Here is a 144,179-nt window from a genome sequence, read left to right on the forward strand (position 1 = left end):
AAAAAGCATGCTGCTGCTTCTTGGCTGAAGCAAGCTTGACACGCTGAAGATGTGGGGAGTGGCCTTCCAGATTCACAGATGCAGTGTGTGGCTAAATACATAAGTGGTTAGGTGTATGAATCTATTTCCTTCCTAGGACTGGGTTTGTTGTTAGAGGAGCATTTCTATAAGTAGTATTTAGTCATTGGGATTGAGCTATTAGTAAGCACCCGTAACTACTTAGTCCTCCCTACATAGCCCTCCCTAATAATTTTACTTCTGTTAGGCCCAACAATATATTCTGTATTGATTACAACTGTACTTCTATTACTGTAATGACTTTTGCACAGAGGAAATGAGGTAATTCTTGGTGACAGTACTAGAAAATGTCACTATACTGTAGATACAGATAGGTCTGCAAGAGTGTTTTTTGAAGCTGGAGGGACCAAAGTTTTCCTGAGGAAAGTCCCTGGATGTGAAAGTATGACCTGATATCTTATGGTTAAAATACCTCCCCTTCCACCTCTTTTTATTTTCATATGACTTCCAATAAACTTCTTAGTATGTAGAAAGAAAATAAATAATAGAACCAGATCTTTCACTTGTACTTCACAACTTTTACACACAACTCCCTGTCCCAGCTATGTGTGTGAACAGACAATGGGCTGAGAGAATGATTAAGAACTTTTAAATTCCCATGTGTATCATTCTGAGATGGGGAACATGGAGGCCCTAAACCACATCTAAAACAAGGAGAAGGCCAGATAACAAAGAACCTTTGTAGCATCTGTACACATGCTTTAGACAAATGCTTGGTTACTTCATTGATTAGAAGAATATGACATCACCCTCTGTGCTGAAGCAGGACTGAAAGCCACCACTGGCTTTCTGTCTTAAAAAAGACCTGAAGCAGAAAATAGTTTTTCCCCTTTTTCCTCCTCTGTGATTCCTCTCCTCTGGAGAAACAAAGGTAAAAGGCATAGTCTTCCTCTTTGTAAGCTGGAAGAAGTCAGTCAAATATATCTAGCTATTTTCTGTCCTTAATGCTTCTGCTCCCTGAAATATGCCCTAAATCTACTGCTTATAGAAAAACTTGCAATCCACAATTTTTTTCTCCCTTTAAAATTCACATATTTCCTGCCTCAATGACAATACTGAAATCAGTCTTTCGGAAAAGATCTTTCATGTTGTCTCCAGGGAGTGGAATATGATTTAAAGAGCACGTATAACAATATAACTGTGGTGCTAATGGTGGGGCGTGCCTGTTTTTCACTCTCCTGCCTACCTTAAGCAGTACAATTACGTGACCTGGCCAAGTCACACCCCTATGTGAACAATGCTGTTGCTCCTGTGCTGCATTATTTTTACATGACATTTATGCCGAACTGTCCTGCTTGCTTGCACGGACCGACTAAACCAAAGCCTACTGCTGAAGGATGAGTGACAGGCTTCTAGCATTGCACGTGTGTCAGGCTGCATTGCTGTGAGCTGTGACCCAGTTGTTAACTGAGTGGGAGACCTACATGAAAGAGGAAATGGTGAAGATGAATCAAGGGGTGGTACTTTTTCTGCTGAATCAGAACTGGATTGATGCCCTATATGCTTCAGCAAAATCTGAAGTCATGCTATCTAAATCCCTAAGAATTTGTGATTGAAGAATAATAATGATATTTTTTCATTCATATGCAGCCACATATTAATGATAAATGAAACTGTCCTATACTTATCTTGATATATTTCCTATCAGTTGATTGTGGTAAAGTTCAAGCTTTTATTTTTCATTTGATAAAATAAAAGGCATGACTACAGCTATGTAAATATTGTGACTTATAGATGTGCTCAATCCAAAGCCCTCCCAAAAAATATCCTTCTAGGGCTTTACAGCTTTTTAAAAAATCTTAGCAGTAACTTTTATTTCACTATAAATTGCTTTTTAGTAGTCTGAGTCTGCAAGTCACAGCTACCAGGTGTAGTCTTCATTTTCCTAAATGCTAGATGCACAAACCGTGTGAAAAATACTGACATATGGATATATGCATAAAGGAACATGGCAGAAACCTATTGCTATTATCATTACCTGATTTGCTACAATGGACTTGCTCTATGCTCTTGCCCAGGTACAGCTCTGAGTGACTAACCTGTTTTCTTTTGGCCTGCCTCTTCCAGGGGAAATGATAGTGCACATTACGTTGTATCGTTGAGCTATCTAGCATTTTGTGACTTTATTGATTTATAGTTTAAAAATACTTTGAGAACCTCAATAAGAAGTCAGGCTTTAAGTAGGACAACAATTAGAAGCAGAAAATATTAAAAGAAACATTTATTGCAATTAGAGTCTGTGGCTCTGCATTATCAGTACAGATGGAATAAAGCTGGTATTGCAGGTAACTCCAAGAATTTCTTTTTTTATTCAATACAACCATTAGTGAAATAATTACATAAAATGGGTACTGAGGGCTTTGCAAAATAACATGTCTATTCTGCATTTCAAATTCCTGGTGTGGGAATTCCTAATTATGGATTTGTGTATGTGAGATCAGCAGGGGAGGCTCTGAGTTTCTGTAGTGATCCTGTATTAGCCATGTACTGAGAGTGTTAAGTGACAGCAAACAGTTACATCGATAGGTTTGAAGAGTGATAGGATGCTTGTAGCTAAACAAAGCTGGACATTCAGACAGCTGTATGTCACTTCCAAATGGTAGCTATAAACCACAGTAGCTTCAAATGCAGCAAAGATGTATTTGCCAGTGAAAGATGAAATATTCCTCAAGACAAGAACTGTACAATATTAAATATTATTTTATATATTGCATACAAGGGGACTATGGTGATTCTATGGTGATTAACAGGAGAGAGTTTTCATGCTAGCTCTAATGCCCAAAAAAGAGTTTGAGAGCTACATGATGCTGAGCTTAAGTTTGTGTCTGTAGAATACAAGGGTGAAAGCTAGGAGAACAAAGAAACAGCTCTGAGGAAAAACAGGTGATCAAGCCCACCTGTCTTTCTGAGTCTGGTTCTGAAATATTTTACATGCATCTGTCCATTTGATAATCTCTGCTATAAATGGGATTCATGCCTTAGGGATGATGAAGGCAGAATAGATTTTAATCCCCCTGGAAAATGAAGGCTATTAGAAGCTAATTATAACACCTCATTTTTGTAGCAATACAAATGGGACTTTATAACCTTAATGACCACAGGTGTGAGTTCTTGTTCAATTTGTAACTCAGCAATTATTCCCAAATCCCACAGGATTCATATTCCAGTTGATCAAGTGTTATAAACTTTTTGTCTTCCTCTAGACTGTGTCAGCAGTTAGCCTGAAGATGGAGAGGAGATTTTGATGAAAAAGTCAGGCTTTTGTCATGCCCACATTTAGGGAATTTGTTAAGGTAAGAGCAGGCTACCTTTATTTTATGATCTGCTATTCTGTGAAGGCAGACCTACTTCCTGCTCCATGTATTGTATGATTGTGACCAAGGGCTTTTAAAGTAAAGATCTGTTGATTCTATGGCATCCTGTTTCATTTTTCCCACAGCATAATGGCCTTTGGGCCTCCTGGGGAAAAAAACCCAAAACCAAACCACCGCATTTCCGTAACATTGGTGCTGGGCAACAAGGTAACCTGCAAAAAAATGAAGAAGCTGCCTTTACTTTAAATTTCTTGCATCTTCTGTGTAATTATATTAGCTGTTTCATAACAAATATTGCTCCAGATATTCATACTACAGTGTCATCTTGAAATTAACCTGCTGTGCCTTTCGATCACTGCATTCACAAAGCACTGGCAGGTTTTGAACTGAAAGCTCAGCATCCTGGTCAGATTATGTTCTGCTGCCACTCTGTATGTTGTCTATGAGCAGTCTGTATAACTGTGTGTACCTTTCATGTAGTCTTTCCAACTGTAAAAATCAGTAGAATACTGTGGTTTTAGTAAAACTGATTCTCAGATAGTCATTTATTTCCATTCCCCCATCCTGTTTCTGTAACCTAGTGCCATGTCCACAGCACAGACAATAAACTGCTCACAGTAGTGTACTATGACCCTTGCAGGGAAAAAAAAGAGCTATAAACTCTGGCAAATCTGCTTCAGGTTGTATCAGAACCAGGGAGGTAAGATCCTGGCCAAAGTGGACAAGCTGAAACCAGGCAGACATTTCTTCCTGATTTCTCAGGGAGTAAAAGAGGGAGTGACTATGGATTGTTACTTCTTGGCTTAAGTCTCTGTTAGCAGTGAGAAAGGCAAATATGGAATGAGTTGCAGCCAGAAAAACATGCAAAGCTTGCCTTAGGCTAGGACAGACGCTAGGCATGAGAGCTCTTTTCAGAGCAGAGGAGAATTGTTGCTTTCTAGAAACTTGTCACCTTTAGCACTACTGGTGAGGAGTCTGTCATGTAAAGGCTATGACAGGGGTCCTGTCATAGGAGAGCTATCAAGAAAGCAACCCCGCAATTCAAGGACCTCCTGAGTCATTAGTTGTAGACATATCTTAGTGTTTTATAGCCCTTATAGCTTGTCTTCCATGAGTTTATCCAGATGCTTTTTGAGAGCTCGTATACTTTTAATAATCAGAGTATCCTCTGCCATAATTTAATTTTGCACATAAATGTGGTGCCTGGTTTACTTCAAATTCATTGTTCCCAAGGGTAAAAAAGTAATGAATAGCCATTCCCCATTCACTTCTGTATGCCAGTCATGAGCTTCTACACCTTTGTGCCTGTTCCCCACCATTACCTTTTGTCCAAGTTGAAGATTCAAAATCTATTTATTCTTTGTCCAAAAAGAATTCTATAACTTTGAGCTTTTTTGCAGCCCTTCTGCGTACATCTCATCTTGAGATTCCTTTTTTGTACTGAGGGGTGCCAGGTGTTCACTCAATACTACTGGCTGGCTCCATAGTCCCTCTAGTGTATCAGAGCTTTGGAGATGGAGAAAAAGTTTTTCCAAATGTTGCTTTGATACAAGGAGAGGTATTCGTTGATTTTGTTTTTTCTTTTTTGAGCCACACTTCTACATGTTCATCTCAGCCCTGACACACCTTAGATTAGAAGGTATTTTCAAATGTTTACTATCCACATAGGACCACACAGCCCACACAAGGGCTGAAGGGACTGCAGGTAGGTGGATACGATACACAGCCAACTAGCATGGGAGAAAGCACATTAGACTCTTTACTACACTTGGGCAGCTTGCTGAATGGGAGGAAGGGAAGGAAATGATTCAGAGTATCAAAAAAACCCAGACTGCTAATCATGCATGCAAGTTACTCTTTCTTGCACGATTTTAATTTGAGGATGTGCCCAAAAGTAGAAAGTGCTCCTGTTCAAACAGGTCCTGGTAACTCAAGTAAACATGTCCTGCTGCTGTTTTCCAAGAGACACAAATGAGAAAACTGTATTTGTACTATCTGTATTATCCATGGACCTGGACATGAGTATTTCTCATCTTCATCAAAATTATCAAGTCTTAAAGCTGATGCAGACCTTGCAGGTTCTCCCAAAGATTTGATTATTGTGCCTCACTGTCTCTTCTCTAGCATATGGGAAGGGAGGTCCTTTCTCATAGTGTGACACAAGTTTAGTCTCTGTGCCTGTTCTTAGAAAAGCAATTCTCCTGTGCCTGCCTTGCAGTGATTAGACAGCCCTGCAGACACCCTTTTTCGCAGAGGGGAATGAGGTCTGGAAGGCATAACTCACTAACCCCAAGATGTGAGTATATGAACTCCTCAGCTGAAACCATGAAGGCCACCATCTGGCTGCGTGTCAGAATTTAAATTGAGATACTTCTTACCCAAATTACCAGGAACAAATAAAGGCTAATGCTAAGGGACAGCCCAGCAGGTAGGCAACATACTTTCAAAGGAATATATTCCTGTTGTTGAAGATAACCCTATTCTCCCCTTGCAGACCTGCTCTGAAAGCAGCATTAAAACCAGGAGTTAAGACAGTGGATGATTGATACAGAATTGTCTGAAGGCGCAAGACACCTTTGCACACACACAAAAAATCGTGTAACCTGCAGCCAATCTTGGGAGAAATCCAAATATAAATTACTCCTCCTCATTTGCTTCCTCGGGTAGAGAAGATAACAGTAGCTGGGAAAACAACAGAAAATATGCTGGATACTAAATGCAAACCCTTCATTCATTCCTCTGGGCCTCAGTAATACTTTCTTCCTCTCTTCTTTAGATCCTTGTCATGTTGATAGCTCAGTATCTTGCCCTGACTACAGGGAACTGAGAGGCAGAAGAGAACTGATGCATTGTACACAGAGGGTGGAACACTGGTGGTTCAGTTTCCATTTTTCCAACGTAAATTGCTTTCCTCTCTTCATCATTCTTCCAAATCAGGAAACAGCATGGTCATTAACATTGTAACAGGCAAGGACGTTGCATAGCCATAACTGTCTTCTCATGGTCTTAATTATTCCAAGATAATTACATGGAGACATAGGATAATTATTTTAAAAATGCTGTTATAGATATTTATATATATTCAGCAATTTCTTTCAAACAACAACATCTCCTTTGGTTGTAATTGATGACTGAGGAATGTAGTGCTGTGACAGATGCACAGGCTGCAGAGGGAGATGTGTGAGCCCCTAGGCCTGTGTACAGCCAGGTAGGGTTACAGCAGTTCCCTCAGCCCAGATCCTCCAACAGCGGAGCGTCTGAAATGCTGAAGTCCACACCTGCAACCTGGCTCAGGGCCAGCTAGCTCCAACGCATCAGACTCACCTCCTTGATGGACCTTTGGCACCAAGGCTTATGTTGTCACTGACGCATTGAGCCCCACTGGCTTTGCGCCTCTCGCCCAAGGCTGTGTGGGATCTACTTTCTGAACAGTGTGGTACCCGCTCCTGGAGCATGGCTAACACACTGGCAGGCCCGGGTAGCTCACAAATTGCAGCTGTGGGAAGGAGGGGAGGACAATGACCAGCTTTCATATAATAAACTCGGAGGTGGGTACTAGAGAACATGACTGAGCGGCCTTCAGGGGCTCCTGTGAGCCCTAATACCTATTTCCCACTGCTAGGAGGTGGCAGACCCCTCTGGGTCTCCTCTCAAAGCCCCAACCTCATAGGACACCCGAAATTCCCGGGAGCAGAGGGAATGCCACCCTGCACTGGGACCCCAGCGTCCCACGGACAAATTCCTCGTCAGGCGGCGTCCCACTGCGACTTCACCCAGCCTCACCCCACGCGAGGAAACCAGTCGCTTTTGCGGCACCAGAAGCTCCGCGGCGGTGCTGGGCGGAGGGAAGCGGCGCCTCGCAGGAGCCCTCGGCGTAGTCCCGCTCCCCCGTCCCCGGCCCGCCCCCGCCGGGCAGCCCGGCCCCTGCGGCCGCCCGCGGCCATGTGCGCGGGGGCGGAGCGGCGCCGCCGGCCAAAGGCAGCCGCAGTCCGCGCCAGCGCGGCGGCCGCGGGGATGCTGCGCTACAGCTCGGGGCTCACGGTCACCGCCACCGCTCCCCGGAGGCCGTCCGGCGACGGCGGCCGCGCCCGGCGGAAGGTGCGCGGGGCAGCGCGGGGGGACGGCGGGGAGGTCCCGCGGGCTGTGTCGCGGGGCCAAGGGGCGCTTTGATATTCCCTCCTTCGCTTACGGTTTATCCGCGGAGCGCTTTTTTGTCTGTCTGCTTATTTTCGGTGTTTTCAGGTGAATGCTTACAGTGTGTGAGAACGTCTTTTTACCCGTTCGTAGTAGGTGGTGGGAAGTGAAGAGCTTTCGGAGTGTCCTGCAAAGGTTTTGTCAGTGCTAGTCCTTGGCTGTTCATCTGGAAACTTGCGAGGAAGCTGTGCTTGTATTGGGAGACTTTCACCCCCACTGCCCTCCCTTGATGTGCGCTTTGGTATTTACAACTGAGGATTTGCCTGTCCAAGCCTGATGTGTCATGAGGAAGCTCACTGTAATGACTTAGATGGCAGTAATAATTTGTTTTTATAATCACTTTCTCAAATACAGAAATATGATTTAGTGGTGTATTTAAAAATTACAAATAAGATAAATAATAAGGATGTATCACTCCCTTGGGAAGTGCTTTTAAAAAGTTGTTAAAACTCTAGCAGGTATGACAGGAATGTGTCTCTACAGCCACCCTGCTTTAAATAGCCTTTTTTTGCTGCTGTAACCACACTGCTGTCATTGGGAGTGCACATTCCAGGTGTGAAGAAGTAAAATAAGGGACAAGCCTATCCTTACAAAGAACCACAATCGTGTGATCATGACGTTTCTTGAATTACTTAGTGATTGTTTTAGTGCTCTAAAAATGAGAGTTCATAGAGTGATTGGACTTGATGCTCTCTAGAGGTCTCTTCCCACCCTCGCTGTTCTGTGATTCTGTGAAACAATGAAAAATGTCATGTTGCTGTGTTTTACGTAAGAGTCAGGTCCTTACATAGGAGAAGTCCATGGCCTTCCTAAAAGTGAAATTACTCATGTATATGAAAAAATTTAGATGACTTGGAAATCAGTCTTGTTTCCTCTAAGTTTCCTGGTTTAGTATTTCTTAAAGATGTAAAAGCTAAGAGAACTTGTGTTGAAGTGATACTTTTGTTATTTTCATCCATATGATCTATTTGCCAGGGATGATGTGAAAGGAACTGTATTTGATACATTCTCTTAAGGAAATCAGTCAAACCCTAATTTGCAAATAAAACCTACTTGGGAAGCTGATGGTTTTTTTTTCTTTAGTGAAATGTGACTCCTTTTCTAGAAGTTGTCAAAAGGGAGGAGGAAGACAGTTAGAATAACTGCTAAATAAATGAAGGATGTGTGTGACATTCTGGTGTGCCTGTGGTTACAGGACAAGTGCCCTTTAATTGTGTGAGGAATCTCATAGCGGAGATTTCATAAATGGAGCAGGCTAATCAACAGATAAATGACCAAAGAAAGTACTTTCTTCTTTGCTTTTTAGGACTGACTGAAATTAAACACCCATTCCTTTTCTGCTTTCAACTGCAGAAGTCTAAAGCTAACATTAGGTCATTGGCAAAGGGAGTGATTTTTGGCCATTGAGCTGGTAAGTTAGCACATCAACGAACATATTTATCCCAGACCATTTTATTATCAACAAGATCAACAATATTAAATTCTGATGATTCAAGCTAACTTGAAGCTAGATCAATATCAAACCACATCTTCCCTGTAGGGGTACTGCAAAAATCTTGGAACAGCACTGGTTGTTAGTAAAGCAACTTGTATTTTTCTATTGCTGTACTAGTAACTTTGGCTATTCTCTAAAACCTTTGCTCTCTATTTTAATACTAATTATCCCAGTACATAGTTGACTATGATCAATGTCTTTCTGGGTGCTTTGGTTTTTAGAAGGAGGGAAGAAGAGGCTGAAGAACATTACTCACACTGAATCTGTCATCTGTATTTAAGTTGCACCTGAATGATTTGAGTGGTATGGTAAACATGAATGTGGATTGTGGATCAGGGCCATGAATTCTTACCATTTTTAGCTAACCTAGACTGTCTTTTTTTCTTAACTGTCATATTGCAGTAGCTCTCATCTATGCTGTCCCACTAGCCTTTTAGAAATTTGGTAGGAGAGCATGTCTTCACCTGTTCATTTCCATTGCACTCAGCAAACTTTTGCTATCTGGTGTTGTGCCAAGCTAAATCTGTCAGTCTTTGTTTTTCTGTCTGCATATTTGTTTCACAAATGATGTCAGATGAGCTTTGGAAATACTGCTCATGGATTGTTGGTGTCAAAAAGCCAGGAGAGAACACAAAATGTTGTCGCAATTAAAATTACTTTTATTATTTGCATGCCAAAGCTACAGATGCTGCAAGTCATACTAAAATCTGATAGCCTAGGAAGCCTCATACCTGGTTCTTCTTCTACCCAGTATTTGTTTTTAAAAGTTATGCTCACAAAGTTACCAAGTTGATGACATAAAGGTAGGGTGGAAGCCACATCTGTTCCTACATTTCCTCACTTGTTCTTACTGTCAGTCAGCAGTTGCAGGAAATTGAATCACAGCCTTTTCCCTACTAGGGGAGTTATCTTTCTTTCTTCTCCCCACTTGCTCTCTGCAAAACCCAATTGTTTTCTGGAAATCACTCCTTCATCCTCAGCTGCACATTATTCTGCCACTGTTTGGCACTGAGTCAAGGCTCTTCCTGTTACGATTTCATTTCCATTTTAAGGCATCACTGCAGCAGTGTTTTGCTGTTGGAGAAGGGCTTGATGTGATTTCCATGTGAGCGTGCTCATTCATTTAGGGAAGTAACAAATGGTGTGTTATTCTTCAGGAAACACTGCATAACAAGAACAATATAAGTACAGTATTCATAATTGCTTCTGGAGGTTAGAGGAAAAAGTGGTGCCTGCTTTTTTTCCCCTTTCCAATCTCTGTACTGTTCTTGAGTTTTAACAGATTGGACAGGTCTGTCCGTAGGTAGAGTGGATAATCTGTGGCCTAGGAGAGGCAGGAGTGACAGGTTACGTTTTACTTTTACTGCTATTTCCCTAGGGATGCCGAGGAAGTCTTAGTGTTATAAACAATAGCAAGAGCACAGACTGTATAAGTTTGATCTAGCAAGGAACTGGGTGGTACTTTGCAACTGCTGTACAAGCCTCACTGGGCATGACTTCAAGGCTGAAATCCTCAGATGATTGCCAATGCCTCTCTCTGGTTGGTATTTGCATGCAACAGGCTGCAAAGTAAAGCATTAAAAGTTCATTTTGTGTCAGAAATACTGCAAAAAAACCAAAGTGATACCGATTTGAGGTGTTTTCAAAGTAAAGAGCTAGTGTGGAAATGAGGCAGTGGAGGAAAAAAGGGTGATTCAGGAAAGCAATAGAGAAGGCAATGTGAAAAGAAAAGGGCAATAAAAAGTTTATAAAATAACAACCCTTTGGTTGTACAGTGGGTTCAGTCTCAGCAAATTACTATTATTAATTTGTATTTCCAGCCTGCTTGTTATGATTTGACTGCTGTCTGTAATGGGCTTCTGTGATTTCCGTCATAATAACCCTGTAACACGTCAGTTGCTGTAACGTGACAGGCAGTCATGATTCACTAAGTGGCATACAGGTATAGAGGTAATTACTTATTTACAGTCATTGCACTGTGAATCTGTAAGTATGTTAGCTATAATTAGTCCTATACTGACTAACATACAAGTAATTTTCTAGCTTCAGAAAAATCATACACAACTCCATTTTGCATCCCTTTGAGTTGCCAGTCATTATCTGTTTCTAATTTTTTTTAGGGTTTTTTCATGTTTTCTCCCACCAATTCTTTAATACCTTTTAGTCCAGGTTTCCTTCCTTTCTTTCATTGTGAAAAAAAAAAAGAAAGCTAGCCTTGTCTGTCACTTCCTGCACATCACAAATTCAGTTCTATTTCCTATTTTTGAGCCTGGTCTTTCTTTGTTTGCCTACATGGAGAAATGCCAGACTCTTTCCCTTCTTGTTATAAACAGGCATATTTAAGAGGAAAGCTAAGCTAGAGGGAAAAAAGAGTAGGGGGAAATGGAAATTAAATAGGTGAGAAAAGTTGATATTAATTACCTTATAAATCAATGAGCTTTGAAGATGAGGAGTTTATTATTAATATATATAGCAATACAAACTTGTAAGCAGGAAGCACCTTCAGCATCTGCAGTATGTGGGTAGAGTCTGGTGTTCTCAGAGCAACAGACACAGCAGTAATTCAACCATTCATCATTTAAAAATGCATTTCAGTATTTCAGAATTGTTCAGTAAATATGAAATAATAACTGTCTTTTATACTAAGTTTGGGGGATTTTATGTCATTTTCTCTTCCAATCTTTCTTTAAAAAAAACAACTGACTTCTTGTCTTAGATTTACTAGTGTACGACCGAACGATGAAATAATGGTGAGGAGCCCACTGCACAAAAAATAGCCTCCATAGATGTATCTAAAGAGTAGGTTATAGTTCACCTTGATTTTATTATAGACTATTTTCTCTTTTTTCTTTTTTTTTTCTTTGTAATACAGATACAGCTTGCATATATTACAGAAACTTCATCTGTATCTCAAGACACTATTCCTTATTGATAGAAAGCTTTACAGGCCTAAAAGACCGCATTTAGAGAGGGGAATGAAAGGCAATACAAAGTAGCATTTTTTTGTCACAGTTGACAGCATACCCTTGGTGTAAACACCATTGATTTGTTATCTCAAAACAGTGAAGTGGCTGCACATAGTTCTTCCAGTTGCTTTTACTTGGGAGGGAGAAAAGGTTAAAGTTTGTTTGAAAAGCTGAAGAAAGTCCCGTTGTTTTGAAACGAAACAGGAATCCTGGTCCTGATGCTGACTAGTAGTGCTCTGAGGAGGTTGTGTTACAGAGTGAAATCAAGTTAAATTAACTGGTATGAGAGTTGGAGGAAGTGAGTTATAAAATGATAAAATTTGGGATCTATGGAAAGGACTTTGCTGCTGTTCTCTGAATGCCTATGAGCAGAGAATATGATTGCTACTTTCAAGGCAAAAGGAAGTGCTATAATGACCAACACATGGGCTGTGAGCTTGGGCAAGTGCAAAGGAAAGGTGCATTTCAGAAGGTACACATCTAGTGGAAGGTATTCCTGCCCATGGCAGGGAGATTGGCACTAGATGATCTTTAAGTTCTCTTCCAACCCAAACCATTCTATGGTTCAACATGACTGGAGGTAAGTAGTTAGGAAAAACTAGAGAGATCAAGATCAGATGAGATGCTGGGCTATAGAAAAACGGTAGTGATGGCCTCAGTATCTCAGAAACAGATATTTTAGACATTTTGAGGAAGAGTTTGAAGAGCTTGTTGCCAACAGATAGCTGGAATTTCACCTTGAAGTTTGGACTGTCAGATTTCTTTATGCTCTCTTTAGGACTTACAATTGTAATAAATAGGACTAAGACTGAAAGTTTTAACCAAGTTTCTTGTGCTGAAATGTATTGTTTTAAAAATATCATTACACTAAAGATCTCAGCCAAAAGCAAGGCAAACTGCAATCGAGAATAGAAGAGTATTGACCCTATTAGCCTGTTTCTTAAGCAAGATAATGGCTTTTCTGAAATGAGATCACAAAATCATAGGATGGTAGGGTTGGAAGGGACCTTTAGAGATCATCTAGTCCAATCCCCCTGCCAAAGCAGGTCCACCTAGAGAGGAAACAATAACTCTTACATTTTTCTATGAAGCATTTTGCAGCTTACTTTTTACTACAAACATGTATATATCAGATTTCAATAGTATTCCTACTCACATTCAGTGGAAGTGCAGTATTGAGAATCCTTGGACCAAATATTTGGATATATACTCAACAGAAAAGAGGCATTCACTGCACAATACACTTTGTGTTTCTAAATAATCCCTTTTGAAGATTTAAAGTATGCCAAATCTGCAAACAAAACTGAGAAACTAGAGAATGAAGTTCATTGTTCTGTTATCTCAGCTCTCAATGTCATTTGTGAGTACATAAGAACATGTTGTTGATTGAAATGGATTTTTTTGCTATTTCAGATATGTAATTATGGGGATGCCCTTGAATTATTTCTTGCCAGCTAAAGATACCTCCAACCTTTAATGTTTTGTCAGCTAAGTGGCAGAAGGTGGAAAATAGTAAATTAAAACTTGAGTGTTTTAGTAAAATTAATTCTGTAAAGAAAGTTATTAAAATATTTTTATCACACCTTAATCTTAAAGCAAAACTTTTTGCTTTTCTTTCAGATGAATGTCTGTAGGTTACGCTTGACAGTGCCACCTGATGAAGTCTCACAGCCTGAGCAGCAAGTAAAGGAACCTGAAAGAAAGAAAAATGTAAGTTTTAAAAATAGAAGTTAAATTCTGTATCAACAAGGAGTAAATATTGCCACCGGGAGATGCTAATATTAACTGTTTTGGGATCCCAAAGCCCAGTCATCTTGGAAGACTGGAGAACATGTGGAAGCATCAAGTCAACTTTGAGCTTTGAGCCTGAGCCTTCGAGCTGGGGATAACAAAACTGCATGTAAAATAGGACAGTAATAGAGGAACAGCACAGACATTGTAGATGATTTGTGACTGAGGTACCTTTAAGAGTTGATTATTTAGTATTTATGTATTAAAGAGTAGGAAACTGATATCAGGAGCAGGGTCTTGTGTTAAACAGGATCTTGATACTCACCTGAAGGGGATTTTGGATTTCATGTAGGCTTAAGAGCATGCAAGATTTGAGCCTTGATGTGTATTATGTATTGGACTTAGACTTTTGCTGGGTTGGCTAATTTTAGTAACAGGTGATGTACTAGTAAGAAACACAAAATAAAGAATTGAAGATTGTTCTGAAGTGAAACTGATTGAAGGTTATGTGTGTAGAATGCTTCAGAAGGACATTTTTTAATGTAGAAGCAAATAGTGTGCACACACAAAAACATCTTACAGTGTCTCTGGTGCAGAACTTGTTCTTTAAGAGCTGTTTCAATGCAATGGATAATGTTCAATTTGTCTTAAGGATGGAGACTAAAAAGGGAAGCTGGACAGTCTTCAAATCTTTACCACACACTTTGATAAACCAAAAGCTAACTTTTTGTTTGATAAGTTTACCAGACCCAATGTCTGAATAGCACTGTGATGATAAGAAGCAAAACAATAGAGTTTATCTGTAATAATTTCTTTGTGGTAGTCAGAAGCAGAACTAACTGTAAAATGACTCAGGACAAACACTTTAAAGCAATAAAAATAAATGCAAAGTAAAATGGTTAAAGGAAAGATTCATTTTTAGATATTTCAGATATTTCTTGTGCTGGAATCTTGTATACATTCAGCTTTTCTTACACTCTCCTGGCAGAGTAATAGGTCCTTGAGGTTATATAAATATTACCTACAGAATGGGTTAAAGAGGCCTTAATGCAAACCAAATTTGGGGCCACCATTAAATATTAAGTCATTTTCTGCAGAGGTGTTTTGTATTAGTACTTAGAGTAGCTTCCCCCACCCCTTAGTCTGTCAGTCTCTTGTCAGTTTGTATGGCTGCAGAAACCCTCAGACTGGTATAAGCATATGGGCCTATGGGCCCATTGCTCTGAGAGCAATGTTAAGTTTGTTTTTGAGGAGGGTATTGACTCATGGCTTACTCACTTTACTGTGCTGAGTAGTGTAATAATAAGAAAGAAGTGTGAATGATTTGGGCTTGGACAATTTGTAGTGACTTTATGTGACCAACGTTTTTTTCTCTGTGAGACCTTGTATTTGATGAGAGCTATATTTGCTCCATAATACAAGTAAAAACAAGTGGGTTTTATATCAGAGTATGTTAAGGAGAGGATATGAAAGGTAATAAATGCATTATTGTGCTCATCTCACATTCCAGTATACTGCAGAGTGATCTTTAAGAGATTAATTCCTTCTTAGTTGAGAACAAAGAGCTGGTAATTTAGTTATTGTCTGTTCTGAGTAGTTTTCTATAAAGGTCAGTACTTTTTACACAATTTCAAGACTTCTGAAAGCATACAGCCTTCAGAGCTAGATGGAATCTCATCAGTCAATTGCATAGCAATTAAAAATTAGAATAATTGTGCCATCTACTTATGTTTTACAGTCTGTGTGTAATTAAAAACATAGCTATGCAGATTGTGTAGTTGTAGTATATAGAAGCAGCTAAAAAAACCCCACCAATCGTGAACTGGTTTTTTCCCCTCATGTCTGTAAAGCAAGACAGTAATATATTACCTGTAGATTTTTATAGTCTATGTAAAGTGTTGCTTTACATATTTGATTTATACAGTAACTTACATTGTGCACAAGACTCTTGACTAGTCATATTGTGATACTTTTACTGCAAGAGTTAATAAAAAAAAGCATCTTCTAAAAGCATTGATCAGGTACCTCTGCTGATCCACCCATGTTCAACTGACTCAAAGTTAATGAAGTTACTTAAACTGCCTTGAGAATAATAAGTTTTACAAATGTTATATAATCCTTACACACCCTGTGCCCCTTCCTTGGAAACAGGAGTAATAGAGAGAAATTAAGGGACTGCTCAGTTTTCTGCCTTGAACTTTATGATTTTTGGTCAAGAAATATAACTTGAGCAAGAATCAAATTGAACAGCAGGTCTCTTGTTGGAATCTAGAATTCTGTGCTGTGTTTAAATGCTGGGTGTTAAGAAAATGAGAACGTGGAAAATGTTTTAGGTATTTAAAATACATTAGTGTTATTTACAGAAATGAACTGCAGGATTAATCCGTGGGTTTGTACCGTTTTTGCTGGAGCGCTCAGGCAGATCAGGCAGTCTGAGGCTGGCTGTCAGGCACTCTCATTTGTGCAGGACAAATGCTGGAGAAAGACAGTGTCTTCTCTGCCTGCTGTAGAGGGAAGGGAGCAGAGACCTTGCTATGTCAGACAGAATGCCAGAAAACTATAAATATACCATAGTGTGACATTTGGTTGTAATCTTCTCCTCCAAATCTTTCATTAGAAGGAGGTGATTTTGAGCTGTCCTAATGTGACATAGTGATGGCTTACTACTTGTTGCTTTGCTGTATCTTTCTGGGGCTCAGTATCATTAAGAGATATTTCAGTTGCAAAATCAGGTAGTGAATTGTACCGAAGCTCTTGCTAGTGATGATCCTCCCAGTAACCTGTTTTGGAGCTTGATGTCAGATCAGAACTAATTCTTTATTGTTATGTGAAATATAGAAGTGGTGCTCAGGGACCTGGTTTAGTGGTGGACTTTGTAGTTTTAGGTTAATGATTGGACCCAATGATCTCAAGGGCCTTTGGCAACTTAAATGATTCTCTGTTAGTAGCTGTTAGCTTAGGCTTTTTAGTCCAAATTTAGCAGAAAATGTATATGTTATTTCATTAAATCTGTATCAGTGCATTAAATGTCTAGATTGACTTTTCTACTGCTATATATCCATGAAATAAAAATGAACTGGTGTAAGAGATTAAAAGAAAGTGATGGATCTGGGTAGTTTTGTGGCAACATTTTTTTTTTTGCAGGTATTACTGTCCTAGGATGGCCTTTCCCCATCTTTTGTGAAAGGCTGGCAGATGGTACACAGAAGTTGATCTCAAAAATTTATGGGGAGTGAGTTTGTGTTCCAGTGTGTCAGGTTGGATTTTTATATACTCATGTTTAGGTTATGATACCTTGAAAGAAGCATATGAGAACTGAAGTCACAAGTAGAGGCTGATTGGTTGGTTTGTTTGCTTTTTACAGGCAGCTGCTAAATCTCTCTTGAGTTGTTAGCACTTCAGGTAGAGAGAATCTGAAAGTATCCTGATTTTGTTCCATTACTTCTGTTAATGATAGCCAATGGATGTCAGTAGTGGGAGGCTGTTTATTTCACCATGAAGTACAAAGGAATATTGTTCTCATCAGATTGTATGCAAAATCTGCATGTCCTGAAGCCTGCCTTGTCTTGCATAATAAAAGGCTACCAGACAATTGTATTGTCCCTGTTTGGGACTGGGTTTATTTTTATCCATAGGTCCATTTCTTCACTGCCATGGCTAAATTTGGAAGTTTCCTTGGAACCTGCAGCTAGTCATTTGAGGGCATAATATGGAGATATATATAGACAGATATTTATTTTTCATATGGACAAGAGAATGAAAATAACACTCAAGAAATTTTTGCTATTTTCCTATATTTGAGTCTTTTAAGAGAGTTTGAGGCACGTGTTTAGTCTTAAATGCTAATTGGTACTTTGGCTGTATATATCCTCAAACACTTTCATCTTCTTATGTTTTTAAAGCATTATAACCAGGAGGTTAAACTTTTTTCTGAAGGAAAAAAAAGTTTGCTATGCCTTTGTATCCCTGCTTAGGAAGTAAAAAGTAGGTTGTAAAGAAGCCAGAAGGTGAATTTGCTCCTGTATGTGATGGAGAAAATCAAGCAGAAACTAACGTTAGGCCTGGATCAGAGAACAGGAGCGCGATGAACACAGGGCTGTTGTATATATTGAATCTAGGACAGTGCATATTTTCTCTGCCGATCTACTGCTGCCAGCCCACTCCTATCAGCATAGCACAAGTTGTGTCATAACAAATGTGGCTCACCTGCTGCAGGTTGCTGATGTTACTGTTTCTCCACGCCTCTATCACTGATTTATTGATTTTTGATACGTACTAATGAAGTGACACCTTCATTAATAACAGCACTACATGAAAACTATAGAAAGAATTCCACTAACTTCTATGGTTACTGCTTGTCCTGGTTTCATCTGAGAGTTGTTTTTTTTTTTCCTAGTAGCTGGAACAGGGCTATGTTTTGATTTTGTGCTGAGAAACAGTGTTGATAGCACAGGAATGTTTTGATTATTGCTGAGCAGTCCTTGCACAGCATCAAAGCCTTTTCTGCTTCTCACCCTGCCCTGCCAGTGAGTGGGCTGGCAGTGCATGAGCAGCTGTGGTGGACCATAGCCGGGAAAACTGACTTGGACTAGCCAAAGGGCTGTTCTACACCACAGCACGTCATGCCCCCTATATAAAAAACTGGAGGGAATTGGCAGGGAGGGTAGATGCTGCTGGGGCATCTGTCAGTGAGTGGTGAGCAGGGGCATTGTGCAAGGCTTTTTTCTTGGGTTTTGTTTCTCTGTTTTTATTATATTCCTTTTCATTACTATTATTATAATGTTTTATTTAATTTTAGTTAGTAAACTGTTCTTATCCCAACCCACAAGTTTACCATGTTCCTTATTCTCTTGCCAGCATTGCTGGGGGTGGGGTGGAAAGAGCGAGCAGCTGTGTGGTGGTTAGTTACTGACTGTGGTTAAACCACAACACTGCTGTATTTGTTGTATATTGGTGTTTTGTGTACAGATTTCATTGATATGACTTTGTATAATGCCTGTCACTTCTGTTTTTTTTTTTTTTAAATAAGCACCTGAATACCACTGGAATGTGTTTAAACCCTGGTTCTTATTTGATATTACGAATTTAAGAACACACCTGTGTATGTCTTGGTATATTTTCCCAATTTTAATGCTATTTATATATGAAACGTCCATAAATGTAACATGAGTTTCATGGGCTGTAGAGGAATACGAAAGAAACATTAAAACATAGCTAGCTTTTATCAGAATACAGGACCCTTCCTTGTTGAAGTCAATTATAAGTTTGTCATTTTACTGAACAGAAAATATGTAACCTAAGTAACATGGCAAATGTTTTTGTATCCTGCATAACTAGTGAACAAGCAAAAGATAGGTCAGAAACTTCTATAACGTGGCAGTTGAGGAAAAGATAAAGCCTTGCTTATCTGATATAGGTCTGGTTAAAAGAGTTTTTAGATGGTGTAGGTAAACTGAAGATCGTGATTTAGAAAAATGTTAAGGCCATGTGAGTAGTAAATCCAGAATTGTGCTAATCGTTACATTAGATGTATCTCAAAATACAATACCTCTTCTGTGCTGCTGCTTCCAGTTTTGGGGAGAGGAGAAAGTATAAAGTATGGTGGTTCCTGGCTTTCATTTCAAAACCAGATGGGGATAGATTAGGAAGCAAGTCACCTCTCAGCATTATTTACATACTGCAAATAAAACTATGGCCAATACAAAAAGCAGTGAACAATTCAGTTAGGGTTTGTTTTTATGGTGTCTTTGCTTGTCTGTTTTGTGCTACCTGTGCTACTTCCTTGGACAGAGACATAAACAGGATGGATGGCAATTAGCAAGGTTTTCGCAACCTTGGGGTGTAGGCTTCTGCTTTAAATATTTATTAATTATGTAAACATGGTCTGCATTTCTTTAGTAGCTGTGTGAATGCTGCAAGTGCAATATGACTGCTGCTACAACATAGCAGCTTCCAGGAACGTGCTTCGTCTGTAGTATTTGTGTACATCAGCATGTGTTCTTGCTGTTTCCTGGGACTGTCAGGTAGCAGACTATAGGTACAAAGAAATATTGACAAATTGCTTAAGCTACGTCTGCCTTTCCAGATCAGCAGCTCACATTAGAATGGATTTTGAGCACAATTTGGAGCAACAACTGCACTTATTCCAGTGCAGAAAGTGCATAGACAAGTGGGGAGTGAGAACTTCCTGTGGGGAGTAACCCCGTATTCTGGACCTGGCTGATATTTTGACCTTGAACAGCAATGGTTACGTGATTTAACAAAACCTTCCATCTCTGGGTGAAGTAGCTTTAAGAGATGAGACAAACTCTTGATGCATACCTAGTGATGCAGGTTTGTGGAGCAGTTTAACAAAGCCATTCAGCAAGACTTCCTTTAGAGGCAAAGGTGTGTTTAAAAAATAGTCAACAAGCAAAGCAACCAACCCATTCACCTCTCAGCACTGCATTGACCAATGTTTTCTGCTTGTAATACATCCTCTAAGAGGAGACTGTAACAGGTAAACCTTTTTTTTGTTGGGGCATATGCTGAACCCTGAAACAAGTGGTCATTGAGTGGAAATTAAGAGTTACCAACCAGAGAAAAGGGAAGTAGAAGGTAAACATAGCTGGAACAGAACAGCAAGGAAAAGACTTTAGTCAGTTTTTTGTATAGCTGTTGGTTCACACAGCTTTAAATCAAGCAAGAGCTGTACTGAAATTTTAAACAGGTGCTTTCCTGAGGGTTTTAATATGAAGGAAGGAATAAAGAGAAGTAAAGGCAATACCCTGTATTTTGAGTAGCACATAGTGGAACACTCAACAGACAATGGAGTTTTGTTTAATTTTCTGAAAGAAGTGACAAAGGCATCTTGGGAGTCTTTTGCAAATATAGAGAAGAGGCAAGTTCAGCGTTATTACAAGGGACGTGTAACCCCTCTGGCATTGTGCATACTTAATCATCCATCTACTGCCCATTATGATGTGAATTTTCGTCTGTTTGTCTGTGAAATATGTAAGTGCCATGCAAACCCATCTACAAACCCATCAGTCTGAATTTGTGTGTCTTAGAGTGGAAAAAAAGTCCTTCAAAGCATTCCTTAGGAATGTGTGTGTAATACCCTAAAATTAAGTAACTTGGTCATACAGAACTCTGCAAACAACACTTTAAACAATTCTGCTGATGTTTCGGAGGCACAAAAGTTGTTGTTGGTATTCAGATATTAATCTCATAAAAAGTGAATGATTGTGGGTAAAGGATATGGATTTATGGATTCCATGTCTGGTGCCTTAGTAACCTCTAAACAATCAAAGTGATTATTCATTCAGTTATCAGGAAGATGGAAAATTGTATGTCATCCCTTTATCCAGATGCAAGGGAGGAGCTGCAGTGAAACTATGAAAAAAAACTGTACAACCCTGGAAGTAAACAAATGCAAAAAAGTTTTGAGTCATGTCCCCATCTAGTTTCTGTATTTTCTCTACTCAAAAAATCAGGGGTGAGGTTTTTGTTTGTCCCTCTCCAAACAGCAAAACAAAAAAGTCCAGTAATACATAATTATGAAACTTCTGATTATGAAGATATGAAGCTTTGCATGTGCAAAATGATAGCATGTGTAGGTATGTCTGGTTACCCAATATTTTTCCATTAAGTGATTTTAAGACCTTATTTTGAAGTAATTGCTTTAGCTTTGTTATTTTTTGCTTGAAACATGCTTTATCAGGTATCTGCTCTGTGATTGTTCCTCTCCTCCTATTGCACATACAGCTCCCCCACTGCCTCATCTTCAGCAAAAAAGTTGAAGTGTTAATGATATGCTAAAGGAAAATGTGTAGGATTTACAATGGTGAGAGTGTCATATGGGAGGGCACACAATATAAAGCTTTTCTCATTTATCTTAATGCAAGTAGGTTTTCTTGTTAATTTTTCCCGTTACCTAAAGAAGTATTTAATCTGACAACGCCACCATAGTTGTGTTAGTTTGGCTGCTGAGAACTGGAAGTGCTACTGCTTCAGACCACAGATGCTATCATCAGCGTATGTCATGGTAAGGACTGGAGGCTGTCTAGGATGCAGCTGCAGATGGATACAAGATGTTGAGCTTAATCTCTCTCAGCCTCTGTTTTGTATCAAGGAGAGTATTTAGACACTGCTTAGACTCTTAATTTAGTAAAGAATGTCCAAGTTAAACAGTTTTCATAGAGTGTCATTACTGAAAAATAAAAGAAGCCAAAACATATCCTAAGGTTAATGTAGTAAATACTCTCAAATGTACACATATGCTGGTATATCTTGCACGAGAAAGAAAGTTCAGTAAAATTACCTGTATCTGATTTATCCCCAGCACCGGCCTTTAAAAAGCTGTGTGCGATACAGCTGTGTTTCCAAGGTTGTGCCTAACTTTCTGTTCAGAAATAGTCACTAGTTTTAGGTTCCTAGTTTTCAAATATTCAAAGTTAGCTAAGAATTATTCCCCCCTTCTTTTTAAAAAGTCATAATGTGGACATTTTCATATAAGCTAGTTGTTTAAATTCTTTGTAATGAAAATAAATTAGTACTTCTGGAGACTGACTTAGTTCAGACGATTGCTTCAGAAGGATGTTTCTCTGGGCTGGTTAGAAGAGAGGCTAGATGAGTAGTCATGTCAGGTGGTTCCATCTGACCTTGCAGATACTTATTCACGTGCTGAAGGAAATGATTCTTGCTATTTGCATGAATTCTTACTAAGTGTGTTGATGTGATGAATAAGAGGAGTCTGTTGCAAAGAGTGTCTTAAAAGCACTCATACAATTATTGCAAGTATGTTTTACAATTTCTGCAGATCATTAAAATAACAAATGCAGGCACTTTGAAACAGCCTTTCTATTTACCTATCAAGATCTGCTTTCAACATTTGAACCACCTACAATAGTTAATAAGACTGGAACACTCACAGGAATGCTATTTTCATAGCTTTGCTTTGGCTCTCACGATGTCAGTTCAACACCTTCTGTAAGAGAAGTCCACCCCTGAAATGAATGTTTGATTGCTTCGAAGGTCCTTAGTTGACTTTACATGCAAACTGAAATTGTACTTTGTTTATCTCCTGCAATAAAAAGATATTTTCTGACCTTCATTTAAGGAACTTTGCCTAAAATGTTTTAATTTAAGTTTCTCTGAGAACTTTTGGTAATTTTGTATTACATTTGTGAACTTTTATATTTCCTGCATCAGGGAGTTAGGGGAGTGAGGAGCAATTCTGTGGTTGCAAGAGTCTGAAGGGAACAGTGAGAGCTGCCAATGCTCTGGAAGATTTCAGAAAGTAGCGTATGTTGGTGGATTAAAATAAGCCAGGATAACTTTTTCTCTCGCGTGCTTTTACTTCTTACACAAATCCAGTCTGCTGTCTCTAGCTGTACCTATATCACAATTAGAAATCTCTATCAATTATAAGCTGCTCATTCATCTTCCCAAAAGCACAAAGGTTGACATTTTGGCCCCAAAACATTCAGGACTAGGTAGTTAGTACTAGGAACTTAGGTACTGTTGCGCTTCCACTATAGTTGGCTGTGTCTCTTGACCTTGTTACTGTATTTTTGTTAGTGTTGGTTTGGTGTTTTTTTTCAATTCCAGTACTGATTTTAAAATAACTTTTCTCTTTTTTCCTCTAACTTTGAAGGAGCTCTATCATGTACCAAATGGCACGTCTCCAGGGAAGCTCTCCCATGGGATGGTGTATGGCGTTGTACATCGAACTGACAACAACCATAAGAAAGAAATGGTGGTTTATGGCTGGTCAGCTGATCAGCTGAAAGAAGAGATGAATTACATTAAAGAAGTGAGTTATGCTTTCAGCTTCAAAATTTGCCAATGTGGAGCTGTGAGTGGACATGGGACAACTGATGCCTAGCCCAACACCTGAATTTAAATCTGAACCTACTCTGAAGCTAAAGCCTTGCCTTGTTAACATTGAAGTTAGAGAAAAAGCCTGCTCCATACCTAGTAACTGTACGGTCTAGGCTACAGTACTCTGTGCCAAGTGATGCTTTTTAATGCTTTCTGACTTGGGCTACAGCTGGGCAAGCAAACTGCTGAACAGATCTGATGGTTCTTGTCTTGAAGCCTTCATGAAAGGATAAACCCTCTTCCTCTGCTTTCCCTGTCCCCAAACCTCACAGTTTTGAAAAGGCTTCTAAATTAGGTGACATAGTAAAATCACTTGGGTATATTTTGGGACAGCCTTAAAATAGTCAGCCTAATAAGGATGACTTTGTACTACTTTCTCTGTGCATGCTTGTCTGTCATAATTGAAAAAACCATTTCTGATGCTGTTGGTTTCTGAGCTTGAAACTCAGCATCTTTTTGCCTGTGAGTCCTTGGCTCTCAGGCTTTGGCAATAGCCCCCTAATTAGCCTGGGGCAAATAATTTGACCTTCTCTTTCCATCCACCTTCAGAACCACCCAGGAAGCTCTTTGTCAATGGTTATCATATTACACTGATTCAAGTGCAAACTGAGCCGATATAAAAGGGAGGAACACTGAGTCAAGCCAGCAGTGTATAGAGACTGTAATTATGTATGCTCTTAACATCTGCCTGATCTATAGCTATCAGCACTTATTTCTTTTTCCTTTATTACTCACAGTTTGTTAGCTCCTAGCATTCACCACTCTAGTTCCTGCGCTCGGTTAGTGTATGTCACTCCTGTAGTGCAGGTGAGGCATGTGAGCTGCCTCGGCTCCTGGTTTCCTGCCTAGGTACTTGTCTGCCCTGCTAGGGTGGTGTCAGGGAGTGTGTGACCTGTCAGGCAGTGGGTTCAGCTCCCCAGGCTGCCCTGTTTATAGCACCTGGCACAGATTGCTTGGACTAGGACCATCTCCCTGCCCTTCTCTGTTTGCAATTGGCTTGTGGCATGGAGGGATATGTCAGACTAGGTGACCTCTTGCGTGTGTATTCAGGGTACCGATTCTTTCAGGAAAAAGTGGGAAGGACATGGGAGGAGGCATACTGGCCCTTGCTCTCCTGTCTTCTGGAAGCTGTGATAATTTGTGACCTTTAGTTTGACAGATAAGTTTTGTCTTTGGAAGTGGTGTCTTAAATAAATGCCCTCAACATTTGCCACATGTATGCTGACTTATTGTGTATGCATGTGCATATGTATATATAGGGAGAGTGAGGGGTGTTTTCCTGAAGTGAAGTGTAGGTGTCAGCTTCCTTCTAAAGGGTGCACATGGTTTGGTGTAGGCCTCTGCCTGTTCTGTGCATATTTTTGGTAGCCAATGCCCCTTTTTCTGGGAGGGAGTGGGTATACTGCAGGGCTGCTAGAAAGATCCCATCTTGTGTTAGGCCCTACTAATATTTTTCTCCTTACTCCTTGAAGGCCATGCAGAGACAAGGTAAAGTCACTGCGCTAGGCTATCAACAATCAGTCTGTGTTTGATAGATGTAAAAGGGTAAAAAAGAAAAAGAGTGTGGATTATGTAGCTGGAAGGTAGACTGTAGGCAAACATATCACTAGTATTTACAAGGTGTGCTCTTGACTGGGCCTGATTGCAATGGCATGTCAACCCATTAACATGCTTTGAATAGAAGGCAAGGTTTTATAATTTACATCCATGATTCTTAACTAAAATCAAATTGAGTACTCTGTTCTTCAGATTTGAAATTGCATTTGTAAATTTATGCTAATACATTGTTTAGCTAGATACAAGCCCAAAGGATTTGTTTTCAAAGGATATTCAGGGAAAAACATCCACTCCAAAAAGTATGAAGGTGTATTAAATCTATCTGTGGATACCTTTTTTTCAGAAATAAAACAATATATGCTTAAATTAAATGTTATTCTTTTAGTTATCAGGCTAGAATGAGTTATGGATAATAATTAACCTTCATAATTTAAGTTATTAATTTACAAGTGCTTAAGTGTGTAGAGAGAAGTTTAGAATTATTCAGAGACATTCATGTCATCCCTATGTAGACAAGTCTTGAGACTTAGACTTTCTCTTGTTCTTAAGAGTAAATTACTCTGGATGAAAAGGTAGATTAATAATGGAAATTACTGAAAGTAACAATGAAGGACAGGAAAAAAATCATGTGCTGGTATGAACAGCATCATCAATGAGTTTGATCATGGCTTTTTTTTTCTGACAACAGGTAAGAGCAACTCTGGAAAAAGTAAGAAAGAAAATGTATGGTGAATATGATGAAATGAAACGAAAAATACAGCAGCTTACAAATGAACTGAAAGTAAGTACATGTTCATTTGTAGTAAAAGCATAGGAGAAAACCCTCCCAATGTTATGTAGAAATGGGGTTTTTTTCTTCAGCAGAAAGGAATTAATTTCTCAAACCACTTCAGTTCATTGTTTTATGTGACTTTATTTTTCCCTCTAGGAAGAAATGCTTTTGCATTTGGAATTATGAATTGCCCGCTTCTTAGAAATAAAAGAAAGATCTTGATCATGTTGTCTGTGTGTACTGATAATTAGTAGAGATGTTTGTACCAGTAAGTTGCCAGGTTAATTGAATAAGTTATATAATTAGAAGTAACTTGCAACTTGGTGTCATTTCAACAGACTTTGTTTTATTAACCTTATTGTTTAAATACTATAGTAAAATATCGATATTCTTTAATGTTCAAGTGCTTGACAGTTCTAAAAGTGAGTTGCCTTTTTGGTTCATAATTGAGCCTTTCAACAGTCATTCAATGACCTCTCTTTCATCGGACATGCTGCTTTAGCAGTAAAAGCTGCTGCAGTCTGTAGAAGTACATTTCATATTAAACTGCTGAGTTCTTCTGTCCAAAAATTCTCCCTGAAAATTTGCTGTGGACGTTACATTCAACATTGATTTTCACAGCCCTGGTTCAGATGAAGTTTTGGCAGTTGAACACATTCTGACTTCAAAGGACTGTGACCCTGACCTGTGTCCTTCTGCCATCCTCATTTGGAGACTGTCAGCTCCCTGCATGCTGTGTTTTATATAAAGTTCAGAAGTTGCTGTTAAATTGTTTTATTCTGTGGCAACCAGTCTTAAAAAAACAACAACAAAAAAAATCACCCTGACTTGAGAGGAGGGAGAGAAAACTGAATTTTCGGTGAACTGTGTTAGTTAGTCTTAAGGATGCCAACTAGGTGAGTCTCTCACCCAGTGTGCATGTAAACAAATGCTGATTCAGGTGCAGTTTTGTCATCTTTGCTGCTGATCCTTACTGAGTAGCAGTGGTGGTATCCTGCACTTCCAGATCTTCTGTCAGACCGGTAGAAATTCTGCAGGAGTCTGAACATTTCTCCTAATTGAGTGTTTCTGATCAGGTCTGACATAATGTCTAGTTCTGCAGCAAATTGGCAGTTGATGAAGCACTCTCTGACACAAGCGGCACATGATGAGACACTCTCCTCTCTTTTTTAATACTTTAGACTGCCTGAAAGAAAGAAGTGTTGTTCTACCTAATAATACTTTTTCTGGTTGGTTGGTTGGTTTTGGTTTTACATGACTGCATCTTTCATGCTATTTGGGGATCCTCTTGAAAATCCTTTATATACTCTTTGCTTCAGCTTTGGAAAAAAAAAGAAAAGCTATTTTCCCATCAATTTCCAGGACTACTTTTTGTTTATCAAGTTTGTTTAAAATTTGTGCTTCCAATGTTCTATCCTAGGCACTATGCTTCTTCACATAGGTTCTTATCTTATACCTTTCTTAATCCATTCAAAATATTTCTGCTTTTGTTTGTTTTTACATGAGCACATATATATAGGGTTAACAGACTAACTACTTGGCTTCTGTTCCCTGTGCTGACCTAGTGTGTGTATGACTTGGTTACTAAACACTCATTGTTCTCTATATCAATCCCCAGTGTTTTTATGTTTTCACGAAGAGGCAAATTTAGTCCATGTAAGAATGCGAGTTGGACTGGCCTCCATTACTAACACTTTTTTTTTCCTGTTTGTTACTGGATTATCCTAATTATTTACACTGTTTGGGTTTTGATCTCCTCTTAAATGATGACATTTTATGCCCTTTCCCTGCTCCCCTCCAGTTTTCAAGCGTGTGTGTGTGTACATAACAGAAGATGACAAATTTTCATCCAACAAAGCTCTCTGACTTCTACCTGCATCATATGGTTTCATCCTTAAGTCTTCTTGATGTTGCTTCATTACGTACCTGATTAGTCAATTCCTTCTTAATTAAGGCTCTGCTACAATTCACCCAGACCTTTCTAGATTTTCTAATTTCTTGCATTCTTCTATTTTCCCTGCTGTGACTTTTTACAATCTGCCCGTTCTGTGTGTATAAAGTTTCTGAATAGACATCTGCCAAATCTCCTCTTGTTTTTTCAAAAAGATCAGCTTTTACAGTGATTATAGACTAGCAATAAATGTAGGTATTTGTGCCTTATTTCTGGTAGCATATTGGGATTATGAATTTTGTTTGTTTTTGAGATGCAAGAACATGGTTGGAGGCCTGTATTTTTAAAGCATCCTAGTACTGTAAAAATTAACTGTGGGATCTTTCTCTTCTGTATCTCCCTTAGAAAGAATAGGTAAACATGATCATTATTCTATATAAAACATCTTCTTTTTTTTCTGCTCAGGTGACAAATGCTCATCAGGAATCCTTAGAGAATCATGTGCGAGTGCAGGCTGCAGCCTTAGATAGCTTTAGTGAAATGAACAGCTCCTTGACATCAGCATCAATAGACTTGCAGGTACATTTTAATAGTGGTTTCACAGCTGACAAGTGCCTTTTCTGACATGGATTTAAAAGCATACATAAAACATGGATCACAAATATAGATTCTAACACTAAACAAGCCCATGAAGTACTGTCTTGGATATCTAAGGCAGGTAATTTAGGAAACTAAGAAAAAAACCCCACAACCAACACCTGTGGCTTTTAAAAACCCATTAAGAATAATGTACAATAAAGAGATGCTGATCTGCAGTGAACTGATGCCGCCAGTCACGTCTCTATCTAAGGTGAAAATGGGATTTGTTCTGTATTCGCTATATCTGCTAACTTATTCCTAACTTCACTTGTTAACAGTGGCATGTTTGGATGCTAAACACTTGTGAGGCTTTACATACCTGGGAAATGTAAGGGGAGGGAGAAGGTGGGAATGAATTTTCTGTTTTAAAGATTTCCAAATTCCCACATATCTGAGCTGAACAGCTTAATGTCCCTGCTTTTTTGTATTCACCTTTTTTCTCAGTCTGGTGCATTTAATATGTGTAGCATGGCCCTTGGAGAGAAGAAAAGAAGATTGCTGGAAGAGCATTTATACTGAGATGTATCCATGTTTCTTTCTTTTTCTTATAGTGTTCCAGGACTTGATTTTATTGAGCACGGAAATACCTTCTAGCAAACTAAATGCAAGAAAAGCCATAATTTTAAATGTTAAAGCTTGCAAAACTGTTCACACTGCATGGATACGTCAGGAAACACTTAAATGTTCTGTCTGTTCCATAATCTCTTGACTGCATTAGTTCACCAAATTATTTGTGATTTTTAATATGTGGTTTGCCTCTTTCTTCTAGAAAACTCTAGTGGATGTTACATTGGAGAACACCGATATAAGGGAACAAATTAGGAATTTAAAACATACACATGAGCAGTCCATGGAAAAGCTGAGAGAGAAGCAAAAGCAACTGGAAACAGCACAAATTGAAAATCAGTTACTGAAATTAAAGGTGTGGTATATAAAGTCCCCTAAAAATACTGCATGGTAAAAGCATTAGGAATATGTTAAATGAATTCCTTGGCCTTTTTTTTGGTAAAGAGTTCTTCCTTCTTCATGTATTTATCATTCTCTAGAGCTGACGTATTCCTGTGAATCAATACTGTTTTAATAACAAAGAATCCCAGCTGACAGCAGTCAGTCTTTCCATAACATGGGATTACCATTCAGGGATGTTGGCAGGTGAAAATTCCAACTGTTAAGTGGTTATTAGTGTCCAGTGATACAAATAAAGAAATATTGTAACCCTGCACAGTGGTATAAGAAGTTCTTGATGTTGAATTTGTTTTAGTGTTGTACAATTTTTAGTAGGTAATCTGTTAAGTCATATGAGTGTATGGTTAGCGGATATGTGCTGTAACAGCAAGTGTTTTGGAAAGAAAATGATCCTATTTCAGAGAAATGCAAGGGAACAAACTGCAAACTGGAAGGTTTGATATGCCAGAAAGCTTGACAGTTCTCTCCCCTCATCCACGGAATGTATTCCCTTAGTCTAATTTGGAAAAAAACCCCAAAACAACCAAACAAAAAACCTCTTGTGGAAGCCTTTGTCTCTCTTTAAATTGGTCAAAATAGACTAATTTTGTTATAATACTGTATCAGAATTTGTCACTGTGAAATTAAGTTGAATGCTGGTTTATTCATGTTTACTTATCAGAGTTGATGTTTCTTTTTTGTTCTCTAGTGACTTGTACTCATGCTTAATGATGAATGGTTAAAAGAGAAAACATTAACATACGTGTATTTCAACTTATAATTCATTTTCTAGTTTCTTCTCATATAGAAGTATTTGTGTTTTGTACCTGCTATTGTCAGCCAGAAATAAAATGAAGGGAAAAACAATTAAAGGGAAGCAAAGCTGATGCGATTAAGATTTCAAGCCAGAAACTTGGACTTTACTATAATCTTAAGGACATGCATCAACAAGTCAGGGAAAGGTATGAGTGCTTCGAAGGGCAAAGAACTGCAGGTTAAGTCTCGGTTCAACTGAATGCTTAAGGATTCATTTATCTTCAAGCATGTCAAGATCTGCAGAGTATCTGCTCTGCCTTAATGAGGAAGAAGTTTAAATCTTGCCCTCAAAGTTGCAGTTTCATTACAAAGTTAGTTGATAAAATACATCATCACTGTGTTTTGAAAGTGAAACATAAAGTGGCATATCAAAGATGCCAAGACATCTGAGATTTAGTTTCAGGGGTGAATATGAGTGGTGTGCAATCTGGGAGGTTAGCAGTTGAAAAGCAGTAACTATCGTATGCCATGATTATTTTCTGGCCTGAACACACCCATATAGGTTTGGTTTATTCATACAATCATAACAATAACTGAGGTTGTAGATCTTGCTTAAGAGTATGTGTATGTTTTAAAGTAGATGTTGCTTAACAGTAATGAAGAGTGATAGAGGTCAAATTCCATTTCAGTGTATCTTAAGGATTCTGGGTTTGATTGTTGGCTTTTTCTGAATGATACAATTCTTTCAGGCTTCCTGAAATATGAAAGGTTTTGTATTGTACTGAAACTTAGTTTAACTCCACTCCCTCTCTCTCACAAAGTGGAGGTTACTACCCTGGCCCCAGTGTTGGTCTAGGTGAGATGTCAAAGGAGGCAACTGCAGTACAAACGCAGTCCTGTAGAGCACAGCCCTTTTTCAAAGGATCAACTACACTGCTGTCCTACAGGACAGTAAACCAGCTTGTTTCCTTCATGCAAGATAAACACAAATTTTAATAAATCTTTTGGTCCTTGAAACGAAAAAAACCCAAAACCCCAACTAACCAACCCCCAAAACCTCAGTCATCAGAAACAGGGGTTTTTGTAGCTATGTGAACTGTAGTGATCAGCAGGGAACACTTGGTTTTTCTCCCAGGGGGCAATACATTAATCCTCTTCATGACATTTTTGTAGCACTCTCAACATTTCCCTATAACCTTGTCTGATTTACAGCATCTCTAATAAAAGAACTAAGTCCTGGACTAGCTATTTTACTTTGCTTTTATTGCAGTTTACAGAGTGGATGGGTTTAAACTGTGACTGTCCTAACCCCTGTTTAATTACTGAGGGTGTGGTTCAGTCAGTGTTTTAAGCCAGCAGAAGGGGGAAATCCTGTCTCTGAATTACCATTCCTGCCCTCTTCCCTGTAGTGGTAGTAAAGTTTCTGTTCCTGTAGTTAAAAATTAACCCTTTCACACCCCATGGTGAATGAATTTTAGGTCTCATTATTCCCTGATCTGTTTTGCTCCAGGATCACCCCAGATTTTGTGCCTACAGTATGTTAAAAAGCATGAGAGGGAAGGGAGGATACAGTTGTGTTTTCTAGCTAACAACACACTTAGGTCCAGCTTAAACTAATTATTGCAGAGTGTCCATGGTCATCTGGAAACAGGAGTTGAGCCTAGACTGTCTCTAATGTGTGTTTCTGTAAAATGAGGAGGAGACTATAGCTTTTCAATGGGGAAACAAACCTAAGTGACTTAGAGGCTGTTATAGAAGGGCTCAGTGAAGAAGCACAGTCTATTCTTGGATAATCAATGACTAGTTGAATTCACACAAAACTTGATAAACTGGTAATGTCTACAAATCTGAATGACTTGTATACTAGCAGAGTGTTGTAAATGGTCATGATGCACATGAAAATCTCTTCAGTAGTGTCAAATTTATAACAAGGTAGAGCTGAAGTTCAAAGTATTTTTCTCACATCCCATGAACTCTGTTTCTCCTGCTGCCAGCAGTGCTGTACTGACTGATGGGTTAACTTTCCCCTCGTAGGTGGAATCATCACAGGAAGCCAATGCTGAAGTCATGAGAGAGATGACAAGAAAACTGTATAATCAGTATGAGGAAAAAATGCGAGAAGAGGAGCAGAAACATAAAGCTGAGAAAGAAATCCTCCTGGTATGTATAGCCAGTCTGTAAGAGTGGTGCTTGGCTTGGATGTCGTTTCTTGGTCATTCAGTACTCCAGAGTTCCCATGTGTTGCTTCTCCTGTCTCTGGGACTAGTTATGCCACAGTTAGTTACAAAGCTTTCTAAGCTTTTGGATTTGTAGGGCTAAGAATAGAATGTGTTCAAACACACTCAAGCAGTAATGATAATGTGGATTCCCACATTTGAAGTGGAGTAAGTTGGGGTTTTTAACTTCTGATTCTCTAAAAAAATTAAAATAGGAAAATGTCCAATTTTAGTGATAGTTTAGGAAGGGGAGTGGGAACAGCTTCACTTTATGCTACTGGAGCAAGAATTCATCCTGTCCCCTGGTATCCCTCACTTTCCTGTGACCAGCTAGTTATCGCATTTTCTAGCTGGTATAGCTAACGACTGAGATGGAAGGTGGATTCCCCAGTCACTTTCTATTGTTTTATACATGAGGACAGTGCAAAGCTGAATGTGGTAAACTTTTGTGTTTAAAATGCTGTCTTCTGTAATAGCATGTTTTTCTTATACATCTTTTCATGGCATCCTCAGAGAGAAAACAAATGTTTAAGAAATGGGTAAAAGTTTCTCTTATTTTCATAATGATATTTTATAAATACCTATGCACTTCAAAGTGCCTCAAATCTGTTGTCCTATACAATCTACGTTTAGGTCTGAACTCTTCCAGACTTATGAGCAGATCTAGTGAGAAGCTTTAATAACTCCCGAACAGCTATTAGTACTTGGCAGTACAGTCGTGTCTTCCTGACTCACTCCCCAAATCAATTAATGTGTTGGATGTTAATGTGATTGTCAATGTTCTTATTTGAAGGAAGAAACAAATCGGCTTCTTAAGGCTATTGAAGAAGCAAATAAGAAGATGCAGATCACAGAAACAAGCATTCAGGAAAAAGACCAGAGAATTGGTGAGCTGGACCGGCTGATTGAACGCATGGAAGAGGTATGACAGTTAGTTGATGGCCACCTTGAAAGGAAGTTTAGAAGTGCATGGAGGAAATTTGATTTTAATTGTTTTTCTTTTTTGTCTGTTGTTTGGTACCCTGCTTAGTGACATACCATTGCAATTTGCATCTTAGTTACTGTATCTATGTGAGTAAATGGACCTGGGCTACCACAGAGACTTTGTGATTAGGTGGTTCTTCTATCTTTCTAGTGGTCTTTATGGTCAGGGCTCCCTAAACTTTCAAAATTTGTTTAGCAAATTAACCATTATTTTTAAGCAAGAGGTTAAAAAGGCCATTCAGTCTTCATTCAGTGTGCAAAGTCTCCTAAGCTTAATGAAATCATAATCATAAATGATCCAAAGTCTCTTAGAAATGCTGTTGGTAGGTTCATTAAAATGTGTTTTAGTTATGAATAGACCTTACTATTTAGCTATTTATAGACCTGATTCGAATTGTATCTCTAGATGTCTTCTCATGTGGATGAAATGCTTAACTGAAGGCTTCACAATGAAATGTTTGGAGGTTTTTTTTTTTTATGGGTATGTAACCTTCCATGTAGATCTCTAGCTCATTTAGATTATGGCTCAGAACATTTTTAGAAGAAAAAAACATCTTTATTGCCTATTAATCCAAAACTTAGTTCTTCCTTTCCTGCTAGCATTAACAAACTTTTAATTATTCCTCTCCCTGGCTAAATATTCCCTACGAAACTGTAATAGAGAGCACATTTTTGACAATTTACTTTTAAAGCTCTGAAATGCTTTAAGATAGTTAGGTCTTGTGACACTGACAGCACTACTATAAAATTAACTGTAGCAGTTTTTGCATTGCTTCTATTTATTTCCAGCTTTTCCTTCTTCTCTTGTCTGGACTTCACTCCAGGACAAAACTCTTGAGTAGTAGTTTGATGTTTTCAATGTGTTGTTAAGCATAAAAGTACCACAATACCTCTCCTTGCATAGTACACTACATCTGAATCTAATTTGTTAAACCTTTTCGGATATCTGATAAAAGCTTTATATCTTCCATCTCTAACAGTTATGGTGATACTGACCCTTTGTCTTCTGGTATCATTCGCCTGAGAAGGAATGACACTATTTCTTAGAATGAATAGTGTCACTCAGCTTAAGAGCAGTCCTTCCAAAAGGCTCCAATCCATTTCTCATTTCATTCAGTAGAAGGTATCTCATTATCTTTGAAGGTCTTTGCCTTGCTATCTAAAATACAGAAGCAGCAGAGAGAATACAGTCTCCTATTCTTACAACCGAAGTGTTTTTTCCCCAGCTTCAGTGTAGCAAATATTTGTTACTGAGAAACAGATTTTTGTAAGTCAGTCTTGTTGGTTTGGCTGTTTAGTCTAATGTGCATTTGTACCAAGCCCCTTCTATCTAATGCTTACAAATCTATTAATAGAATTAGCGATTAAAGTGAGAAATCATTCAGCTTAATATGTCCATTTAGTAGCTCCATTAACTTCATCTGGGCTCCAGCCCACACTTGTATTATGTGAATAAAGGATTGCAACGTAATTCTGTCCTGGTTTAGGCCCGTCTAGTAACAAAGAACCATGATCAGACAAAGTACCAAGGGCCTTTGGAAGACTTTGGGGACAGGGAGAGCTCAGTTGCCCCTTATGTTCCCAGGCAAAGCAGACAAGACCGCTCAACTTGGGGAAGAAAATAGAAAATAATTTAGTCCACCACCAACCAGAAAGATAAAGCCCAAAACATAACAAAATCAACACAGAGTGGTACAATGATGTAGAGCACAACGACCACCTTCCCCTCCATCCACTCTTCCCAGGCTCAGAGCCCTGATCCCATTGTTTTCACCTCTTGGGCCACTGAATGGCTCAGGGGGGCAAGGAATGGGGGTTTCAGTCGGTCTTTTTCTGATGGCTCCTGCAACTTGTCTCTCCAGGGCAAGTGGACTCCTTGCCAGTCCTCCCTGCCCCACCGCAGGGTCTCTCACACGCCTGGCAGCCCTGCACAGGCTGCTCACACATGTGTTCATCCCAAGGGCTACGGCTCCTCTCCGCTTCCTGTGTGCGTCTCTGCGGCCCGCGGGCTCTCCAGCACAACCTGAGCCATGGCCGCCTCCTCACGCAGTCTCTCCCCTGTCCAGGTGCACTCACCCAGAGCTGCTGGTGGCTCTCAGCACTGCCATTGCCCTCCATGGGTTGCAGGGGCACCACGGGCTGCAGAGGGATCTCCAGTCTGGCACTTCTCCTTCCTTCCTCCTTCTATGACTGCAGATGGTTGCCTCCATCTTTTACTACTCTTCCAGCTCAGGTTTCCTTTTTAAAGTAATGATGGCAGAGGCACCAGATTGGCCTGGCCAAGCTGGCGGTAGATCCACCTAAGAGCTGGGGAAGTTCTGAGAACTGTTTACTAGGACCACCACTCCAACTCCCTTCCCCTGTTACTGAGCAAAAAGCGGCTTCACACAAAGCCATGACAGTCTTAAGTATGGATGAGTTTCTTCATGTTGGTTATTTATTTAACTATTTGATACTTTCAGAGTAAAACTGAAAGCCTCTTTGTTATCCACTGTAATGGGAATCTAACTCCTCTGTTAATTTAGATTGACTCAGTCCCTAAGTTTCCATAGATCTTCATGAGCACTGTGCTGGTGGACACCTGAAGAATAAAGAGGAATATTTTGGGAGAGAATACAGAGCAATACCTTATTATCTCAGCCTTGGATTTTTTGGAGAGGCAACATGGAAAATTTAACATTTATGTAGTTCAAGAATGTGATGATTAATTTTTTTTTATTCAGCAAATTCAGTTTCAAGAACAGCCATATGTCTTCAAACAGGAAATTGAAAACTCTGATCTTCCATTGCTAGCTGGGAATATGATTTTATTATTATGTATTCTGTGTTCCTTGGCTGTAGGAAATGCATGAGTTTTGTTTAATCATCCTTTGAGTTGCAATGAAATATACTTTTGTGAAGCATTTATGTTTTGACATATGGAGAACTGATGGATAACATCTCTTGTTTAGGAACGTCACCAGCTGCAAAAACAACTCGAACTAAATGAAATACAAATATCTGGAGCAAAGTCTGAAAACTCTGACAGTGAAAGGTGAGATACATCTTGTCTGTGGAACTTGTAGCATTGCTAGGAAACTTTAGAGAATTTTTTTTAAAGACACTTGACTTTTACTTTTTCTGACTTTCAAAACTGCAGTCTAGTAGGGACTGTCCATCTCAATGTAAGTTTATTTACACGTAAAAAATCAAGAGGATTAGTGACAACAAAAAACCTACTTTTTTTCTCATCTTTCTTGAAGTTGTTTGCAAACATGCAGAATACATTTTAGATGGAACAAGTTTGGATGTATTTCTGGATTGCATTTTTCTTAAATCTGTGTTACCAATTTTAGCACAGTATGATCCTCACTGTGAATTCTTTCATTATCTCCTCTAGACTGTTCAACATAGTCTTGAAAGAAAAGATGTTTTGTATCCAATATTAAGCTGTAGTACCTCCCCTTTGAAATTATGAACTCTTGAAGAGAGCAGGAGTCTTGCACACAACTGCCAGAGGTGTCTTTTCTGTATAAAAGAGATGAAGTGGGGAATATATTTCAGGCTTGGAGGGGCAGGTTTACATATGCAATGCACGTTAATGTAGGCACAGGAACAAAATGAAGGTGTGGAAGAGATCTGTCACATAGCATCACAGAGCAGAAATAAACTGTGAAATTATTAAGGGAAGTGAAGGTGAGGTTATTGGTAATGAGACTTTTGTGAATGGTTGTTCTTGATAGCATGAGGCTTAGGTGAAAGATTTAGTCGTGTGTGCACCTCTATGGGCTGTTTCTGCCCATGGGTGGCACATGCATCCATTGATTACTACTTTGAGAGAGTACCATGGCCAGGCAAAAGAAAGCTTGTTGCAAAGCCAGAGGCAAAGTTTCAAGAGAAATGTACCTAGTGCTGAAAGAACATAACTGCCATTGGAGTGAAATTTGCATCTGCCACTCAAAGGTTTATATGACACTACTTGAGTAGGTAAAGATGAATTTTCAGCAGAGACTCTGTAACTGTACTTGATTACTACTTATAGTTCTGTGGCACACAGAAATTTGGTTTTAAGGTTTTGGCATCCTGCTGTTCTATAGGATGCATAAACATAAAAGGAACCTGTGCTCAGAGCATCTTACTGCCTGGTTGTGTTAATCTGTGACCAGCTTATCTAGTTTTAGGGTAATAACAGCTTTTCACAGTGGCCTGCTGAAATAATAATTTAAAGTGGAAGGATGTTGCATACAACATATAATATGGAGATGAAGGAGAATTGCTTGCTTTCTTTACCTCTGTTTAGAATCACAGAATGATAGGGGTTGGAAGAGACCTTTAGAGGTCATCTAGTCCAACCTCCCTGCTAAAGTAGGTCCACCTAGATCAGGCCACACAGGAACTTGTCCAGGTGGGTTTTGAAAGCCTCCAGAGAAGGAGACTCCACATCCTCCCTGGGCAGCCTGTGCCAGGGCTCCTTCACCCTCACAATACAATAGTTTTTTTGTTATGTTTAAATGGAAATTTCTGTGTTCCAGCATTGTTCCTTTACCCCTTGTCCTGTCACTGGATACAACAGAAAATAAGTGATGCTCCAACTTCCTCCTTGCTTTAGTTAATCTTGCCCAGTCCACTTAGCATGAAAAGTTATGCTGCAGTAAAAGGGTAAAGGCAATGTTCAGACAGAAATCTGTGCAATACAAGCAAGCACACAGTTGGAATCTGTGTAATGCAAGTAATGAATCAATGTTCAGATGCTGAAGTCTATGCTTAAATTCTCTTCACCTGTCTTTACCCAACCAGATACTTGAACTCCACCTGAGGAGGGACCTCTGTTCCATTGCTCTCTTGCTGTCAGTGCTAAAGTTCTGAATCTTTCAATGAGAGGCCACATATGTGTTATAATTGTAATAAAAATGTAAATTGCTGTTTTGTGAGTCCTTAATACACAGGACTGAAAAACCTGCAGCAATACTTCACTTTCTTGAGTCCTTGTCAAAGTGCTGCAGTTACAGTTCTGTAGAGTACTTTACTGTTAATAGAGACTCTTTCTGGGGAAAACAGCATACAATTCAATCATTCACTGGAATCATGTCATACAGTTTGCCATCTGCTGCTTTGCCTTAGAGTAGTTGTTCTGTTTGCAGCTTCAACAGTTTCTTCTGCTGTGCACAGACTAAGATGAAAAAAGCCTTTTAGGTTTAGATTCTTCTCCTCCACTTCCAGTCCCGAATCTAGGAGCACACAAGTTTATTTTGTAGTCAAGGAATTGCTTTCTTTGAAGAATTTCAAGAATTGTACTTTCAAGAAGTGGAGGGTCCCATGGGCAAAGTGCCAAAACCTTATTAAAAAGCTTCCCTCCTGCTTCTTTTCATAGTCTAAAACAACTTTTCTGGCGTGATGTTAAACCAACTTGTCAGAAATTCTGTGGATGTTCAGTTTCTGTGTTAAACAGATTTGAAGAAAGACAGAATCTGTCTATGCATAGAATACAGAGTCATATATACAAACTTAAAACATCCGCAACAGTTCCTACTGACTGTTGATGAATTAATCTTACTTCATTTAGTATTTTGCTGCTGTTGGCAACTATGCTAAATCCTTGACTCAAGGCTTCTGTGTAGTAGGAAAGCTTTTAAAAGGATGCCAGCAGATGTGCTTGCTGGCCTTTTTTTAGCATATATTCCCCAAAAGTTTGCAGGTATTAATAAGTCACGATAAATCTGTCTTTCTGATGATAAAGATCTAGCTGTCTAAGTGCCTTTCACTTCAAGGAAAACCAGACATCTTAAGGAGATGAGTTTGAGTCACATTGTTTAATTGTCAGCACTTCAGGCTCTGGGTAAGCACACCAGTATGCAACACAAAGGTGAGTTAACCTGGGTGGAGGCAGCTACTCTGGCTAAAAGACTACCATTAAAATGTACTTTGGACAAATTGACACCTGTCAGTGGAATTTGACTTGCCTACCTCTTGGCCTAGTCGTCCTGATTTATGGTGAGATTGTGTGGGCTGTTCTTGTTTGCTTATACTGTGTAGCTTGCCACTGATAGGCTTAATTCTTCCTTGTTTTGCTAGGTCACAGCATTTGGAGGAGGTAGCAGCCAGCCTAAGAGAGCGAATCAAACATCTAGATGATATGGTCCACTGCCAACAGAAGAAAGTCAAGCACATGGTTGAGGAGGTGAGACTTGGTAAAACAATTCAGAGTCTTTTGAGAACACTGATTCTTTTAGTACATAATCCTAAGAGAGCTCTGTTCTGTGTGCAATTTCCTTTTGCCACCTTAGCTACGAGCACAATAAAAGATGAGTTACGCATCTGGAGGCGGAAAGACTAGGTGAAAGCAGTTTAATCCACTGGCTGTGGGTTATATACTGTGATCTATAGACTGACACTAATTCTGGAACTCTTTATGGTAGTCCAGGAAACACAACACGCTGCTTGCAACCTAATTTGAAGCATTCAGAGGGTAACTGTAGAAACAGCGTAGTTTAAAAGTCTCCTTCCTCTACAGAAGTGGAAGGCAAAAACTGTTTTATTTTTTTTAGATGAGGTTCTTCACAGAGATAGGCAGGCAAACACAGTTTGTCACCACTCATCCGTTTCACCTGAGTTTTGGGACATCATCTTTACTCATATAATTTCCTATGAAGTATTAATTGGCTTTCTGCCGGAAAGCTGCTTTAAGTTATAGGCTACCTAATATGCCAAGAAATGGATTAGCAGTCAGAAGGCTTTGATTGCAAACATTTGTTTCTTCAAGTGGATGAGAGAATAACATGGGAAATAGGTAAATTAATTTAAATTGGAGCTTTACAAAGCGGATTGACAGTATTATTACACTGAGTCTTGCTATTGCACCAAGGATATACTTTCATGAAGTATTTGTATTTGGACATCACACATTGACAAAATCAAGTGTTTGGAAACCGTTCTAACCTAAGGCATTCTTTCTGCATTCATAATGTGCTGTTATAGGATTTCTGATAATGACATGGAGTTTTTGCATTTCTGGCAAAGTGTTTATATATATCTCTATATATATTTTAAACCCCCCTATATTTTTATATATTTATTTACATATATCTGTTTTGTTTTATAAGATTCTGATATAGTCCAGCTATATGATCAGATATGTGATGCTAAGTGTCTTTTACACATAGGGATGCAGAAGTATCTCTTTGCATATCATCAATGTGGAAGACTGGTATAAAGTCTTGAGGTCTTGTTTCTAGTTCAGCTTGTCCTTTTCACTGTTTTCAAGCATCAAAGCAGGTGGTCTAAAACTGAGCTACCAATCTTTATGCTATGGTATTCTATTAAGTGAAAACTCCAATCTGATAACCCAGTCCATCTAGTTAATAGACTGTGGGAACAATTATTTAATCAGTTTTGTGTCTCTGTAAACCAACCATCATAATATAAGATTTTTTTTTATTTCTTACCAAAAGGTCTATAGGACTTGTCATTTGCTGATAGATGTGGCAACCCAGATGATTCTAGTAACATAAGAAAGGTGGCCTAAACTTTCTCCTTTATTACTAAATATATTTTTGAACTGCTTGATGTAACTTGACCTCTAGTGGAATGCACTGGTATAACAAATACTATCAGTTTCATTAGGTGTTTTGGAAAAAATCATATGTAAACCTCGGGCCAGAGATTATTTCATGATTGTTAGGTTTAGTGGGTGAGTTTAGGTTGCTGATTCCTTGTGAAAACCCTTGAAAACCCTTGTAGATTTTTGGTTATCCTATTTAATGAATGTTAGGTGACCATCTCACTACTTAGCTGACAAATATGTCTACTTTTGATTGATGTCTGACTACTTGCTGCTTCAAAATCTATTATATCTCTGTACAAATCCTTGACTGCTGTGTAGCCATAGAGGATATATTTTTGCTCACTCCTTTAGTCCTTGGGTGGCTTCATGTTTCTATTGCTTCAGTTTCCTTGAACTTCATGAACACTTGTAGCTACATTTGTATTTTTACTAGCAAGCTGACTAAAGACTCCTGTAACAGAGGAGTCTTTGGTCAGGTCAGGTGGTACCAAATACATTAAGCACTTAATGTTTTCTTGGGTTTTTTTGTCCTATCCATGGTTTGTGTCTGTACTGTCTTTGAGGAAATAGCTATGATATAGTTGGCATGCACTATTTTAAATGATTCTTTTAATTAAGGACCTAAAACAAATAGCTTTTATAGTACAAAGAAGAGCAGCAGTTCACTATGAGGAAGACAAAAAGCATTGCAGATGTGTATGCCCTGAGCTATCTGTGCATATGGTGCCTTTCACTTTTTTTGTGCTCTTTTTGTCTAAACATTAGAAAAGTATTTTTAGGCTCACTTTAAGCAAATTTTACTAATGATGCCATAGAAGCTGAGAAATAGGCAGCAAAAATACTTCTTGAAAGGTAGCCTGTTGAAAAGGCATGCTATCTGAAGAGTCTGTTCTGGAGTTAAGTTAAAAACTGATGAGCAGCAGCACCAAACACATCTTGCAGACTAAATAAGGAAGATTTTGTAATTATGCTAGAATTTAAGTCCCAGAAAATGTGTTCATCGGGTATATTAGAAAGAATGTCCTCTCTACATTAAATTTAACCAAGTGCATAATGTAATGGGTACAATTTCTAGAAAAGTGTCATGAAAACCTGCCATGTCACTCACTGCCATGCTTTCATGGCAATTGTAAAATAACATTCCATCTTAGGGTTTATTGAGGATATTATAGTGATCAATAACTTGCGTTTAAATAATATAAATTATAAGTGAAATATAAATATAAATTGAGAAAGAAAGAATGCTCAAAGCCACTAGAAAGCCTGCTTTCTGAAATGCTTAGCTTCTCTGTGAATGAGAATAACCTGAGAACAGGCTAACTTGGGAAACTCAGAGGAGAAGTGGAAAGAAAGTCCAGTAAAAAATTATCAGCAGTGCTTTTGTTAGAAGCTGGACCAAAGCTACCGTATGAATTAGGTGAGAATAATGGCTAAGACTATGCTAGCTTGACTACAGGATGGGCTTTTTTCATATTAATCTTGGTATATTTGGACACAGATCTGAAGTATAAATGAGATAAACCCCAGTGGGTTTATGCTGTTACCATCTCCAGTTTAGAAAAAGGAAATGGGATGCTGGATAAACAAGTCATTCTGCTTCAGACTCATATGGAGTTAAAACTGAACAAGTATTGTGATTGATCTGCTGGCTGAAAAATCACAGAACAGATTGCTCTTCAGGCCTCTTTAAGGAAAGAGCCAAATGGCAGATGCAGCGCATTCTGTAAAAGAACAGCAAGCAGTCAGGAGAAGGTGAAAGAGAAGCTTTGTAGTGGAGTTTTGTGATGCAGTAGGCAGCTCTAACACCTCCAGTGCTGTTTTGATGACATTTAAAAATGTGTTAGGAGGCTGTGGTCAGTCCTAATCTAGGCATGCATCAAAGGAGATGCTATCAGAGAAACACCAAATGTAGGAGGCTATGGAGGAGAAGAGTATTAAAGCCTTCCTTTTCACGGGACCCACCTTGTTGGTCCTGAGTGTGGTAGATAAGTGACCTCTGGAACTGAGCCTAAACAGAGGAGGGCAATCACAGTTCAGTGTACTTATACTCATTAGCAAAGAAATCATTTGCTTTCTTCTCCAATATTTTTTTTTCTCTGAAAATAAATCCTTCCATCTCAAGCATTATTAAAATCTTTTTCAACTTGACCTAGTCAGACCAGTCATCAATTAAATGGGAGCATGAAAAATAATATGTAAGTTTGCTGGAGTCAGTGACCTTCAACATCTCAGAGTGTTATATCCCATGCATGTCCATTTCTCAGCCTCGGAGGGATTCTCTGCTGCGAGAGCCAAGATCACAGCCCATTAGAACACTAGCTGAGCAGAAAGTTATCCTACATAGTCTTAAAGCCTCATTACTGAAGATGATTTAAGGCAGACAGATTTATCCCTGTGTTGAACTTTTTTTGTTAAATAAATCTATTTGTTCTCAGCTCAGTACAGTACAATTTAAATGAAGTGCTGGTAGTTGAATGTGCAGGACCTTTGTTTAGCAGGTGTGTAGAAACCCAGTCCTTTTTTATACTGTCTGCACATGGCAGGCTTTCAAAAAAAGAGTAAAAAGAGAGATGGCCAGAGTGTATCATCCAGAGCTCAGTGAAGAAATCAGTGAACATTAATAACGTTGGGGCTTTTTGAGCCCTTGCCTTTGTAGCCATCTTTAAGTATGACTAGGCAGAGAGATGCTTTCAAAGACAATTCAGGAAAAAGGTCAATCAGAGGAAGAGTTTGCAGGGAGACTCATGGCATAAAAGGTGGAAGCAGGCAAACCTCAGACTCTTCGACTGAGGGGTTTACAATACAGAGATGGGATCTGGCAGGTATAGGCAGGCACTATGGGATGGCATGAGAGGCTGCTAACCACATTGTTTGAGGGTTGAAATTGCTGTTGTTCTGTGAGAGGGGTGAAAGTTTAAGTTGTCTTTTCAATATGGCCAATCAGTTTATCCTGTCTGTGTCAGTGTAAGAGACTGGAGAGTTTACTGTAAGATAAAGCTAAAAGTCTTCAAATGAAATATAAAACATTGATTTAAAATCATCAATGAAAGTGTTTCCTGGCTTATTCTCAATTTCAAACCTGAAGAGATTGAAGGGAGCTTTAATTTTGAGATTTGTGCAATTGACACTGAAATGGATTGCAGTTTCAAGGTGGAATAAGCTTACTTTATATGTAGAATTGTTTCATTCAAGCAGGACAGAAAAGGGAAATATGTACTTACATTTTGTAAACAAGGCAAGTGAGTTGATAGCAGATAAAGAGAACTGTTCTGAAAGGCACTCAGAAAAGGATATTTGATTCCATGCCAAGAAATTATCTACAGAACTCAGATTTCACATGAAATTCCCCTAACTACTGAATTGAACTGTCTCTAGGTCATGGCCCATGAGCTGTTCTCCAGCTTTAGTCTCAGATTCGTTGGATAATAAATGGTGACCAAACACCAGGGAGAAGCTGTATCCTGTTCTGTTGTGGAAGATACTTGCACGAAAGGACAAAGTGCTAATGAGCAAATGATACCCCAAATACAGAAGATACTTTGTATTGCACAAACGGAGAATAAAGAAGAATTTTTCCCAACAGAGACTTAATAACCAGCTGAAAACGTCTATATCAGGATACTCCAACTCCAGATATGTAGCAAAATATTCCAGTTTTAATACGGAAGTATGGAGTTTCAATGTTTGTTCAAGTGAAAGAGGCTGCACAGAGGATAAGAAGATGGAATTATCAGCCACAGACAGATGCCAATTTTTTATGAACTAGGTACTATGCAATGGAGATTTTACAGTAAGAACGAAACAACAACAAAACACACAACAGATGTAGAAAGAGAAGCCCACCTTGGAATCTTGGAGGGAGAAGATAAATGGCAGAACATAAATAACTCACTACCACCCCAATTCAAGTGTTTGGCATGCCTCAGTGGACTTGAGCAATGCAGCACACTGCTTATCTATTGGCAGAAGTATTTGGTGAGAGTGTTTATACATGCATAGCATCAGCCCTTTCAACTGGGAATTGCCTGACCAAATTATTAATTAGAGAACTTGCACGTTACTAAGGTAGCTCTTAAAAAGGCGGGTTGAACTGTTAGACAGTGTGCCAATGTTTACAGCCTGTGAGGACATCTAGGCCCTATGGCCCTGCTTTAGTAATAGATGTGTAGCAAAGACTGGTGTAATGTGTACATATGGCTCTTTAGTTTTGGAAGGTCTCGAAATTGGTGCATTAACTTACATCAAATGGTTGTTACCTTTTCTTTAAAGGTGAGTTTTAAAATACAAAACATATTAAGGGGTGGCTCAAATGATTTTAGGACGATTAAAAGGCAGAGGTGCTCATTCCTACATACCATATTATGTTCCCTGAAAAAAATTCAACACTTGTGTAGCCTCTGATAAATACCACTTAAGGTCCAGTGAAATATTGGACTAAAATAGCACTTAAGGTCCAGTAGACTGAGCAGTTACCTCTGAGAGTTTGGGCTGATGTTGCAATGTCTTGTCTGTCTTGCTTTGTATTGTATGGTATGTGTTTGTCCTGTGTTTAGTCATATTTATGACTGGTTTGTTCATGTCTCTGTATCAGTGTTACAGATGCCCAGTCCATTAGTGGTAGATAAGGAAAATACATGGTACTTGAATAATATATAATATTTGAATATATTAACACTGTCATGTTATGATAAATATTTTAAACTAATGGATTATAATATTAAGTAGCAAACTGACTGAGTTTACCAAACAGATGGTTCTGTTCCAATCCAGTAGATAACAGAACTGTCTGAGTACACAGGACGAAATAAAGCCTACTATTTCAGACTTTCTTTATAAAGGCTTTACAATTGGATACAACTTTAACTTTCTCTTAAGGTGCTTTTTCCTTCTACTTTAATTGCTTTGTAATTTTGTTGACTTACTGTTCTAATGTCACTACTCACATCACTAGCACTTCTAGAGTCTTCTAGGTCTCATGATTGATTCTTCTCTTGACCATGCTTCTGTCTGTTAGATCAATTGAGTGCTGTTGACTTGTACATCTAACTCCATCTTACTGCAACAAAGTTTAGTTGCTTGGTAGAGCAAGAGAAATTCAGAGATGCATCTTCCTAGAAAGTGTTTACACAATCCATTCAAGTATCTTGACAATTTTGTTTGAAATTTGAGATCTATTGGACTAGTGCAGTAGCGAGAAACATCTTCAGTGATGGGATGGACAAGAAGAATTGAATTTTCTGGGAATTACTGTAAGATAAGATGACAATCTGGGGACTGAGGGAGTTTGAGAGAAATGACTTCAAGGTCTCAGAAGGAGGCAAAAGCATAAAGGTGGTAACAGCAATAAGACTGAATCAAAGAGGAGAGAGTTTGAGAAGTGCTGTGGCCATATTAAACCTAAGTCAGTGGATAACTAATTCAGGATGACTCCTATTGCATGTGGGGCCTTATATGCTGATTCAGATGATTAGAAACTGAAATGGGTATGTAAAATGCAAACTGCACACCCAACACCATCTGCAGGGAACTTCACAGATCATGCCATGACAGGGAGAGATCAGTTGCCCTTCCTCTGCTTGACAGCCAATGCCAGGGATGGAACTTGGGTGGCCAAAGCTTGCATGCACCCCGCTGCATTGGCCTGTGGCCAGGCACAGATCTCCTGAGCAGTGTCTGTGTACTGACTGGCTGAGACGAAGAGTTCATCTCATTTTACAGCACTGAGAGGAATGCTCCCCAGCCCCATGGATGACCTAAAAGCATGTGATGCCTCTCAGTTGCTGGCAGGCCAGATAAATGATAAACTGTAGCTTGGGCCTTTCAGCTCTTCCTTTCTCAGTTCTGGAGCAGCTAGATGTCTCCCAACAGGAGGAGGGAAAGCAGAAGCTATGAAGATGATGGGGTGGGGGAAGTAAGACAGAATGAAGTGACAGGAAAAAGAGTAGCCTAGGATTGCTATATTTGTATTTTTACTGTTGGATGTCCTGAATAGTACTTGATGGAGAAATCTGAGAGGGTAATTTTGCAAAAGCCTGATTTGGGAGCAAGTTGCTGAGTTGGCAGTGAGCTCAAATGCTAAAGGCTAGAGTCTTTGGCTTGCACTGATTTGTTTCTGACTCTAGACTATTTTGGGTACCATTTGGGCCCTCAGTTCAGTATTATGTTTGACCTATCTTGCTTCTCCTCTCCTTCTCTTTACCTTCTATTAAACCAAAAATGAAAATCTATTGCTCTGTCATCTGCTTGTTTTCTTGCTTTATGCAACTCTCTTAAACAAAGACGCTCTCAAGACTTGGGTTTGTGCAATACAGGTTTATGGCGCTGTAAGTGTTACCACCCTGTTTTAGTTTGCTGTACTAAGATTTTTTTATGGAAGCAACAAGGCATGAATTTTATTTTTTAAATGCTTTTACTCAATATCAGCATTATGATCCAGTATTCTTGTTACAATTTTCTCTCAAAGGAAATACTGGCTTTCACTTTATGCAATGTGACATATAAATGTATTCAATTAAGGTTGCATTTTATTTAATATAGTAATATATTAATATAATCTCCTAAAAGTATTCCTACTTTTTCCTGGTTTCCAGTGACATAGCCTCTCATAGGTTAGTCAAATCAGGTTTGCTCACTCCTGGTGCTAATGGTATAAGTTGATGTGTACTCAAGTCCTTATTCAGTAAATAAACATTTTTATAGTAAACTACTCTGGTGGGATGTGTCATCTATGTTGGACCAATGGGTAGGTTTAGAGGTGTGTCATATCTCTGGAAGTTGTTTCAGCCCTTGGACTGCATTAGCTGCCGAGACAACCAGTTAGCCATGTGTCTGAGGGTGTAGCATGCCTGTATGAAGTAATGTGGGTGCTTTGCTACATTCCAGTCCTGCTTTCCTTATGCAGCAGCCTCAAAGGGTAGCTCTGCTGCATCAGGGGAGCAGGGACTGCAGGAGTCTTTCTGGCACTGAAACAGCCTCACATTTTAGCGACTGCTGAATTTATTTCTTCTGGAATGTCTTTGGTCCGTGTGGCTGTGTCTTTGAATTAATAAAGTTCTAAAGATCCACCAAACCCCAGTTCATAGCCTTATCGTATCTGTAATCTGCATGACTGAATCATTCCATTCTGTTTCTCTGCTAGACTAAGACTTTGTGTGTGTGATGATACAGTACCACATTGTCTCTTCTCTATACTGAAGAGAAGGCATATTTTAAAATTCTGGCATAATTCTTCAGAAGGGCAAAGTACATTGACTTAATGGGTTCTGACTGATACGATACAAACATGTTAAAATGAGACAGGGAGTACTGTTGTGTGTGATTCAGTCTGCCAGACCTTAGAAGGTTCTCAAAAAATGGGATAAAAGCAGGAACATTCCTGCCAAATTACAAAATGTCTTTTTGGAGTCCAGGTTTCTATTTGTGGAGGAAGCTGTTTGTCAAAAAATTCCTCTTTCTGTTCTTAGATTTTTAAGGTGTCTATGCTTGTTTTTGCCTTCAGACTAGTCTAGTTAAAATAACTCAAACATCTGCAGGGAGATTGTGTCTCTAGCCAAGTGAAGAACAAACAAAAATAAGTTCAACTTACATTAAATTTGTTTGCACGTAAAGCTGTTAAATATAAGGTTACTGTCACAGTTTATTTCACATATTAGAGCTTTTCTATTGTAGAGTGAATATAAACTTCAGGTCCATAGCTATGAAACACGTGAGTTTGGTCTTGCTTTTGGATAATGTGTAATTCAGTAACTTACTTGGAAATAGAAATATTTTGCATTGATGTAAAAACTAGAATAGATATCTGATGTTGCATATTATCTTCAATAACAAGTTTGGACAACTGTCAGGGCAAAACTCTCCCCTGATCACATAGCTGTGCTTGGCTTCTGTCGGCTTTGTTTCATACTGATGAATTTAGTCATATTATTAAACAATGTTGTAATTAAATATGAAGATCAAAACGTGTTCTATGACTTTATGAAAATGCTACAAGCTTTATGTTTCTGTGATTTGAAAACTGAAATGAGAGTAGCATTAGATGACATGGATAGTTTTTACGTGCACTTGAAAAGAAAAAAGGAAATACTTGATTTTGAGAAAGATTGATGATGACAGCAATTGTATATTCTGCTCAGCAGGAAACACTTACTGTAAGGAGTTTGTTTTAGCTTTTCCAGGTAATAGCTGATCATTGTGTCAAATGAGATCTGATAACTGAAGATGAAGAAGACCAAATTAAAACTGAGATGATTTTCTAACCTTTATATTTTATTGGTTTTATTGATGTGTTCATTTGCTACTTTTTTTTTCATAGTTTTGTATGTTTTGATTGAAATATGTAATAATATTTATCAATACATTTTTGGGAGACTAATAGTACTGGTGTGGTTTTGGTTGTTGTAGCTTCGAGTATTTTATCATTCTTTTTTTTTTAGCAGGGTGCAAATATTTCTACTAATCATGGTTTTCAGACATACTGAAAAGTTTTACATTCATGGTTTTGAAGGAGTCTGTTAATGCTCTTTGATAAAATTGATTTTAAGACACAGAGTTAAAAAGTGACTGATAAGAGAAAAATGCAAAAATGGAAAATTTGAGAAAAGTACTTAGAAATGGTCTTTCTTGTATATCAATGTGTCATAATGACTGTCAGGAGAAATAACGTATTCTGAGCTTTCCTTAATTTCAGTTTGGCTGTTCTGCAAAATTCACTGTAGTAAAAGCCCACTAAGTGTTTTACTAACAAATCATTTTTACTTTTTTTCCTTAAAATTCTGTCAGCAAAGCCCCCAGCCAATCAATAACCTGACAAAATAAAGCTACCTCACTTGATGCATACATAGATATTTTTGTGATAATCCAGATCTATCCCTATAGTTTGGGTTTTTTTTCACTGTTGGTGTATTGCCCACAAATGTGTCAGATTGTGTGGGATTCACACTTTTCTAAAGCTGTAATGGCAGTTTGAATATCTTCCTTTCGTCACCTAACATAACTTTAGGGGGTGCACTTTTTTACATATACAGTAACAGAGACTTCACTAAAAGCAGTGCATGGCAGACCCTGGCATTCCGTTTGTGATGTGGACTATCCATTTACTAGCTTGGTTTACTTCTGATTCTGCTTTTGGGCTTAAGATCAGAAACTTTAATGAATTGTGGAAAGAATTAGGAAATTATGAGCACAGAACACAGTGGGAAATCTGACCAGCTACCTGCATGCAAACATGATGCAGAATCCCTTTTCTCCCTCAAATTGATCTTTCAGTGCAGTTCTGACAATACTTATTAGAAATATTTTTAACATTGCTTTTTGCATCTGAACTAGACTGTAATTACAGATGTAGGAAGCACCTTGTCTTCTATGCTTGTAAAGTGGTGCGTGTCTACAGCTGTCCATGAGTAATAACCTGAGCTGCCTCTTGGGAAAGCAGTAACAATTGAAGTTATTTAGCTATTGTTTTGGTTTGCTCTTTTTATTAGCTGCTATTTTAGTAGGTGTAGTCAGCAGGGCTTGTGAGAGAATGATAGTGACTTTTTATTTGGTCCGAGGAGAAAATTCAGTTTGTTTCCACAAGAAGCTATTGTCTCTTAAGTGTAGTCAACTGAAAGGAACTGATCTCCTGCACCAGTCAACAGGTCTCTTAGGCTATTGCTCATAACAGTGTAAACCTCACCCAGCGAGTCTTGCATTATACAAAGGGTTCAGAATAATGGAGAAGGAAAACTGTAGCTTTAGGACCTTTAGAAAGCCATTTCCATGCAATCAGAACACCTTCAGGCCAGCAGCAAGGTCTTGGTATGAAATCTGGGTCACAGTCAGTTTCTCTGGTCGTACCTACTTATGCTGGTAGCAAGGAAAGATGTAATGCAGACATTTTCGTTGTATGACTCTATGACCAGCAGAAATCCCAGAATACAAGGAAGACTGGCTTCTGCTTCATATAGAACAATGCTTCTGGTGCAGCTCATGTTATTTTAATTTTCATGAATGTTTCTAAATAACTTCTTTCCATTTCCTAGGTGTAAAATTAAAATGCAGTCCTGTTCAAGGAGGCTGGCATGCCAGGAAATAACTGAACAAATAAGACCTTCAAGAAATTAGCAAATGTGAAACATATTCTTGGCTATAGTTAGAAATGATGAGAGCAAAGGCCTTAGAATCAAATACAGGGTTTTCTCTAGTTTGCTTTATTAGATGTTTGAGTTTCTTATCTCTTTAAAAAAAATAGTTCTTAAAAGGCATATTAGTATACATGTAGAGTCTTTACATAAGTAACCGTAATTGTATGGGGTGATAGCTAATCCATGGATTAAAGCACTTGGGGAATATGTGTAGGTGTTCAATTGTTGCTGAACGATAAAACTAAACGTGTTTTCTTCCTGTGGTATCTAGGTCTTTTTCTTCCTCTTCCCATCCCTGTTAGACTAAGTGTCTTTGGTTTCTTTTTATTCACAGATTGAAATGCTAAGGAAGAAAGTAAAAGAAAAGGAATTATTTATAATACAGCTTTTAGAAAAAATCTCCTTCTTAGAATGTGAGGTAAGGCATTACCTTCTAAGTTCATATTATTGTGTTTATTGTATGAAACCAAGTTTGAACCGATGTCACCTTATCTTATCTGGATATGTATTCACTGTATGTATTTGCCATTCTTCAGTATGGAAATCAAATTTATCATACCAGTCACATGAGGCATGTATGTAATATGAAGTCTCAATATTCATGCTAAGTTTATTAACATACAATTTTATAACAGTATTATAATTACTTAAAGTAGAAACAAAAGGTTTTGAATAAAACTGTTGGTTTAATTTCTGGGTTTTTTTCCCAGAAGTAAGGTTTCCTTTACTTTCTCAATAAATACTTTGGCTTATCCTCACAAGAAATAATGTAAATGTGCAATTTTATTTTCCTGTTTAATCAAGAGAATTTAAATATCATAAACCCATGATGAAAATCTCTCTTTTCTAGAATAAAGAATTACAAGATAAATTGGACTACTTAATGGAAAATCAACCAAAGAGCAATATAGAAACAAGAGATACTGGTGTAGAATGTGATCTCCCGTACAGGTATTTACTGCTTCTGCTTGTTCAAAGGAAACTTCTTCATAAGGTCCGTTGTTGGTGCTGTATTAGTGAACTGTTCCACTAATAAATTGTTGGAGCAGCTTGTGGAGTTTTGCAAAATTTTCCTAGATTTAAGAGAGTACATCTGCTAGGTGTAGTGTACTGTAATGACTTAGAGTAGGATTATTTTCAAACATATTGCAAACCTTTGGGCGGTACTTAGAGCACTATGATTTAAGCAGAGAGTAAAGCTAGAAGTCAAGAGATATGACTTTGTAAAATATGGGAAATATTGCTGAAATGTGTCTGCTTGGCAGCACGGGAGAAGAGATTGGACAGCTCTACTCCGGTTAACGTTGGCTTTGTGAGTGCTCTTTCCATTGTGTTCTGGGAAATGTGTCTGGGATGACTTTAAAGGGCAGGTAACACCGACATTAACAGTTAGGGCTGCAGCAATTTCTGGAGATAGCTTAGCCTTAGGTGAAAAACTACCAAGTAAACTGCGTGATGACTTTGCCACTTGCACATTGGAACGGTTATCTTTGATCTCTGGTGGCCAGTGGCTCTGTAGCCTGGCTTTGTAAAGGTCCAGTATCAGTATCCTGCCTCTCCTTCTCCTCCTCCCCTTTCTCTGCTCTGAACACTGCAGCAGAGTAGCACTGAGCTCTGGGAGTAAGGCTATGGAAGCACACTATAATCTCTCCTCAGCAAGTCACCACAGAGAAATGCAAAACAGAAACCAAAATGGTAAGACAGGAGGACCATTGCACATGAATTTGTAACTGTCCTGCAAATGGAATCATTTAGTTTGAGAAATGTAAATTAGTGTATGAAATCAGCAAGCTGCAATACAAACTAAAATGTCCTTCCCAATTTATAAGTACATTCATTTCAGTGTCCAGTAGACAGTATATTCTAATAGTATGAGCTTTGAAACCCACAAAACAACGTTTTGAACTTATGGTGCCACAGTAAGCTGTCTTTGTTGTCTTCTCTATGTAACCATAGTCCCTACTCTCTGGTATTTTTCCTATTTTTACCTCTGTGCAGAAATTTACCTCTATTGCAGTTTATATTTTATGGAATTACTTGTCACAATTAATTGTGTTCTTAAAGGTAATATTACTGTTTTTATTGTTGCAGGCTTCTTAGTCTTTGTAGCTATGTTGCTGGACATTCCAGTATGACCTCCAGCAGATGCCTGCATGTAAACTTGACAGTATCTGCCATGGGTTTTATAAAATATTCTTTGTGGCATTACAGAAAAGAAACACGGACCATATAAAATACACGGAATCATTTTACTTTAGCCTGTCAGTATCATTAACAAGGCACAAGTTCATTGCTGTGGCATTTCCAGCCCAGCTGTCTGATATTAATTTTGTAAGCTTGTTCTTGTCTCCTTAACAGTGCAAGTACTGAGAACAGAAGATCTCCTGAAAGTACGAGGCCGGTGAGGACATACACTCCTTTCAAGAGAGTGTTGGAATTTAGCACAAAGAACAGTACATCTTGAGCATTGAAGTCAACATGCTTTCTGAATACGAGCAAATATCTTGCACCTTTACAGCTTGATTAGATACATCTTTATCAAGTCATAGAGAACAGCAGTGTGGAGTCTTGCTAAATTTATCCTGAAAGCAGCTTTTTAGTAACTTTGTATCTGAAGTTACTAGTGACATTAACTGTGAGGGGCATATGGAAGAAGGGGGATGTGTCAAACAGCAGTCAATACTGCTTCTTTAGAAGCTATCTAGTGCAATGTGTCATTTCAAATGCCTGTCAAGAAGGAGTTGTATAGCTGTACAGTTTTTTCTTCATTTGTGTTGTAATTCTGTATATGTAACAAATCTCTAATATATTTTATTTTCAATACTACTAGAAGCAGTATCTGAAACTATGCTGGCAGAAAGCATTAGTCTGAAAGCTCCCTCTATGTCCATGTCCGAAGTGTGAGGGCGAGGGCTGGTCGTAGAGACCTGGTGTAAGTTAAGGGCTCCATTCAGCTGGAAGTCCACTCATAACCAGCACTTTCTTGGTGGGAGAGATGCAACTGGGCCGTTTCAAACAATTCCCTCAACACAAGCACATGAATGTTGTATTTGTTGTTCAAAACAGTAAGTGATAAAGCAGACTGTGGTGGATTTTGATTTTTTGGACTGGGGCACTGGTTTGGTCATCCTCACTCATGAGATAGAGTCATAGTATTGGTGATACATTCAGTAGTATTTGTGTAGGAAAGGCCCTGACACTTTCTTTTTTAATTTAGTTTTCCATTAGAGGAAGGAATTTTCATTAAACAAGTTTGCCTACAGCAACCTGTAGCTCAGTCCCTGCAATTCCTACAGCAACAGCAATTCTGAATCAGGATTTTGATTGTAGAGTTGTGGGGTTTTTTTCCCTCCTTTTCCCCAAAGCACTTAAAATCTTATCCTTGACTTCAAAATACCAGCAAGAATGACTGTGTCTAGTACTGAACTTATTTAAGTATATATATAAAGTTTGAGTATTTTACATCTTGTTTTGGTTTCCCAGTCTTATGAACTAAAACAAATTTTGAATATTTTCTTGTGGTTCTATTAATATGAATGAAGGGAGGTTTGGTTTCTTTTTGTGCAGTAATTGCTATAGAAAACAAACAACTTATTTTGTATGACTGACATTCAATGCAAAAACAATATTAATCTCAGGAGGTACTCAACCTGCCACAGGGATTCACAAAGTGATTGTTTTTATCTGCAGTCTCATGCAAGTTCTGCAATTCAGTGCTGTTTGTTCAAATTAAATATACTCAGAGTTGTATATAAAATAATCATACTGACCTCGTAATCCAAGTGTTTTTCCTTCTTTTTTTTTTTCTTGAGTTTCTTACTTTCTGGAGAACTTTGTTTATTCTGTAGCTATTTATTCTGAAGCCTGTATTGGGGGCTGGCTTAAAGGATGTTGTGGTACAGATATCTTGCCAGAACATTAATTGCTTAATATAATCAAAGCATATGCAAAATAAAATGGAAAGCTCAAAGTTGTCCAGCTTTTGTGCTCAGATCATCCTTTCTTTGCACATAAGCTATTTTTTACCTCATGACATGTTCAGCTCCTGAGAAGTTAAAATGGCCATTCTTTCTAAACAGTCAAACACAGTATTATTGATTGTATTGTGCCAAAAATTCAAGAAATAATTGCAATCTAAGCCATTAACAAAAAAGTCAAATTACCTGCTGTCTGAAGGGAGCCTATAAGCTTCACTGGTGTAGAAGCTGCAAACATTAACAGCTGCTCAATGTTTCCTTTCAAAAGAATAGTTAAAAAATACATTGTTAGTTTTAATAGCTCTAAAAGGAAACTTTTGTTTACTTTGCATGTAATAAGCAGAAAAGATCTCTTAGATATAAAAAAGACAACTCTCTCCCCCTCCAGCTGTCACATTAGTAAACAGGCATAATAGTACACATTTGAGAAGGGCTGCAAAACCTCTACAGTGGGAAAAGTCTTGAGGAGAAGTTCCCTGAGAATGAAGTCTGCTCCCTATAAAAACAGTCCTCAGACAGAACACCTACATTATGCACAGCAAACTACCTGAATAGCAAAGACATGGAAACAGCTGAGACATGGAGAAGCTGTAGTCTTAACAGCACATAAGGGTGTTTTTGATAGAAGTTTTGATGCTTTGAGTGAATTTGTGAGAGTTTGCTGGACAAAGTTGACAAATAATGGTTCATTTGATTGATAACTAAATGAGTTATCGTTATGAACAACTAAGATCATGAACTGAAACTCTAAAAGAGAATATATTTAAATTGGAAGTGTATGTTGATGAACTGAAAAGATGATGGGTAATGACCCAGCTCAGATTCCCGGGCTAATAAACCTCGTACTTGTGTAATCACATCTCCCTCTGGTGGCCGGGAGCAGCAAAGCTTTGGACAGTATCTTGACACTAAAAACTAATCACAACTGGCAATGTGGAGTATCAAAATGTCTTTTTGACACAGACTTCAAGAGGAAGTTCATGCTACTTTTAGTGTACTCCTGAGGATCTCCTCTGAAAGTGCTGCAAGCTGTTTAAATTGAGCCTTTCAAAATTATGATCACCTGCTCAAGACTGCAGCAAGGCATTGAATTATTTCTGTGTAAATTCCATCTCGACTACTTGATGAAATGTTTTTGAAACCAAATAAGGATTAAGTCTATTTAGAGCATTTTGACATGCAGTGAGCTGGATGACCATCATTTGATTGGACTACTGGTCTGAATTTTGTTAACTGTGAAGAACAGGAAAGGAACAGTATTTATACAATTGTGTTACATGAAAATGTAGAACTTTCCAGTCAAATCATCATCAATATAAATTAGTATAGATAATAACAATGCTGACTGAAAAGACTGTAACACTTCAGTATAAATTTTGGCAATTTGGGTTAATCAGTATATAACATTACAAACTAGTGTAAACATCAGTAAAACCCATATACATAGGTCCCAGAAAGTGCATTAAATGTAAGTCAATTGTATGACTACAGTTGTACCATGATAAGTATTCTTTTGTGATTTAGTCCAGATACTTTGGAAAGTATTTTTGGATACAGTTTTCATATATGCTGTACAAATAATGCCGTTACATTCTATGCTTTTGATACATTCTGTATGTAGGACACGAAAAGGATTAATTGCCATAAATATTGTATTTAAACTTTCTCTTCTGTTTAGAAATAAACTTGTGTTAAAACCTTGCAAATTCTTACTCTACATGATCTTGTTTGTTCCAAATGTGTTAACGCAGAAGCGGTTTCTGTGGAGCCTTGATGTTCTTGTCGATGTTTCCTTTGGCAGATGGGCTCTTGAGAACAGGAAGACACTCCCTTGCTAAAGACTAAAGACTTCTCAAAGCCAAGTAACAAAAGTAGAGGAATTCTTTTATGAAATAAAGAACTATTGATTTGCACAAGGTAAACAAAAATGGGGCAGCACAGCTCTTGCAAAAAAACCCAGCAACTTCAGATCCCACAGATAACATCTGAACACATCTGGGATGATGCTCTCGAGACTTTGGCAGGATGACATTGGGATTGGACCATGGCCCATCTGTTTTTACAGTTTATATCCAGTCACTGATAACAGAAATTTAGAATGTCACAATGAAACAATCTACGTAACCAAATAAGAAGAGGTCATGCAAACATGACAGTCACAATGTTACTGGTTTGCGGTGCTCAGCTGAAGAATGTGAAGTTTTTTACCTGAGTAATGCTTCTCTGTGTACATCTATTGGGTGCAGATTGCCAAAAGGACCTCATAAAATCTTGTTCAGATCAGTAATGCTCAGTGCTCAACCTTCAACATGGGATTCTGGGAGCTGGATGCCAATACTTTTGGAGAGGCTTTAAATCCTTATTTTGACTTCTGAAGACTTTTAGATCTCAACAGATGACCAAATAGGTAAGAAGTAAGTTCTCTCCATGTTGTTAGGTCTGTAATTCTGTACAGGAAATCCCTGCTCCACAGAATGGAGATGCACGTGCTGAGAGTTTCATTCCATTTACATTTTATTTCATTCTCATTCAGCACCTGGGGTTGTTTGCATGTGTAAAAGAAGAGATGTGCTTAAGAGACCTGATGAGTTAAGGCCCTTCTGGCCCTGTCTCAAACACTAGAACGTGGAAGAAACACAGGAAAACAAGGCCATAGGAGCCATCTGCAACTCAAGGTACGTGAAAATTTTCAAAAGAAAAAGTGACCCAGTAAATTGGAGAGAAATTACACAGAAGTGAACATGTACAGGGCTACAATATTCTGTATGTAAAGGTGTGTGTGGTGTGTAGTCATACTATAATAGTCTGACAGTTACTTCCCATGTGTAAAACTGTATGTCAATAGGTACCAGCACAGATAGGATTAATTTTAAAGTGTTTAAGTCTTTTTTAGAGAAATAAGGTTAAGAAAAGAGTTATTGTCTTTAAATTTAAGAAAAATGAATTATTACAGAGGTGCATAATGATGATTAAAAAGTTAGGATTTTAAAAAATTAAATTACAATTATTCCTTTTAATTGCAAGTATTCATACTATATTTAATATTATTTTTGGGGTTGTTTAATTTGTATGTATGTCTTGATGCCTCTCCTGCCCCCTCAATATTTCCACCTAGGAGCAGTGGAACTGTGAAAGTATTCTTTTCTCCCTCAAAATCTATATTCTAAAGTATCTTTTGCTCCTTTTCCTGGTGAAAAGAAGTAACATACTTATATTTTAAAAGTTGAAGGAAGGAGAAAAGGATGATGGAAACAATATCTTTAACAGAAAAGAAGCAAGAGTGTTAGTTTTTAATACTAATTTTGGACAGACTTGGGTATTTCTGACATAAAATTCTTCCACCTGAAAAAAGTCAGGCAATTGTAGTTCATGGCCATCTTCCCCAGAATGTCATTTGACTAGAATATGTCACTTTAATTGTAACTGGTATTGATAAAACAGAAATTCAGACACAGGTGTCTGCTGCAATGTTCCTTTTAACTGGTATACTCTATCAAAACTGATTCTATCATCATTTCTTTTTAATACCTTTCCTTTTAGCTATACTGTCCATGCAAATGAATACTGGGCCACACTTGCTTTGTATTTTTTTCCTGCACTTTATTCTTTCTTGTTAGTATTCCTGATTGTCTTCATCGTAATTCAAATAATTTAATATTCTTGTAGAAATAACGCTAAATTGCATAGTAATTCCAGCCATGCTACTGCACAATAAATTATATTTAGATGTCTAGTGGCAGAAAACAGACTGACTGAAAACTGTATGTAATAACAGCTCTTGAGATAATGTCCTAAGTAAGAAATATAGGAAAGCCCATTATTAAGAAATAATAAACCCCTCAGTTATGTACTTAGCTCACATGAATGATGATCAAAATATTCCATAAAGTGACACAAAACAAAAGCCTCTAATAAAAGAGGTCAAGAATACTCATATGGAAATTAAAAAAATATGATTCTGCAATACAAATAATGATCATCTGTCAGTTTCCCAAGAGGAGAGCACAGTCCTAAGACTAAACCTGGAGTAGTGTTGAACATTGATTACTTGTGCTCAGAGTATTGGTAGTGAGGATGTTCCTGCCCACCTGTATTTTGTCCCAGGACAAGCAAGTATTTTTCTCAGTCCCCCAAGTTGATCCATCCATACCTCTGCTCCTTGACTGAGAAAGTTTAAATCTATTTTTCCTTCTTCACAATCGTATCTAAATTGATACTCTGTAGATTGCACATTATTTAGATGCTGCCCATATTCCCATAAACTAGACTACATTTGTTCTGGTACCTTCCAAATTTCATCTGTTTGTTCATAATTCTGGAACTGTGTTACGTGTAGAGAAACCATGGTACTCCAAAACTTAACACTGCTGAACTGCAAAGATGGACAATATTCCTTCCCAATGACCTTGGACGAATACAGACTTTGTAAATGGTATTCCAAGTGAGGATACAGAAGATTGGTCATGATTCCCAGCAGTCATGTTATTAGAATTTTATTCTATTTGGCTTTTGCTGTTTTTCTGTGTTTATGCAGTTAAACACAGAAAAGCACATAAGCTGAAACCTGCTGTAAGTGTCAGCATTACTTTTCTGTACATTTAATAATAGCAGTTGAACTGAGATGAACCATCATACAAGTGCCAGGCAATGGTTTGATTAGATTGATCCTTCTAGACCCTCACTTCCACGTGACCAGGAGCTGTGCCCTGTTTCCACTGCCCAGCCTTCTCCTTTCTCCGGTCTGCAGAGGAGAAAGTGGCTAAAAGGCAAGGTAAAGTGTTTCTTCTTGCAAGATGCAGAAATGCGTAACTGAAGCCTGCACACAAAGGCAGCAATTCAGACAACTTCTGTCCTTTCATAGTGGGTGATCTGGTGAGAAAAATTCAGAGTGATTTCCTCTTCCCTGAACTCTCAGGGAAAACTCCCCCGTGTGATTTTCCACAGGAGCCCATCCAGCTTGTGTATGCATAACAGCCAGTGAAGCAGTCTCTTCAACTAGTTGCTTAACTTGGCTTTTCTCACCCTAATCAAGGTATTTTTTTCCATGGGTAGCTGCCTACTTGATTAATCTCATTTCCCCTGGCCCTCAGCCTTTCCATTCACCATCCAGCTGAGCAAACAAAGGGCGGGCAGCCATTTAAAAATGCTTCCTTCTCCAGTCCCCCTGGGGTAGGCCCTCTGTTCATAACACAACTGTTTAACAACCTCTGAGAAATGTGCCTCTCTACTATTACTTGCAGCGAGAAACCTCCACTGGGATCAACTTGAAAAGGCTGCCATCTGCCACCTGGGCACTACCATTCAGCTAATGGCTTTGTTACTGATAGCTGGAGTGAATTTTCTACAGCTCACACCGCTAGTATCGGTCAGGCAACTTTGGAGTAAGCAGGCCTGGCACAGCAAACGCCGACGCGGGCGGAAAACAAACGCCTGGCGTGATTTGTGGCGGGCGTGAGCCCATCAAAGCGAGCCCTGGCGCTTGGAGCGTGCAGTAATCCCCGCTTCGCTTCGCTTTCCCTCCCTTCGCGGGCGAGGGTTTCTCACGCCCGCCGCTGCCCCCGCAGGGGAACGGCGGCCGTATCGGGCTTCGCGTTCCAACCAAGGCGGGCCCTGCCCGCCTGCCGTCGCTTCCGGCAAGATGGCGGCCTCCGGAGAGCCGCGGAAGGAGCCCAGGGCGCGCGCGGTGGCCCCGGTGCCCGGCGGCGCGGGGCGCTATGGCGGCGGCGGGCGGTGGCCGCGACCGCGACCTGCGGGGCCGGAGCCTCCCTGAGCTGCGGGAGATGCTGAGGCGGCAGGAGCGGCTGTTGGCCGACCGGTGAGGGGAGGCGGAGCGCGGGCGCCGGGGAGCGGGCCAGGCCTCCCGCAGGCTTCGCCCGCCTCCTTCGCTCGGCGGGCCGGGACAAACTTCCTCTCGCTTAGCGCCTTGCAGGGTGACGGAGCCGCATGTACCTCGCAGGGCTCTCCGGCCTCTGCCGCAGCAGCAGCAGCGTTCGGAACACATGGGGCAGCCGCGCCTCCCCCTGCCCGGGCCCTCTGTAGCGTCCCTGCGGCCGGTTAGGCTGCCGTCCCGCGCGGGCTGCCAGTCACAGCCGGCGGAGATTGCTCCCATCCACGTGCCTGTGTGGGCTCACAGGCTCTGGGCATTCCCTGCGCTGTAGTTGTGTGGTTGTTTCTGGGAATATGGTCAGGAAAACCTGTGCTCTCCACTTTGATGAAAATGCTAAACGGTATTTGCCCACTGCCCTTTCCAGAGCAGGACTCACATCTTTGACATGAAAAAACATGTAATAGAGGCTTTATCACAGTGTACCTCTGAGGCTGCAAGTGCTTTACATCTCATCACTGTTCAGAAATCTAGTATAAGAAACAGTTTTAGAATGAGAAACTTACCACGTTAACTATTCCAATAAAGCACTTCGGTGTCTCAGGTTGAAATAGTATTGTTTATACCCTGTTAAATACTTCTTTTTTCTTTGCCTTAGGAAATTTATTGCCAGGCTTCCAGATAAGGGTAAGAAGATCTCCGATTTTGCTGAGAAGCTGACACTTGCCATTTTAGAAGAGGAAGAATTTGCAAGGACGACTGAGTTATTATCTGCTGTCAGATTACAGTTTCAGGTGAAACAGGAGTATAATACAAGCCAACAGCAAGTTATCCAAAACGAGGACACATTGAACCGTGAAGATTCCTCATTCTTTAACAAAAGCTTTAATATTAAAGAAGTTTCTGAGATTTCTTCCCAAAGGCAGCAAGCAGAATGTCTTAAGCAAGATGCCACAAGCACAGCTTTGGAAAATCAAAGGAATGAGACTGTTAGCCAAGACCAGAGTCTTTATTGTAAAGGTGTCTCCAATTCAGCCACAAACAGTTATCTGAGAAACGATCAGCAGGTATCTCAGAGCAATACTGAAGGTGTTACAGAACGTACAGGCGCTTTGGACAATGTGTTGGTTGATGCCTTCCAAAAAGTTACAATCGTAGATGGAGATAATGGTGAGAAAGTGCTGGAAAGACAGCAGGATGTGGCTAAACATAAGGGCAGTATCTTTTCAAGCCTCTACCCCAAGACACCACATTATATTGAAGTTCTAGAGTCTAGAGCCAAGAACCCAGTCATTAAAAAAAGCAAATTTAAACCAAATGCGTAAGTATTACAGAATAGAAAAACCTTTTGTGAAGTAATTGACTTGTATGAAATTGGAAACAGTACAGAACAAGTATCGTGGATTTATTTTCTTGTGATAATTAAAGAGATCTGCAGTCACGTGACGTGCAAGGTTAGGATGTTGGCTCTTCAGGACTAAGTGCCACAGAATCTCAGCATTGAGTGGTGATGTCATTCTGCCCATTTGAAACAATTCTCATGAGTCTTCATAGGGTTTCATAGCTTAAGCTGAAAACAATAAACAATTGTCAAAACTTTCTTGTGGATTGGTTCTGGAACTTGTGAACTTTAATAGCAGGTAGCCTTTTGCTCTTCCTGCACCACTGGAGAAATTACAGTTCTCATCGTCTGTACTGGTAGCAGCAGCAGTTTATATTTGGTGTGACTCCCAAAGCATTTCTGTTTCATGCTTGATAATTATTTGGCATACCTTTTTGTTCACTATTGTGAGTAACTTGTGATATTGTGCCTCTGCAGAGAAATCTTTCTCGGTTTTTTTTGAACACAACTTTTTTGTTTATGGTGTCATAACACTTCAGATTTCTGTAACACTTCAGATTTCTTTTCAGCTCTTACATGCTGAAAATAATAAGTTTGGGAACTGAAGTTCAACCTTGGGCTCCAAATTTAGGTCACAACTTTTATGTTTTTTATTTCCAGGTTATCAGGAGAGCAAAGTGGCTCATCTCATGGTTCCTCATCCAGTCATTCACCTGGGGGATTTGGCTCTCAAATTACCACTGAAGAAAGACGACTGATAGATAAGAAACATTTGAATGACATCACAGCAGCTCGGCTCCCACCACTTCACCATTCTCCTGCTAAGCTATTGTCCATGGAGGAATCCATAGCAATTCAGATACAGCAAAAAGAAGCTTATGAGGTACGAGTTTACAACATGGTCAGAAAAGTAATTATATAATAGGGAACACTCGTAAAGAAGAAAGCATAAAGGGATATTTTCGTACTGATGAAATTGAGATAAGCAGACTTTGAGGAAAGGTGCTTCTTGTATTTGATTCCTTTAATGATACAGTTAAATAATATATTAATCCCTTCTGAAACTGTTATTCCTGCATTAAACAAAATATGATACAGTAACCTCATTGCACCCACTTCACCTCTGACTAGAAATTTAAATGTCTACCTTGCCTGTTAGTCTTTGAAGAGTTTTTGGCGCTTGCATAAATGAAAGCCTGGCAAAATCTGAGTTCTGAGGTTCTTCAAATTCTTTTGCAATGGATTTTGATTTTGACCTTTCAGGTAGGGCCAAGCTAATATTTAAATTAGACACTATTGAAAATGTATTTGTTACCATTTATTGTTTCAAAAAGACTTGCTAATTTAGTCATCTCGACACTATAAGGGAGGTAACGTATTTGCCAAATGGAGACAGATTTTTTTTCTGAATGACAAGTATTACTCTTGCTATATTACTGTGCACAGCTGCTCTCTTATGTGCATGGATTTTGTTCTGTTCAAGCAGGAGTCAGTGTATCACAGGTGCCGGCTGCCACATGGGGATTTCCAACTCTTATGCAAAGGTCTTCAAATGTTAATAGCACGTTATGTACAGTGTGAAAAGAAACCTGACACTTCTCTGCTAGTTAATGAAACTTTTCATTACGCCCACTCTGGAATTACTAAAACTACTATGTCAAGTTTATACTTAGACATGTTTTGGTTTTCCTTCCTGACCAGGGTAAAAATCACAACTGAACTCTTTTCCTAACTGGTGTCTTTTTTTCTTTTTTATATAGGCAATGCAAGCCAAACTTGCAGCGCAGAAGCTTGCAGAGAGCTTGAACATAAAAATGCTCAAGTTTGAACCAGAGGGGAAGGCCTCCATGCAATACAGAGAAGTGAGAGATGAAGATTATTTTTCAGCAGAGGACTGAATTCAAGAAGAGGTGTCTGAGGATGAGTCACATAACTGATCTTTATGCAGTACTCCTTAAAACTCAAACCTGGATATTGAGAATGCTTGACAGTATTTTCTTAACATTCTAACATTACAGTTATGAAAAGGGTTCAATATAAACTCAATAAATACAAGTGTTAAAATAATACTTTCTTCCCTTATGTTGTAAATACGTAAGAATTCTAAGTTATTTTGTAACTCAGATTTGGTTTGGGCTTTCAGGGACTCTGTTGTTTCATTTTTGGTTGTTACTGCAAAGCATATCAAGAGATCAAGTTAGTCTGAAGACTTTAATATTTTTATTAAAGGTCTTGGTTGTTTTCCCATATTTTTGTACTCTACTTTCTTACTTTGGAATACGATTCTTTCATAGTCCAATATTGTATATGAAGAGATCCACCTTCTGGTTTTCTTGGAAAAAAATGTTATGTGTATTTTGGAGGTTTTGCTGTTCTTTGAAGAGAAAAAAAATTTCTTCCTTACAATAACACTTTCTGCCTTTTAATAGGAATTTTGAAAGAAAAGGAACATGCCTGAGAAGTGTTTCGCAATGATACTCCACTGTTGACTAGGATATTGCAAGCCTAGTGTGAGTTTGGGTCTAAAAAAAACCCTCAAATCCTTTGTATAGCCTGCCACGCTGTTTTCCAAGATGCTGCAGTGGCTGTGTGTTCAGGGCAGCTGTGTGTGCAAGGCTCTCCCTGGATGTGGACATAGTTTTGCAGGAATGATGTCTTGAAACCAAGTGTTCCAAGTGCGATTCTTTCAAAAAGCTGCACGATATCATCTAGGAATGGGGAACTGAAGTCGCTGCCACTTCTTCAGCACTTTACTAGCAGGCAGGAACTCTCTCCCAAATGTTCCACAAGCTTTCCCAGGCAGTCCCTGGGGCACAGGCCATACCCTGGCAATGCAGTTTGACACATGGAACTGCTGCTAAGTCAATATCTGGTATTTTTTTACTAGGTTATCTGTTGCTGCTCTGTGATGCCTACTTCCTATACTCTTTCACAGGTTTCTTGTTCTCATTGTTCATTGGCTTCTCATCAGCTGTCTGCTCTTCTCTTTTCTCGTAAGACTTATCTCCTGTCACTAAAGCAAATTCATATTCTTCATCCTTGCACCACCCCTTCTCTTTCATGTGACATGAATCTGCAGATGTCTGCATTTAACTTCTGCCACTGCCATGCATGCTCCTGCTGTTGCTTTGCTGGCTTTCCGTAACTTCCATCTAAATATCAGCTCTGCACTGGGACACGTATGTACCTCAGTCACTTGAATATCTCACAGAGACTTGACTCTTTGCATTTGTGCCACAGCTATCCTACTGAGGCTTTCTTATTTCCTGTTTTGGTTTCAGACCCTGCAGGTGTTTGCCACTTTGAGGCCTATATCCGCTGTTTTGCCACCTTTTCCTGGTTTACTCCCCACCTCTTTTCTGTGCTCCAGCTTGTCACCATCACTTGTCTTTGTCAGCACTTTTTTTTGGCATATTTTCAGTCAGTCACATTCATCCCTTAGTATCCAGGTTAACCCATCTGATCCTCAGCTGTGTATATTTCTGCCTCTGGTGTGTGTCTCTGACTGTATGGGCCAGTGAAGGTCTCTTCATTTGTGGCTGCTGTTCATTTCGTGGATCACCTGCTGCTACCTGGTTGTCCATCTGAGCCTTGTCATAGGTCCTCCCATTATTTGTCTGTTGTGCTGCTTAAGGACAAGAGGCCTCAGAAGTGCATTGGCTTTCCCTTTGCTGTTGCATGAAGCACAGGTTATCACTTCCAGGCCTATTTGCATCTCTTCCGCCTTGTTAATGTCATCATCCTTGTCCCTGTACTGTCACACCTTTTTAAGTTACTGTGTGTGTGGTTATTCCATGCTGGCTTTTCTGCACTGAACAAATTGATATAAAGTTTGTTTTCCAGATGACTGAAATCTAGCTCGACATGGGCTTCTGCTGACCACTCTTTTATGCTAACTAAAGTTGTGCTCTTTCCTTACTTTTGCTCTCTAAACTTTGTGAAGCAGAGGCAGTTTTCTTGATTTGTATTTTCATAGCTTTCAACATGTTGGGACTTTGCCAAAGCAGATCCCCTGAATGGGCAAACACCCTTAAACAAAACGAAAAGTCACAGTAGTAAAAGGTGAAGTGAGTTATGTATTTGTTACACAATTAGCAGCTGTTCTGTGCATGCCTGGGAAGAGTCCTTGTGGAATAGTGCTGCATACAAAACCAAGCCTAAGATATGGATTTCAAGTTATTGCTAAAGGGTCTGTATTACTGCAAGATGTAGAAGCTTTCCTGGGAAGCTGTTGGTCCCAGGTTCTGAGCACAGGTGTGTACTTTGAATTATGATTTTGTCTATGATAAGAAAGCAAAAAGTCAGGTATAAGGAGAGTCTTGTGTTAAGGGGGATGTAGAATCCAGGAGTTTTCTGGATCAAGTGTGGTATTGGTGGTGCGCATTTCACTGTTCTCTGGTTCCAGAACATTTGAAAACGTACACTGAGAATTCAGGAGCTTGTTCTGTTTCTGGGGGAGTGGACTTTTTTATTGGAATGTTAATAGAACATACAGAATCGGGAACATATTTCTCAAGTTCCTCGTGTGAATAATGTTTTGGTTTGACCAAGCAAAGTTTTCAGTCAGATTTTGGGAAAAAATAGAACCTTTGGCTTCAGTGCTCCAAAAGGAAAATAGTGGAGATTGAGTGGGGAAACAATTGCTATAGAGGGAGAGAAAACATTTAGGAATGCAAACGGATGAGAAAAGATTTGTAAGACCTAAAGCTGGGCAATCGTGCAGATGTGAAAGATGGCACAGAGACAGAGCTTAAATGGTGTGCTGCAAGTCTGAGAGTGATAGCATGTGGGGCAGGTATCTGCACAGCAGCTGCAGGTCTGTGGTCCCTTGATTTTTGCATCGGTAAGAATAACTGATCACCAAACTACACAAAAGAAGAACACTGTAATAGTTTCTGTTCACAGCTGTAACCCTTCCTGAAGGAGAGAACAGCCAATCTGGTTTGCCAGATGCAGTGACAGCATGATGTAGAGGATTTAGCAGCCTAAAAATGTATGTTAAATATTTGGGAAATAACATTTGAAAGAAGAAAAACCTAAATGCCACTGTACTTCATTTTTGGGGAGGGCTATAAGAATAGAAAAAATACTTAAACTTTTCCAGGTGTTTAGAGTTAGACCTAGCTGACAGGTCAGCAGTTCTCCTAGTCATTTGCCATCTGATGGCTTGTGGACTGCTACTAAGGGCTGTGTGATGTCAGTGACAGTAAGCTGCAAGTTCCTGTGTGGATTAAATGGGGCCTGCAGAGTGAAACAATTTGAAAACCATGGCTCTGTGCTGAGGGACTTAGGAAGCTGCCACAGGAATGAGTATTGGGGGTTGGAAAAAGAATATCCAAACATTACAGATTGGTGAATCAAACTTGAGCAGAAAGCCATAGCAAAATGTAGTCATGCTTGAAGCATGAGTTTGGGGGTTCCTGCCTGGAACTCACAGCCTCCATATGCAGACAGACTACGAGCTGGCAGCCTTTAGCAGTCTGGTGGGGGAGGCAGGACCCAAGCACTGGGGTACCACTGCAGATCTGCCTGGCTGGCTGCTTTGTGCGGCTCTGCTGCAGAGCCAGTCCCTGAGTCCAGGAGGCTGACTGTAATCTTGGTTGTGTACCAAGCTGTATTTTGCATCTGACTCATCATCTGCCTTTAGCAAGTTAGTATCTAACAGGAGTAGCTTTGGGCCAGCAGTTCTTGGCCTTTTATATCAAATGAATGGCATAAGGTGACAAAGAATAGGAGTCCGGCGTTGGAAGAAGCTATCCCTACCCTGTGAACTCTGCTGTAGGAAAAGGTGGCTTTTCTCTGCTTTGTCAGCTTTCCTTCTTTTTCAGAGCAGCTTAGGAAGGAAGTGTAGTTGCTCTAAAAGTGTTTTGTAAGGACAAACTTTTCAGGGACTTGGCATGGTGTGGTCTTGTTCCAGGGAGGTGCTTAACTGAACTGTATTTTTCCTAAGTTTATGATTCATGTTTTGTTGCAAGTCCACTGCTCTTAGGGTGGTATGTGTGGAGATCACCACTGGTTTCCTAATGTTGTTTTTATGTTGTGAACTCCCACGTTCAGGGAGGGAAAGTAGAAGAGACAGCTGCGTGAAAACATTTATTTTGCTGTGGTTCTTTTTCAGTAAGCTAATGATTGTGTTTTATTCTCATACTTCTGCAGTGCCGTGTCACTGCTGACATTGTGTCAGGCAAATGTCGTCTGACTGCAGTCCAAGCATTTTACACTTGCATTGACTTTCTGTGAGATATGAGTGCTTAACTCCATTTGACTCCTTTATAAATACTGTAATTATTATTCCATATGTATGAAAAGCTTTAGAGGCATTCAGCAATCTCTTGTTTAAAGCAACTGTTTTGATCATTTATTTATTAAGATTTTATTAAATTGGCCCTTGGTTTGTTGAAGCATTAAAGCACCTACTGAAGTCAAAGCTTGATTCCTCTAGGAATGCTTATGTGCAAGTGCTCTGTTGAACTGGGTGGGATATTGCTTCTATATTTTATTTAATCTCTCAGTGCAAGGGAATTTGTGAATGAAAGTTGTGAACCAATTGCTGACTGTGAGGAGACAACACAAAATGAGCACAGCAAAATGTGTGTGGGAAGCAAATTGATTTTCAACTTCCTAGAATCATTAAACTAAGTATTTCACTTGTAATCATCCAAATATGAGTGAGAGTGTCCTCCAGCAATAAGTGTAAGAGTGATTTCTCGACAAGCAAAAGGGTAATAATTTGTACAAAGTGAGGCTCTCAGTGCAGTTGTTTCAGGTTTGATACAGGGGACCATAATTTCATCATGCATGAGTTGGCACATAACCACTGAAGTCATGAGAGAGATAAGTGGGGCCATAATGCTTCATGAACATATTAGTATTTCCTCCCTCTATCCACACAGCTGGTATTAATATAGTTGCTTATTAGATCAAGGTAATGATGTAACGTGGCAAGTAGTTGCAGTCCAAGGTTTTGCTGAGTCTCGGAAGCTGAGCACTTGATGGGACCTATTCTTAATACATTTCCGAACAGAAATTTCAGTTGCAAAATTTCCATCCATGTTTTTCCTCTGTTAGTTTGGTTTTTTGTGGTGGTTTTTTTTGCTTTGTTTTTTCCTGAAAAATGTTCTCTCAGTTGTTACTTGATGCTAGTAGTGTGTATATTTATTTTACTCAGAGATTGGTCAGACGGTGGTGGGAGTTCTGTAGCTCTGGTTATAACAAGGTCTGTCTCTTAATTGAGGCTATGGTGTGCACTGCCCTCCCAATGCAGGTAGGTTGTATGCAACCTGTGCTGCAGTGAGCACAAATTCTGTGACAAAACTTGAGATCCTGCAAGAAGCTATGGGATTGTTTACTGTGCATACAGAATCACAAAGGTTACCATTTGTAGAAATCTCAGAGAGGGAGAATGGCTCTTGGCAAGGCTGAGTACTTAGCTATTAAGGCTCTATCTGGTAAGTGGATACACTTTCCCAAACTGAAAGTGTGGGGACTGAAGGAAATTGTGTAATCAATGAGATTTACATTTCCAAGTCATTTAGACCTATAACTATTGAAGTCAGAAGATATCTGTCTCTTAGTCATCGATTAGAACTACAGTGGCTAACATTGCTCACAAGAGAGGAACCTTGGTTAGCACCCAGTACTAATGTGAGAACATGAAGGGGCATCATCATTATTTTCTCCAGCCATTTAATATCTCCACTTCCATTTACATTGAATTAGCATTTATTTTTTTACAAATCTTTAAAAATAAATCTTCCAGGATTTGACTACAAACCAAATGAACTAGTTTGGGGTAACATATATATACATATATATAAAAAAATTAGCAGTGTTAACCAACTATCTGCATTTAAGTGTAGGAAATCTATCTGTGTGATAAACTCTTTCTGTTTATGTCACTGTTATGAGTGGCCTGTATTGTTTCCTGTTTACAAGTCTCAATGTAATTGTGGTTTCCAGGGTTTCAGATCTATCAATTTCATTTGTAATTATGTGTGAAATGACTTTGTCATTGGTTTTCCCCCTGAAAAGGAAAAAAAAAACCCAACACAGATTCACAGAATCTTCATTATATGCAATATTTTCGTTACCAACCCACAAGTTATTTCACATTGATTAGAAGTTCTTATTCCCTGGTTTCACATATGTTTCTCTGAGCTGCTTTAAATTGGCATTGTACTGATTATAGTAGTACTTAAATGATAGCTGATAATAAATATTATCCTTGTACCGACATTGACCATCGTCATGTGTCATGTCTGCAGACCAGTTTTTTGCCTGCACGGCAGATTTTTGTGGCAGTGAGCCAGGAATTTTAATGAAAGAAAACATCAAAGATGCAGAAGAAATGAGAATATTAGTCAAGGAAGATACACAGTGATGCTCTCTGATAACCCCTGGTAATTGACATTAGAACTATGTGGGAGCAACTTAAATAAACATCTGGGCACTGAGTTTAGACATTTCCAGTGACAAAACCCAGACAGATCTTCTGGACTTGCAATAATAAATATTTCAGCGCAGTCCACATGAATCAACTTAGAATTCTGTTTTCAATTATTCTAGTTTTATAAATATATCATAGTTAATTATTCAGCGATAGAATTTCTTTTGAAGATTAAGGAATTTGATGTTTGCTTCATTCACATAAAGTTCCATTTTTTATTTATATCAAATTTACTTCTGTTTGTACAAAAACAATGGTGCAAGCTTGCCAAGAGCCATGCAAGTAGAATGCAACTGAACTTTTCCTGGGGTGGAAGGGCCTTTTCTGAAAATCCTAGCAGTACGCTATAATTCATTCCAGCTCTGGTAACCACTGAAATTGTACTGAAAACTACACCTAATAATTTTTAGAAGTTACTCTCAATATTTTAAAAGATTATTTTCTTGTCTTTTTTACCTTTGGTAACTTGCTATCGATTACAAACAGTGAAGAGATATTTATGTGTGCCAAAGTATTTAAAAGAGGTAGTAGTGAAGCTACAAGACTGAATGAAACACTGATTACAGGCAGATCTGATCCTGATATTACAACTGTGATGAAGGAATGGCTAGTAAAAGCATGCTCAGTTTTTGTGCAAGCTTTATATTCCTTAGAAACACCTCTAGTATATGCTGCAATTACAAAATCATAAATTTCAGGAGTGAATCATATCTCTGAGGCTGAAGAGTTATTTGCACATTACATTGAAATGAATGCATTCATGCATTAAAAAAAATGTTATTTTGAGACAATCTGTATCTCTGTTGCTAGAAGCCCTGGACAAGCTGAGGGATTCTTCTGAACAGTGTTCAGGATTTAGTAACATGGGCACTTTCAGTTTAATTTATGCTTCCCTGAAGCCCAGGCAGTCAACATCAGCATATGTTCCTACAGGTTCCTACTTTGGCTATCATTTGTAGGAGCACTAGTGCTGGGCCATTGTTAGAGTTATGCTGTACCAACAGGTTAAGAAAGTTTTTTGGAAACTTCTGTGTTAGCCTGACCTATAGGTCATCATCCCTTGCAGAGGCAGAAGAGGCAGAATTGTGTTTGTTTACAATTCAGAAATTCTCTTCTGTGCTAGGTATCAAAATTACTGTGTCCTGAGTCATGGTTGCATCCATATGTCAGTTCAGGTTGGAAAGGTCCTCAGGAGTGCTCTTGGCCAACCTGCTGCACAAAGCAGTCAGCTATTGGGCCAGATGAGGTTGTCCAGGGCTTTAATCCAATCTGGTGTTAAAAATCTCCAAGAACCTCTCACTGCAAACTGTTGTCCTCCAGTGGGTGTTGTGGAGAAGTTTAGCTTTAAACTTGGTCTGAATATTTAATGTTTCAGGTTATGTCTGGCTCTGTCTTTTACCTCCTTGTAGGTACTGGAGGGCTGCTGTTCAATCCCCTTGAAGCCCCCCTTTCTCCAAGCTGAACAAGTACACTGCTGGTTTGTACTGCTTGCCCGTTACCAGTACCCTCAAGGCCTTTTTGCTCCCCAGCTTCATTTCAGGGCAGATCATAGGCAAACATATTAGGAAGCTGTAGGTGACAAGTGTATTGTATTATTCAGTTACGTTGCAGCTTTCCCAGATCAATAAAATATGGGGTTTTGCTTTGAGGTTTTTTTTGGGGAAAAAAAAAGTAACCTAGGCTGGTTATCCTGATCTGAGCCTATCTAAAACTTTAGCGTTAACTAAAAAAAAGAAATCTGTGCTGTGCAACCCTTTCCATGTACTGTAAAAATGATGGATAGGGAAGCATAGTGAAAGCTATAAATCAGCTTTGAATCTGATAATCTAATAAGAGCATCTCTTCAGCAGTTTCACCTCTTGCTCGTTGATCTATAGCTTTGCAATTCATTTCCTTTAGTTTTAACCTTGTATTTATTAGAATACCTAATTCCTTATTGCCAAAACTATGCACCGGAAATTTGTAGTTTCAGAAAGTGTAATCTAGTCCTTGTTATAGGAACACAGAGGAGAAGGACAAATTGTTTAGAGGTTTATTACTCAGAAACATTTGAGAGAAGATGGAATACAGCCGAATGGACAAAGCTAAAAGGAAAACGTAGATTATGGCTATTATGTAAAAGCTCTTGTAACAGAGGTGTTATTTGCAAAATGAACTCCTGTGGAAAAATGTCAGCTTTCCATCTGCAGGTGCTTAAATCTCCACTGGACAAAGTACGGCCTGCAGAGGTCAGCTTTGTGCTGACCAGGTAAACGGGTGAAGGGGATGTGCTGCAGTTGTTCCTTGTGCTGCCCTGTGCCGTAACCGTGTCATACTCCTCTCTTACAGGGCAGACATTGTTTTCAGTTCTATTTGTGACTAAAACCCAAGGGTCTGGTTTGACTACCTTAATTTACATGGCAATTAATGGAAATTGCTCATTGGATCTTGAATCTGAAATACTTTGACAGTTCTGGTTTCCTCCTCCAGTTTTGTTTTCTCATCTTGTTGGAAGGATGGAGTGGTCTGGGTAAGTGCTTTACATATCAGCTCTGCCCTATTCCAACATTGATTACTTTTTCCCAAGAACTAAAAAACACTGACAGAAAACTAATAAAATTAACTTAAAAAAATTTGTAGCAGATGTAAATACTCTCTGTGCCTTCTTTTTGTGCTTTCTGTAAAGGCAAAAGAGCTTGAGCTACATGTCTTGGTTGCTCCTTTGACTCAAACTGCCATGTAGTAGAAAGGAAGTGAACTTCATAGGTTTGTACGTAGTGGCTGTTTGGATACTTGACATATTTAATGTAAAATTTTAAGTCATTTCTCTATTTGTGTATTTTTACTTCCTAAGTGATTAGAAAGTTTTGTGGAGATCCAAAGATAATAAGCCTTTAAGAACATACATTACAAGATGACTTCTGTACTCATGTCACAAGTGCCTACATTATATGCAGAGAAAGTTTAAAAAAAGAAAAAAGCAAGATGTAGAAAAAAATGTTAATCAAGTAAATATTTCATTAGATGGTAAAGCTACAATTTGCTACTTTATAAATAGCACTTTGTTTTAAAAAATGGAAACATATCCCACAAAAAATAACCAACCCAGCAAACAGCATATATTATTAGCAGGACATCAGAATCCTACTCCAAAACAGAGTACAGGTCAGGTATATTAGCCAGATGTTCAGAGGAGCTCCGTACTCTTTCATATAGGTATTTGCTCTGGGTTATTGTATTTGGTTTTTAGTATGAAGGAAATCAACAAAGCACCATTTCAGATTTCACCCACTATATCTGTCCTATGAGGTATCACAATCTTCTCTGTAAAAGGAGCTCTGCCTCTTGTTTTCTGCTAGAGATGATGCTTTTACCGTTTGAATGAGGATCTGTGGAGACTGTCACCCAAACTGCACATTATCTAGCTTTTAAAAACAGAGAGATGAGTTATAAAGTTTCTTGGGCCTGAAGGAAACAGAAGTTTGTGTTTCAGTCTGTGTCACATCTGTCTAACCTGTGTATGTGATCCATAGTTTTTTGCCACAGTCCAGAAGTCAAGTGATCTGGAGAACTTGATACACTCTTTCTAGTGTTGGTGCATAAGAAAGAATGTCTCCAAAATATTTGGAGGCTCTAAGGTTCAGTGATGTAGAGATCAGGATGAAAACCTAGAACACCTTTTCCAGCCACATGCCAGGAAGCAGAGCAAGACACTGATCCTTAAACCTAGCCTATAATTAATACTTTCATGTTCCCTGCTAAATTGATGTCTTGAGTAAATAGCTTTACTGGTAGGAGTAGAGGAGACATGAGAATCAAATTATGTTTTATGGTAGAACTTGATACGAAATCCATAGTTTGTTGCCTGGACACTGCAGTGAGATGGGTGTCTGTGATAGTAATATTAGAGGATGTTTGTAGTCTACTCTAGATCAGATCTCATTTAAATATATTGTACATGGACTTTGATCAACGGCCACCTGGCCATGTCTAGCCAGTGGAGAGCCAGGAGACTTACTGAGGCACTAACTTTCCACTTTACAGCCTGCCACTGCAGCAGCAAATGTTTTTCCATGTTATGATTTTACTGTTAGTAATACTGGTACTGTATAATACAGGATCACCCAATATTACTAATTCAACCAGGATACTATGTGGATACACAACTCATTCCTGTTGTCCTGTTGGCTGCTCTTGGCAGCCAATGTGCTGGCTATCTCTGTTATTTCATGCCAGCTGTTTAAGGACAGGCAATCTGGTGCATGCAGCCTGCTGGGAGATTTTCAGAGCAGCTAAAACAGTGAGAAACTCATAGGATTTGTCTGAATTATTGTAGTCATTGGTTTCACCTGCCCAGTAATGTTTTGTTTGTGGTTGGGACTTGGTGCTTAAAACCAGTCTTGCTGTCTGATTGAGCCATGACCTCAGCAAAATTTGTGCTTGTGGCTGGAGAGTCAATGTGCTCCTGTGATCCCTCTGTTCCTCGCTGCTGAGCTGTGCCATACAAGGCATTTTATGTTTCCTGTTGTTCTGCCAGTGAATCAAGGCAGTAATTTTAAAACCTACAGTAGTGATAATCTTCCCCCCCCCCAAAAAAAAAGTGGTCTGATTTGAAAACTGTAACTAATTTTTTGTGTAATTAGCCAGTGCATTCCTGCTGTAGTGCCATCAGAGTCACGGACAAGGCACCAGGCAGCACCCCAGAAAGCTGGCTGGCTTGTCAGGGCACTGAAGGCTATATAGCCTCGTTATTGCTGAGCTCTGCTTTGGATAATGAAGTCCTGCTAATTAACAGCATTGTGCTAGGTAGTGTACCCTTGTATCAGTAGAGTAAGCAACCAAGACAAATTAAAAAAATTGTTAAGAGGGTTTATTTTGATATTTTTACTGAAAAAATGCAAGTGTATACAACTCTACCTGGCACTGCTTCTGTTTCCATTGCTTGAGGAATATAGTTGGCCTGTCTGCAGTTTCTGGGTAACAGCTTAACAGGAGCGTTAAAACATTTTTCTCTAGATTTATGTCCTGTCAAGCTAGGTGATCTGACATAATCATGTAATCTTTGATACTTTAATTAAATATCAGACTTCTGTAAGGAGCTAAAGAAGAGAAATGCAGAAGGCAGGAACAGCTCTTTGGAAGTCAATCCCCCAAGCCAGGGGCTGGGGCTCTAGGGAAAATCTGGGGCTCAGCCCATGGATTTGGTTTGTGAGGGGGCAGAAAAACCCAGGGAGATGGAAATCAGAATGGTGTCTGAGCTGGATCTCTGAGGCTGGCGGGCTCGTGTGAGTGGCTCCCAGGCTGTGTGGATGCAGGGGCCCCAGCCCTGTGGGGCCTGGCGGCCATGGCGGTTGCACGGCAAGGCGGGGTGCTGCGGCCTCCCCTGAGCTGCAGGAAAAGCTCAGCCAGAGCTGAGGAAAATCTTTAAATGGGCCATAGCCTGAAGATATTATATTCTTCCCTGGCTGACAGCCTCGGTCTGGAGACCAGCCAGAGAGGACGAGAATGGGGCCCTTGGGGTCTGAAGATATTAACAAAATAAATAACTCCAGCCGCAGCGTCCCCTTCCACTCCCTCAGCACATTCCGTGGAGCAGCCGCAGCACCCTTCCGCTCCTGCTGCCTCCCGAGGGAAATCGAACGCACCATGTCTGCTTTGTATTATTAAAAGAGGGAAATGAAAAAAACCCACAACAACGTAAACACTTACAATTACTGTGGAAACTGGATATAACCAGGTTATTCAAAAGGAAAAAATAAGCCATCTGTATGTGCCAAGTTTGCCTTCACATCTGTTAATTGTAAGGGGATCATTTTAAAAGAAAAAGAAGTCACCGTTTAGGGCCTGGTTCAGCAAAGCCTGTAAATGGATACATCACAAAATCAGACTTAAATCTATCCCTTTTCAATGAAGCCCTCACACAATGCTAGTGCTCATGGAAATCAAACATGTTTCTCAGGGCTGTGCTATGGGAGGAGAGTTGGCCTCCCTGGAGGGGCTAGAGCTTGAGAGACTGTGTCTCTGAGGCTGTGAGGGCAACCCAGTCCATCCTTGGCCAAGAAATTATTGTTGTTGTAGTGGTCAGTATTATCCTCCTGTTATCCTGTCAGCATTTTATGGTAAAAAGAGATGAGCACTGTTTTAGAAACTTTAAGAAGAGAAAATGTCACTATTGTTGCTACTATTACGATTGTATTGTTTTGTTATGATTACATTGCTCTTGTATCATTCACATCATGTTTCTGAGTTCAGCACAGTAATTTTAAAATCAGATAGTGAGTCTTTTACCTCAGAAACTCTTTATTTTAGTTTAGCATGCACACATGTTTAGACTTCAAATAAAGACCAATCTTTGCTTTGCTTGCTCAAGTGAGTGCAGGTTGGTGGCATATTTTACAGAGCCGTGATCCACATACTGAAATGCTGATTTCAGTAAGAAAATTAAAAAGTAAAAATAATTATGTCAAACTTCTGTGTTCTAGTTTCTTGGCTGTTAACTTTAAAATATAAGCCCATAAGAAATGCAGTGTTGCCATTGCCCATTACTGACCTTTAAAATATTTAGTAGGGGTTTTGAGGTTTTTGTTTGTCTGTTTTGTTGCTGTGTTGTGGGGTTTGATTTTTTTTTTGTTTGGCGTTTTGTTTTGTTTTTTTAGCACTCCGTCACTTGAATTTCTCATACAGGAAAATTTGGTCTTCATTTTTATAAGGTGATTTTCTCTGTCTGAAGTATGGAAATATCAGGTCTAAAGCTTTTCTTAATTCTGTAAATTAAAAAGAATAATGCTTACTGTGTTTTCAAAAAAATAAGTAAATCAGTCAATGCCATGGTTTTCTGTTTGGAATCTGTCTTGATTTTTACAGTTTGGAATTGTCAATGGTGAAAATAACTAGAACAGAAAATGAAAGCATATTCTATGCATGCTCAAATCAACTCTCAAGATATTTGGGTTTTCCAAGTGGTTTTTAATTTTAGACAATAAGCTATTTTTATGTAAAGATTACTTTCATTAAATTGTTTAGAAATTCTTCAAATAGGAGTTTTTAAATAAACTTTCTTTGTCAGTCAAATAATAGTTAAAATGTAAATAAATAATAGTAAGTGGAAAACCTTGTACAATTTCTCTGAAATGGAACAAAATGGTTTAAGTAACAGTCTATAAAAATTAGCCTTTAATATGTTATTGAACTATTAAAGCTCCAAATTTTAAGATATGAGGCCATTGTCGAACTATGACATAATCTTCCTTTCTAACATCTTTAAATGTGCATATTTTATAAGTGACATTACATACATATATGGCATTTGGAAGCATTTGCACAAAATACATTAATTTCATCTTTCACGAGCTTTTGTACATCTTGCTTTGGAGAGTACTTAGGGAGCATGAGTATTTTCTAAGATATCTATGACATCTGTTCTTAATATTCTAACATCTTTCTTCCATGTATATTTGATAGACAACATACTTTTGGCAGTCTTTGTTGTTAGAATTGCCAAAATGTTGATATTAATTTGAGTGCTTTGGTTTTCAGTGAGTACAATCCAGAATGAGCCTTTTCAGAGACTCATCTTTGGAACCAAGTTATTTCTAGAAAGTCAAATGTTTCGACATTCTTTTTTAGAAAATCAGAAATAAATTTATAATAGAATAAGGGAAATATTTCTGTTCAGGAACAGTTGTTCAAATATATCTGCTCCCTCATCTTTATTTTTGATCTGTATATTTTTAAATATAACTTTACCTTAGAACTCTATCCAAGTACTAGGCCATGGGATTTTGCTTCTCTAGAGACTTAATCCTCCTAAATGCCCATTTAAAGTGCATTGACTTGAGTGTATAAATGACATTTCATTAAGAGATTTTCTGAGCTTTAGATGTTACAGTGTTGAACCCTGTGCTGTGCAGTTTTTAGAAGTCTAAGGACAGAGTGAAAGGTACAGCATTAAGTGCCAGGGCTTGTTATACAACACATGAGGAGCCCCCTATGAAAGATCTGTGTGAAGTCCAGATCACACCAGACAGCAAAAAGAGAGCCAGTAAGGAAGTACCTTCAGGTACTCTGGATTTGTAGCCTGACAGGAGAAAAGGTTTCTAGGTATTTATTTTCAGAAGTCAGCAGACTGTCATTTCTCTGAAATCACAACATCCATTAATTAAGTGACTCTAGAATTCAGATGGAATTGAATCTTTAATGCAGAGAGCCTATTCCCATCAATTTTTTTCCTTATATGTCTCTGAAGAATTCATTAGCCACAGGCCTGCAAACTATACTGTACTAGTGTAAGCTTATCTCCTCTGGGAAAGCTTTTATGCATTTTAGCATGCTTCAGGGAGGGGGAGAAAATGGTCTGGGTTTCTAAACTGTCTGACACGAGGAAGGGAAAGATTAGGTTCTAGTTGCTCTTCAAAGATTTATTGTGGTGGGCAAGGCATATAACCCACCTTTTTCTACTCCAGAAATGCAGACAAGGTGGCAACTACTTTTTCTGAGGAGACCAATGTGAGCAATGAGAATGTATACTGGATCAGACACAAGTGATGACTGTGAATCCTGATGGACCCCAGTGTGAGAAGTAAGTGCTAAGTTGTATAGCTCTCTCAAGATTGTGGCATGTCAGAATGCATATACAAGCCAAGCTTTAGATACTAAGAAAACCTTCAGGTGATAACTGAAGCACAGACAGAAATGAGGTACCTTCAATCAGAGAAGAACTGGGAGAGGGTTTTCAGTATGGTGTGACAGTTTTGAATTTATGTGTGACACTCAAACCAGAAATTAAATGGTAGTTGATTTTGTATCAGCTTTATCCATTCAACCTACTAATGTAAAAAAGCTATAGTTTAGACCTGTGTGACCAAGAATGACTATGAGGGACATTGTGTACATCAGATCCAAGATGAGCTACAAATCTTTTCTTACATTTATATTAATCTCAGAATCTGCAGAAACATATGTGAAACCCCTCCCAGACACTGAAATCCTGTCCCTGTCAAGGTAAGAGAGACATTTCATAACACTTCCATTACAGATCAAATATACATCATTGTATATAATTTTGACTGTGGATGCTTCTCTTACAAAAAACAAATTAATTAAATTGCTTTATTGGCAGTATTGTCTCACGTTACAAATACTTATTGGTCAAATTAGTTTTTATTTATAATCCTGTACATTTAGTGTAACTTCAGTGGCAAGAAATTTGCCCAGGAGTGAGAAACACAAATCTCCTCACAATCGTAATCACTCTGACTCATTCCAACTCTATTAAAATTATAGATGTTGTTTCTCCCTGCCCCCTCCCCCCACCCCCTCATGTTGCTGTTACCCAAACTGAGATACACAGAGCTTTACTGTTAACTTTGTAGAATGAAATCTCTAGATGTGAGATCTGTAGTAATGATTATTGTTCTGGGGCTGTAAGGATGGCTATGGATTCCTCTCTCTTCAGCATGGGGAAAGAATATGCTTTATAGTGCATAGGATACCAGCAAAAATCTTTCTTTAGTTGCCTGAATAATATAACTGCCAGATATCATCATGACAACAGAGAGATAGATCAGAAAGTATCTCAGAATTGTTATTTTGACTACCACTCTCTTAATGGTGATATTTTTTTCCTGCCATAGGTTAGCAAAATGATCTATTTCCTACAGGAAATAAATGATATATAATTTTTCATTATGGCTTATACAGCATGGTTTCCTTGTACAATATTGATTTTGGTTTCAGCTGCCACAATTTGAGGGCTTTATGTACAGTCAATATGAACTAGATTTGTGTCCAGATATACTTTATGCCATATCTCAATCTGAGCCCTCAGACTTCTGTAACTGTAAGAACAAGTCAGCAGTCTTTATATATGGGATATATCTCCTGAATATCCCTTATATTTTCTCTTCAACATTCCCTGAAACGTCTCTTGACTCACTGAAATTACATGACACAAGTGAACATTGATGCAAGATAAGTAATAATTAAATATGCAAGGATGCATAAAATGTGGCTGAAAATTAAAGTGGTAAACAACAAATAAGGGCCAGGACTCTCATCCCTTTGCTAAGGTGTGCAATTTCTCTTTCTCTCAGTAGATGTCAGCAACACTACAAACTTTCCCTGTCGAGAGTCCTTAATTAGTTTTCCAATTTCAGTTTTGCAAAGGAATAGCCCATCTAAACCAGTTCAAACTCTTGCCCTCTGAAACGGGATTAGAGACTGCTATTCAGCTTCTTAGAATAATATTATACTGTCAGCAATGCAGAACTCATACTGAACTTAGTAGAAAGGGCTTATTGCTACATTTTTAGAATTTTCTGAACATTTACCTCACATTTGCCCTCTGGGTAAATGTGAAGTAATATAAGATGGCTAATATTTTGCTTCTTTCTGTGAAGTAAATCAAAACCGTGGGAATGTTTTAATATAATTTGATTTACTCCTGTCTCCTACAATATATCTTCAACTGTTCAATTAACTCTCTGCCTGCTACAAGAAAGGGGCACAATCATATGCTAACTGAAAGCAATGGTGTTTTGTTGGCTCTGCTGGGACTTGTGTCAGCCCCAGAGGAGTTTGCAACCACAAAGGAAGGATGTGGAAGGAAGTTTCATACTAGAATTTTGTGTGTGTGTGCATGGCAGGAAGAAAAAGGGTTGTTTATTTCTGTGTGTAAGGAGCACTCATTTTGCTGCATCTTATAAAATAAACAGAAATATTTCAAAATCATCATGTACATAAAATGGGGACCAGAGAATAAACATTCCAATGTTTATTTGGCTAGAAATGAAGAAATTTCATTATCTTCTGATTCTCACAGGAGGATCTTTTCCTTGATCTGATCTCCAGCAGGAATCTTTAATTTTTTTTTTTTTTTGGTGATATATTGGGTACTTGGGAAGCATGGCAGATTTGCACTTTTGGTAGTTAAGATCATAGCCTCAGAACCAGAATCATCCCAGAAAGCAGCAGTAAGCATCTCTCCACATGCCTGTCACCATCTCATTGGTGAGAACACAAAAATGAGCAGCACTAAGAATTAGAGGCCAGTTCAGCTGCAGGCAGTGCTGGGGATGTTTTGTCTGCAGGGAAATGGGCTGTGACCATTTCAGCTTGGCTGCAGAGTGTGCCTACATGTGTTGTAGGCAGCTAGCACAGGCCAGCTTCAGAGCCAAACTCCTCTAATCGGAGATGCAACCGCTCACACAAAAATATATTGGAGGTGAATCTGGTGGTGTAATTTTAACTTCTAGCTGAAACAAAGAGCTGTGCTCCTCAGCCTGTGTTGGCTTATCGACAACAACACTGAGCAAGTACCATGCTGCTGGCAACGTTGTGCTTTGTTTTCCAAGTCCTCCTGAGAACATTTAGTTTCTTGTGTCATAAGCAACATTACAAGGTGTTGCCTTCAAGCCACAGTTTGGGACCCACCATGTCATAGTATTCTCTTTATGTTCTTGTCCCCAAATCCTCTGTCCCATCCTACATTCGGTTGCTTTTAGTGTCTTCTCACTGTTCTCTTTCCCCTCACTATCCTCTGTTCCTGTGCTTATCAAGTGGTCTTTGGTCCTGTTCTGCTTCTCAGTTGACCTATTCTATATAGATCCTTTCCTCAGCTGCACTTTTCTTATAACTGCACAGGAGTGGGCTGGAAGATACTCTCTGGCAGGCAAGCATGGGTCTAAAACACAGGGGAGCCAGTGGAGTTTGGTCCTCCCATGTAGGTCCATTGATGTCTGAATTTCAGCCTGGGTAGATGAAGCAGATGAGAAGCAGCAGTTTACCAAACTGAGCATAGGGTATGTGGCTCCAGGGTTATGAGGCAGCATCAATGCAGAACAAATTTTACTTAAAGACATCTGTTAGCAGCCATTTGGTAACTAAACCAAATGACCCCAGTGTAATCCTGTTATTCTGCCTCCATTGTTCTGGACTCCTTTCTTCCTTGCACAGCCAGCAGGAGGAAGCTGGTGGCTGACTCCTTTGTCTCTGCTTGCTGAATAGATGTCTTTCTGCCTCTGTTGTTCATCTGTTGAGCAAGTCTGTTTCTTAGGTTTTGGCTTGCTCTGCAGGGTATGAAGTATGGAATGCAGAGTCTGCTGCTGCTTTGCAGAACATTACGTTATTTGGAGGGACAGTCTTTGCCACTTCACCTCAAATTGAAAGGGGAAGGAAATGGACGGATCGTGTCTATTGCCTGCCTTGAACATGGTTTGGAAAAGGGCTTCCTAGGCCTTTCTGGGGTTCCATGTATTGCTAATAATGTTCTGAATTTACGTCTAAGAATGTGACAGGATCCTGAACTAAACACACATCTATGTGTGTTTATATGTCTATATGTGCTTCACTGGTAGAGCTGGCGTTTTTTATTAATACTAACAATATGGAGCATCATATCAAAGCAGGGTTTAACTGTGATATAGTTGTATAGCTACACACGAGAAATAAGACCATGAGTCTTTCTGCATGAGCACTATTTTCTGACACTGACTTTAAGGCCTTATGTACATCAACAATAATGGACCAATCCGGCCAAAATTTGCTTCCACAGCTGCTAGCCTTAGAAAGTTCCCTGTGCCTCCTGTGTTCTGCAGCTGTGGAGGCTATTCCCTGTTCTGAATGAAAGAGTCTCTCCTCTCCTGTGACTACAAATGCTGAATGAGACATCCTGTAACACCCTGTTCAGAGGGGCAGAACTGACAGCTGAAGACCATCCTTGGCATTTTAGTCATTGTTGATAATGACACACAGTGCATAGCCACAAGAAAGGAACCCCCGAGGTCCTAAAATAAAAGAGGAGATTTCTGGGGCATTAGTATAAAAGTTCATCACACAGAGGTCTTGGTGCTGGTTCTGTTCCAGAGAGAGTAAATGAGATACTAAGCAGAGGTTTAAAGAAAAAAATAATCTGGCATATTAGAATGTTGCAACATCTTAGGTGAGTGCAGAGAGCACATTTCTCCACATACACCAAGAATAAGTCCAGGAGAGCCTGCTGCATGAAATGTTTCTTGCAGAACCACAGAAAACTTGCCTACTTTCAAGCTTTGCTCTATGTTTAGATATAAAATTGTCCATTGTAAGTTTCAGTTAAATTCTTTAATTTGCACCTTTCAAAAGATTTGAAGCCCACTTACAGTTTGGCAAATGGAACCTGATGGTATCAAGTGAGTTTCAGTTTGAGCTTTTAACATTTTAGTTAAAATCTGAAACTCAAAGTGAAATTCAGAGTGTACAAAAACACATATAAGGAAAAATTAAAGGAAGAATTCATAAGAAACTCTGCAAACCACACTTGCAAAATTTCCTGCAGCTCAGGCTCTCTCTATGCAGGTGTAGTCCCTTTCTCTTTGCTATGTGGCTGTAGAGGCTGGAGGTTCTGATGGTGGTAGCTGTTGGGAGCAGTAGTGCCAAAGAACTGAGATATCTTTCCATGGTCAGCTACTGTCCTTATGGGGACAGTAATTCATCCAAATCTAAATTTGTCTTCAGATTCCATACAGCATTCAGTCAGGCAAGAACAGTTTAAGCTCTGTTGATAAAGTGTAACTGAAGCTGAAGAAACAAGGTTTGAAGCTTATTTGGAGCAGGGAAAAATTTTAGTAACTGAGCTGCAACAAATGGGTAATTACAAAGAGGTGGTGGGAGTGGGAAAGCAAATTAATTATGAGGTTTTATCTAATTTCCATCCCTGCAGCACTTTTTTGGTTGGAAAACAGAAACTAAGCGTGCCTTGTTATTGCACGAAATAAATAAAACAAAACCAGAATGCTGTGGTGGCTTCTTGATCTGTAAAGCATGCAAAACTAAAACCACCACATGTAAAAACGATCACAAGAAGAGTGAGTGCAAGCTGAAGGGTTGGTGATACTCAGGTCTTTACAATGCACACAGCTCACAGTTCTCAGCACAGCTGACCTCTTGGGAACTGATAGGAAGTCCTGGCTCTGCTTGAGTCAATGGGAATTTTACTGTGGACTTCAGGGAAGCTGGAACTTCACAGCATAACTCATGTTGTGCAAGATATTGTTCCTGACTCTTGAAACCTTGCAAAATTTCGTAGCTGGGTAAATATGCATTTGTAGCACTCTGGTTCTTCTGTTCAGCAAGCCATTTTCACTACTGCTAGGTAGGCTGCTGGTAGTGATGTTCTGTCTTAGCCATGAAAATTAAATACATAAATGTAGAGCTAACTTGACTGTAAGTGATCTCATGTTGCTCATTCAGCTTGTTTCTATGTGCCGTCCCCTCTGTCTTCATGCTCATCTTAAACTGCTTCGGTGCATGCAAGCTTTGGCAATTCTTAGAGGAAGGGGTCTCGATCTTCTTTGGTCTTTAGGCACTAAAGTTCACATTCTCACTCCCATTCACATGTGGGCCTCAAGTAGTAGTTGTGATAATTGATATTTGGTCACGTTACTAAGTTAAAGTACTTGCTGCTAAGTAAACTGTCACCACTAATTGTAACATTGGTAATAGAGAAATGCTGTATTCAGCAAGCAGATAGAGATTAAGTTTTGGGCCTTATTCATGGAAATCCATAGAGATGTGCCACCATTCCCAGGGAAGATACAAGGCAGCTTTTTCTTAAGGATATCTTTTTGTCAGCTTTCAGTGTGGAGTCCCAATATTGTCACAAAAATTGAGTTCTTCTTGTTAAGTCAGCCAAAACTTTCTTTTCATTGTGTGTGGAAGATCTGGCTGTTTTCAGTAGTTGATGTTTGAGGCCAGGGAAAATTAAATTCATTGATTACTTAAAAGCTGTACATTCATAACTGAAATGGATGAAGTCCCTTGTGTCTCCTTCCCTTTTCTCTTACCTCCACAAGGCTTGGGTACAAGAACAAGAATCTAGGGTCCTTAGGGAGGACTTCAAAACACAAAAGCCACATATTGAATCTTTATCGTTTAAGTAAGTGTACCTAAATAAATGTACAGACGAAATGTCAAAAAGCTGGCAATAAAATGATATGAAGCCTGAGGTATGTAACTTCTTGTACAGCACATTGGTAAGGGTCACAAAGCAGTTCCCTATGTCCTTTCACATGCCAAAGCTTTAGATTAGTGGAAATTTAGGACTGATAGATTCTTAGTAGCTTCCAATAATCTGTTCTTTTGGTGGGAAAAGCATTGCTAAGAAAAAAACCCAGAACTTATTTTACTGGGAGTCTGAAAATCACTTCACCAAATCACAGTATTCATAAGGTGATATGCCAGGGTGCATTGATCTTACAAGATCCATTTCAGGAAATACATATTTTCCTAATATTTTGAACCCTGGTCTTTTCCTATAGAAGCTCCAAAAAGTTTAATATCTGTAGAGGAAGCAGCTAGGATCTTAGAGGTAGAGACAGCTTGCTACACCACTCAATAGATCACCAAATTAAGATGCCATATAAAGAACTTTTCCTTTCAGGAAAAACAAAACAAAATTAAATGTGAGGTTTATTTCTGTGGTGGCTCATCTGGAGAAACCTTATAATGATTTAATTGTGTTCATAAGTAGGACACAAAATCAGCAGGGTGTAGCTAGTAGTATGGAATTTGGAACATTCATTTAAGACAGAAAAATAAGCAGGAAAAGAACTGATTTCCAAGGGTGTGAGAGGATCAGTTGGAGCAGGATTTGCTTTGTCAGTGTTGTAGCCAGGCTGTGAGGGCATCTTCTAAAGTCTACAAAGTGGGCACATCATATAGCTGCCCAGACAGTATGGATTTAATGACAGCTGTGGTTGGTTCTCTCTTTTTAAAGTATAGATGAATAAGGGAAATGACATTTAAACTTGTTTTAGTTGGGCGTGTGACACATTAAAAAAAAGGCAGTTTATTTTCCCAGCCTTGTTTTCTACAAGAGCCCAAATAAGCTTCAGTTGCTTCATAAATCCACAGTGATCACAATTTATTTAGTTATTATTATCTATGCAGACACAAAATAATCTCACCAAAGAAACAACCAAAACAACTTCTTGATTTTGGAAGAAAAATTATTCAAGCCCCATCTCTCTTCCACCCACAGTCTCCTTCTGGGGGCTGTAACTTTGTCTTGTGCATCAACAGGAAACATATTTTTGGCTGAGTTTTGAACTCTAGAGTGTCTTGGATCTGACAGGTATACTGTCAAATAGAGATTGACATGAGGTGCTTCAGTTCATCAAAATGCCAAGATGTCCTGCAAAATTGATTTAATGGTTTCCAATGCATGACTAGTCATTTCTGTTTTGTTATTACACAATTTTAACTGAAGTAAAAGTTAAAGAGAAGAAAATATTTCTGTGCTGTGTAAGAGAAATGCAGAGAGCTGAGTAGATTGCTGAGAAGCATGGTAGCTGAGTAAATTTTTGAGAAGCATGGTAAAATAGGATTGTGCAGCCTTCTGGAATTTTGTGTGAGTGGATGAATAGAGTATGGAAGTATGTTCCCTTAATGTCTAAGAGATATTTCATGTGAATTGATGAAGGGGTCTGAGTTCTGTTCATCATCACGGATGATGCAATGAAAGAGGTGTGTTAGTGTGTTTCACCCAACCATGTTTTACAGTGAAAATCCCAGTGTCAGGCCAGATATTAATTTAATGAATCAACAGTGGCCATTTCTTGTAAGGTCAGGTATAGATCCTTTCAAGTGTTGGAAACTGGCAATTCAAGAATATTAATAGACATGGGCATATCTATCTCTCATGAATGGATCATATAACTTTCATAAGACAGTCCTACTTTTGACTTCCACATATCCTTTCTTTCTTTAGTTTGTTTGACATCATTTTAATTAGTAGTGCTACTTTATTCTTTTATTGTGAAAAATAATGACTAGTCATTCCCTGCTCCCTCAAGTTATCTCTTTTCAACTGAAATATTATTGTGTTTCCCAGTGTGTAAAAACTTTTCTGTATCGTCTCTTTCATGTAAAGACCTCAATCAAATCCATGGTCTAGATTTAGAAAGTGTCAAATAATCCCTGTTTAATACACTCTGTCCTCCAATTCATTGGCAGAAAAGCAATGATGAAGAAAAATGATTTTAAAATATTCTTCAATACTAGATACAGTTCAGGATCTGAGTCTGTATGCCCATCTATATTACCTCCTGTAGGGGATATAACATGCTTTCAAGGCTTGAGAACAAGTGATAGGGACAAAATATAGTTAAAGAATTAGACTTAAAAAAAAAAAGTGACATGTAAAAGTGCTTGCAAAAGTTAGATGATAGTCAATTAAACAGGTATTTAAAACAATAACTTGTCTAGAAAAGTGTATCTGTCCTAGACATTTTGCAGCAAAACTCTTGCTGGAGAGCAATAGGGGACTCCTAGTGTTAGACTGTAGGAGGTGTGGATTTCTACACGCACTGCAGGTAAGGAACTGCCCGAAGGAGAGAGGAGAGTAAATTTTCTTGAGAGGGGAACGACTGGGCAGGGAAGAAGGTTACAAATGAAGTTCCTTGGTGATCAGTCAGAGGTCTGGATATGTTTTATACTTTTATTAATGACTTTGGCATAAAAAGACAGAATGTGGAGGAAATTTGTTGATGATATACAGTTGGGACCCATTGCTAATGCAGAAAGGGTAGGAATATCTTACAGGAAGAAATGGATGACCTCTAGGTCTGGAGTAATAGGAACAGGCTGAAAGTTAATGGAATGAAGTGCAAGGTCATGCACTTTGGGATCACTGACAATTTCCGATATAAACTGGAAGCTCATTGTTTGGAAACAACAGAGGAAGGAACAGACCTGAGTATTTTAGGTGATCACAGAATAACTAGTAGCCAGCAATATGTTCCAGGCACAAAAGAGGAAACAGAATTTGAAATAGAGCAAATTTTCCCAGTGGAAATAAGGAAGTATCTGTGCCCAACAAGGCATGATAAAGCTGTATCTGAATACCATGTACATTTCTTCCACATTTTCCTTGTGGAAAAAAGGGGAGCTCAAGCTGCAACAAATTCAAAGAAGAGCTACTGGGATCATGGGAATGATAAGCTTATCTGCAAGAAGAAACTAAATTGGCAGTGGTTTATTTAGCCTAGCAAAATGAAATCTGAGATGGGACTTGTAAATATATCCATGAGAGAAAATACCAGAAAAGCAGTGCTATTTAAAATACAAAGATTAAATACAAACAAATTGATATAAACTGGCCTTGAGGAAATTTGAGCTGCAGTTTAGATTTCTAACTAACAGAAGAGTCAGATTCTGAAACAAGCATAGTAGGAAAGAGTAAGAACTAACTAGTTTTATTACAGTGCTCTATCAGTTTACAAGAGGAATAGTACAGCCTGCATTTCTGTGGATGAAGTTAATGGCATGACCCAAAAGTCTTATGTAGGAGATTCATAATTTCTTGTGTGATTCTAAGTTACTTCCCTTCAAATATTGCTTGGATGAGCAGTGTTTTAAGGCAGATATAGAAATTACTGAGATTTTATATTTGATTCAGTGGTTAAACTTGACAACTGGTAACGCCTTAAAATATTTTGACTGTAGTAGATCAAACTTTGAATCTGCAGGGAAAAGTGCCTTTCCTAGAAGGCCACAAAAATTAACAAATCCCCATGGTTTTCAAAGTGGAAGCATTAAAAGCTGCACTAAAAGTCATCTGCCATTACCCCTCTGAAAGACCAGCAAATCAGCATAGAGAGCTAGAAGCTTCTCCATTCTGCCAAAATTTATTCCAAATTTCATGGAGGTCCAGATTTTCACATACGCCATTATAATTAATTTTTGTAACATTATTTTTTTCCCCAATTATTAGTACAAATGGCATGCTATTCCCCTTACTGCATTTAGATGGACCAGGAATTTTTAGTTCCAAATGAAAAATATTTTTCACCTTTCCAGTTTATCTGTGTTCATAACTTGCTCAAAACCACCTTTGCTAAAGTCCCTTCTATCTGCTTCTGTCTCTGAGCACCCAAGAAAGGAAGGAAGGTATCATGAAACTAGAATAATTTTCTTATTAAAAGGATTTTCTTAACTTATATACAGCCAAATTCTTGTTGATAAAATTATCAACATATTCATGGTCTAATCAAGAACAACATGGTATTCAAAGAATTATCGTTCATAACTATTTCCCATTCATAACAATAAAATGCAGGAGTCTATGAAAATAAACACGCTATGTGGAAATTTATATAGACGTCAATCAGTGTTTTATGTTCTCTGGTCAAGATAAATTGTGCTTTTGAAATCCTCTAAAAGCTGTTGTAATACTTCTATTTCAGAAGAAAAACAATTGTCTTTCTGGCAGGACTAAGCCCATGGCAGCTTTTCTCCATAATTGTTTTCCTTTTGATGTGCGTGTCACCATAGGTTCATATATGTAAGATATTTAAAGCCCGGCAATGCCAAATGCCAAAACTCCTCCTCTTCTTTTAACCAGATGTTTCATTTTAGAAACATCTTTTCCAATGGAAGTAGATTCAAACTTATGAAAAGTGGATTACTGTAAAATAAATATCCCAGCATAGTTGCAATTGAAATTTAAGTCCTTCTTACTGAAACAAAAATGACACCAAAGGGGCTTTTAAATGATGATTCGCATGCTAATTGGCTAAAATTCTTTTTTTATATGCTAAGGTTTGTGCAGCTGTGTTTGTAATATAACCTGAAAAATTTAAGATGCACTACTTACGAAATATTTCTGTGCCCCTGCGGTTTTAGGAGAACTTCTCTTGAAAGAAGGGCTTTTTTCAGGGAACTTGCTATACTCATCACTCACAGCAAAAATGATGATGTGTTTCTCAACGTTGTGTGTCAAAAAAATAAACTGCAGAATCTCAAAGTTTGCATACTGGTTTGACAGTGGCAGCAAGGCCAAGAAGTATACTGCCCACTACGTAAAGAAATACTTTATCTTTGTATTACGTGTTCATTTAGTGCCTTCTCACAGCCCCAAAATTGCAGGATTTTTGTGAGTAAAATTTCTACATTCAGCTTTTCCACACTTCCTTCATTGTCTTGGGAATCCTTATTATGTTCCTCCTTCTCTTCAGATTTGTAAATCCTAGACTTTCTGGTCTCTCCTGGTAAGTCCACTGTTGCAAACCATTGATCAGCTGCTCTCTCTCTATATTCTCTAATTCAAGATGCAAAGACCAGAACCCATATAATTTCTGATGCTGAGTTAACATCTGACATTGCTGATTTCCCTAAGGCCATATTTCATCCTCTGTTGGTCTTAATAGTATCTTACCTTTGATGCTTAAAGGTAATGGTAAATTAAACAAATTGAAATTCTCTAGAAAATGGACATTCCAGTAGAAGGATTGAAAGTAAGTAGCATAGCTGTTGACAAAATAAACCCAGAGTGCTAAATATACAGTGGTTTAGGCTTCCCAGAAGAGAATCAAGTTTAACTAGATGTGGAACTAAATTATGTGAACCTGACAAAACAGGTAAGTGGAATCTATACATCTGAATATAGAGTGAGAGTTTAATAAAGATGGCTATAACTTTAAAACTTATTTTTAGAGTAATGTAAATTGTGTCTTAATGAGAAAGCCGTAGCTACTTGTATGAAACATGGAAATAACTAGATTATTTTGAAAGACATGATAAAGCAATTGTGGACTAGCTCCTAAAAATCCTTTTCTTGTGCTACCGTAGTGCTATGACAGGAAAAGGCCAGAATTTAGCAGTTTTGAGTGTGACCTCATCAGTAACTGTGACTTCTTTATTGATAGTTTAGAACAGTGTGTGGCCTTAGTGCTGTTAGGGCTGATGTACCCCCCAGTTTATACCTAGGTGTAGGAATCAGCCCTTTGCAATTTCAAAAAAAAAGCAAGCAAGCAATTCCCTCCTCTCCTCTTGATTGGTACTGAAGGCTGCGATTATGAATTTCCTGAATGGAAATTTCTGTCTGAGCAAAGAAGCTGACTCTGCTTTTAATGCCAATAAAACTATTTTAATCCAAAAGCTCTAAATCTAACACATAGCGTTCTGGAAGAGTTACAAAGCCCAAAAGATACCCCTACTTGAGTCTTTCTGGTTTTTTTTTTTTTCTAATCTCATATTTGGTCTTGTCAAATCTTGTTGCTAAGCTACTCTTCCTTGCCTAAACTTCAGCTTTTCTTTGTCTCCCACTCTCTCTCATCAGACCCAAAATCTTAATTTCTACAGATTAAGACAATTCATATTATTTTACTTTCTCTCTTTTTCTTATGTTTACTTACTTCCTCCTTTCCCCAGCTTTTTCTCCTGACACAGGTGATGCTCTCTTTACTTTGGAGTGACCTTATAAAACAATATATGGACACGTAGCTTTATTTTCAGTTTGGCAGCTGCTAGTGTACTTCACGTGCTTAAGGACAGCCAGATACAAAAAAATAAGTTACTATGAGGTACAAGTGAAAGGGAACCATAGTCCATAAGCTATGATGTGTTAACAGACTTTGTCATCGCTTTGATTCTGTGTAAGAAGCAGTTACAGGTAGAGAAGGCTGAATTAACTCACACTTTGGGCAGTTGGTGCTGTGTAAGATTATATACAGAAGTAGTTACCATGGAATGAGAGACATTTGAGGTATATATATCACTACAGCTACAACCTGGCTTTCAGGTAACCTCCTGACAATCTGTGAGGAATGCAGATAACTTTTTGTTTGACTGGCAGTTATAATCCACCTTCAATTGCCAAAGTGATTGCAGCAATGTAAAGAGCACCCTTGCTGGGCGAGTGCTGAAGGATCTGCCCAGCTCTAGCATTGGATCAGCATCATGGAGGGAACTTTGAAGCTCGAAGGCAGCAAAGGCAGCATGGGGATGTCGCAGGGGCCATGGACAAAGCAAGCTTACTGTTCCACTGGAAGGGAGAAAGAAACCTAGGTGTGGTTTCTGGTTTTGCATAAAAATAAAACAAAAACCAAACCAAACCAAAAAAGTAGTCTTGGAAAGTAATAGAGGCAGAATAGAAAAATGAAAGGCTGCCTATAGTTTTGACTTGTTTTATCATTTTAAAGGCAGTGCAGTGTTTGGTCTACTGCTGTATTTGCATCAATTAAGCCATGTAGGCAGCTTCACTGCCCTGTTTCCTTTAAGTTTCAGTTATCATCTTCTCTGATGATGCATGCTTCATTCATTCCTTCTCCCATGATTTGTTTATCTTCTAAGCCTCATATAAACTGTCTATATTTCTCTAATGAAGCCTGGGAAGTGGAAAAGAAATTAGCAAATTCTGAAATAAATAAATAGCAAATCAGGAACAAATATGTAGTTTCTTTTTTCTATCCCTATTTTCCTATTCATTCCTTGGAGTGTAGGAATAACTCATTTCTCATTTCCACCACTAATAAACACTGCTAGCATTTTAAAGTCGAGACAATATATCCCATGGTTCCCCAGGGCATTTCCTGGAAGTACAAAGAGCAAGCTCAGAGGTCTTGGGAAGGCCAAGTCTCTAGAGAAATGTTTAGCAGAGGTATGGCTGTTTCAGTCTCATGTTTTTGTTCTGCAATATATATAAGATAATGCCTTTGATTAAGTTGGTAAAATTAAGGAGAGCTGAGATAATCCTTCAAAAATCTCTTCTATCTTTCTATCTTTGTTACTCCATAGCAATGTTACCATTAGTTTTTACTGCACTCCTGTATTGCCATGTGAGGCTGCAGGGATCAGTCTAATTTCAAATTCTGTATTCTAAGTACTGAAATACAGGACTGGTCATAAATCTGCTGGTTAAAAACCTTGATACTCTGTTGGTAGGTGAGTGCATAAAATGCATTTCTGCAATGCTTTGTCTGGTAATAAGAGTAGTGCTGCTCATCAAACGGAGGTAACTTCTGTCTGATTTACTCACGTGGGCTGTGTGATCTGATGTGAAGTTATCATCTCCATAAGTACATACATTATTAATGGTAACATATTGATCTAGTTCTGTTTCTGTAACTACCAAAAGATTATTTATTTCAGTAACTTTGTGTGGCAGTGGGTTGCATGGATTATATAAAGAAATGTTTCCATTTCTTATTTGTAAACGTAAGTAAATGAAACTGGGCTCTAAATGTGTGTATGTAACTCTTGACCTTACATTCTAAGAAGGGGAGCAGATCCTCTTTTTTTTTTTTTTTTGTGAAACGATCTTCACTTGATTAAAAAGTTTTCATTGCTTAAGTTGTGCTAGACACATCACATGTAGCAAAAATAAACACACTAGCTGATGAATGGAAGACAAGTTATAAAGCTGGGTAGTGGGGGGGTGGTCATTACCTACATCTACATGGAAAAATTAAGATTTATTCTTGCTGTGTTTCTGTATGCCGTATGTTTCTTGCAGCCAAACTGAATTTCTGTGTTTAAACACAAGTTGTGTATACACTTAATGTTAAATACAAGGGTAGTTCCATCATTTACATTGAGTTCATTTGTAAGACTTATGAGTCAAAGCTTTAGTTGCACACGTGTTTTTTTAAATGCTGCAACACTTCACACAGTGATCCAGGCATTGGATCTTTGCATTGACCTTCTGATGTAACAGGAGCAGCATTTGAAAATAGTACTTTACTTAACACATTTGAAAACTTAATTAAATTGAAAATAACATTTCACATTAGGCTAAGCATCCTTGTACCTTTACACCCGAGGAAACAGAAACATATATAAGTTACGTGCTTGCAAGAGAACCAGCGAACCTTATGAAAGTCATGTTAGTTCATCCTCTGAATCAAGGCCATAGCCTTAGCCACAGGTCAAAACTGCTTCATAATTCTGGCTAAATATACTTCCATCTATTTTCATAATTTTCACTCCTTAATAAAATTCGATGTAAGAATTAGAGACCCAGTCGTATATGTCTTGAAGATTATGAAAGTCTTATTCTCAAGGTTTCTGGGAGTGAGAATAAGCCTTCAGTTTCCATTTGTCAGCTGTCTGTCATTTATTGTGTTTTCCTTGTTTCAGGTGTGTTCTATTTCCTAAGTCTTTTTCTATGGACCTATAAAAGATAAATAATTCTACTACTTAACTGCTTGATCAGTGAAAGGTTAGCCTGGATTAAGAAAAAGTATTCAGTACTGCCTCTTTTTTGTCAAAGTCATTAATTCTTTGTGTGATTATCTGGATGCAACACTGTTTCTTCATTTATGGCTAGTTTTCAATGTTTTAGGGGAAAAAACAGACTAACCTATAACGTCATTTTTGTAACAATATGAGTAATTTAATAAAACCAGGCTGTTTGTAGAAACAAATATTCAAATGCTTGTTGGACCTACATGTATTTGAATCATTCAGTTGAAAAGATTTGAGGGCTAGGCTTATATTCCACTTGAGACATAGTAGTGACAGCACATGATTGCACTTCATTTAGGTATTTCTTCAAGTTACCCAAAGGCATAATATTTGCAACCCAGACTTAAATACCCGATGAAATTAATTTAATTGTAAGGAAGCTATTTCATATTGTTACAGCACTATATGTCTTCACATTTGACAAGTACCAGCATTTAACCTTTTAATTGAAAATTACTTTGGGGATCCTGCCAGAAACTGCAAACTGCAAACACTAACCCCTATTAGTGAGTCATGTAATACAATAGGTACAAAGTCAGATGCCCTTGACGGGCACACTTTGGGGCCATGTGCGTGGGAAATTGTGTGTCCTTCCAGAATGAACTTCCTTCTGCTACAAAGGCTGATTATTCAGTTTAAAGATCATTTCATTATTTCCATATACAGATGCTTGTAAGAAGATAAATTTATCATTCCTCCTTACAGAAGTACTTTTACTGGGTATTGCCAGGAGTGATGCTTCAAGAAAAGTTTTAGTATGCTTTTTATGTCAATTTTTTGAATATGTCGATTCTTATACAGGGCAGGGGTGGAGAGAGGAGGGAGACAGAGAGAAGTATTCCTTTACGTCTTCCAAAATAATTGAATTGAAAGCTGCAATAAGGTATGGGATTAGTGAAGGTATCCAGCAACAATGGCTGTGCACACCTTAGGTCATTCAGCCACAGCACTTCCAGAGAGAGGATGAGTGCAGCTCCAGATCATGTTGTAAGGGCTTCATTTATTTTTGTGAAAGATTCTTAGTTAAAAGATGCTCAGTGTCACTATTTTGTCTGTAGCTGTTTTCAGAAGCACTTTCTAAACATGGGCTTAAATTGATGACAATCCTTGACAGGTCCAATGTTGTCTTCTGGAATTGGGTACCCAGAAGCTGAGAGAAACAAAGTATGTTTTCAGGTCCTCAGAGAAGTTTGTTCTGAAAACTGCAGCTGTAGGAAAGTGGAAGTTAACAAGTCTACAATGCAGCAATTTTTACTCTGAAAATGTAACTCATGGAGAGATACCATGATTACTTACTGATAGCTAAAGCCTTTTCAGCATTGCAGGCAAAACTAGATTTCACTGCCTTGGGGACAGCATGCCTGAGTGCCAAAAAAGCTTTTGTGTGAACATGTGAGTTCTGGTTTGATCAAAGTAGAAAGAATATATACTAATCTCATCCAAATTCTCTTGAGAAAACATGCAGTATTATAAACCCTTTCCAGAAGGGAGACTCGAGTGAAGTGAGGTATTGTAGCTACATTGTTCTGCATCCTGGTAGGGGAACATGCTGCAGCTTTAAGTGACTTGTATTGGTAACTCCTCTTTCCATGGTTAAGTCTCATAAAGTCCCATAGCTGCTGGGTGGTTGTACAGAAAGGTTGGAATTTTGGTTTCTAAATACATTCAAATCCAGTGTCATATTTAACTGGAAATATAAAACATTTTTAATACCAAATCTTGTCAAGTAAGGAAGAGTTCAGTCTGCCAGTAAACTTGAATGTGTGTCAATACCCTGTGATTGGAAAGTAATAGGGGATATTATGTAAAAGTAGGGGTTCAGCTGTGATTATAGGAATAGGAAGGAATACATAAAACTTGGCTCTGTGAGTGTGTGCTGCAGAAAAACCTGTGTCAAACTAAAGGGACATGAAGCCTCTGGAATTAGATCTGGAAATAAACTGTAGTTTTGTTTTGTGCATGTCATATGCAGATCAATTTTCTGAAAGGATCCACTTCTGTGAACATTTTGTCCTGCAAGTTACTTTTGTTAACTATGCATCCTCAGTCAAATAACTTGTGTGAGGTAGCAGAATTGGGCAACGAGCTAGTGCTGGTCAGCTTCTCTTTTCCAATCTGGTTGTATTAGTCCTGCAGCCAAAAGGGAAACAGAGTGCTTCCCACCACCTTAGCTTCACTAACAATTTTGGTTTTGTGAAAGGTCAGCACGTGAGTGTCTTGTAACATTACACGTTGCCTTTACTCAAAAATTCACATGTACAGAGAAACTGACAAAACAGTTTATTTTGGAAAATTAGTAAATCCAAATGATGGATACCATGTGTCAAAATAATCCTTGATGCACGTGCTTGCATTTTCACATGGACGTTTTTGAAAATTATACTGTGGAAACCAAATAGTCAGTTTGCCAGAGAGCAGGCTTAAACCACTTTTATGTACGGACTGCAAGATTTTTACTAAATATGGCAACAAAAGCAGTTCCATCTTTAATTTAGCCCTTTGCTATTGTTCTTCAGAGGTGCCAAACAAGATCTAAAGGATTAAGACTGAAATTTCAGAGCTAAAGATGTGAGAAGAGCTAAAAGGTCTTCAGGATTCATTTCACATTCCCTGAGCACTCTAAAACCTTGGTGCTTAGTTGAAGCTTGTTCAATTCTAGAGCCAGTGGAGAGAGACAGGCATTTCCGGGAAGAGTTTATTTGATGTTCATCCTTTATATTCTAAAAGGGAAGAGGTGATGGAGGATGTTATAGAAAAAGTTTTTGGCCTCTAAATGCTAACAAATATAGTGCTGTTTAAACAAGTGAATAGCCTTTCTCCTATCTGGTTGTTTTAAAACCTTTAGTAACTCTCATGTGAAGCAGTTAACTTTCACCTTGGTCAAATGTGAATGGAGAACGATTTGGGGGATGTTGAGACTGTGCTGCCATGTTTGATCACGTCATTGGCACTTTAGATACTTTTGTGGGGTTTTTTTCCTTTTTCCCAAATAGCTCAATTACAAAAGTGCATGTAGGCTCTTTGCTTAACCTGCCCTGGGTGATAGGTAGCAAATCTTGAACTGGAAGAATAATCTGGAGTTTATGAGTTCCAGGACATTGAACTAACCAAAAAGGTCATTACCTGGGAAAAGAAGGATATGAGCTTGTTTTAGTTGCTTTCTTAGGTGTTTTGGATGTAGTTAATTGGACATTTCTGCACATACATTAACAAGTATTTTGAAGTAGTAGCAGTCTGCTTTGCCTGCACGATGTTTTACATGTGGGAATATATAAGGAAGTGAGATTGAGGTCTCTTTGGTAATAAGGCCCTAGCCTCCTTTTATTTTGATTCCATTTAACGTTTGCTCAGTGAACTGGGAATGAGAAAACCACTTTTGAAAGCATCATGTTAGTATCATGCTGACAACCAAAATCTCTTTTGTGGAGACTTAAATTTGCCCAAACATTTAAAAAATTTGGTAGAGTTGGGTTTTCAATCCTCTTCCTAAAGTACAAGCAGACTTACTACTGTCAGTCTACACTGTTGCCATGAGAACAGGGCATTGCCCGCCATTTTCCTTCTTGCATGTGCCTTAAAAAAGATTCTAGGACTGTAAAATAAATTACTGTTTTGTAATTTAGCTTTAAGCAAAAGGAATATTTCAATGGTGACAGTTCTGGAAGTGCTTTAACTTTTAAATGCTGACACCAAATAATAAGTAAAACCTTGTGATTAATGTTTCCAGAAGGGACTATTAACATTATCCTACATCTGTTCATGATATAATCTCCAAATGAAAAACACTCACTTTAAAAAAAAAAAACAAAAAACAACTCCCCCCGCCCGGCCCTGAAAAAATAAACCCTAAAGAGGTGTATGTTTATGCAGCATTTCACTGCAGACTTAACTGCAATGTGTGGACATCCTTGATAAGACTTACTAACTAATTTTTCATCTGATCATTATTTAGCCAAACCTCTATGGTACTCCTGAGATTGCTTAAATTTCATTGACAACATGTCGTTTCATTTGCTGAGAAATGTGGTCATTTTAAACTACACTACATGAAAGGGCTTTTTATTACTTAGAGTAAAATTAGCCATCATATTTGATGAAAATACCTAATAGTAGATTGGGTATAATGTTCTGTGAAACATCATTTCATAATTAGTTCTTGCTGATTTAAATATTTGAGATTATATACAGGGTTTTTTTCTTTTATTACTAGGAAGAATTTGCAGCACTCTCATCATCTTTTAGGAAACATTTAGGGGTACTGGACCAGAATTTGTAGAGCATATGGCAGCAACTCCTTCAAAAGATAATTATTCTGAAAATAATTGCCTGTATTGGTTGGGAATAATTTGCTCCTTTAAGACAAAACCCGAACTGACATATGTTACCAAGATAGCTGTATTAATTTCAGTCTGTATGCCTTGATCTCAAATTTATTTTACTTACTGAATAAAAGTTTATGGAATTTATGTGCTCTATGAAAACGTATGACGAAAAGTCATCCTTTTTGTGCAAGGTGCTGTTTTCCTTAGTATTAAACTACAGTTGATACCATGCCAAATACTTTCTAAAATGTATAAATTGGCATTTTTGTTAGCTCTTTTAGATTCCTTTTGAATAATCATTTTGATTTTCATTGAGTGCTATTTGCCATGAGCAAATGAATCCATTTTCCATTTTTCTTGCTGTAGCTGACATAAGAGATCAGTGGTAATCTAACAATTACAAGCAGTATCACACACAGGCCAGGATTTTTCTTTCTTTTTTTTTTTTTCTTCCTGGATGATCATCATTTTATTGATGCTGCTTCCTGCTAGTGTACTTCTCTTGTGGTTTGCATGCAAAAGTGAGCTGCACAACATGAGGCGTGGTATTCAGGGCACATATTGCTTAGGTGTCTTATGTAGATTGAACATTTGCCTGTGGTAGAGTTAAAATACTGACACAGGTGGTGTTGAGTATCATCTGTGACAAAAATGAATCTATCTTCAAAATGAATGATGGGACAGGAGCAACAGGTAGATTAGGAGTCTCAAAAGTCCTATTCAAGCGTTTAAAGTAAAATTGATGTCTTTATGCTTCGCTGGTGGTGGCCATGCTTCAGGCTAATTTCTGCTAGAAACCAAGGAAGTCCCCTTTAAAATAAGTGGCATTGTAGACTGTTCCATATTTTATCTTGGACCACCATTTTTTCTAGCCTCTATGGATAGATTAAGATTTATTCCAAGTAATTTTTGACACTCAGAATTCAGAAAAATCTGGCCACAGGATGTCTGTCATACTTCAGCTGCCTGAAATTACTTTCGTGGCATTGACAGTATCTAATGATGAAATCTAAACTTTAAACTGGCAAATGATTTATAATTGCATACATAGTACATGCAGGGTTTTTAATTTATTTCTGTTTACATATACACACACAACTTGCTTGTACTGTATATTTGCAGTTCAGTAAGAACAGATTATATTACTGTCTTTACAGAAATGGATATATACTACACTTTATGTCAATAAGAAAACAAAGTAAAAAAAATTGAAATTAAATTCATTCATATTTTTCACATAGTTTCTATCCTCAGCTGTTGAATTACAGAAGAATGAAGACATTGCTGTTCGGGGATATACATTTCTTCACATATAGGCACAGAACTGTGTTGAAGGGAAGCCTCAGGTTATTTTACTGTTTGCAAAGTAACATCTCACACAAATCACTTCAGCGGAATAAATGAACACACATTGTATCTGATCATAGGAGATGACATTCAAGCTACTTGGTTGTTCGTATCTGCAGGAAACCTATAAAGAGAAAGCTTCTGTTTTCTCTAAGTTCTGACTAGTCTCTTTGCCATTGTCATCCTGTAAGCCTTAGCTCTGGAAGCTTGCGCTATTTTCCTCTCTTCACACATCTGTCCTGTTTAGAAAAATCTTGAACATCTCAAATGACCTAATACATATTTGTTATTTTCTTTTTTTTAAACAGTCTTGTAAGTCAAAGGAAATTACTAGAGCAAGAAAGAGTTTTGTTAAAATATACCTTTTATGACTGCTTCTCCCAGTTCAGAAGTGTAGTTTGTCATTTTCTGTTCAGTCCTTCGGTCTAGTGCATTCGTTTCTACACATTTCTTTGTATTAGAGCCTTGTCTACTGTGTCAGATTGTAGTATGTCATATTTTTCACAACTAAATTCTTTTCCTTTACATGAGATTGCATAATGCATCATTCATGTTAGCATAAGTCTTTGGGCATAACTGACTCCTTTCTGTTTTCTAATTATTCTGTTTTGACATATTTTTGTGTGCGTGTGAGTTCTGATAATGTGTGCATGACGTTTATCTTACAGAAGTGGCCCTTTTCCTTGCCATTTATGTTGTCATGTTAAACCTGTTTCTGAAACCAGTTTGTCACTTGAAGTACAGACAAAACATTGTTCAACACATGCAACACAAACAACTGCCAAACTTCAAACTTGTATGTTCATGTCAGACTTCTTAGCCAGCAATATTGAAACAGCTGTGTATGCTAGGCTTCTTTATACCCATAATTACTGAAGGAACTTGGACAGAGTGAGTAGAGGGAAGGGAGACTCCAGTGAATATATATGGCAAGTTTTTTGACTTGCTGGTTATAAAAATGGTTCCATTAACAGTCTCTCAACATGCTCAGGGCTTCATAAATTCATTATTAACAAGATTTACTGAAAGGTCCTTCATGGAAAAGAGGAACATTCCTGATGAGTAAACAGAAATAGTGACTATCATGTTTCCCTACAAAATACTTCTGCAACCAAGGTGGAAAGAATATTGTTGAAGTATTTTTAGGCTTAACGCTACATGCGTTGTTTAAAGTTAGATTTCAGCTGGACTTTAAAAGTAATGGTTGCAGAGGAAATTCAGATCATACTCCCAGCCCCAAATCAGCTTAAGCAAAGCTATTTAGATTTTTTTTTTTTCTTAAAAAGAAACATTCATAGCTCTTTCTGCCACTCTGGAGATAATGAAGACTTTAAAGCTGTAAAGTGTAAAGAGGTTTTTTTTTCAATAGGCAGAATTTGGCGTTAACATTTGTTCTGGAGGGAAACTGCAATCAGATGCATTGAGAAGATAGTGCATTTTCATATACAAACACAGCAATGAATATGAGTTACTGTGGTGGTTATGCTCATCATAAAAATAAAGGAAATAAGAAAAATAGAAGCATAAACTTCTGCCTAAGAAGACCTTGTGGTTTAAAACAAACAATTAAAAGCTATATGTCTTTTGAGGAATATCGTGTCCTACAATATCCTAAAAGAAGTTATGCTTGTCCCTAGGAAGCTCACTAATGGAAAAACTGTTAGCCTGCAACAAATACTGTCTATACTAGCAAGAAATACTGTTGCCAGAGATGATGAAGGTTTAAGATGGCTTTGTTAAGACCTTAAGAATTTATATATAAGAGCAGTGGATTTTGCACATAGCCTCACCTGCATCAGCATCGAGCTAAACTCTGTACTATGCATTTCTCTAGTAAGTACCTGAGTGTGATAAATAAATGGAGCCTTAACAACTGGGCAATCTAAAGGCTAAGTGTTGTTGCCTCAGTTGACAGATCTAATGGCAGAGAGCATGTGAAAGAGAAAAATCTTTATATGAGACCTATGAATGCAGACTAGCTTTCTATTGTACATGAGGCTAAGGATATCACCATTATCCTCAGAGCATGCTGCAAGAGAAATGGCTCTTTGAGATAAAAAATACTCTATAATACACCCACCCCTGTGAAACACCCTGTGCAGTGTAAATCTTTGAAACATAGGTCTTATGCCAATTCTTACAATGTGTGATTACACGGAGTTAGATATAACCTTGGATTTGTGTTTGGTCATCTCTAAAGGAAAGGTTTCACATAAATTATTTGATTCACATGAGTAGAATGAAAATTAGGAAAAAGAATGAATGCATGGGGAATAAAATTCTTAGAGGTACGAGGAGCTGGGCTGCAGAGCTGGTGAGTGCTTTGTTGTTTGCAAATGCTGAAATGATATTAAGAAAAACACTTGCAAATACATCTATTTAGGACCAATCCTACAGACGCCCTAAAAATTACAGATCTGAGTAATCCATTAGGTCTTCTGACCTCTCTTTCACTGTTTTAAGAACTCATTTCTTCAATAGACAGATGTTAGATTACCACTATCTCAGGACAGTTTCCTTGCAAATAGCTGCTTTCTAGGGTTTGGTGGTTTGGGGTTTTTTTGAGAGTTGTCTTCTTTGTAATGCTCTACACTTTCAGGAACAAGAATTATCTGTGTATTTCAAATTGCCTGTCACATCTTGAACTCTAATACTGTCTAGAACAGCATTAGTAAAAACCAAATGTATGCACACATTTTTAGAAGGAATGCTTACACAGCATTTGTGCATGACACAAAAAATGGGCCCTGAGACAATATTTGGGACCTGAAAAAAAATTGCTTTCCAGTCTGTGTAAGCATCTTGTTCTCTTGTGTCTTATATTTAATTTTTCTGTATTGTTTCCCTGAATGCTGGTACAGGTGTAGAATTTGACTGTTCATTCAGCAAGTCCAGTTTAAATCAGTGAAAACCAAGAACTATGTTAATAGTATTTAGATTTATTACTTCAGATTGACTTCAGAATAGTAAAAATAAGTAAAGTTTGATCCAAACTGTGATAACTGGTTTGTACTTCTGTGATGTGGACTAAAGGCCAATAAGGGTTAAGAAGATAGAAGTTCCAACTTCTTCATTTTACCTTAGATAAATCTGAGCCCAGGCCTCCAGAGGTGAAAGGCTAGCACATTAACTAGGACCTTAAATGTGTGCTTCAGCGCACAAACCTGCAGTATCTTTTGAAATCTATGCAGGTTTCTCCTGCCTGCTGTGCGTAATTTCAGAATACACTGTCACCATTAAAGAAAAAAAACAAGTTTGCTCTTTCATCTGTGCACCCCACGGCACCGATTGGGGGAATCAGTCCCCAGGCTCCCCTAAAATTTGTGATCTTTGGCTCCTGCTGTAAATTGATTCCGTGCTGTGCCTCCTGACATGTGAACTGGGTAAAATCCATTTTGAAGTTTTTTTAAAACCTGGCATTAACCCTGTGGCATCCTCTTAAGTGCCGATGCTTTCTCATTATATTATTTCCTGGGAAGAACTTGCCTTTAACATTCTAGCAGCATTGCAAGCTGTACTTGTTAAAATTTCAGTATTAAAGATAGACGTTATAGTGTGCTTTGAATTTCTCCCGAGACCTGATGTTGGGAAAAGTGAGTTCAATTAGTCATGAGTGAGGTGAGTGCCTCACTACTGTGCAAATTGCTTTGGGACCATTTGGTCCATGTCTACTCACGATCTTCCCTCCTCATAAACATAGGTGTGTAAAGTAGTCAATATTTTGTTTAAGCTTATCTTGGACTGATTATCTGAAACTCTCAATTTTTCTTTTTGCTTCAGTGCCATGTAATAAAAGCACTATTAAATTTTTCAGATTTTTCCCTCTGTTCTTTTATAGGGAAAGTAGTAATGTGTTTTGTACACACATCTCTCTCTTTACATCTATTCTGTATGACTTGGTTCGCTGCCCACTGAAATGAAATGACTTTTGGGATTACAACACAGTAATGTTTTACTCAAGAGTTTGGGACAGGAAGTCAAAACGTATAACTGTTTGAAAACTTCAGGGATTTTTAAGTAGCCTGAATTTAAATCCAAAGAGAGTATGACTTTGGACAAAATAGCAAAAACAACAGAAATTCTTTGATTATAGAAAAGAGTTGAAAATCTGGTATTAAGATCTTAAGACAACTGGCAAAGTACTGGCAATGGAATACCCTTGCACTATAACATCATAATAAAAGGGACTTCAGTTGAACTGATGGGCTTGTATGCTGGCAGATGCTCCTTGCTTTTGTGCAAAGGGCTAATTGTGAAAATAGGCTCTATTCTTTAAGCACTTAACTCACTTTGGCTCTTTTTTTGTAAAAGAAGAGCTGAACTTCCCTTCAAGGAAGCCATGCTCAAACCAACTGGACGCTCACTAGAGATTTAGAGAGCTTGTCAAAGTTATGTCTTTTCTTCTCCATCTCCGCGTTGCTGTTTATGTAGAGATCTGGCATACAGTTTAGTTGGTAGCAACAGGCATAATACTGCTTGTTGTACATTAAAAGTGAGGTGAAACTATATTTCACTTTTCTTTTTGGAAAAACGCTGGTAATACAGGACTTGTCAAGACCCTTTCCTATGTTTGATAGCTTTATCACAGCCCCAGCTCAAAAGGTTAAATATTTTGGATTACATAGAATGTACATTATATGGAGAGCTTACTATAAATCAACAAGGCAGGTATGTTAAACACAGAAAAATATCTACAGCTGTTCTCTTACTCATCCTGCTTGTTATTTAACTCTGTCTCTACCCAAAGGAATATTTTTAGTTGTACTGTCAACAGTTTCAAAACAAAGAAGCAACTACAACTGGCAAATGAGGAACCCAGCTGGTGCTATGTTTAGGCTCCCAATGAATATACTCTAATCCTGACACCTGCAAGCTATTTAATCAGGATTTACAATTGAACATGAAGGATGAGAGGTCCAGAGGGCTGTGTTCTTGGTGTTTTGATTGCAAATGATGGAGAAAAACTTTGTTATCGGATGTTGTAGTTATTTGAAGTTTGGTGCCCTCTAACCCATGGGGGACCAAGAATCATTTATCACTTCACAGCAAAAGCCAAAAAAAGCCACTATGGCTTACACACTAGCATTCTCCTTTAGCTTTTCCTGTATTCCAGTGTAAACATGCCTTGGATTTATGAACAATGAAAAACAATTTCCAGCAGGCACACGAAAAGAAGAGGTTGTAAGGAAAGTATACATTATCAGTTCTGTGTCAAGCTGAAAAGTTCACTTTAAATTCCCCAGCATCAGTAATATACATAATGATGAAACATACCTTAAAGATGAGCAGAAAGAATGTAAAGAAAATGGAATAAATCAAAATTTTTAAAAGATTTTTTTTTTTTAAAGAAAACATCATTTTCCATAGTGCAATTCTTGAATCTCAAAGTGACATTGTCAGGAGTGAATGGCTGCCTTCATAAAGGTCTTCATTGCTGCTCCTAAAACCTTCTGTTTCCCCAAACAAGTGACATAACTTGAAGAAATTTAAAATTTCACTGTACCGTCTCAAGCCCAGATATCCCGTTATGGTGCTGTGCTTGTTATTTACTGAATATTTACTTATAAATGAATTATAAATACAATAATATATACTTAGAAATAAGTTTATACTTATTTACTGAATATTAAGTTATTTACTGAAGGTTTCTAAGTACTTCTAGCTGAGTTATGAGAAATTAAAGTCATCATTCTGACAGTAGCATTAGTATATGGATATGGGGTGTGTATGTGGGGGGTAATAAGCTTTTCTCTTGCTGTGTTGTACTGTCAGCAGCATAGTTATGAACAAGCAGGGTGTGGTGTAATTGACACCCTATTAAAAGTGTCAGCTGTCTAAAGTTGTTAGGTAACAATGCTATTGCCTCTGGGTCTGGTCGGATGATGTAATGCCTGTAAGTTATTTTTTTGTTGATGCTATTGTGTAACTCAATATCCTGCAGAGGATTTGTATGGCTAAAGTCGCAGAATAAGTCTGAATGTATTTCCCACTTAATTATGCTGTTTTATTTTGTTCTTAATTTAAAAGGGGGGGGGGGGGGATGGGGCGGTTTGGGGGGGGGAGAGAGAGAAGGGTGGGGAAGTATTGTTACTTTTCAAGGCAAATAACTACTGGGAACAGCAAAAGAGGGCTGAAAACAGACATCTTCATGCATTTTGTAATCAGCTGGAGGCAGACTGGGGCAGAGATATTTCCTCCAGAGCATCTTGTATTTTGGGCTGCTACAGGTTGTGCTGACCAGGATGATCCCATTAAGACTCTTGAGCTGTGTGAACCCTCTCCTGTACCCCTCCAGCAGGCCTGTCCTGCACTGCCCACCAGTCTTATGGGCTTTAAAGTTTTACTTTCACAATGTTGACTACAAAGAGAGACTTAAATAGCAGTTTGAATAGATTCTAGGTTATAACTACAGAAACAAGTATTTTGGCAGAATGACAGTAGCTGCCCCTTTCTAGACCAGATGCGCTCATCCCTTGGCACATAGATGCATGACATCAATTATGCAATACCAATGTGACAGGATCTTCAGTGCTTGTTAAACTATGGCACTGAAATGAAATTAAAACTGCTCCCTGAATTCTTCCTCAGCGTTATTTACTTTTTCAGGCTTTGCAGTTTCTTTATTCCCACATTTATTTAAACAAGAGGTTGTTCTTTCTATAAGTAGTCTTCCTTCTGTCTGAACATTGTCCCTCTTGTCCAGGCACTCAGATGCTGGTGGTGATGACCAAAAATTTATTGTGGTGAATACTTAATTACAAGAAGCTCATCTCTCCTGAGGACCTACCAGCTTTGCAGACTTGTACAAGGTTCCTCTCTAAGAAAATTATTAGCTGTTGTCAGTCTCATGCCAGCTCATTTCTTTCTGAAGAGTCTCCATTACAATCCCTCCTTGTTTGTCATATTCACTTCCTCCATTACATACATTGCATGCATTTGTGCTTTTCTTTTAATTTCACGATTTAATTGCTACCCCCAACTCTGCAAATTAGTACAGTACTGCCATAGAATCATAGAATGGTAAGGATTGGAAGGGACCTTTAGACATCATCTGTTGAGTAACTTATGCAAATAACTTTTTCATTTGGTGTTGTACATGCCATTGTTTCTATGGACAAAGGAAATAATGCTCAGTACTGTCTAGGGAACCATAATATGAAGATACAATAAAGTCACACATTCTCTTCTGATTGCAACTTTGCAGAGTGAACAGGTTATGACCCAGGGGCTCTCTTCTGTTTCTTTTCCTAGTCCCTAGAGATCTACCATGATAACTTTGTGTGTAAATGCTCTCTAAACTATCTGAGAGAGGAAGTCATGCACATATTTTTAAAGTTTTTAAGCTAATCTAGTAATTTTCATTGAAATAGATTAGGAAACAAGTAGTGTGGCAGTCATCTTCGACATGCTGGGAAGCAGCATTTTTTACTTGAATCAACTACAACCAGAGCAAGACTGCTGACTTCTGTATCCCTTGGCACTGGAGTAAGCACTCAGGTTGACTTCTTGCAGCCTTGAACTCTCATCAGGTTCATAGTGTCTGTGGGACCAGATACAAAGTCTTTCAAGGTCATTTGAGTAAAGAACTATCATTCTCAATGCCAATACTGCATTTCTACAGTTGCATTGCCTCTCTGAAAACAGTAAGCAATGTTATTGCCTGAGAGCTCTGCTTCTTAAAGGACTACATGAGGAATGCCATTCACATTAGGGAGATGCAAAAATAGCCTCTTTAGAACACAAAAGTCACTGGAGATATGTGGAAAAAATTGAATGGAAACATAAGACAAAAAAGAGTTAATCAAATGGAAAGTGTGGTGAAATAGCAGAACTGTAGCACATCTGACAGATAAGGAGCCTATTGGAAAGTGAAAAATTTCTTACTTCAAAGATTTGCTTTAGACATGCCTATTTGGTAAAACACCAAATTCATTGAGTCATCTTTTTTGTAGCTGAAAAATATCAGTGAGGCAGTCAGGCATCACATCAGTAGATTGACCTACATGATTGAAATATTTCTGTCCTTCCCAGCTCTATCATTTCATCTCATAAAGGGTATCACTTCTTCCAGGAGTGCTGCCTTCCTCACCACAGTTTGAAATATATTTACAGGGTTATATGATCTTCTCCAGTGCTATCTTGAGTATTCCAATAGGTACTACCCTCAAAAAAAAAAGTACTTTGAGAATAATTTCTCTTAATTCTTCGGCAAACACAGCAGAGAAATGGTGACTACAAAGCAAAGCATTTATACTAATTCTTAGTGGTCTTCCATTAGGATGATGGCAGTCTTGATAACCACGTTGTTACTTTTGGGTTCAAATTTGAAGATGCAAGAATGTTACACTATTGCTTTTGCAACTCCTAATAAGTAGGGGAATCTTCACTGTTTGACTTAGTTAATGTGCTGAAATGGTAAAATTTATAAAAGGTTCAGCACAACAATGAACTTATCAAGTGTGTTCTCCACTGGGATAACTTAGCTGATTTCGTGCCTTTCACTTTTTGAATAACATTTTTAAAAATACTAGTAAGGATGGTGAAATGTGTTTCACACCACATCTCATTTAAAGACATAACCTCTATTTTAATGTCCAGTTTCAGGTTTAAGCTTTATGGACAGTCACAATTGTTCAATTATTTAGTTGCTCAAATATATTGACAAGTAAACTGACAAGCCAGACATCTCCTTTCTGTTTAACTAAGAGTTAAACTGCCTGTTTCAGCATATGAAAATGAACTTGGCTTTTTCTTTTGAACTCTGTCTTTAGAAGTTTGGGTTGGGGAAGTACAGTGTTTATTTAAGAAGGCTGTGAATCTATGTACCTCAGCTAGATTATCACTTTGCAACATTGACAGGTAGTTAACAAAACAAATGGCTTGGAGGATAATGCCTGAGCTATGTTCTGCAGTTTCTTCTCAACAGCCAAACCTATCCAATGATAGAAACTGTTAGCACTGTGAAAGGGAAGCCTCTGTACTCTGAATTTTTTTATTTTCAGGAAAAAAAAAATGAAATATGGAGGAAATTAAAATATGTGGTACTTGTCGTAGCTAGGGTTGAGCTGCATGACTTAATAAAGGATTTGAGATCACAAGTACAAACAACACACTAATCCAGGACCTTAACAACCCAATCTTTTTTGCTACTTTAAGCAACTTACCTTCTGAAATGTGAAACCAGGTGGTACCCGCATGCAACTCTAATGTTGCTTGAGAAATTTACATTGCTTGTGATCATTGACAAGTGTCTCCCTGAACAGAATCTATTCTGGTATCTGAGGACGATTTTGGAAGATTGGGAAAAATGAGCTTAAGAAAATTATTTCTTGTGGCACATGAGAAAATATATTGCAGAGTTGCCAAAAAACTTGTGACAGGCAAAGCAGGGCTGCTGGAACAATTCAAATACTTGAAATCTTAAATGGAGCAGTTCTATGAACGGTTTGTAATGTCCAAGTATTACTCAACATATAATTTCTCTTGGCAATGACATAGCAATGCTCATGATTGTGAGTTGTATAAAGCCACAATTGGCTTTATTTACTTTCCAATCGTAACAGGAAGTGAGATATCAGTATAAGTTACTTTGGGAATAAGAGTTTCTCAAGCAATATTAGAGTTGCATGTGGGTACCACGCGGTTTCACATTTCAGAAGGTAAATTGCTTGAAGTAGCAAAAAAGATTGGGTTGTTAAGGTCTAGGATTAATCTGTTCTGAAAGCTGACCCTCTCAAACCTCAAAATGTGTACCTCCTCACATAGGCTGGGCAAGTCAAGGCAGCTCGATATGACAGTAGCCAAACTGCAAGCTGTTGCCCTCAAGAAGTACAATCCCCTGACTACGCTGCTAATTAAATCAAACAAACCCAAGCAAAACTTGGATTTTTAGCTAGTTAGGTACAATGTTTTGATCCAGTGTACAGACAAATAGGTGAATTCATCACATGGGATAATTATCTGCATAGTGCATGTAAATCTCATGCATTCAAAGAAGTACAAGTGTTTTGGTTAGTGATTTCCCATTCTCTGACAACTATATATATAAATTGTAACTGCTGGGATAGATGTGAGCATACACATTTCTCTCCCTATCTCTCTTTTTCAGTGAATTGCATGTAGTTATTTTCTCTTCTGTAGAAAAATATCGATAGATAAAAGCATTTTCCACATTTCATCCTCCATACTTTTATCTTCCTTTTTTCAAAAGTAGAACTAGGAGTATAAAGAACAAATGCCAGAATAAATTTTAATGGAAATTTTAAACAAAATATTGAATATTAGTGAAAAATAATTTCTTTGACATAAAAATAGTTTTCAAAATTTCAAAATCCATTTGAAGTATTTTTTAAGTTTTTCCAATGCATTCTTAAACTAATCTTTAAAATCTTTCCTAGCTCCAAGACACTAGAATGATTGTCAAATTATTCAGTATTCTCCCACCATTTCACTTCAGGTGTGATAACTCATGATCAGGCCTTCCCGAAATGATCATGGCTTTCTGTGCTTCTGTTCTTGAGTGTTACAAAATATTTTGCAGGGTCCCGACTTTTCAGAAAAATGTATAATGCACATTGCCTAAGAATCTGATTTATTTTGGAGGTCATGTTTGAAAACTTGACCTCAAAATATGAAAAGTTTTCAACAGAACATTAATTCCTCCTACTGGAGGAGTTTCACTGATGTTGCTTCTCAGTATATTTGAAATGCCAGAAGATAATCCATACATTCGACTTCTAAGGCGTGTAAATTGCAAAGGAAAACAATAATTGGATTAGCAGGCCTTTTTCTTCTCATGATATTTTTGATTAAAGGTTCTTGTAGTTTAGCAGAATACAGGCAGATCCAAAGGCAACATGCTTTCCACAAGTACTGATGCCTGTAAAACCTGCTCATAGTACAAAGATGCTGATACAGCCTCTGATTAAGAGCATGAGATATTTTTGTGGAGAGGTAGATTTGAGTTGGATCATACAGAGAATTCAAAAGAAAAACAAAAGTTTCATAAAAAGTACTTTATATTTATACGGACAGAATTCATGCAGGTGCAGATACACAAGCAAAATTCAAACACACGGTAGGTAAACACTGCTATTTTACCTGCAGCAGGTTGGATTGCATATGCCAGCTGCAGTTTACATGGGTTTCTTTTTTTCTTTAAGAATTGCAGTAGTAATAGGTAACTTCTACATCAAGAAGCTAGTATTGTGGTGGGCAAATGAGGAAGAATCTCTACTAAATTAAATCTCTACACTTCAAAAGTAATTTTATATGGCTACGAGATTGTACGTCAGTATGTTTCAGTGGTTAACTTGGATTAAATGAGTATTAGGCTACCAGAAAAAGACCTAATACATTTGGTTTTAACTTTTTATTTTTAATGTGTGAGGTGATGATATTAGATGACTTTTTTTTGTTTGTTTGTTCATATGTTGCTTTACCACATTCTGGACTATCAGTATGAAGTGTGGTTTTTTTGAATTTTTGTTATGACATCAGATATAAAAAGCTGAAGAAAAATGTGGGCTAGTTTCCAAAATGGCTATTCCTGGACATACACCTTTTGACCAACTATACTCAATACAACATGTCCCATTTTGACAGGATGCTTCTCAAATTACTAATCTCTGATGACTGAGATCCAACAGATTTCTATGAGTTTGAGGGATTTTTTTTTAACCTTTGCAAAAGATTATTTATTAGCTGAGCTATTAGGACATGGAGAAAAAAAGGGCAAATAAGCTATTTGTTAATCAACTCAATAGCATGGGAATTTAAACAAATGTTACATATGCTTGCAAGCAAATGGTCAGCTTCTGAACCATGTGTTTAGTTAGTGAACTTCTGGTTCTCTGGTGATATTCTTTCATGTCTTTCCTGAGGACATGATTATGCCTGCATTTCTTCTAAAGATGTTAACTTAAAATCAGCATGACACTGAAGAGAAGTTGTCAACCCTGAGATTGCAACTATTCCTTATTATTCCAATAACATTTAAAAAAATCACTTCTTTCATGAGAAGAAATGAAAGTGTTAGACCATATGGATCCACATCACATACTTCATAGCCCTGTTCCCATGGTACCTGAATTTGACAGAAAGTGGTGCTGCTCATCTGCATATTAGCTTTTCAAGAGAACACTTTGTGCTTCTGGTTTTGCATCCTGTTATGCAACAAACACCAACTGAGGGAGGCAACTTGGGCTTGCTTTTTTGCTTTACTACTTTTAATTAGAATGTGCACTGATACATCTCAGTGCATCAGGGAAGGGCTGGAGAGTTGGGTCCTGAAACACTGCTTCATTACTGTGAGCAGTACTCCTGCCAGCAGGAGGGCTTTCACAATGTGTAGTGCTGTCCATCAGCTTCTGTAATTAATTTTCCAGTACCTCTCCTGTTATTGCAGTCTTCCCCCAACAAATACAACCTGTCATAACCAACAGTGTAAATTGAAGCTCCACAAAAATTTTGGTTAAGCCAAAGAAAGCCTGCATAATGCTCAGGGCCTTCATATGGCTCTTTTTATGGTTTCACTGCTGTTGTGCCAGACTAGTTTGATGAGAGCCAGTCTTGGCAAGTTACCACAGATGGCAATCATGCAGTCCTATTGCAGGGCAGACACATCACAGTTGAGTCAGTATGCAAAGTGCTCCAGAGTGATCTTGAAAACCCAGCATGCCTACATGCTCTTTGACCTCAAACAGTATATGGCTAATAAATGCCATGAGAAGACTGTTTCACGGATTCATGTGAGTAGCAGGACAGAGATGTTCTCCACAGAGAAAATATTTTTTCAGGTTTTGTGCTAAAAATGCTTTAAGAAATGCTGGGTGTATTTGATACTGAAGAACATGAAATGCTGTGAGTCCCTATACATAAAGCAGTTAAATTGTGTAATCTTTCAAAAACTCTTGGGGAGTAGGTTAGCGGAACTGTAACTGTGGTAAAGACTAGAAAGCAGGGCTACATCTATCACCAAAAAAAGAAATGAAACTAGAAATTGTTATTCCTGAATGATAAAGCCTTTAGAATACAGTAGGAGTAAACTACATACTTTTCTCTAAAAATGACTCTTGAATGCCTACACATGTTAAAGAATGAGAAGCAGAGCTTCATTTCTTCTTGTAGGTTTTGTATGTTTTTTGGTAAATAGTCTAGATGCAACTCTACAGGATAGCTGAAGAACAATGAACTAATAGGATCATATTTCTTTCTGTGTTGTACAGAACTTTTTCCATAAGCTTTTTCTTCTTTTTCTGATGTTTATCCCACTAAAGTAAATAGCATACCTGGAGAGCCGTGCTGAGATGACATGTGCTTGGGTTGCTGGCTACACCAAGCACAGCTGTTGGTGTTTGCAGACAACTTGGCCCCACACCTCTATTCAGCATGTAGTATGGAGGTGATGAGAAACTGCTAAGATCCCTGCTGTGGCACAGAAGAAAGAAGCATCTTCTCCTTCACAGCTTTTATCTAAAAACAAGTTAATCAATATGCTAAACACTGATAGCAAAATACACTCACTTAGACTGATGTTTTGAGGAGGTCTGGAAGGCACCATTTGTCCACAGCAAAGCTTTGTGAAGGGAAAAATTATCTGTGGAAGAGATGGAAGGAGTAAGAAACTGGAAATATATTTATATCTTTACTTTAGGGGTAGGAGGTATAAAATAGTGATAACTGTAGAAAAAGCCTATTCCCATTGCAAATGGCTCTACCACAGTTCAGTAAAGCAAGCAGACAAGAATGGCTAGAGAAAATTTTCTTCATTTTGTACTGAAATGGTGACTTGGCACACAATAAAATGAATCTACTACTCCTACCAAATTATTTTTTTCATAATCACTTCTTGCTCTGAAGGGCTTAATAAACTTACACATTTAAGCAGAAACTCTCATTTGGGGGAAAAGTGATATAGGATCCTCTGCCAGGACTCTCTTTCCCATGAGCTATAGTGTTGTGCCTAGGAAAAAGTGGAAAAACAGTCAAAGGTGTTACTTTGCCAGTGTGGATAATTTGGATAGTTTTCATCATTACAGACTAATTGTTACTTTCTCGATCATTATCTCCTATCTTCATAAGAACAAATTAATGCACATTTCTACCCCAGCTTAACTGACAGATAGATGACCTGTTCTTTGCACTGTTCATTTAGGCTGCACACTTAATACTTTCTGAGGTATGATGATCTGGGTTTTTTTTGTTCTGACTTTTGTTCCTAATGACTATTGCCAATCCATTTTCTTTAATTCTTGTTAAACATTGAGTTGATACAAACAGGTTTTGAAAAATAGTGACTGAGAGGTCTCTTTACTGAGAGATAGTAGCAAATATAGATCCAATTTATTAACATGTATAATTAAGGTTGTTTTAAACTTTTCTACATTTGCTTGCACTTATCAGCACTGAATTTGTCCTGTTATTTATTGGCTTATTCAATGTGAGATCACAAACACTTCTATCAGGTCTTCATAGTTATTTTTAATGTTGTTTATCCTGAATTCTGTGATGTTAGTAATCTGTGGCTTCTTATCATTCTCTCCATTTTCTGCATAATTAGGAATAGGTTGAACAGTACTGGTCCCAATTATTTCAGACCAACCTCTGTTGCAACTTGTGGTGCAAAATGACCATCTAATCTCTACTTTTTGCTTTCTGTCTTTTAAAGGAAGGGGTCTTGTATCTTTTTACATGACAGCTGAGAGTCCTGAAGAGTCTTTTCTAGTATCTTGTGAAAAGTTCTTGATTTGATTTCTATTTACAAGAGTCAGCATGTTCTTCCTTCAATCATTTTTATCCATGCGTACCATTGTATTCTCTCTTACAGTGTGAAATCACTTGTTTGATATGAAAAAAGGTTAACTAATCTGTAGCTATTCAGTTTTATCCTCTACATACATACCAGTGTGTTCATTTGAGTTCCATATACTTAAAGCCAACTTAAATGCATTAATGATGGTAGTATCTCTTGAGGAGACTGTAAGCTGATTAGCTACTCTGTTCATTTGAGACAACTTATTCATATTTAGAGTTATACCTATGCCTATCTGTATTATATATATTGGTACATAATCTATGCACCATCTGTATTATACATATTTGTATTGGCAAATGGGGGCATCTGAATGGGAGTAGTTAGAGAAAGAGAAGTTAAATGATTGTTACTTCCTACTTCAGGTCCCCTTAAATGGGGCAAGAGTCTGCCATTGTTTTTCACTCCTGCTTCTGAAGTAACCCTTGAGATTAGGAATTGAGTAGAAAAAAAATGACTTAATTTGCAGGACAAAGCTTTCCAACCATCCTTTTTCACGCGCCAGCATTACAGGGCTACTTTTCACATGGAAACTTAAATTGTGACCTGATGGGGTTTTTTTTTAAGGTGGGAAGCTGATTTAAGTTATTTGTCTTGGTAGCTCTACATTTCCCTCTCTACCTCCCCGGGGCAGCAAGCTGCCTCCTGTTAGTCCTGTATGCATTTGTTAGTGACATGTTAAGCAAAAGCTGAAGTTACTGTCTCATGTGAGTGTCCATCATTTACTCATTCTTTCTCAGGAGAAAGAGCTTCCTCCTGCAGGTTCCTGAGACTCATTCTTTGGTAACAAATTCCAGTTTTCTTCACAGCAGAGGCACTGAAGAGATTGTGAGATCTGAGGAAAAAAACTGTTCTGCATGGATTTCTGTTCTGCAAATGAGTTTCAGGCTTAATCAGGAGACTTTTAGCATGGTCTCTGTGCTGCACTAACATGGCTTAAGGATACATGGGTATAAACACTTAAAGTTATGTGTATATAGGAAGTTATTAAAATATTAAAGCCTTTAGTGTGCTGCTGCTTCACTGCAATCATTTAAGATCCTGTAAGCAATTAAAAATTACAAAATCAAGTCTCTATAAACTTGAAAAATGTTTTTAAAAACCAAACAAACCCAACACTGAAACACATTTTAGCCATTAGGATATGAAATGAAAATCAGTGGCTACTAACACTCTCTCTAAGATGCATCACTAGTTTTGTGGGTTCATACTCTTACTGTTGGCTGTTGCATAAGATATAACCTGCACTTTTATTGCAGCAGTCTGACAGTAGACTGTGTTTTCACTTGCATGTTAATATTTCAAGTAAGGTAGAATATGGAAGCAGTCAGGTTTTGCAGTACCTTTGTTTTGCAGTGCCAATCGGGAGAGGAGTGTCCCTTCCCAGCTGTTGTATCACAATAACTGTACATCTGGCTAGCCTGCTATGTATTTTTAAAACTCTTGAGTTCCCACCTATGCAGTGCAGGGCTCACCCTTCTTTCACAGCTCCCTGGAACACCCACTACACTTATGCATTTTCTTGACCTGAGCATTCATATAGCCTCAGATCCAGACAGGCCCAGATGCTGACTGGGTGTCACCACATAGCTGATCCTGCTCTGGCACCAGTAGCTGCTGAGGTGTAAGGGATGGAATAAAACAACGCACAGCATAAGAGTGCACAGTTGCTGACTATTTCACAGAAAGGAAAGACTCTAACCAGCAGTATCAGGAAAGTATCACAGAGATTTGTTAAATGGTTGAGTAGTAAGCCCAGAGAAGTGGTGAAGGATCTATTTGGTCTACATCTTAGGTGGTTAAAGCTAGATTGTCTGCACAGCTAGAAAGTTTGCTACTGGATACAAATGTGCAATGACAGGCAGATCAAATAGATCTTGTTTCTCTTCATTCCTTGACTAAGAGCTTTAAAAAGGAACAGTATATGTAAATGTTTGAATAGAAGTTAGGCTTTTCCTTGTTGTAAACTTCCAGGTCTTTGTTTAATACTTGAATAAGATTCTTTCATGTGGATAGCTGAAAAGTAGTTCAAAACTCACAGAAGAATGCACAGAAGCATTATTTGGCTGGACACTTTAAATAAGTTTTTCTGTGATAAAATTATTATAGAACATTTTTCAAAGGATAGAGGAATGTAGCTGAGGGGGTTTGGTTTGCCCTATACTATGGATATACCATCTGTATGACATAGAACTGTTTTAGTGCTGAGTACTTGCTCTTAACAAGAAAAGAACACTGAGAAACCCTGATTATAGGACCACCACAATCTAATCTGTCTCCTTTCCCTAAGTTTGTGGTTAAAATCTGTTGGCATACGGCCCACAACATATTGCCTCTCTTACAGCAGAGCAAAAGTATGCAGAAGTATTTCCTCTAACAATCAAAGCTTCAGTGCAAAAGTAGTGACCCAAATTAACTGTTTGGAAGAAAAAGGTTAAAGGTGTTTTAAGAAAGCATTCCTGACCAAAATGAAATAAATCAGCAAACTTCACCCACACATCCTCCAAACCTGCAATCAGCAATAATTTCATAGAAATAAAACAAATGGATTGCCACATTCCTTCATGTCTATTACACTTCTGTCTTCATTGCAGAAATTACTCATAAATGAAAAGTTGGAAGGAAACTTGGCTGTTGGTAACAGCTTTATCAGTTGTGCTACAGCAAATGTACTCTCTACAGAAATTTCTAGGATGCACTGTTTCTGGTTCTAATAAGTATTCCCAGACTCTTAATATAAAAGCTCTAGTGCCAATTTTGTACATAATAGTAATGAATTAGGCCTCTGGATAACTGAAGTGTGTTAGAGCTATGGTTCGATTACACCTAACAAATTTAACACCCATACAAGAAAGGAGGTTGTTGTGTAATAGAAGCACCTTAGCATGCATGTCAACTGTATTTTGGATAAGGTTAAGGTGCTCTCTGGTGTTGGGACTTACCTTTACAATGCAGTTTTTAGATGCCCTGTTTAGATGAAAAGATCAGCAAAATGGATGGAATTCTGTGTTTAGATGCAAAACAAGAAATGGAAGAAACCCAGCACCACATTTAGTGCTTAGTGTAAGAAACGAGATGGGTGATCAGTGGAGGATATTTTGAATTATAACAGCATTAGAAAGATATCTCAACCCGTGCTTTTATTTACTTCAGATTTATAGGAAAGAGATGAAGTCAGCAACTTCTAAATAAAGCTGCAAAGAAATTGATATTTTCTTTAACTAGTATTAGCTAGGAAGGAAAAAGGACAACTTGAGACTTGTCCAGGAGTAGGGCTATGGAGAAGAAGTCAATTTGACTGTTGTAGGTTTTGTGTTTTAATAAAAGACAGATGTGAATAAGAGATTATTTGTGAAATGTTTTGCAAGAGATTTCATTGTACTTTTAACCTGTTTTGCCAGGGAGAATGGCTTTTAGGAAAGTGGATTTCTAGCTTGAAGTAACAGCTAGTCAGTTTTGACAGTGGACAGTAGGAGAGGTAGTTAGTGTTACATGTTGTAAAAAACAGGAAGAAAGGAGAAGCTGAGACTGTCTAACAGGAGAGGTGACATTTATTAAGAAGAAATCAAGCAGTGTACAGTTAGTTCTGTCATAGTAAAAGGAGAGCTCCTGAGGAAGGATCAGTTACAGGAAATACTGGTATAGGAAATACTGAGAGTGAGAAATAGAAAGAGCTTGGAAGGCATTGCAAAAGAGTTTCTTGTCTTCTGAGAACTGCAGAGCATAGGACAGAATCCTCTCCCAAGCAGGACTCTTCAAGAAACCTCTTAATTTCCTTAACATTGTGATATAAAATATGAACTGCTTCAGAGTAAACTGTTGTATGGAGCACACCGACACTTCTATTTTCAAAGCAAATATTTATTAATTTGGGAGAGGTACTGTGGGAAATTCTTCTCACTCTCATAAAATGCACAAACTTCGTTGTATTGCTTGAAAACACGGACACTGGCAATGCCAGTGTGCTAGAAAGGCAACATTTCAGCTTGACATCTCTTCGACTTTGAGAGCCTACCTTCCTGTAAGTAGTTTCTCTGAGGAGCAGGTTATTAGCACTGTCTTTTGCCTATTAGCACAGAAATAACCACTGAAACGGACCGATAGGATAATGTAGTGATTCCTGATAGAAGTAGAACAAAAGAAAAATTAATTACTAGCTGCTGTTTCTGTAATACTTGTTTAGTGCCCAGTCAAGTCCTGCACTGTGTGAGGCACCCATATTCGTCCTGCTCAGCAAAGTGAAACCCTGTTGTGTCTCTGCTGTCTCTCTGCCCAGCCTTTCATGGCTGCCATGCTCTGGCAATGGGAGATAACAAAAGTGAGAAGTGGACTCCATCCATTTTTGCCCCACTTCTGCTGATACTGCCCATTCTTCCTACCAAAGGCTCAGGGTGAGCTAAGGTGCTGCTCACAAGAGGGCAGCTAATGGCAGGAAGGGAGAGCAATAATCTGTGGTTCAAGCCCCACAAAAGAGCAGGAAGGAAGGGAAGATGAGCAGGCCAATATCTTTAAGGGCAGTAGTGGGAAAAGGGCCCTGGGGAAGATCCAGTCTTTTAGTAAGGCAAGATTGACGGGGAGAAGAGGCATTTCTAACAGAATAGAAACCCTGCTGTGTCTTTGATGCCCACATCAAAGACACATTTCTATATAGACATTTAGATATTCTATATAGGCATACAGACATTTCTCTATAGGGTTTAATAGCACTGAGATTCTTAGTAACATCATGATCCTTTTTTTTTAATGAAAATCATAGATACATCAAATGGTACGAGCATCAACTGGCATAACAAAGTCCATATGAAGGCATTAATTTATTCCATAATTTGAAACCCTGTGTATGTTGCAGTAAGGAAATAAATTATTAATGGTTTGACTGGCTCTAACCCAGTATCTGAGTTCTCCTGAGAGAAGCTTAAGTCTCAATTACATTTCAGTTTGATATAAAGTAATTACTTGTGAGAAAAGGTTATTATTTCAAAAGTTGCTCTAAGGAGTCCTCAGAACTGATGCTAATTCACTTTTGACCAAATATCTCTGGCGTAAATTACTTAAATAAAGATATAGTGACAAATATTGCCACATATGTCAGCCATACTTTGCATATCGAGGAATGTGGTTATGTGGTGGTATTTGACACTGTGACCTTTACTCGGTAATAACTGCATATAGCACAATGGGTACTGACTTTTACACTCCATGACTAAGACCATTTCTAGATTTATCTATGTATAAAAACTAAACAGTAAATTTAGAGCAGTTTCTCCCTCATCTCACAAACACATATAATCCAGAACACAGAGCTTCAATCTTCAGCTGTTTATGTTCTGCAAAATGCACATCAGTCAGCAGGGATTTGGCATTTCCATTTTATTAATGTACCTTTTATGGGGAGAAACAGCAGCTGTAAGTGAAAAAAGCCCCTGTGAAAGATAGATGATAAGGAGAGGGATAGGTGACAACACTAAAGAGACAGAGGTGGAACAATTGGAGGAAGCGCATACATCCGAACAGCATCCCTCTAAGTATTCTCCACTTTCACCACAGTCTTTTTCTTTGTGTCTTCCCTACATTTCCCCAAGATTTCATTGGGTATTATTGACATGGAGCCAACTAAATGTTAAAAAGGATCCCTTACCCCCAAACAATAAAACGAAATTCACAACAGGTGCAGTAACACAAAGCCATCATCCCACATAGAAGGCAATAGACAGTACCTGAACCTTTAGTTATAAATACAACCAAAATCATTCTGGAATACAGATGTGAAATGATTCAATACTCAAGCTCATAAAACTCGGACAAGATTCATATCCTTTAGATGATTTTTACCTGTTTGGATGGAAAAAAGTCAGTGTGTATGTACTGCGCTTTTAGTGCTTATTTTATGCAGGCAGGGATTGTCAATGCAGTGACGAGAGTAAGAAGTGCTGTGATTTTCTTTTGGCATCAGCACAGAGGTCAAGTTACATTATCATTGTTTTACCAGCTTCCCTCATACTTTATATCTTTATGTTCACACTGAAGTGAAACTTAGCCTCAAGAAGTTAGTGGAACGTGAGTTTTCTTACTATTGGGATCCTGTCGAAAAAATAGATCTACACTGCTCAGTTGTTGCTCTAGTTTAGGGGGAAAAAAAAAGGATTTGAAGGATACTTGTAAGTTTAAAGTTTTAAAATAAATATCTTGAAGTGCAACAGAGGTCATATGTAGCCATGATGGAAGCAAAACAGCCAGTAAATATGCTTTTTCTAATGTATGATTATAACATGAAAAATGAGTTTGTCTGTCTTCACTAATGCCAACTCAGACTCTCAGCATTCTTGAACTGAACTGGCTCATGTTTTGCACTGTAACAATTAATTTTTCCAAGTTAAACCAAACCTGTATTGGAACTCTTTGTATATTTACTAAGCTACAGACAACATAAATCCTAAGATTTTAATGTGCTTCTACCTCTTATAGCTGCCTTATGGGTGAAAGTACCAAGACATGACTAGAGTTATAAGCTGTAGTTTTTCAGATGGTTAGGAACTAGTTATGTACATTTCTCAGCCAGAATTTCAGTGACTTTTCAGTTGTTTTAGCCAGGTCTAGTTAACAGAATCATCTGATATGTGTCCATCCTTTGTTTCTATAATCCAGCAGTGGTGCTCATGGTCTTGCAACTCAATGCATTGCTGTGCTCGCTAATTCCTATCACAAACTCGCATGCTGTTAAACGTAAGTAAGTTAAATCTTGAGTATTTGTTTTCTTCAGTGGTATGTGAAATTATATCCAGACTATATCAGCTATACTACCTACAAAGATACATGCAGGAAATGTTTTTACCTTCCTTAGGGACTGATTTTTTGTGATGGTGAATTTGTTCATGCTTAGAGAACGTGGGAGTTGTTAATCAGTCACTTTGCTTTCTCCTTTCTTTCATGATACTTGTCTCTGCACAGTTCTGCCCATCCACAGATCTCAAAGCAGAGACGCTTTTGCCTTTTCCCAGTTGTTTGTTCTTTCCTGGGTTGTCTCACTTCTCTGGGGCTCCAAAATATTTTCTTTTCTGTCTTTCCTCTTAACCCAAAGGTATGAAAGAGCAGAAATGGCTAAGTTTTGCCCCATAATGGGGTTTAAAAAAACTGCCTGAACTGTTCACACAGGCATAGACTATCCTCTTGTGAGGCTGACATCTGCCAAAGGTAGGAAAAGTTTGAAACAACGGGAATATTTTATGACCAGTGCCTTTAGACCATGATATTTAGTCCTCTCTCTCAATATAAGTTGACTTCTTATGGAAATGCAAAAGAACATTGGTTCCATGAAATGTGATTTGTGTTCACGGTAAAGGTAAGTACATTGGAAAACGTAACAATGATGGTCTTTCAAACTTCCAGATAGAAAAAGATTTTTTTTTCCACCTGTTCTTTGGATGAGATGCAATGTCAGGATTTTTTCTCCTTTGTTCAAACTGTTAGGCAAGTTACTTCAATTCAAGTTCATAATTAGCCTAGATCACTCAACAGACTCTTCCAAATACGTGCAATATTCATCATTATTTCTTCTGATCTTACTGTGCAATGTTGCTCTGCAGCAGTCAATGATAGTTGTGATTCTGCCCCAGATGGTTTCCTTAATGTTTGAGTGGGATGAATCTTAACATATGGCCCAACTGTGGAAGTTTTAAAGCAGCCTAGTGTTTGGTATTTCTGTTAGCTAATTTAATGCTAACTTGGATACCACAGTGCACTGAAGCCCTTGTAGATATCTTGCAGTCATCAAGCTATTGAGTCCTATCAATGTCAAAACAATTACACAGCTGGAGTCTGGAAGAACATTGTTCTGTGATTATCTCCTAGTGTACTTGTTTGGAGGTCACTTAACGAGGTATTGTGGGTTCTCATTGATAGTTTTTACAGCATATCATCATAAAGCTGCACATTCATACAAGGAATTCATATCACAATTTAAGTGTGTGGTATCTTTATGCGTTTTATCCAGAGTTATCATAGCCATAATGTTTTCCTTATATAGCAGTAGTCTTAGAGTACGTAGGTCTGCTGCTATCAGTATAGCCACCCTGTATGGTTAAAGAGAAGATAAAGAATGAGTGTTGCTAAATGAAGAAGAGTAGAAAGAATGGGACCAACAATAGAGCTGGTATAGAAATGGTTACCATGGCAATCTTTTCAGATGAGCTAGAGAATGTTTAATTGCCAGGCTCATCATGATATGGTTTGTAACTTGATTACTTGGCTCACAGAGGGAAAGTAGTCATGGGGCATGCTTCAGAAATCTTGTTCTCATCTGGGCTCCAAATGTGAACAGCCAGATTCAGCTTGATATGATTAGGAATAGCAGAGATGTTTTTGTCTAGACTACAAGCTCTCTGGGATAGGAACCAGTCTCTTATTATTTATCTATAAAGCACCTATTTTGGGTGATGTCCCTGAGTGTATAGTATAAATAATGGCTTGGAGATAATGAAAACTAACCCAATAAAAATCTGTGCATCGGAGACCAAACTGTTACAGTTTATTGAGAGGGTTTTGTAGGCCAAGGTCACCATACTGGCACACCATGCTAATTTACTGTGGGATGCTTTCTTCCCTGTTTCTAACACCGGTAGTATTGAACCATTCAGATACACTCAGAGTGCAGATGAGGCACTCCTGTCTTATCCTCCAAGTAAGTCAAGTGGTTCCTCTTTCTAGCTCAGATTTCTTTTTCATGGTCTTTTGTTGCCTGGCCTTTCTGTACCTTGAGGACAAATTTTCTTTCTACTGTCTAGATCCCTAATAGTATCATATATTGAATATACTCTGATGCTGACTTCTGCGCTTGACAGGCACTTGCCAAATATCCACAACACTGTCTCAGTCCTTCCCTTCTAAGACTCCCTCTCTATCTACTACTTTACCCTGGTTATATGTGAACAGGAAACGTGCCAGTGAGTAGCCCATAGGGATGCTATCAAGGTGATGATTATCTTCACAGGTTCCAGGTGCATCTTGTCTCTCCATATCCACCGATTCTTTTTCAGTGGTACATACTTTTGGGGCACAGATTATCTTTATTTAGATGGATATAGATTGGTTTGACACCTAGCATGCATATTTGATGCATATATTCTGGGATTATGCATTACATAATGACAGAGAAGTACAAGTAGTGTTCAGACTTTATGTAAAATTTCAGAGTCTGTTCTACATGACAGCAAAGACTCATTAGATTTATTTAGATGCAGGCTGAAAAATTAGTAGGAATCAGTCTGGTTGTCCCAGCTTGCTGACAAAGTCAAATCAGGCTTCACTAATCTACCACAAAAGAACAGTAAAGAAGAGTGTAATTCTGAAGTGTCAGGTAATTAATATACAGTTAAAACATGACAGTAGTGATTATTTATGTGGTGGCACGACACAGAAACAATCTCTGCAGTGGATGTCCGCAACACACATCCCACCAGGTGTGAACTACTACACCCTCCAAGGTTTTTGTACCTGAGCACACTTAATTGCTCATTGCTTTCAGTTACCTGGCCTTTTTGGATTTTATTAGTTTTAGTTTTAAAAAGCCATGTTTGTTTTGCTTGATAGATTTTCTAAAACCCCAACAATCAAAGTGTACCACCAAAGTTGAAATAGTTTTTTACATTTCACGTCACTTTTTTACAACACTTTTATGTCTTCTGGGCTCTTCTTTTGTTACGTCAGTGAGTGCAAAATTCACTGTAGCATTGGGAGCAAGTCCCACCTGTGCTAAGAGCACATCTGCTCCATACTGCTTTACTGCTTTCACCACCTGCATCCATGTTACAGAGGAACATCTGGATACTATTACAATTATAAAAGGTGCAGGTTTTATTCTCAGTGCAGGGCTGGACTCTGATTTCACAACCTTCTTCGAAGAGTGAAGCTCAAGCAAATACATCCTGTCCCGTTTATAATCAACATACACTTAACATCAATAAACATAATGGATCTTTATGTTCATTATATCTTCATCATCATCAAGCATAATTGAGGTAATATTAATAATCAGTGTTGCTAAAGAGTAAAGGCTGTGAATTCAGCCCTCATCATCTGGGAGAAATTGTGCTCTTTATATCCTTTTCTCAAGTAGCAAATTGGTTGTAGATTTATCTCACAGAGAAAGAAATGATGGAAGGTGTAAGGCTGACTGGTTCTTGTTGACTTTAGTTCTGTCACACAAAACAGAAGCAGACACTATTTATAATTCTTCAGAATTGTTTATAGAATCTGTTCCTACTCTCTCCACCCAACAAACAGTTGAAAAATGTCCACTGATTTGCATATGAGACTGAATATTTGCATGTGCATTGAGGTACAAACCCGACAGCCATGGCCAGATAAGGGAACAGATCACACACGAATATGTGAAAAAGACATGTAATGGAAAATGGAAAAGGCAAAAGTGATTTAAAAATTCCATCTGGGAAGGAGTATGAAGCTGTACCTGTTGCATGTGCTTCCTGCCTCTTTATGGCAGTATTTTAGAAATGTGAGAGACTGTTACTTTGCCAGAATGGACAAGGAAGCATAAATATAACCACAGTATGAAATCCTTCAGGCATTTTAGCTCATTTACAAATGTGTTCACACCATTTTATCAGTCAGGCATTGCTAAACAGGTGTGACCATTTCCTCCTGACATGCTTTCCCTGATTCCTCCTTGCATGAGGAAACTCAAACTGGCCATAGTTATTTGAATACATACAAGAGACACAAACAGTTTATGCAGTGCAACTGTGCTCTAGATGAGTAATGGATTAGTAAAGCCAACATATTATGTATAGATTTTATATTACATCGTGAAAGATTGCATTTTGAAAGTAATTTATCACAGCACCATTATCAAATCAGCAATAACTTACCTGTGATATCGTGTCACTGCAGAGGGAGAATATTCCTTGCAAATAACATTTTCTGGATATAAGGATCAAGTCCTGAGCTTCCTTAGATGTCTATGCTCAGGCTGGAGAGATCCATTAGAGTTTGGCACCAATCTTCTTTTTGTCCTCTCTAATTTTCAGTTAAGTGTTACGTTACATGGAAGATGATAGTGCATATATTCTACTTTCAAATATGTACACCCTTCTGAACTGTTTAAGTTATCTTCCTTCTGAGATTTTATGTACATCATCCGGATAGCTGTCTCCCCTTCCTCTTCTGTATGTAATAATAATGCCATCTGCTAAGATGTGTACCTTTATACTGTCCTGGCCTCTGTTTTTTTGCACCATTTTCTCATTTTCATCTCTCATACATCTTACATTTACTTACATTACAAAACATGGACTGTGTTGTATTTATATGGGATGTGAAGAGCAAATTCACTATTTGAAAGACTATTTTTCAATTACATCAATGAGATCTATGTGAGTTAGCTATAATAAAAAATACTACCCTTGTTTATGAACTGTGTCTTACATTGTTGTGGCTTTAGCAACACCATTTTCATCCTAATCAGGTTCAATTGTAAATCTGTTTAGTTTTCAATAAATATCTTTTGGCTAATTTATTCAGCTAAATGTATCTCAAAATCAGAGCAACTATCTCAACATGATTCCCTGTCGTCTGCCTCCTTTCTCTGCTCAGGTGTTCTGACTACTTCCACGACCTACAAATTTGGCCTTCTGTTTGAACTCTGAATTAATTCCTCCTGTCAGTATCTGTCATACCTCTACCACACCAGACACATATGCCAGTGTTCAGGTTTGCTTTAGCCATAATCCTATCTGTGTCTGGTTTTGTCTTTCCACCTCTCCTAATGTGATTTCTTTTCATATTTCCCCTCCTTTAAGTTCTAGCTTGTACAGAGCAGCACTGTCTACATTGTCTCATATGCAAAACAGCATAACCACATCACCCACATCCTCAAACAAGTAAAATGGTTCCCCACTCAACTCACAAGCTGCTTCAAAAAAAGCATTGCTTTCTTTTAAAATGATCTTGGGATCATTTCAGCCTTCTGCATAGATATCTTTTTCTCCCTTCTTTCTTCTCTTTGCTAATGGAGACCTATTATCTACTTTTAAACTCTGCCATATTTGTCTTTTCCTCATTTTGCTTGTGTGGATCATGGATTTCCCTCTAGTTTCAAAAAGTCCTTCAGCACTGATGCAAATAAAGTTGTATTAATTTACACCATTTTCTTTCCATCTTTGTCTCAGATTTTCTCTTCTTGTTTTACATTTCTGAAGCTTCAGTATTTTCACATTAACACCTATTGTTGTCAAGCACCATCTGGGATATGACTCTAATGAAAAAGGAGATACAAAATAACTTGAGTTTGGAGATATGCTGGTGAGAAACATTTGCTTAACCATATGGAAATTGCATTTCTCCAGAGTGCAGACCTAAAGCTGAAACAGTAGGGACGTCAAAGTAACTCCCCAGAAAATTCTTAACTTGCACAATATCTCTTAAAAAGTCTTTCACTTTTCCTTTTTTAAGAGAGAAGTTCATTAGCAAGTTAATGACAAATGTCACTTTAAATATGCTCAGCTGTAGCTTCACTGTGTTTCAATTTAAGCCTGTAGTAAACTTTGTAAAAAGTAAACTTTGAGAAGTGTTATGCCAGTGTTGATGCTTTTGGTAAGTCCACCCTAGAAATCCAAGGCAGTCATATTCTAAATCATTGCTGGTTTTTGTGAATTAGATGGAGATGTAAATAGTGTAGATAAATGTGTCTGTTTCAGATCAAGAATTGTGAAATCCTAATCAGGGAAAGTTTGAATGAATTTTAAAAAAAACCCCCTTTATTAGGTAGAACTAAGTCACAGTTTGCTTGATAGATTTTTGGGTAGGAAGGGATGTGGGTTTTGTTTGTAAATAGAATTTAATTTCACCCACTGGAGGTAGAATTATGCAATTAAACTTTTAAAAAAGCTTCTGGCACAAGGATATTGCAACACTGTAAAAAAGAGAAAGGACATTTCACACCCAGAAGTTATCCATATGGCCACTGACCACATGTTTGGTAGAGATGTGAACAATATGTCATTGGTATTTACAATTCCAGGTAGTTTTCTTGTATGCCATAAAAAGTAAATACTTAAGCAACAGTCTTTGCTGTGTAGATCTTTAATGGGTGTGGGAAATTCTCTTTATTTAGCCAGGAATGCCCATCATTTGCTGTCTTGGGAGATATGTTGGCAACAGATGGGATCTCAAGAGCATTGTTTCACTGTTATTCTGATTGTTAAAATGCAGTTCATTTCATTCCTTTTTTATTTTTTTTTTCTTTCCTGTGGGGGTGAGAGGGATTGTGGAAAATAGGGGGGAAAGTAAAGAAAGCTAAAGATAAAATAAAATGAAATATGAAAGAAACAATGGAATCAGAATTCTGAGAGAAGTGTTGAAAAATATGGGAAAACTGAGAGCAATAAGTTGGGGTGGAGAATCCTGGCAAATAATCAGTACATACAGGGTACTGTAATGGCAAAAAGGGAAGAAATATGAAAAACATACTGCTTTGATTTCTACAGTGTTTTTTTCCTGCTTTTTCTTCTCCTTTACTTAACGTCCTGGGGATCGATAGACATGGGGTAGTGGAAAACATACTATGGCACTATATTAATGGAACTAAATGCAATAGTAAAACATGTGGCATTGCCAAAAAGTGGCAGCTGAATTGGTCTTCCGTAGAGCTGGACAGATATGGTACCTTGTGCAGCTGAGCAAAACAAAATTTTGATTAAAAACCCTTGATTTCATTCTTCTTTGCAAATTTTATTTAAGGATGTCCTGGGAAGATGTTTGGAGATTGTGTTGTTGTTCAGAATATGGCATGCTGCCCACATCTGTGTGAGGTTTTTCAGCAGAACCTTAACACTTCCAAACAGATGTTCCAAAAAAACCCCTTTTCTGAAATGCAATATGCACAGGTCTGATGATATTTTTGTTACTAAAGTGAAACAGATTGACATGTTGAACAAAGAAGATAATGTTTTGAACCTAACATGAGAGGTAATCAAGAGCATTAGTTTAAATATCCTGTCAACCTCTTTTTCTTATTTTTACTCATAAGCCTTGTGGGGAAAGTGCTTCCCCTCTCTTCTCCACAGGAAAAGTCAGGAGTAATTTTGCATCAGAAAACACGAAAAGAAATAATACCTGGGCAATGTGAAGGTGGCCTCATTATTTCAAAATAGTGTCAATTGCACTGAAAACTGGTATATGATTTCTCAATATGGGAAATGATTTGAGGACATCTCCAAGTGCAGTCTGTCCTTTGCTGTTGAGTTGACTTTCTGGTTTTTAAGACTTCAGATTACCATTCAAGACATGTTGATAACCTCTCTTTTTTGCTCTTCCGAACACATTCTCTAGTCTGAACATCTGGCATTTTGGGGCTTTGAATATGAGTATTGCCAGAAGGCTAGTGTTGCTTGCCTGTCCGGAGAAGGGACTTCTGTGTAAAGCACACCAGGTGACAGACCAATTACAATGAAAAGTGTGAAAAATGATTGTGCTGAACAACCATCCAGTCCATCTCCATGCCAAATCCAAAGATGCAATTTACCTCAGTTATTCCCAACAGGTGTTTAATTGTTCTTAAAGTTGTTCAGTGATGAAGGCACCACAGTTTTTCAGGTGCAGTATAATATTTTAACATCAGAAGGGTTTTTCCTAATGTCTAATCTGAATTTACATTGCCGCAGTTTAAATTTCTGGGGGTCAGACTCTTCCACTCATTTTTGTACAGCATTTTACATATTCAGAGATTATCACTTCCTACTTTCCCACCCCCATAACTTTATAGACTCTTTTCACTGGGCTATATACTTCTAGTTCACTGAGTCTGTGACCATGGTTTCAGAATCACTAGTTAGCTTCATTATTTTCTCTTTGCTATCTCCAACCTGCAACTGGACTCTATAAACACATCTTCTTGCATATGCTTCTGTTTCTGCACTCCTGTGGTTACATTTCCTTGGGTTTTTTTGCAACAGCATAACGTCAAAGACTGGCATTCAGTATGTGATCCACAATAAGCCACAGATATTTTTCTGTGTCTTCTGTGTCCACAACTGTTTTAGCTATGCCATATTCTGCCATACCTTCTGAAGTAGCAGTTTCATTCTGATATTTTCAGGAGTGGTTCATTTTTTTCAAAAGTTTAGAATGAAGTCACGATGAAGTACTTTTGTGGTTAGACATATTTTGATTAATATCTGACTCTTTTCACAAGTTTCCCTATCTATTTTTTGCATCTTGAGGCCACCAGTGCTTAATGATTACAAATGAAGTTAAATTATTTGGAGCAGAACCTGAGAAGAGGCTTATTAAGTACCTTGAATTTGATCATTCTCCTTAAGGGATTTTATGGTGGCATGCCTGAGGACTACTGAGAATAAAGGATAACTCTGTTTTGTAAGTGTTTTAAATAGGCCACTATGATTAACCTACTCTGTCTTGTTCTAATTGCTTTCTCAGCTGGTTGCTGCTGGTTGTTATTGGTTTTTAATCTTTATAGATTGGACTCAAATAGTTTTGAAATAGGTGCTCTGGAATGTGTCATTCTGGAAGTACCTCCCCTTGCTTGTTTCTGTCACAGCTTCAGAAAACACTCATTCCCTGTGTCAGGGTTTTGTAACTCCTTGTTTCATTTCCTATTGGCTATCTTAAACTGTTCAACAGCTTTTGATGAACATGCTACTTTGATTTATGCTTTGAAGACAAGAGTCAGTCAATGCTGCAGTGATTGTCACTCATTGCTAACCCACTTAATATAAGGGAAATCATGAGGACAAAGACTAATGGGTTCTCTGCCACAGTCACAGGTCTTCTGTGGAGAGGTTGCTTGGAAAACTGTGGCTGGCACTGGCAGGTGGTCAGCTCATGACTACTTCTCTGTGAAGGAAAAGCCTTTTTAGTAGGGAAAGGTAATCATTACAGACGTTCCTTTGCTTACTCTTTTCTATTATTTTGGGAACAAATGTAGTTTGATAGTAGTGAATCATGCTGAAAGTCGTTTCAGTATTTGTTGGTTTAATGAGTAGCCATCTCTTAAACATGGTACCACTGTGTCCTGTTGATCCAATGTGAACAAACCTTATGATTATCTTATGAGTGTTTTGCAATGTTATCAGCCACAATGCATCCATCCTGAAGTCCTGGAAGTAGCTGCTGGGTAGTTACTGAACCAGCACTGGGATGATTCTGCAGGTTTTTTTAAGGTCTGAAGTTCTTGAAGTTTTGAAAAACATAGATGATGGTGACAAGCAGTGCTCCTTCCATGAGCCCCATCCTGATACATCTGTAGTCTGAAATTAACAAGTAGGGACATTTCTGCACTATCTTACATTAGCAATTTGTAGCACTTCAGTGAAATGTTTCTGAAGATTTTAAAATGTAGGTTTTGAGCATTATGCTGTGCTGCTGCTGTTTGGCACAATGACTGCTCTTGCATTGGGTAGACATGTGGCTTCCTTTTCCTAGATGCTAGCTTACTTTACTGATTGAATTTCAGCTGCAGCTGATGCAGAGGGTAGCAGTTTAGCAAACTTTGCAGTAGTATTTGGAGAATGTGAAGTTGAAGGAGAGATGACCTTAGAATCTAAAGAACGCTTGATAATGAGCGCTATATAATGATTGAGGTCACCTTTTCTGTAACAGCATGACAGTTCTGTTAGTTCTTGAGACTGTGAGAACTTAATTAAAGCCAGTCCAGAAATTTAATCAAAGAAGGAAGAGAACTACACAAGGTGGAGATATTCTGTATTACCTGAAAATGTCTTGATCTCATCACCATCTACACATGATCTGTAAATGATAATGAGTATCATATATGCTTATCATGGTGAGACTCTATGGTGGGCAGGTGAAGGAACAACTTAACAGTGAGCATGAGCTAACTTTTATCTGCATCTACAGAGGAGGCTTCCATCACAGTGGATGGGAGAGCCTGTGGAATTGTTACATTTCTAAACCATAAACATAACAGTACATAGAGTATTCACAGTTCTTCCTATTCATCTCCTTGCAACTATAAAACACAGGCTAGGAGCTCTCTACCTAACCTGCTGTGACTCAGTTTTTATCTCTGCTTTTCATCAGACTTCTTGCTCATCTTATCCATTAGGCTTTAAGTTTTTAAAACAGGAACTTTCTCTTCCTGAGTATATTTATCTTGTGCCTAACACAACGGCTTCAGTCTTGGTTGAGGCCTCTTGGTGATACCAGAATACAAATAACAATAGCAGGAGCAGCAGAAGCAATAACAAAGTAGGTGGTTTAACCTTTGATAGTCTTTTCCTGAGACATCTCTGGATACTGGAATACAGTCACTTATCCATTTATTTATTTTTCTCTCTGTGGTGACCTTGAATTGGCATATTGTCATACTACAATGACAGGTCACCATCAGTCCATGCATTGACTGGCTTTTTCAGTCACTGATCATTTTTTATTCCATGTAATTGCCTTTCATTTGCTGTTGTTATTTTAAAGGTGACCCCTAACCCTGCTTGGGGAAAGAAGTAATGGATGGATTGAGGTCTAAGGCTCTCTTAGTATTAGTACTCAGAGCAAGTGAATATTAGCAAGGGATGGTACTGGTGCTAATCTGCACCTGCATGGAAATAAAACTTGAAGGCTAGGGTGTGGTGGTGCTGGTGGGTGCATTTTTTTTCCTGCTCTGCCCCCCGCCCTTCTCCAGCTGGTCCCTCACCCTGCTTCTCTCATATATTTTAGTTACTTCTATACTCATTTCTGTTGTGTGGAATTTGAGGTTTCTCAATACACATTCCCTGCCCCCAGCCTGCACGCTCCCCATGGACCCCAGCTTCCTCTTGCACATTCCACACTGGAGCATACCACTTGGAGGCAAAGTGGGCTCAGGGAAGAGTCCATCTGAAGCCTCTCTGTCCCAGGCTTGCTCTGTCATCATCCTCACCATGCAAGAGCACTTTCACTAGCGAAAATGCAAAGATAACAGTTCTCATGGCACCGTGAATTAGAAATTCCTGAAATATTTCCAACATCAGGCAGCAGAAAAGCAGGGTGATAGAAAACAAATGGTGACAGAAAGGCAACAGGGAAATGGGGAAGGGAAATTCAGAGCTTATAGGATAAGGCAAAAAAAAAAAAAAAGGAGAAAAAAGACAATAAATCCAGGAGATGCAAAAAAAAAAAGCAGAAAGAGATGAAAAGCTGAAAAAATGTGAGGGCAAATCAAAGAAGAACCAAATTAACCGTGCAGGCTGCAAAATGAAAGAGAACAAAATTAAGTGCATGGAACAAATATTCGGATAGTGATTAAGGATAGAGAGCAGATGCTGAATATGAGTGAGAGCCAGAAACACAACAGGGATTAAAAAAATCTGTCAGAAGATTTGGGTAAATTCTCATTCAGTTTGTATTTGGTTTGAATTGAGTAACCCATCCCTCATTTTCATTTCAGGTTGTACACTAGAAATCTGCTGTATCCCACAGTAGATTATTTTATTAAGAGTTGTTGCTGGTGTTTTGCTTCTTATTGCTTTTTTAATCAGTACTAATTGGACCTGTCATCCAGATAGGTCCAGGATATGTGTTATGACCTTTGTGAGAGAGGGTTTCTTCTATCTCTTAATGTGTTTGAAATCTATGCCCAAGCACACGATCACCCAAACCTGCCCATTTCTCAGAGTGCACTGTTTCTGGGAAGTCCAATGTTGTTAAGTATCATACTTTTGCTCCCTATATCCACCCTGAGAGGGAGGGAGGAACCCACAGCAAAAAGAATCATTGTGCTGCAGTGTGACTTCTGTATTAAGAACAGTTGTTACACAGCAGTTCAGAGTGGCACAATGAGCAGCAAAAAGAAACAGACAGAAAGAACCGAGCCAAATAGAAAGATTTCTCCCTCATAAAGTATTAAAGACAGATACCATATAAAACTTCATTTATGAGCTGCTTCCAGTTACAAACCATCTCTAGATTGGCAGCAGCACCTTTACCATACTGCTCTTAATAGAAGCTGTCTTCCTTTGGTACTGTACTTTTCCATATGAGCTTGAGGGGAAAGTAATTTAGTTTAATAGCAGCCACTCTCATTTTGAAGCAGGCCTTGATTTAAAGCCGGAAGTAATTAAATGTAATGAAGCCCTTAGCTTCTGCACTAGGATCAGAGCCATGTTATTCACAACCATACTTACACGTCCTTGTTGCTAATGTGTCACTAGTCTGTTTTTTCCAGTCACTATGGTCTGGGTTTTTAATTCCTGATGGCCAGACTGTGTGGTACAGTATCTGTGAAGGTTAACAGCTTTACAGTAATGGTCTGAAAACAGAGTGGAAAACTCATCTCAGGACTGAGGTGTTTATGAGATTTCTCCTTATGATCTAAACATAGCTTTTTGTGTTCTATTTCTCCTATGGGTTGATGTAGCACTGGACTATCAGTTCCTAACTCTATAAAGAAAAGCTTTTAAGTCAGTAATTCCCAAATTTCCCTTTCAACAGCAAAACTAAAAACAAAGCTTGCCTTTTAAAGGAACTTGCATTCCACTGACTCTTCTTTCTCCTTCTCCCCCTCAGTAATTTCATCGTATTTCTCTGGGAGTTCCCAGGGTGTTCTCTGGATATCCCTTGCCCAGCTCCATATCTACATGGCTCCTTCTTCTGTTTGGCTTGTTAGCACTTTGGGGCAGGGAGTTTGGAAACTTCCTGAAGTCACTGGGAATTGTGCCATTGGCTTGAAAAGGGACAGGCTTTTTAACCTTGTGTTAACTCGCTGGTAACTGTAACCAAACAAACCTCTCAGCATAGTTTTTAATTTACCAAGATCCAAATGTCAGATGTAACGTGTGACAGAATCTCAAAAATAGGGTCATCAAAACAATTGAATCATACAGGAATGCTATGGGATCCACCCTCCAATGTCAATAACTCTGTGACCTCAGTTTCGTTATTCGTCCTTTCTGATGTGGATAACTTCCCACCATAAAAGTGTACCATGAAATGGAAGACTTTTGGGAAGTCTGCCTATCAGCATGGCACTGGTATTCAGAAGTTAAGTAAAAATACACCTTTCAGTAATATGCTTGTATAAATGTGTGTGCATTTATATGCAGTGAGACTGCATACTGGCTTTTATAAACTGTTATTTTAAAATTTTTAGAACGTTCTATTAAAAGCAAGATCATACAAAGGACTTTTACTGCAGAGACTCAGGAGAGCAACCTCAACTGTCTCCCCTTTCATTCACCCAATAGATCTTGACTAGTCAGTCCTAGGAAGGGATTTTTTCCCCTATATTGTAGTCATTAATAAGGCAGAAATATAACACTGCCCCAAACTCTAATCTCATTGTGCCTCTAAATTGACTGTTAGTTTCCCTTTACCAGGCTATCCTCTAAACAACACTAAGAGTTTCTTTATACAATTACTAGAAAAGTATAGTCCAAATGATTTTAACAGGCTATTTTACCAAAATTACTCCATTAGGTCGAGCAGTTGGCTTAACAATTTGTTGCACTGCTGAGACCAGCAGTATTTTATGGGTAGCCAATGGCCTATTTTGGTGTCCAGTGCCAAACTAGGTATTTCCTTCTGAAGTTAGAGCGGGAGTAAGTAAGTAGATCAGAGGTAATTCCAATGCCTTTCTTCTAGCAAGGCAGCACTTCTGGTTCCTGTTGGATTCCGGATGGGCCGGCTGATGGGCGATTTGCTGACTCCACATGAGGCTGAACTCAGTGGAAGCTGCTACTTTCCATGGATACCTCCCTTCAGTTTTTGTAACTTTCAGCTCCCAGCCACACACTAGCCTTCCTACATGGTAATCAGAACTGACCCATATGCTGACTTTTTTTGGCCATGAGTGCCACAGGTTACTCATCCTTGCTTTGCTTCGAGAATTATTTTGGCATGCTAATGGATAGGATGGTGTGCATATTCTAGTGTTCTGTTTGAAAATGAATTTTCAGAGCAGTATTAGCATGGATTGACACTCATGCAGACTGCTTGTTACATTGCACATTATTTTAGCAGTCTCTTTTCTACTATCCTGAATTCCTTTACCTTATTCCTTTATCAAAACAGTCTAGTCACTTTCCTTGCCATTCTAGAGCAAAGCTGATCAAACAGTACTTATTTTCTGAGATGCTGATAGCTAGCCAAGATCATACCTTTTGCAGTAGCACAGTACTAAGATCAGTTTCAAGGCAAAAAACCCTGCAATTATTGCACTGTGGGACACATTTAAATGAACTTGTCTCATTTACTTAGTGCTTACTTGAGATTATAGGTCTTATAATGTAGGACTGAAAAGATGACATTGCTCTGCAAGTCATACATGTAGCTTTTAGATGCATATTTTATAGTGTTGCACGTGTTTGTATTTTTTGTCTTTTTTTTTCCCTGACACAGGCCATAGACTTTAAATAGACTGTAAACTTTCTTTAGAAAATATGTAGAGCTAATAAAGCATCCATGAAACAGGAATATTCTTATTTTCTAGGTTTGGAATGATCCTTGCAAAACCTTATTTATTTCCCAGCAGACTTGTATATCTTCTGCATACATACAGAACAATTACATTTCAAGGAAAGCACTGTATTATGATGTTGTTACTTGATAGATCTTCATATTGTTTCTTCCACCGTATATAGAGAAGCCTTTCTAATTCAGCAGATCTTGAAAGGTCATTTGCAGAAATAATATCAAAGCATACCTTACATAGCAGTGGTTGCCCTTGTCTTTGAGACATAGTTTGCATCTCTTAAGAAGTGACAGCTGTGCTCTCCACAAGAACACATATAATTGCTTATCTGGCCTCCTATAAACAAAATATCCATCCCAAGACGTTCACTTTCCTCACTAAATATAGGAGGGCCCTACCTGCCAGGCCATTGTGATGGCCCCTGGGCAGCACCTCGATGCCAGAGGGCCCCTCCTGTCAAGACACAGCAGACACCTACAAGTTCACTACACACATGGCCTGGAGGCATTCTCTGTCTTTCTGATTTTGCAGTGGACTGGTGCCGTGACTTTGGAGCAGCGTGAATGGGAATTGTACAGCAACAAATAACATAACACTTTCAGTCCTCTTACTTCATTCCACAGAGACGGATATGTCTTGGGTATTGTGGAGGCACTGTGCTCCAAGTGCCAACCTACAGCCTCCTCTGCCTTTTCTAACACAGCAGAGGCTATTGGAAGCTGTGAGGTTTAGGAACCAGGGCAAAGCTCTGTGTCAACCCTCAGGTGGGCAGTAGCCCATCACAAACCTGAACACTGCACAACCAAGGGTGCATCATAGTTTTCAAGTTTGTGGATAGTGTTCAGCTTTCAGCAATGTGCAAACTTCCACTGGTTCTGTTAATTACTTGTTCTCAAGCTTGCACATTTTATTATATTATGTTAAATTTTCTGTAAGAAGGAAGTATGTTTTTTTCAATTCCTGTGGATATTTATATTTTTACCCCTATGGATTACATACAGTGTAGTGATACAGCATTAGCAAGGTATAGTTCCTGTAACATATTCCTAAAATTTATCATGAAATCCATATGTTTTCTGAAGTGTACATATAAAGTAAACAAACACAGGAACACAACATCCAGTCATATCTTGTCTCACCTGACTAATTTTAAGTGAAAAGTGGTGTTTATTCAAAAGTGATGCAAATGTTCATGAAATTGCTTTATGCCTTTCATGAAAGTTGTAAGTTGCAATATAAATATAAATAAATTTCACAGCAATATTTGTGATATTATATACTATTTGTTGTAGTCATATTATTAACTGCAGTCTAGTAAATGAAGCATTCTAAATTGCAAACACAAGTTAACATTTAATCTGATAAAATTAATCTTAGAGCTTACTGTATATATATAAAAACTGTTCGCAAAATGAATGTATTGTCATATTTCACAGTTACTATGAACTGTCTTTACTCTTCCGAATTGGGAGGGAGAAATGCAATCCAAACCAAGTAAGGGAAAGCAAAACCCAACCAGCTCCTATTCTCAAAGTAGCAGCACAAACCAACTAAAAATATTCCTCCATATGATCATATTTGCTCAGTTTGGAAAAAATCTTCTCTCTCTCTCCTCATAGTGCATGCAGAGGTCTTTGTACTTCTCACTTCCTGAGCAGTTATCCACTAGCCCCTGTAAACTCAGGGAGGTAACTTTGTCTGCTTTATCACAAGAAGGCCGTATATTTCATCAAAGTCTTTCCCACCTGGGCACCATACAGCAGCTTGGGACAGTGTACCACAGCATAAGGGGCTCCGAGTCAGCAGAGCAGGCAGGCTGAGCAGGTGCTTGACACTGGATCAGTCATGGGGGCTGTATTGAGCAGTGACAGAGTAGTAATCCATTCCAACACATATTAAAAAACCCCTGTAGATCATGTATTCTCTGACTGCATATGTTTTCTGAAAGCAAGATAAATCACTTTATACCTGGGTTTGCTTTAGCTTTTTAAAAGAATATATTGAGTGGTTAAATGTCCTAATAGCAACTATACACAATCTAACAACTGATATTTTCATGATGATCCAAGGCCACCAGATCTGTTAAAAAAAACCCAATAATCTGTTCGGCTCAATAAGTTATGTTAAAATCATGTAAGTACATGATGCAAACATTGTTTTCCCTGTTTATAGCAATCTTACAGCTGTTGCTTTGCTGGGATTAATTTGTCTCCAAGGGGTTTCAACACTATCCTCCCTGGTGCATTATGAGAGACTGTAATGTCATGTAACCGGGGCCATATTATTTTTGTCGAAATCTCTGGGAGTGATGTAAGAGGAAAAAGGAAACTAGCTAACTCCCAACCATTTGACCAAAGGTTAAATTAGTCTTGGCCTTCTCCCAGCTGGACCTGAAGCTTTTCAGTCAAACATTTGTTCTGCCCTGCTCAAAAAAAGTTGATGTCTTTTCTTGTCTTTTACTCCCTTCCATGTTTTTGTTGTTGTTTGTTTTTCTTTAACAATGTCTTATGTTTTCTTTAGTATTATGCCCTTATTTGTTGTGGAACACTTCACTGGGACAACAGATGTCACCTACTGGAAGGTCTGACCTTTGGTTCCTAGTTCCTATAGACACTATGGAATGCCATGGGCAATAACACTAAGTTTTAAGTAGGTTATGTTGCATTGTGCAAGAAAACTTGTTATTCTTATTGTTTATAGTAGCTGCATAATTTCAATCCAGTCCAATCCAAATTGCCCCAAGCATGGCCCTTTATAACACTGCAGAAGCTGTTTATCTACTTGAAACATGCTAGAAAATCTCGCAGCAGTGATGTTTTATAGGCAGTATAAAAGTCTCCCTGCAGACTATTCCAGGCCATGTACAGTCTGAGAACCTTCCGGTGGTACAGAATAACTAGCATCTGTTGAGTGTGTGTTCTCATGTCTTTTTCTCCATGCAGTGATGTATTCTGGATTAGAATTCTGATGTTGTTTTCTTTTTACATTTGTGTGTACATATTTAAGGCAAAAAAGCTTATAAGGTTTTTGAGGTTCTTTAGGCTGTTAGGTAAGAATCTTGTTTTAATTGCTAAAAGCTGGTATTAAAGTGTTTTGTTCCATGTTACAAGTGAGTAAAGTCCAAAAAGATCAGAAAGAACATTGTTCTGGCCTTTAAAACATCTGGTTGCTTATCACCATTCTTTGGTGTGAAGAATGAGTTGGGTTGCCACAAGAAGAGATTTCTAACCAGAGTCAGCTGGATTGAGACAGTCATGACAAGAAAAAATGATCTAGTGCACTGAACTATGAAACAGATTCAGAATGGGAATGAAGCAAGGGAATGGACGGGAAAAGAGGTGTACTTGGATATTAAGCCTTGGTGAAAGTTTAGAGATGTTCAATAAACTTTGAACTATTTCTTAACTTGTATGCCTTCTTTTAAATGCTTTTCTGTTCATGTCTAGTTACATATTTGAAATATTGATTGACTTTTATTTGTGTAATTTACTATTAAAATCCATACTCTTGAAAAAGTTCAAATCCCATTGGAGACCAACTTGGAGATCCATAGTTTGGCTGCTTAAAGCAGAGAATCATAATAAAAAAATGACTTTTATGTACAACTGTAGATATTAAGTGGTCAAATAATAATGATCATAAAGAAAACTGCTGAATAATTAAGGAATTGTTATAGCACTAATCTTGTCAAGTCCTTTCTTACACTTATTAATACATTCTAGTGTTTTCTATTTCCAAAATGCTTTAAAATCAAAAAGTATAGAAGTTGCACTCTGTTTAGATGGTGATGTTTTTCTTCTAGTTAAATCAATTTATAAACTATAGATTTGGATGGGAAACACCAGCAACTCTTATAGAAATATTAAGAAAATAATTGAGGCTTGTACATTTGGAAATTACCCATGACTGATACATTGATACACTGTTTCAAGCTTCCTAATAAAGTCACAAGAATTAAGTACTAGTTGTGCACCTTTTCGGATTATTTAGGATTATCTTTCAACCCTTGCAAGTGAAGCTGCAATTAATTAGTATGTTGTGGCCCTGTTTGCTAGTTCATGTACTCCATAGATGAGCAAAGATAGTTCAGAGGTTAATTTTTTTTTCCCCTGGTTCTTCTGGGTGGACTGTGTCCACCTCATGGGAAGTAAGGGTTCAAAAGTGACCTTGCAAGTTGTTCTGCTTGGGAAGAAACAAGTTGAGAGTCTGGCTGAAGGATGCTCTCCACCCTTGGGAAGAACACAGCTTGTGTTGCATCACTTGTTTGCACTGGCTCAAGCATATTATTGTAGATGTGAAGGCAGCTGAATTGTCTGTAGTACCTGTTAACTTCTAGACGAGTATTGCACCACAAAAAGAAAATACCAGGAGCTAAAAGAGAGCAGCTACTGTGACTGTATGCAGTTTGCTCAGTATTAGACAGCAAAAAGGGGTATTGGGACTAGTCGTAAAAGAACAGAGAAAAATGACATACAGGCTGGCATAAATCACACTACGTAAGTGCCTAGGTGAGTAAGGAAGCAAAAGAATAGGTAGCAGGGATTTAGGAAAAAAATGTATCATCGTTAATTATCTGATCAGTTTATGAAATCATTGATATTTATGATGATGATTATCAAGAACTCAAAATGAACTTCTACTGGTTTTACCTGTGTATTTTTTCTCTAGTTATACTTTTCTAAAACTATAGCTTTTTGTTTAACCTAGGTGTGTGTGTTTTTTAGTTTCGACATTCTCAATGCATTGTTGTGCCTGTGTTACAGTGCAGTTGTATATTGGCACTTTGATGTTTTGAATCTTCAGGATTTAACAGCAGCTAGTAAGAGACTCTAATTATGGTTCCCTAAGGGTAACCCAGCATGTTTTATACATACTTATGTAACTTCACTATCAAATAATCCGTAACTTTGAGTTTAAAAAGTGAAGCATTGACTACAATTTTAACTAATCTAGGTAAAGATGCAATTTTGAAGGAAGATTCCTAAATTAGGAACCTGGACAAAATGAATCTCACCTGAAGCTGATATGTCTGTGGTGGAGATGTTGAGATCTGCTCTGAGTTGACTAATCTCCCATTGCTTTCTTAAGAGGTCTAGTCACCACACTCAGCAGTCTAGGATACAGTTTGTCTCCACCTAGAGCTCTGACCTGTATGCCACCGCTTGTGCTGGCTGGGCCTCTGATAGAAATCTCATGTAATGATCCACCTCTAGACTCAGTTTCTCAAAGGTTTTGATCAGGCAGACTGGTGTTATATACAGCCAGCAACAAACTGGTGCCTAATTGCTTCCTTGAGTTAAAGCCCCACAGATACCTCTGTACCCTGGGGATTTCAGAGGTACCAGACACAGTCAGTTCCCAGTGAACTCAGCAGGGATAAACAGCGCTTAGGTCTTAGGTGAACAAGCTCACCTCCTATTGCAGGGAGTAAATGAAGGAATGGGGAACCAAAGGGGGTGCAAGAGATTGAGCTGTGTGCTTCCAAATGAAAAACCTGCAGCCTGAATGTGTGTCTATGTGTGTAAATAAAATAAATAGATATCTTACAGCCATATGTAAGTATGGAGCTTGCTGCTTGGCTGTGGAGGAACATGAAACAAAACACCAAAACTGCAGTAAACTGATACAAGTGCTGAAAAGCTCATTTGTCTATGGTCAAGTCCTGGTGAAAGTTGATGGTGTTATTTATTAGCTGAGAGTTCCTACACTGAGTCTAACTATGTAGAACTGAATGTCTGCTGTAGCTATTTGTTACAAGAAAAATCAAACCTCCCTACTTAAGGTCTTAAAAGCTCATTAGTTCCAAAGAATGTCAAGGGCTTTGTTTGTTAGAAGTGAAAAGTATTTAAATTCTACTCCTATAGCTCTTTAGACAAATATAATTTCTCTGTGCCTCATTGGGTCTCTACTTATGTGTTTGCATGTCTTAATTTTTACTTTACAATAGTATAATTACAGCTTTTATATGCAAGAAACACATCTCAGGAAAAAGCTGTTTCCAAGTAGGGCACTGTTCTGGGAGTCAGGGGATCTGTGCTTGGGCCTAGCCTTTGCAGCAGATTTGCCCCTGTAATCTCAGCATGAGTTGCAGCATTTGTTTCTCTCAATCAGCTCCAGATCTGTAAAATGGTAATAATCATTATTTTCCTTTTTTTGCAGGCTTTTCATCTTATGATGTTTGTAGAAGACAGTGGGCCATGGTTTTGATCGACTGCACACAAACAATCAGGTGATCAATTAACACTTTTTTCCTTTTTTTTGTGCCATGAAGGATTGACAAAGACAATGCATAAGAAAGCAAATATTGTTTTCCCTGCAGGCCATTGCAGCTGAAATAACTTGATTTTTTAGAACAGTTTCAAAATGGATGCTTACCTTGTAACTGTAACTCTATCAGTTCTTGTAACTTTGGTTTGTAGATCATCCAATGCCTATTTGTGTTATAAAAATATTGCGTAGGAAGTGCCTGTATCTGCAGTCTCATGAGGAGAGGACAAGTTTCTTTCCAGGTCTGAACTTCTTGAATATCCCTGAAGTATTTAAGCAGCTGAAGCAAAGTCATGGTTTTGGATTCTGTGTAGATTCTGGCAATTCTGAACAGTATGTGAGGTTTATGTATCTTGATTTCTTATATGCAGAGGAACCTTTCCATTCAGATTTCTAAAATAATACTGCTTAAAGGACAATTGCAGAAGGTTTTAGAAGAAAAGTTGTGCAGAAGAGGTGATGTCTGGGAGTGAGGTATGAGGCTGTTTAAGGTGTGCTAAGGACAGTGGGGAAAAGAGGAAGTGAAAGCCCATTTAAGCCACCTACTCCCACTACTCCTCTTCCATAAGTTTCATCCTGGTTTATTCTCTGCTCAGCAGTATTTGCAATTCCTCAGATACTAATTTGCTTGTAATTGCAACAGGAGAAGGTTTGTGACCCAAACTAAAGTAAGCAAGCATGTCTTCCAGAGCTTTAATTACATTGAAAGCAGAGAAAGGCTCGACTATGAATAGAAACCTAGCAATTCTTTGTATTTTTTATTTTGAATGTTATAAAACTTGTTTGAACAATGAGTTTGGAACATAAAGTACCTTTACTGACTCTTAATTTCCCTATAAAAATAGATTACAAAATTATCTGCTGTAAAGGTTGCTGCCTACAACTGGAAGAAAAGACATGTTGGATTGGTTAAGATCTGATGCAGATGAGACTAATGATGTCTTACTGAACACTGCCTGCTGTGACCGATTCCAGAAACCCAGATATGTTTGATGCCTTGGTTCTGCAGTTTAATCACCCAGGAACATAGTCTAATGAGAAGATACTGCCCAGCCAGCCCAGTGTTTAATGGCAAAGCTGGAAAATACTAGCATTATGCACAGTAAAGTTAAACAGCTAGTACTTTGCCTCAGACAGAATCTTTAGAGAGGCACTATTTACTCCAAGAGGAGCAGCAATTACAAAAGGAGAAAGGAGTCCATTAGGGAGAACATTAAGGAGGAAGAGTTGATTGTGTGCTGTGTAAGAAACTGGCAAAGTGGGAGAAACCCATCACTCTGTTCTCCTTTGTGAGGCAGAAACTGCTAGTGCCTCAACACACTGCACTGCCCTGTGCAATGTGGTTCTTGCTGCTGAACGTA

At 38.3% G+C, this 144,179-nt stretch overlaps 1 protein-coding gene and 1 long non-coding RNA gene across 5 annotated transcripts; both read left to right on the forward strand.

Annotated features, from left to right (window-relative positions):
* Positions 1-7,348: 7,348 nt before the first annotated feature.
* Positions 7,349-64,455, forward strand: MYZAP (myocardial zonula adherens protein). Of its 4 annotated transcripts, XM_061999368.1 has the most exons (15): positions 7,349-7,490; positions 13,668-13,757; positions 23,416-23,574; positions 25,888-25,980; positions 28,328-28,441; positions 29,271-29,423; positions 32,237-32,362; positions 33,212-33,340; positions 36,354-36,436; positions 39,454-39,559; positions 51,398-51,481; positions 51,914-52,014; positions 54,006-54,016; positions 62,875-63,089; positions 63,967-64,455. In XM_061999368.1, the coding sequence occupies exons 1-15, from the start codon at positions 7,407-7,409 to the stop codon at positions 64,102-64,104; spliced, it is 1,686 nt and encodes a 561-aa protein (XP_061855352.1). In that variant the 5' UTR covers positions 7,349-7,406; the 3' UTR covers positions 64,105-64,455. The 4 variants fall into 4 exon arrangements, with proteins under 4 accessions (XP_061855352.1, XP_061855349.1, XP_061855350.1 ...); XM_061999365.1 differs by lacking the exons at positions 62,875-63,089; positions 63,967-64,455 and having other exon boundaries at positions 53,422-56,100; XM_061999366.1 differs by lacking the exons at positions 28,328-28,441; positions 62,875-63,089; positions 63,967-64,455 and having other exon boundaries at positions 53,422-56,100.
* Positions 57,078-61,603, forward strand: LOC133625718 (uncharacterized). The gene is made up of 3 exons (XR_009819032.1): positions 57,078-57,447; positions 57,574-57,715; positions 61,523-61,603. It is a non-coding gene; the product is annotated as an uncharacterized LOC133625718 (long non-coding RNA).
* Positions 64,456-144,179: the final 79,724 nt, after the last annotated feature.

This window comes from Colius striatus, chromosome 7, assembly GCF_028858725.1.
Source record: "Colius striatus isolate bColStr4 chromosome 7, bColStr4.1.hap1, whole genome shotgun sequence".
Lineage (NCBI taxonomy): Eukaryota > Metazoa > Chordata > Aves > Coliiformes > Coliidae > Colius > Colius striatus.

Bases quoted from the DNA above. Each gene is read 5' to 3' on its own strand.
- MYZAP (XM_061999368.1), top strand. From the start codon at position 7,407: ATGCTGCGCTACAGCTCGGGGCTCACGGTCACCGCCACCGCTCCCCGG. The intron at 13,758-23,415 runs GTAAGTTTTAAA...CTAACTTTGAAG, and splicing joins AACCTGAAAGAAAGAAAAAT to GAGCTCTATCATGTACCAAA. The intron at 29,424-32,236 runs GTGTGGTATATA...TTCCCCTCGTAG, and splicing joins ATCAGTTACTGAAATTAAAG to GTGGAATCATCACAGGAAGC.